The sequence below is a fragment of the Astatotilapia calliptera genome, chromosome 2, assembly GCF_964374335.1.
Source record: "Astatotilapia calliptera chromosome 2, fAstCal68.1, whole genome shotgun sequence".
In the NCBI taxonomy this organism is placed as follows: domain Eukaryota; kingdom Metazoa; phylum Chordata; class Actinopteri; order Cichliformes; family Cichlidae; genus Astatotilapia; species Astatotilapia calliptera.
In genome coordinates, this window is record NC_137423.1 from 28,323,433 (window position 1) to 28,445,328 (window position 121,896).

General features: G+C 40.5%; 3 protein-coding genes and 2 long non-coding RNA genes across 10 annotated transcripts; 2 read left to right on the forward strand and 3 right to left on the reverse strand.

The window, feature by feature from the left end:
- The first annotated feature begins 9,570 nt into the window (after positions 1-9,570).
- Positions 9,571-12,772, forward strand: LOC113019024 (uncharacterized). Of its 2 annotated transcripts, XR_013901841.1 has the most exons (5): positions 9,571-9,644; positions 10,541-10,601; positions 10,713-10,761; positions 12,343-12,498; positions 12,702-12,772. It is a non-coding gene; the product is annotated as an uncharacterized LOC113019024 (long non-coding RNA). The 2 variants fall into 2 exon arrangements; XR_013901840.1 differs by lacking the exon at positions 9,571-9,644 and having other exon boundaries at positions 10,197-10,601.
- Positions 12,773-38,006: 25,234 nt separating this feature from the next.
- LOC145419742 (uncharacterized) lies at positions 38,007-49,077 on the forward strand. Its single transcript, XR_013901085.1, has 3 exons — positions 38,007-38,042; positions 48,654-48,749; positions 48,932-49,077. It is a non-coding gene; the product is annotated as an uncharacterized LOC145419742 (long non-coding RNA).
- A 9,717-nt stretch (positions 49,078-58,794) lies between these two features.
- On the reverse strand, positions 58,795-70,589 carry reep2 (receptor accessory protein 2). The gene is made up of 8 exons (XM_026191612.2): positions 70,322-70,589; positions 68,332-68,404; positions 65,115-65,191; positions 64,732-64,852; positions 64,515-64,628; positions 63,125-63,305; positions 61,737-61,903; positions 58,795-60,718 (listed from the first exon to the last, which is right to left on the reverse strand). Exons 1-8 carry the CDS (start codon positions 70,351-70,353, stop codon positions 60,647-60,649), a joined length of 837 nt encoding a protein of 278 aa, XP_026047397.1. The 5' UTR covers positions 70,354-70,589; the 3' UTR covers positions 58,795-60,646.
- Positions 70,590-71,731: 1,142 nt separating this feature from the next.
- kdm3b (lysine (K)-specific demethylase 3B) lies at positions 71,732-98,706 on the reverse strand. 4 transcript variants are annotated; one of them, XM_026191631.2, is made up of 25 exons: positions 98,176-98,706; positions 88,671-88,829; positions 85,504-85,617; positions 85,086-85,191; positions 84,182-84,306; positions 84,025-84,084; positions 83,208-83,903; positions 81,896-83,093; positions 81,597-81,813; positions 81,269-81,483; positions 81,023-81,175; positions 80,800-80,907; positions 80,561-80,688; positions 80,164-80,461; positions 79,801-80,054; positions 79,168-79,440; positions 78,834-79,005; positions 78,608-78,698; positions 78,278-78,408; positions 78,057-78,176; positions 77,219-77,242; positions 74,636-74,775; positions 74,225-74,401; positions 73,976-74,110; positions 71,732-72,699 (listed from the first exon to the last, which is right to left on the reverse strand). In XM_026191631.2, the coding sequence occupies exons 1-25, from the start codon at positions 98,380-98,382 to the stop codon at positions 72,592-72,594; spliced, it is 5,409 nt and encodes a 1,802-aa protein (XP_026047416.2). In that variant the 5' UTR covers positions 98,383-98,706; the 3' UTR covers positions 71,732-72,591. The 4 variants fall into 4 exon arrangements, with proteins under 4 accessions (XP_026047416.2, XP_026047409.2, XP_026047433.2 ...); XM_026191624.2 differs by having other exon boundaries at positions 80,164-80,464; XM_026191648.2 differs by lacking the exon at positions 98,176-98,706 and adding an exon at positions 95,112-95,141 and having other exon boundaries at positions 80,164-80,464.
- A 953-nt stretch (positions 98,707-99,659) lies between these two features.
- Positions 99,660-113,229, reverse strand: spon2a (spondin 2a, extracellular matrix protein). 2 transcript variants are annotated; one of them, XM_026191961.2, is made up of 6 exons: positions 113,025-113,229; positions 108,255-108,483; positions 106,085-106,305; positions 101,485-101,676; positions 100,979-101,150; positions 99,660-100,608 (listed from the first exon to the last, which is right to left on the reverse strand). In XM_026191961.2, the coding sequence occupies exons 2-6, from the start codon at positions 108,481-108,483 to the stop codon at positions 100,421-100,423; spliced, it is 1,002 nt and encodes a 333-aa protein (XP_026047746.2). In that variant the 5' UTR covers positions 113,025-113,229; the 3' UTR covers positions 99,660-100,420. The 2 variants fall into 2 exon arrangements, with proteins under 2 accessions (XP_026047746.2, XP_026047757.2); XM_026191972.2 differs by having other exon boundaries at positions 113,070-113,210.
- Between the last annotated feature and the right edge of the window lie 8,667 nt (positions 113,230-121,896).

Below are 121,896 nucleotides of genomic sequence, written 5' to 3' on the forward strand. Positions count from 1 at the left end.
CACTCACGACAATGGCTGAGCGTAATTGTGCGGATGTATTTTACCTCCACAAACAGCTGAGACGTGGTTTGCAATAAATGTGGCAAAATAGTGAGGTGTTGTGGCCATACTTGCCAACCTTGAGACCTCAGAATTAGGGAGACATTCAAAGGGGCTGTTTGGGGGGATAAATATATTTTACAGGGTTTATTTATCGGATAAAATACGTTAAATGTCACCGTTATTATTGGCCGGCCTGGAAACAGCGGGGGTGTCCAAATTCAGAGGCTGCTTCCACCTGAGGACCGGCCTTCGCGGTCTAAAGAAAGCCAGGTAGTACGTCACGAGCTCCCTCGGTGGAGTGAAACTCTGCCGTCTGGTCCTTGCTATCTAAAATATAACAGGACACTGACGTAAACTCTTCTGTTTAAACAGTTTTCTGTTTGACGTTTATTCAGCTGTGTGAAAACCCCGGAGGAACCCTCCCGAGGGAATAATAAAGTTTAATTTAATTTAATCTAATCTAATAACTTTAATCTCAGCCAAACCGATTTACTCACGAACAAATAAAACACTGAAAAAGCCAAACAATAACATTTTTAAGTTATCAAAGTGACTTGTACATCATGTTTAACCCGAGTGGTGAAAGACCGCGGGGGTTTGAAGACGATGTGTCGGTCGGCTCAGATATTTGAAGTTTACACAGCTACATTCTCACCTGAAAATATGTTAAAAGTTTTTTTGCGACCCAGAAAGAGAAATAAGAGTAATATTAAAACTAAGTCGCTGCCGTCATTGTTGGAAACTGGAACTGGCTGGGCCGCGCTATGAATTCTGCGATATGGTTTTTCAATTTTGTTGTCCAGGTGGAAAATCTGGAGAAAGGTGGGATTCTCCCGGAAAAATCGGGAGGGTTGGCATGTATGGTTGTGGCAACATCACTAACCTTGTCAAACACCTCAGAGTAAATCATATCACAGAATATGACGAGCGTATGTTGAGGCGAACTGAAGAGGAGGAGAGGGACAGGTGCTGCTAGGGTGAGAGTCTCTCCCCTTGTCATCCCGCGCCCCCCCCCCCCCCCCCCTGCCATAGCTCTGCGCCCCCTAGGCCCCACACTTTGGGAAGGTCTGTATTAAGTAATCCAAAGTATTCAGAATATGTTACTCTCGTCGAGTAACGTAACGGAATACGTTACAGAATACATTTTGGGGCATGTAATCTGTAATGGAATACATTTTAAAAGTAACCTTCCCAACACTGCTCATGACCAATAGGGCTGCCACAAACGATTATTTTGATAGTTGACTATTCACTGATTATTTTTGCGATTAGTCGACTAATCAGATCAAGCATCCATTGGACATAAAAGTACAGCTTTTTGCACCAACATGCATCTGCTCTTATATAACTATCATTAGCTTACAGCTTATATTTTTTAAGGTATGTGCTAACTAAAAATAAAGACAAGATGACAGTATTTGCAGATTGTCTCGGTGGAGTTTAATAAACTCAGCTGTCTGCTCCTTGCTATCTAAAATAAAAAGGACACTGGAGTAAATTCTCGACCATCTCACACTTCTGTTTAATCAGTTTTCTGTTTGACGTTTATTCAGCTGTGTGAAAACTATAACTTTAATCTCAGCGAAACCAATTTACTCAGGAACAAATAAAACACTGAAAAAAGCCAAACAGTAACATTCTGTGGAGATACAGAAATTATTTTATTGCTGCCATATAATCTGCATCATTATAATTGCATTAATAACATTCTTTACAGCATTATTTCATCTAGTAATATTTCTCATAGTATTGATACTGCATTACAGTTGTTTATTGAAGATGTCCATTTGAGGATCCTTCCATTATGTTAACTTTTATCACAAGTACGGTTAGAAGTATTTTATACACATTGCATATCTGTGCTTATTTTGAGTTGATGTTCGGTTCATTAAGGGTCTTAAGCTTCACTGGCGTGACTGTCCAGGTGATACATGCTGAGGGAAACTAGAACATAGAAAGATAACTGCAATGCATGCTTACAGTACATATAATACATATAATCTAGGAATGTGTCAGGCCTAAGGCCTTAAACTCATTTGGTGTCTCACTATATTTTACTCTACTTGGCAACAGATGACCAGAGTCAAGAATTAGCCTCAGAGACTTTGAGGGCTTGAAGTTTATTACCTTATATGGCCGGTGTTATAGAAAAGAGAAGTTCTATGTCTGTTTATAGCTATTAAAATGTACGATTAACTGTGACTAATGTCTGGAACCTATTTTAATCTGTAATTGACGCCATGGGGGGGCGTGTACCCCACTGCTTTATCCACAACATGTATTTTGGTCAGAAGACATATGTTGATGTTTTCTCCGGGCTGTTAATAAACTCAACGTTTGATTGCACTTTTCTGGGGCCTCCATGGTTTGTGACACTGCTCTACATTGATCGATTTCGCGACAATTCTTAGGTTATTTAAGTGATTTATATATCATGTTTAACCTGAGTTGCCAAAGACCACGGGGGGTTTGAAAAGGATCTGCCACCGAAGTTCGCTGTTCTCGCCGAAAATATCTGAAAACTTTATTTTGTGACGCAAAAAGAGTAATAAAAGTAATATTAAAACTAAGTAGCTGTCGCCATTGTTGAAAACTGGAATTGGCTGAGCCGCACTATGAATTCTGGGATAGTTTGGATCACGAAGAATACACCTGACCAATCCTTCAAATCTGGGGAAATAAAGGACGCATTTGTACAAGTCTTCAAGTTTGGAAAACCTTTGTTAACCGCTGTAACATTATCGACCTACAAATGTGGCCCCTGAATTTGGACACTACCCGACAACAGCTACGATACCGGAAACTGCTCCTTCTTCTTCTTCGGCGTTTAACGGCAGCTGGGATCCTTGTAGATGCAGTGCTGCCATCTTCTGTTTCAGTCTGTTACTATATTCTTAAATCCTACTTCTTACTCCTGCGTCTTTCAGGATCTTACAAAGCTTCAAACGTGGCGTTGACTATTAAATTAGTCGATGACGTAATCGTGACTAGTCGACGAATTGTGGCAGCCCTAATGTCCAATCAAGTTTGATCATCAGCAGCTCACTACAGGGATCTGTGCTCTCACACTTATTTATGCTGCACACAAATAAGTGTCAGTATACAGATGACTGTTATTTTTTATATCAGTATAGGTTTTATATTTCTGGATCAAGGCTTCTATTCACAAAACTGCAGAACAACAAGGTTTTAAAACAGCTTTATAAATAAATCATAGTTTTACTTCATTCATGATGCTGTGTGGGTTCTCTATTATTACTTATTAAATCACTCTACATGTTTGTTATGCTGATCTGTTGTCTGTGTTTATTTTGAAAATGCACATGCGGTGATCGAAGACTAGTCTTTGGCAGACCATTTCCACCAAGTCATTTGAACTTCTCCCTGAATACCTTCTGCCTCAAAAATGTTGATGTACCAGCTTCATTCAGGACTCACAGCATTCCTACACTTTTATCTGAGGCTGGACCCATTGTTAGTCAGTGAATACTATGAATGCTTAACCCTGTAATAAGTAAGGATTTCATTTGCACGTCTATGTGTGAGTGATTGACATTTTATTTATTGTCGTTACAGAAACAAAAGCATTTCTGCTGTTCAACCTTGGGCTAGACCTATAGATGCCTGATTAACCCTACAAACACACTACAAACACTGACTTGCCTGTTGTAAGTAACAAAAACTAACTTGTGTTGTGTTATATTGCAAGAGCCTGATACAGATAAACACAAATAAAACATTTTTTTTAAAACAGCTGGTAATGCGAACATTATCAGGTGGTTTCTGTGAAATCCTTTGTGCTGCTCTTTTTTCAGGACTTACAGCATTCCTGCAGTTACAGGGTGAACATTAACTGACAGAAAACTAAAAGGTGGAAGGAAACAATAAATAAAAACAACACTTAAATGTAATTTCCGAAAAAAAATCCATCTTAAACATGATTCTTAAGGTCTCTGTGACTCATGACTACTATTTTAAGAAACATCACTTTTCTCTGGAGTGTTACATACTGCAACTCTAAATAATAATGACAGTAAATTGTTTTGACTTTCAATCAGAAAGTGCAAACATCAACACTTTAGTCTTGTTGTGCAAATCAAGACACTGAAGCACGTTGTATTTGTGACTGTTACCTTTGCAGATTGGTCAGTTAGTAGTACAGAGCAGGGCAACAGGCCACAGGCTTTTTGACAAAAAGTCTGTAAACTCAAAATATTTAATTAAAGATAACTTTGACATCATGTAGTCTATATGAAAGATTACATGGAGACAGAATATGACTCAAATTTTTCCATTACACCTTTCAGCCTTGACAGTCAACATTCCAGCAGTACACGTAATGAAACAGCATCAGCCAATTGGAGAGGCTCACAGAGTATATATGTAGGCGGCAAAGTAAGAAGGATAAGCATGGCATCACAGGTGAATGCAACACCATTTCTTCATGCTTCTCACAATTCATTGTGTTTTATAGACAGAAAAGAAACATGGTTGTGGATTTTAAATGATTTAATATTGTATATTTCTCTAGATTCTAAGATATTTGATCAGTAATAGGCCTGATTGTGGCCTTCCGGTCACCGAGGTGAGTGGTTGCTTCTCTGTTATGTTGCAAAATGTTGCATATCTAAGCAGCAGATCCAGTACCTTTGAGATCACACTGTTGGTTTCTATATATTTTAGGCTTCAGTGCAATTTTTAATAAGTATTAATTAACACATTTACTCCTCCCTCAGTTGTTTATTATTCCTGGAGTCATGAGGGTACTCCTGGGGGCTACTCCTTCATCAGAAAATGAGAGGCATCCTGAACTGCTCATTGTGAGTATTAAAAAACAAGAAAATAAGTGAAATGTGTCAATTTTTGGGACATTTGGTTGCTTATAATAACATTTTTTTTTTTAGTTTCTGGGTTTTGTTTAGTTACAAATTAGATTATTATTTACACATTTTAGAAAATGCGGAGCACTGCAAGGGACATGGGAGAAAAGAAAATTAGGATGAACTTTTGCTCAAAAGTTTTTGCGAGATCTCACAAAACAAACTCGGGATCTTGCAAAAGTTTTGGCCACATTCTTCGGAGGCCGCCAGCTCGAAGCCGACCGGGAGGTCGAGGCACGATGTACCAGGAGGTCGAGGCACGATGTGCCGGGAGAGCGGTGTTCCCCCCGGCTGTAGTAGATCTCAACTTCCCATTAGCTTCGAGATGGTGGGTGTCAGACGTCTCCGAAAACGTAGGAGCACTTTTGCAAATACGTGTTGTCTTGTAAACAGAGCAGATATCTGACGTTTACACAGCTACATTCACACCTTAAAATATCTTAAAAGTTTAGTTTGTGACCCAGAAAGAGTAATATTACAACTAAGTAGCTGCCGCCATTGTTGGAATTCAAGTTTTGCGAGATCTCGCAAAACTTTTGCGAAATCCCGAGTTAGTTTTGCGAGATCTCGCAAAGGTTCATCTTAATTTTTTTTTCTCCCATGTCCCTTGCGGGGCTTTGTAGGAAAATGAAGTTACCACGGCTTGATACTTTATTTCTTATTCCCATTCAGGATAGTCATGAATATCTAGAGCGCACCACAAAACTCATATTAGACACACGAGTTCTTCTTTTCTGTTTCATAGACAGAACAGTGTGGTTGTAGATTTTAACTCTTTTAATATTGTATATTTCTCCAGATACAATCTGGAGCATTCACAATAACTGGACTTTTGTCCAACGATGGCCTTCTGGTAAGTCAATTGAGTGGTTGTTTCTTTGTTATGTTTCAAAATGTTCCATATCTAAGCAGCAGATCCAGTACCTTTGAGATCACACTGTTAGTTTGTATATAATTTAGGCTTCAGTACAATTTTTAATAAGTATTAATTAACACATTTACTCATCCCTCAGTATTTTTTTTATAACGATGCACCCCGGATTGCACCCCTGCATGTGGTACTCCTGGAAATGATGAACTATAGTTTATCATATCCAGAGTACATCAGACACTTAGAAAATCAGAGCTGTCCTGAGCTGCTCACTGTGAGTATTAAAAAACAAGAAAATAAATGAAATGTGTCAATTTTAGGGACGTTTGGTTGTTTTTCTTATAATAACATTCTTTCTTTTTTTTTAGTTTCTGGTTTTTGTTTAGTTACAAATTAGATTATTATTTACACATACTGGAAAATGAAGTTACCACGGCTTGATACTTTATTTCTTATTCCCATTCAGGATAGTCATGAATATCTAGAGCGCACCACAAAACTCATATTAGACACACGAGTTCTTCTTTTCTGTTTCATAGACAGAACAGTGTGGTTGTAGATTTTAACTCTTTTAATATTGTATATTTCTCCAGATACAATCTGGAGCATTCACAATAACTGGACTTTTGTCCAACGATGGCCTTCTGGTAAGTCAATTGAGTGGTTGTTTCTTTGTTATGTTTCAAAATGTTCCATATCTAAGCAGCAGATCCAGTACCTTTGAGATCACACTGTTAGTTTGTATATAATTTAGGCTTCAGTACAATTTTTAATAAGTATTAATTAACACATTTACTCATCCCTCAGGATTTTTTTTATAACGATGCACCCCGGATTGCACCCCTGCATGTGGTACTCCTGGAAATGATGAACTATAGTTTATCATATCCAGAGTACATCAGACACTTAGAAAATCAGAGCTGTCCTGAGCTGCTCACTGTGAGTATTAAAAAACAAGAAAATAAATGAAATGTGTCAATTTTAGGGACGTTTGGTTGTTTTTCTTATAATAACATTCTTTCTTTTTTTTTAGTTTCTGGTTTTTGTTTAGTTACAAATTAGATTATTATTTACACATACTGGAAAATGAAGTTACCACGGCTTGATATTTTATTTCTTATTCCTATTCAGGATAGTCATGAATATCTAGAGCGCACCACAAAACTCATATTAGACAAACGAGTTCTTCTTTTCTGTTTCATAGACAGAACAGTGTGGTTGTAGATTTTAACTCTTTTAATATTGTATATTTCTCCAGATACAATCCAGAGCATTCACAATAACTGGACTTTTGTCCAACGATGGCCTTCTGATAAGTCAATTGAGTGGTTGTTTCTTTGTTATGTTTCAAAATGTTTCATATCTAAGCAGCAGATCCAGTACCTTTGAGATCACACTGTTAGTTTATATATAATTTAGGCTTCAGTACAATTTTAATAAGTATTAATTAACACATTTACTCATCCCTCAGTATTTTCATAACGATGCACCCTGGATTGCACCCCTGCATGTGGTACTCCTGGATATGATGAACTATGTTTCATCAGAGTCTTTTCTGTTTCATAGACAGAACAGTGTGGTTGTAGATTTTAACTCTTTTAATATTGTATATTTCTCCAGATACAATCTGGAGCATTCGCAATAACTGGACTTTTGCCCAACGATGGCCTTCTGGTAAGTCAATTGAGTGGTTGTTTCTTTGTTATGTTTCAAAATGTTCCATATCTAAGCAGCAGATCCAGTACCTTTGAGATCACACTGTTAGTTTGTATATAATTTAGGCTTCAGTACAATTTTTAATAAGTATTAATTAACACATTTACTCATCCCTCAGTATTTTTTTTATAACGATGCACCCCGGATTGCACCCCTGCATGTGGTACTCCTGGATATGATGAACTATGTTTCATCAGAGTCTTTTCTGTTTCATAGACAGAACAGTGTGGTTGTAGATTTTAACTCTTTTAATATTGTATATTTCTCCAGATACAATCTGGAGCATTCGCAATAACTGGACTTTTGCCCAACGATGGCCTTCTGGTAAGTCAATTGAGTGGTTGTTTCTTTGTTATGTTTCAAAATGTTCCATATCTAAGCAGCAGATCCAGTACCTTTGAGATCACACTGTTAGTTTGTATATAATTTAGGCTTCAGTACAATTTTTAATAAGTATTAATTAACACATTTACTCATCCCTCAGTATTTTCATAACGATGCACCCTGGATTGCACCCCTGCATGTGGTACTCCTGGATATGATGAACTATAGTTTATCATATCCAGGAGTAGATCAGACATTCAGAAAATCAGAGGTGTCCTGAGCTTCTCATTGTCATGATCCTGGGCCATGTTGGCCCAGTATTCTTAGTTTGGGTCCTCTCCTGCCTGCCACACAGCCGAATCATGACACTCATGAATATCATGAATATCTAGAGCGCACCACAAAACTCATATTAGACACACGAGTTCTTCTTTTCTGTTTCATAGACAGAACAGTGTGGTTGTACTCTTTTAATATTGTATATTTCTCCAGATAAAATTCAGAGAGTTCGTAATAACTGGACTTTCGTCTAACGATGGCCTTTTGGCAATTCCAGTGAGTGGTTATTTCTTTGTTATGTTTCAAAATGTTCCATATCTAAGCAGCAGATCCAGTACCTTTGAGATCACACTGTTAGTTTATATATAATTTAGGCTTCAGTACAATTTTAATAAAATTGAATCCGGTACTATTAATCCAGTACCTTTAGTTACAAATTATATTATTATTTACACATACTGGAAAATGAAGTTACCACGGCTTGATATTTTATTCCTCATTCTCATTCAGGATATTCAAGAATATCTACAGCGCCTCCTAATTTTTGGTAAGTATTAAGCCCAGAAGAAGTCATCACACGTAGAAATAAAAGAAATGTTTTTAAAGAGATGTTCATTTTTAATCACGAATAATACAAGAGAGAATAAAATTGTTTGCAGCTTACAAATATCATGTACTTTACAGACTTCCTGCCCGAATGAGAAGGGAGATAAACAACTCGGTTATAATATTCCAAAAATAAATATACATTAAAATCTAACTGTGTACTGTTATTCTTCTCATTAACAAAATGTGCTCATGGTGTTCATACTTTTGAAGTCAATTAAGTGTTTTTGAGGTTTACTTCTTCTTGACCGTTTGATATCCCAGCCGGACAAAAAGAGTCAGATGAGGCTGGAGTATTTTTCATCAAAGCTTTATTACCAATGCGCATTGAGAGATCCCACTACACTGGCAATAAATTCCTCACACTATGTCTGACAAGGTAATCAGCAACACAGGGGCACCACAGGGGACTGTCCTCTCCCCCTTCCTCTTCACCCTCTACACCACAGACTTCAGCCACTGCACGGAGACCTGCCATCTTCAGAAGATGGCAGGAAATCTTTCCTGCCTGTGGCCATCTCCCTGTACAACGCATCCACTTAACACACTGGTTACTGCTACAACTACACATGTTTCTTTTCCAGCTATTTATTTATGAGTGACTTATGTATGTACACTCAAAAAAGTCAACTAAGGCAGTTGTTTGATTAAGTCAATAGACATTTGTCTATTTAACATGAACATATTGAGTTTAGGTTTTTAAATCATTATCAGTTGTTGGTTTAACATAAAATAACAAAAAGTTTAATGAACTAGATTTGCATTCTTCAGTTCAATTAAATGTAATTATTTTAAATCAACAACTCTAAAACCGATGCCTAGTGCGCATGCTCAAACTTCCCAGAAGTGAAGAGGCGGGAACGCGGAGAAAGTTATATGTGTTCAGTGAACTGCCATTTCCCTCTGCGGAATCTTCCACAATACAGGTAAGTAATAAATAACTCAAAATATCTTGGTCAAACGAAGTTGTTCTGTCCGTTAATTGTTTAACAATGTTTTTAATTCCAAATGTGTAAGTTGTCATTAGACAGCGGGAGTGGAGCAAATACAGTGAAAATCTGGTATTAGACGGTGCCAATCGGTACCGTCTAATACCTGATTTCTAATCCGCTCTGGGTATATTTATACTATTATTAGCATTTCCACTTCATTGTTTTTCTTCTTTTTTTTTTTTACCCGTTTTTGCAGTTAGTCTTATAGTGTTTTTAGCGGTTATTGATATGTTTAATTCAACATTTAACACGTTTGTAATTCACTTTCAAAGTAAATGAAGTTAGCTAAAGCTAGTATGGTTGTCTCATTGAACTTTTACCTAGCTCTCTTAGCATTCACTTTGGTTTTAAATGACGGTTATTGCAAGACATGGTCTTTGTTCACTTTTTTATTATCATTTGCATTTTTTCTTTCTTTCTTTCTCTCTCCTTTTATTTTAAGCATTCGGCCTCGCGCAGTAATGCAAGTTAAACTAGCATGCGAGTTGCTAAATATTAGCTGTGTCCAAATTCAGGGGCTGCATCCTTCGAATTGACTTGAATACTAGTGCATGGGGAAAAGAGCATAAGCACGAGGTCAAAGGAAAAGGCAATGGCGGATAGTTATGAAAATTGCCTGTCGGACCTTTACCGCAACTACCAGCATCTTTATTGCATAGTGTGAAACACTGCTATTACATTTGGCAACAGATTGGATATTTATCTGTGAATTTTATATTGCAAGAGGTATTTATATGTATTTGTATTTTTTTTATACATTTGCAACAAAGTAAAAAAAAATCCACTGTGGAATTTTTATAAAATAATTTTGTCTGTTTTCTTTACCATAGTAACACCACAAAGAAAGCTGACCCCTTTTTCTGATTGTTTGTGCCTCCTCTTTAATACATGGTAAGCCTTTTACCATCATATATTTTTTATGATAGTTTTATGATTTAATCAAAGTGAAAAAAAGGTGCCAATAAAACCATCCTTAAAACTGCTTTTCTTTTTTTCTTTCAGTGACTTGTATGTGGCAGTGCAAGCGTTGTTCCATCAGGGAGAGTAGTAGGTACAAATTATTGAAACACTGTACAGGGCTCGCAAAATCGCTAGCCCGACGTCCCGGGGCTAGCGATTTTTCCAGTCGGGCTACCAAAATCTATCTCTGCCCTGCCCGTCGGGCTGTCATAGGAAGGAAAATTATGTCAATGCTTTTGCATTCTTTCGGAAATGTAGCTGGGTAATTATGTCATTGGCATCGGTGAGCCACTGTCAATATGTGACATATTGAAATTGCGTTTGAATTCGCGCTTGTTTTTTGCTTTCACTTTGCAATCGCGCGAACTGTGTATAGAGAGTGACAGTACTGATTGGTGAGTGATGATAATTTGCGCACCAATTCCTCTGACATCGTCTTATCAATCGTTAGCTTACTATGTAAACATGACAAGTGAAATCTCCCGCAGCTTAAACATGTGAGAGGTTGATCGCGCAGAGAATCACTGAGCGTTATGTGAGTGGGTGTGTAAAAGCAGCAGGATATATATTTTAGTTCTGCTGAGCCAAATAAGACAGGTCAGGGTGAAGAAGTGACAGCCAAAGAAAAGCTTACCACAAAACGGAAAAGTTATGACAAATCAGACTATAAGGCAAAAAGAAAGTGCAGCTTTATGGTTTCATGAACAAAAGAATTTCTGTGGCTGCAATATGACGAGCTAAATAACCAGGGCTGCACATAAGTGGTCCGCAGGTGCGTATTTGCTGTCAAAATAAAAAACGCGCACAAGATAAGAAGTTGCAACGCGTGTTTGCATACATAAGATTTTCTGGAGGAGGACAGACATTTGTTTAGAACTCTTAAATATGTCGAAGAAGCTCCTTTAAGCAATTACTTTGGTGTTCCTCCACCTCCAAAGAAATGTCAGAAGGAGTCCGAACCACAAAAGAAGCGCGTATTCTCGGAAAAGTGGTTGCAGGAGGTGAGCTGGCTTCAAACAAATGATGAACGCACAGAGATGTGGTGCGGAATGTGCCGTGAAAATCCCACTCTAGCGGACAAAAACAGTGCTTTTTATATGGATGCAAACGCTCGTTGCAACTTCTTATCTGTTGCGCGTCTTTTATTTTGACAGTGAATGCGCACATGCGGACCACTTATGTGCACCCGTGTAAATAACATAATGTTCTGCTGGGTGTGTTGTTGGTTTTCCCTCGATTTCTGAGTCGACCAGCGCCTTTGTTACTGGGACCAGTCATTTGAAGAAAGGCCCCCATTAGAAATGGATTATTGCTCAGTCTGCAATATCTTTCCCAGAACAAACACCAATTGCAAACAATATACTAAAAATAAACCTGAAAAATCTGTTTAGAACAGTGTACTATGTTGCAAAGAGTGAACTACCACTGGTGCAATTTAGCAGTCTTTGCAAACTTCAAAAAGCAAACGGCCTCGATCTTGGTTCCACTTGCCTCTTACTTGTGACTTTAGTGGAAATTTCAAATTCAGGATCTGACACAGACTGATTCATGTCCTACACAGACAGCACTGATGTCTGCATGGTCTTCTAAAAGCAGCTTTAGTCAGCTTAGATGTGAAGTGAGTGAAATATACAGTTGACTTTTTAATCAATGTATTTGTTCTCTATTGCAGATTGACAAGGAGTTTCTGCGAATCACCACAAAGCCTCTGCTATCTACTTTCTTTGCCGAGCTTGACCAATACGCGCCACGCTTAATGGAAATCTTTCTGACCAAAGGAGGGACACATGGAAAGAAAATAAGAGGTCTCATGCTTGCCATCTCCAAGGTTTGTATTAGGATTGAGTAGACTTTGTCATAGGCAGCAAAAATAACTTTTATTTGGAGATGAAGTTGTCAATTTTTTTTCGGCTTAACAAGTGGTAGATGCCAGGTTCTAACCTAAAGAATAATTATGCAAGTTAACTGATTACCCTAGCTTTAAGAAAAACAGAATGGTTTTGGCTCATATTATCTCCTCCTCCTCTCCAGCATGATAACATCCATACCAGACGAGCATGCATCTTGAAGTCTTTGTGCATCCACCTAAACGAAGACTATGACTATGAGTGTAATTTTCTGTTTATTACTTTGACTACTTGGATTTTATGAACAGCATAGAAACAGTTGTTTAAACAATCTCTTAATTTTTACTTTGTTGTCTTATATTTTTTCATGTAGGATACGGACATCGAGGCAAAAAGCTGCATGGAGCAAACTGTGATGGGGGTGTACGTCATCCAGAAGGAGGGTGCTGAACCTGAAGATGACCCAGAGGACGTTGGTGTCCTGATTGAGGGTGTGGAGGCTAACACTGATTGGGTAACATTGCACGAGCATGTGCTCTGTTGTTTGGACTCATATACTGTTTGAACCTGAGCTACCCACCAGAACTTAAATGCACCTTTGAAGTCCTCCAGAAGATACTTTTAAATCTTGATGGACAAAAGCTCTCTTCAAAGGTACAGTTTCTGAAAAACAAGCTTATGGGGTGAGAGCACTTGAAAATGACTGATAGGTCTTGAATGGTTCATTGGTGCAATGGTGATTTCCAATATATAATGTTAATATTTGAGTTGTTTATATTTTTTTCTTTCATTCAAAATTTTTTTTTTTAAAAGTTTTTGGATTCTCTCTGTTGGGCAATTCACCTTTTATACAGCACTGCAGATGATTTTTGTTTGTCCTTATATAGATGGCTCAAAATGGATCAGAAGTACTGACAGAAGTACTATGTTGTGTTTATGTGTCAATGGCCTGTAAAGTTTAAGACCACTGCCACCTGTTAAGTTCACTGTATTATTGTGTCCATTTTGCTTGCTAGCATGTTTTAAAACACAGCAAAACTATATTGCTAGCTGTGGAGGACTGCAACCAAAATTAAAAAAATAAATACAGAAATATAAAAATTGGTCAAACTAATAATTATTTCAATGAGATACACCAAACAAATATAGATTTTCATCACCTATGGATTTTTTTGTTGTTGTATTGCCCCCAAATTATTTCTAATTATTTTATTCTATTTTTCCAAATTCACACAATTCTATTTTGTCACATGTTTTAACTTGCCAAGTGGGAGATGTATTTTTATCTTTTAGTTTAATTTTTTTAAATGCAGTCGATATATTGAGCAAATTTTTCATCTGTTTTTAGTTGTGGAAGCTTTAGTTCCAACATATTACCTATGTAAATAAGTATTCTAACGTTTTACCTTTTGAAGTGGCATAATGCTTGCAGGTGTACAAAAATGGTGAGCTTTTATATTGTCCATTAAATCCAGTTAATAAAGATAATGTTATCATAATCTGATTGTGACTTTTTTTGTAAAGTAGTGGGTTTCTAAATGTGTAACAAATGTAAACAAATCTAATTGAAATAATTTGGTTGAAATGAGTGAAATCATTGCCTTGATTAACAAAGTAGCTGTTGAAACAACAAGATTTAATTCTGTTTTCCTAAACTTTTTAAATTGTGTAGAATGAATTAAAACAAATTTCACTCTTGTTACGAGTTCAAAATTGGGGATGGAGACAAGATGAAAAACCAAAAGAACAACACTGGTCCGGTCGGGTTCAGTCAAACAATGATTTTAATGATCACAGCGTGGGAGATAAACACCGTATGCAGACAGCATCAGATCTCAAAATGGTGGAGCATTGCTCAAACTCTTATAGGCTCTGGTGCCTCCACCTTATCATAAAAGCATAAACATTCACACTCTCTCTCACACATGGCGCCTAAGCTACGACCTTGGCTCCCTGTTTATCTGCTCCTGCTGAGATGGAGCAGGAAGCTCCAGTATGTTCTGTTCTCTTCTAATCAGACAAATAAGACGATGACTCTCTGCGAACAGTATTTCTTATAACTTAGCAGTATAATGCATCATAAAACAACATCATTCATTCACAATAAATCAGCAGTCTAAGGTAATGCAAATCAGTCTAACAAATGCAATAGTTATCAGCTTCTTCTAGTTCAGGAGAATAATGCAAACTAAAACTACATAATAATTCACAATCCTTAATTAGGCATAAAATAATATTATAACCCAACATTAAAATTTAATAATTCCCTCTGTTGAGCTCTGGATTCTCCAGAGCTCACCTACACCCTGCAATCCAGTGTGGCCGGGTCCATTTTGACTCACTCCTCCGGCCCTTTGTCCCTCTGTTGGGCGAACCATATGTGAGATGACCTCTGTGTTCGCGCGGTTCAGATGCAAGAAAAACTATTTTTACAACAGTAGCAGGTACAGATGACACTCCCCAGGTCTCCCACAGCTTTATTTTGGTGCTACCTTATACCCTTCAGACGTACTCAGACTAGAACCTCTGTCCAAGGAGCTTTTGACCTTTATTTTATTGCTGCAGCCACCAGTGTCGTCCAGTTGGGTGGCCCTTTGCTCTTCTTTCTTCAACCTCAGGGGTTAGACAACCCTTCAGTCGTTGCACAGATCAGGGGATTATTCTGCCCCGATTTCAAACAACAATCTGTGTATCCTCCGGTCCGGTGTATCCTCCAGAAAAAGGAACAGGAACGTGTCCCCCTTTTGCCCAAGAGCCTCTCGAACGTCGTTGTTCTGGTGTTCCTGGATTTCCGCCAACCCCTTCATGGTTATCGCTGTGTTTATGGGATCCATCCTTTCAGGTGACTAATCGGAGCCCAAACGCCATGACACTTGGACCCAGTTGGTATCTCGGCCATCACTGTGTCTGTCTCCGCTGCAAAGGATCCTCGTATATCTGTGACCTCGTCTGGTGTCTGCTCCTTTCTCTGTAAGAGACAAAAAACCAAAACACCTCCCTACCTAGCCCTAATAATCTAATGTTGTTATCTATTGACCTTCCAGTGATTCAGAATTGGTGTAGAACACTGAGAATGTCCCAGGGACTTATTCTAATCATATCCTATGTGTGTGTAAGCGTGTTTGCATTTAGCCCTCTGCACTCAAGGCATTTCCTACACTTTATCAATCCGGACCATCACGCCGAACGAAGCTTATGACCTTCAAAAGACCGAGTGCCAACTCATTATAAGCACATTTGCAAGGTGTGTAAGAAAATTATTAGGACCACTCATTTTAACAAAAGGCATCAAAAACAAATTAGCCATTTATAATCCCAACATTTGCCCCCCCCCCTAAAAAAATTCAGTTCATTTCAATGATTCAATGATGAAAAATGATTTATAAAACCTTTAGGGTCACTATTAGCTTAAATTTACCAAACCTAAGTTATTAAAACACAAATGAAGTCATAGAAATGTTCATATAACCCTTGATTAATGTTAATACTCAACTCCCCCCTTTTTTTGACACATTCCCATGTGTCAAACCAACGGAGCTAGGAAATTAAAAGGTTAGTGACCTCATATCTTAGAAACCATGAGACCTCCAGTGCTGTCATCCCATGTTAGGGAATGAAATCAATCTAATTGACATGTTAGATCTGTTTAACTATTGGTTCCACCCAGAGCCTGCGTCCTTAGAATCACCAAGAAACAAAACCTGCATTAATATGAACTTCACTTGAATATGAACTTGTTGACTACTTTTTGACACAGCAAAGGAATACTGTTAAGTTGATCTGTGGGTAATGTTCTAACTCATGTATATAAAAGTAAATGTATGTCGTTTAATTAACTGCCACTACTTAAACCTTAGCAAAGGATATAACTGAAAAAAGATCACAAAGAATGACTGAAAAAATGATATCAGTGTTATGTAAGCGCGTGCGGCCTTCTATGCTCGAAGCCTTTCCCCCCCATGTATCAGTTCAGACATAGCGCTGACTGTGGCTCTTAACCCTTTATTGACTTTGAACACAACTCTATAATGAGCAACAGATTGCAATGTGTGAGATGATCATGGTTACACCGGCAATGAAAGATCACATTATTCCGACACCTGTAAATAGAAGATTAACCTTAGGTTATAACCATCACTGCAACACAAAAGTTAGTACAATGTCGAAAGCTTCAATAAATCATTAATGCAATGCTTGTTATATTATTATTATTATTATTCTGGTGCAATAATAATACTGATGCTGAAATCACAGTAAAACCACCCCTTTTTTTTACCTCTTTTACTTCACATATAACGTACATAAATGTATCTTTTACCAGCCTCTTTTAAATTTTTTATTTCCCCCCATTTTTCCCTCACTGATCACAGCAGGGGAAACTTAGTTTTGATTCAGCCATGAATGCAGCTCACCTGATTCATCACTGAGCTCCACCGTCACTGGCGTCTGAAAGAGTGGCGCTGCATGCTTTTCCTTTAATGTCACTATTTTCAATCTGTTAATTAGAGTGCTTAAACATGAAGTAGACTGCGTCCACAACAAGTCAATACAGCTGTAAATATGGCTAATTATCAATCTATTACCAATCAAAATCAAAATAGCTTTTATTTCATGCATGCTTTTAGTCAACCACTCACCCAGAGGATTTCCAATCCCAGAAGTTTCCTTCTCTTCATTTAATGAGTCTGTCCTCCTTCCATGCCCTGGTAACTGGTCCATCCAGAGCAACATGATCATGAAATATACTTACAACAAGCCAAACCACACCTTGGTCACACCAACCTTTTTCCGCCCTAAAGATGCTCAATGCCATCTTAATCTGGACTGTCAAAGGCAACTTTAACGCTGACTGTTCTGACAATCCATTTCATATCATAATCTGGTCAGATTTGCCAACCTCTGCACCAGAGTTTTAATAGTATTGCAATTTTCATTAGTTTATCTCTTTATTTAGCTTTGACATCAGATGTTCAATTTTATATCCATTTCTAATTAGTTTTTACCAACTATGTGCTAGTTTAGTTTAGTTTTTATTATTTGAAAATCCTCAGTTTCAGTTTAGTTTTAATTGTGTTTGCAATAATTAAGTGTAACAAAATTCCAGTTTCATCATATCAGTCATGCTCCTCCGCTACTTATCTTTAGGTATTGAAATTATTAACTCTTACAGCACCGGGTGTTCGTAATTTTGGTTCAGGTGAATTGATAAACTTTGTGAAGGCAGTTGACTCACACCGTTGTCTAGATGTTCCCGTCCTGTTGCCTCGGGATGCGTCACGCTGCCTTGTCTGAGGTTAGCGTCTGTTTTCTGGGGATGAGGGATGAGTGGTTGAGTGGAGGGGAGTGTACTCCCTTACCTTTTCAAGGTAAGCTAGGTTAGCCTCCTTGTGTGAGCTTTTCAAGTGCACTTTAAGGTTTGTGGGATTTTTTCCCATTTTATAAATATCCCTCATAATTTGTCTCTTTCCACTAAAAGACACTTGCTTTAACCAAAACACAGTCATATTCAAAATAATCCCAAATTGAACTCTGTTGCTCTCTCCCAACTTTTCCTGACATGATTCTGCATGAGGACGACGCAGAAACCAGTGTCGCCAACTCCTCACAGAGGGGAAATCGCTATTGGTTGTGCTAAAAATCGCTAGAAGTCTCCAAAAGTCGCTGAATGACGCCATCGCCTAGTTTTGCATAATTGGTCATGCTAACCTCATTGTAACCCAAATTGTTGGAGAGAGAAATAACATCGTGGAAGAGACATAAAGTGGGTAAAAAACGTCCTAACTGCATTTAGAGTCTATTTAGAACTACAAGTTAAATTTGTTTTGCCATTATTGTTTGTTGTTTTTTGACACAATTCCAACCCTGCTCCTTCACCTGGGCTTGGACCGGCAAAAGTGATCCGAAATAGGCACTCCTGTGGAGTTACTTCGTGTGTGTAGGTTTATAACTAATTTTAAACCTTGTGATCCATAAAACAGCATAAGAGTAAAACGGTAAAACAAGAACTGACTGCGTTATAGCCCCGCTGCTTGTTGAGAGTAAAAGTGATACGCGCTATCACGTCTTTTGTTAAGGGGTCTGGAGACTTACTAAATATAGCGACAAAGTCGCTAAGTTGGCACCACTGGCAGCAGCACAGATGACTCGACTAACGTACCACCACCTGCTGGCATAATGAGACAGCAAGGAAAAATCTGGAAACTAAATTTCATTTTCATTCTTGACTATTGACATCAATGAAAATTAAACACATTTTGCTATACATTCAGTTAGTTGTGTGTATGCTTTAAGCATCCACACCATTAAGATCCTGTTTCTCTTTATTCTTTATTACTTCCACAATTTTGTGCTATTTTCACCGTTTAAATTTTAATCTATTCTGCTATTTTTGCTCTTTCCGGCCATAACTTTTGATATTTTTTCTTTAAAAAATTTAAGCTTTTTCTTCTAATTTGTCCCATTGAAATGAATGGGAAACTTCCGCAATTCTGCCAAACCTTGCTTGTTTTTTTTTTTTTGTTTTTTTGAAACTTTAACTACTACCCCATCCTTTCGGCTAGAGCAACCATTCAAACTTTAAAATGTACATGAATTATTGGGCTATTCATGTATGATTCAGCTTTTTCATATCTTTTACCGTTTTCATCTTATCCCTCTCTACGTTTTGAGTTGCAAAATTGTGATTTTTCACAAAATACATGCGTTGTTATGGTTGCTATGCTCTTGGCTTGAGGGAAATGGGAATGTCATGTTACAGTAGATGTGCTAAATATAGCATTAATTTAAAATTACAATATTCATAGTTCATCACAGCGTCTCTGGTAAATCACAGTATTTTCTGCTATGTTGTACTATTTTTTCTAAATCCTAGTGTTTCTGTAATGTTTAAGTATTTTTGGTTAAATATATTTCTTTTCTGTTGTCTTATACTATTTCCCCTAAATTCTTATACTTTTGAGAAGTTATCATGTTTCTGGTAAGTTACAATATTTCTGCTAAGTTCTGCTATGCTATTGTATTTCTGCCAAGTATTATGTTTCCTCCAAGATATTACAGTTTTACTAAGTTATTAGATTTTCGCAAAGTTCTTTTGCTTCTGCAAAGTTTCTTACAATTTCTGCTACTTTTCAGCTTTTTTCAGCTACTTTTTGCATGCAGCTTCAGCTTTAAAGCATCCACACTGCTTTTTCACAGGAAATGCAAATTTTTCTAGTTTTAGTTAGTTTTCCTTTTTTTTGTTTTTATTTTATTTCCGTTAGCACAAATGTTTTTCCACTTCTAGTTTTTGTTATTTCATTTGTTTTCTTTAATACTAATAACCTTGCTCTGCACACTGGAATAAACATAATCAATATTATCAACATTTTACTGCGTGTTATTTCACCATCTTATCGATTCAAATGCTCCCTTTGCATGTGGTTTGGCACATTACATTTATCTAGAACTCCACTCTGTCTCTAAAGGTTTGAAGACTTTCTCATGTTTGGGGTCAACTTTTGAGAATTTGGAGCAGGAATAAGTGAAAGTTATGGTGTTATCACCCCCTTTTGGGGCTTACCTTTCTCAGTCTTGAGTTCAATTCCTCCCTATTCTTTGCAAGTACCCCCTGTTGGTGGCGAGAAACTGTTGGTGTGGTCAAGTGGGTGCTGTAAAAACAAAAGCTCAGAACAGAACAGTCATCAGTCATGTACTTTATACAAAATTAAGATATATTGAATTTCATATTGATCCTCTGAGTGCAATGGTACATTTTAATTTGAATTTCTCAAAGCTAAGAACAATAGTTTTCTTTATTTGGCTCCTACTCTTATGCAGCACCACCTCATGTCGCATGCCCCTGTCGGCTATGTCTCTACTTTTTCTGAATTATTGACTATTTCAATGAAAGGACCTAAAAGACGGGGCCCAGTCTTTATCATTACCAGGGGCGTCACTAGGTTTTAAGGACAGGGGGGGCTTAGCCCCCAAGAGATGCACACGACATGAACGAACGTAGTGAATGAGCACAAAATTTCACAAACAGAAAACAAAGACTGAGAAATTGTTTTCCTACTTTTTTGGACAGATTAAACATCCTAGGCCACCAATAGATCTATTGTTTTATTTAAGTCTGCTTTATAATACAGTACAACAAAAAAACAGAGGAAATGTGTTTGCCGCATCAATAACAAGAAAAAAACTGAAAATAAAAAAGTACATTTTTCTGGCTGCAATCACCAGTTACTTGGTGGGTGGAAGCATCAAAGAATGACGTCTGTTTTTAAGAGTGGCAAATCGGTCAATCACTCTGTTGTGACTCAGATGCTAAAGCGTGTCTTTTTCAATAGACATGACTGCAAGACTGTGAAGTCTTTTCTGACCCATTGTTTGACGCAGCCAGCAGTGCAGCTGACGCAGTGCACTAAAGGACCGTTCGCACGAGCAGCTGCTGACAGGCACTGTTAGGGCAACTTGGATGGTTGCCTTCAGAGAGGGAAACATGTCTGAATCAAGGAGGTTGTACACAGACAACATATTTTTGGGTGGACATCCAGCCTCTGTTTTCCGGGTAAGAAAGTTTCTGGCCACCAGAACCTCCTCTTTTTTCAGGTCAAGTTCATTCAAGTGTGGTTCACTCAAGAAGTTCTCAGATTTAGGACTGCATGCCTGGACGCCTTTTAGCAGCCCTGCATCTACACTGCAAAATCTTTGATCAAGCTCGCCAACCATCCGATCCACACAAGGGAAAAGTAACTCTCTTTTCAATGTGTCTGAGTTGTTCAATTCAGTGCGTGAACCCACAGTTGCCTCCAGGACAAAATCCTCCATTTTCCTCTGTTTGTGCCTTGTCTTGGCACCTGGTTCAGGGATACTGTGGGTGTTACACAGGGCCTTGGTTTTCTCATACAGCTCTGTAGCAAATGCATCTGAGTGTTTGCCCTTAAGTGTGTCACACACAGCTTGTTTGCAGATAAAAGCTTCTGCCAGGTCTAAAGTCTCTTTCTGCAGGAATTTGTGGAGTCCTTCGGTTACAGACAGAATCGACTGAAACATCAGTAGTGCATAGACTGCTGAGAACTTGTAGAGCTTTGCTCTGAGACCAACAGCTATGGGGGATCCAATTGCAGATAGGCACTCCAAAATGGCAGGCAATGTCTCAAGAACTGCACTGATTGATCGCAACTGACATGCCCAGCGAGTGTTTGAAAGTTGCACAAGCTCAGTTTTTGTCAATCCAAGCTTTGCCTGAGTCTCCATGAACTTATGATGATTGACTAGGGAGGTGCTGAAGAAAGAATACACACACTCCAACAAGCTGAAAAGCTCCACAGCCTCTGGGACAGCCTTGCAAGTATTGCACAAAACCAGGTTGAGTTGATGAGCATAACAATGCACATAGATAGCCTCAGGATGGAGCCTTCTAAAATGTGCTTGTACACCTCCAGTGGAGCCACTCATAACGGCTGCACCATCATATGTTTGTGCTACACACTTAAGCTCTGCAAGACCATAGTTTTGGATCTGCTGCTGAATCTCATTTGCAATGGACTGGGCATCAAATGATTTTATCTCTGCAAGTGCAAGGAAACGCTCCTTCACTGCCCCCTCTGACACGTACCTGACACAAACAGCTAACTGCTCTGCCTTTTTATCCCTTGCCTCATCCACCATGATGGAATAGACTTTAGACTTTGTCATTTCAGATACAATGACACTAGTAACTTCCTGGGCACAACAGTCAATCATGTCATTCTGGGATGATGGTGAGATATACTGTGCATTTGATGGGGGATTATGTTTTTGAAGAAAAGGATCAAACTCCTTCAAAAGCTCCATGCATGCAAGAAAATTCCCTCTGTTTGGGCTGTCTTCACCTTCATCATGGCCACGAAAAGGGAGTCCCTGTCTCCCTAACATAGAGGAGACTGCAACAATTCGTCTGAGATACTCTCTTCTTTCGACTATCTCACTCACATTTGCAGTTGCTATCATCTGTGCAACGTTTCCCTGTTTGCTAGTTCCCTGGTAGCTTTTCCATGTAACAACACTGTCCTTATGTGTTTGTGCCATCTCATGCTTGCCAAAGATGACTAAAGCTTTCTTCCAGTTCTTGCAACCGTTACTGACCAAACTATCATGTTTGATGTTTTTGCCAAACACTCTACATGGGAAGCAGAAAGCTGCATTCTGGTTGACTGAATATTCTAACCAGTTGTGCTTTTCAAACCAGCTGTGGTTAAATGCTCGCTTCTGTGTACCAAACGTATCATGTGGATAGCTCTTCAGCTTCACCTGTCTGGGCCCTGTGTCTTTGTCACCTAAATCAAACCCTGTAGTAGAATGAGTTGCTGCAGCTGCTTCATCATTTTCCCTCTCTTGGCCTGTTTGCTCTCCTCTCTCTGTAATAACTTGATCTTCCTCTGCCTCTCGATCCATTTGCTGCAGCTCCTCTGTCTCTCCTTGCTCTCTCTGACTTGAACTTGCCTGTTGACCTTTTTCTCCCTCAGCCACTCCTTCTGCCTCACCCTTCAAGATACATTAAAACATACTGAATTGTAATGTAAATTGCTAATATCATGACTTCTGCTCCCGCTCCACAGTAATTTGTTGCTCCCAAATATTTTGAAGTTACAAACATTATATTTTGAGCACGCATGTGACTAAAATGGTTGCAATTTAAAGCCCTGAAAAATATTACTAAATTACTTGAATTGAAGTAATATTAAAATAGAACCCTCAAAAATATGTGAGTCAGGCTAATTTGACTTATATATATCTCTCTCTCTTTGCTCTCTCCACTTTCTAACCTTGACTCTCCTAAATAAAAGCTCAAGTTAAACAGGTCTTATATGTTGTACCGTGACTGAAATGTTTCATATTTCATATCCATATTGAGTCCCATAAAATTCTAATCAGACTGTCTGCATCACAAATGACTCCATCCTTTGACTCACCTCTCCAGCAGACGTCTCTCCCCTCTGCCTCTCTGTGCTCCTCTGCCCTGACTCCTACAGGTTAATGGGGATGGAGTGATGATTATTATTATTTCCACTGATGATAACTATACCTGAATGAGCTCAGCTGGATTTTTCAGAGCTAAAACGAGTGACAGAAATTAAAATTATGCTAACAATTTAACTTAGTGCACTAGCCAGGTTTTTATTTACAAAATGGGGAACACCTGGTTCATTATTTACATGGGATTCTCTGCTGTTAGCTGGAGCTAACTAATTGTTACTACCAGCCAGTGATGAAGACTTACTTTCTTGAAAAACTTGCGTATATCCATGATTTCTTGCCGTTTGCCACATGTACGCTAGTGTGTCCGCAGGTGTATACGAGCGGAGTGTAAAGTAGCAGTGAAAACGAGGACTGGATTTTCAGTCATGTGGATGTCCCCTGTGAACAACTGGAACGGATTGGATAACGAAGCACTGACGCTACCTTAACAATGTAAAGCGAAAGGGACCAACCGAGTTATGATCATATTTGTGTGAATAGCGACAGGTTTATATTATTATTTCTTTAAACTCATATTCCTGCATCTTTATATTGAATTTGTCTGCAAGTTCTGTAAAAAAAAATCGAATAAGTTAAAAAAAAAAAAAAAACTAAAAAAAAACCCCACCAAATTATTTAGGGGGGCTTAAGAATATTTTAGGGAGGCTTCAGCACCCCTAAAATAGGCCTAACGACGCCACTGATCATTACATATCTCCATTTTGAGTGTGACAAGTCTATCATTCCCCTGTTATTCTTTTTTTTTTTTTTTTTTTTTTAAAACCTCCATAAAAGTTAATTGACTTTTTACAGTGGCCCGCAATGATTAATAATAAGATGTTCAGTCATGAGTGAAATCAAAGCTTTTCTTCACTTTAGCATTTTAACATTCCCAACAATATAAATGATATAATTAATTAAAACACAGTTATTCAAACACAATTTTTCTAAGGCAAACCTCAGTAACTCCAAATTTAGCAACTAAAGGGTTAAGTCTGCAGTTTATACTCCTGTGAAGTTACAGCCTCCCCCTTCGTCTCTATCATCCTTCTGTTCTTTGCCAAACAAAACAAAGCAAGACAAAACATCCACCCTTCTTTTACAGGCTGGGTGAATTGTTTGTAGACGTTTTTACTAACTCTAAAGTCAGTATCGTTTTTGTCTCAGTCAGTTAAAACTTTTAGTCGTCAGTCCATCACAGTCCAGTCACATGCATACTTTCACACACATTCATACCAGTTGTTGCTGATAATAGAGTCTCACGCGCAACTTATTCAAGACTCCATCACCAGCAAGATGACGTCATCATTTTAAAGGAAAACACTTCCTTGTTTTTGGACTGGATTGACTCGCTGCAATCCTCTTAGGGTCAGAACTTCTCATGTGGTTCAATGTCCCATATAAGTGAATTTCTCCCAAACCCATTATAATCATGGAGAAAACACTTTGCGACTGCTTTCAGAAAGAATATTTTATAGCGCTTTAAAGTTCAATCTCTCAGGCCTGGATTAAAGAGCTGATTTGTTAAATCAGGAGCTCACAAAATACCAAACTATCACCACCGGTGGACCACACCTCTCAGATGTTCTTATTTCAGTGCACTGCAACAACAACAAAAACAAACGTAACCAATAAAATACTCATATAGTAACAAATACTGGGGCTCATTGCAAAACACGTCCAAGCACAAACCATCTTTCTCTCTCTTAGAGAAAGAAAACAATCCAAACCTCACTGATAAAATCAACCTAGTGTCAAGCAAAACCCAAAAATCAACCAAAACTTCACCAGAAAGTTTTTCTCCCTCGCGGGACAATACTGTGTAGGAGCACAGATACCGTAACTCCTTTTTGCACTGACAAAAACATGTCAGACTTACTCGATTCAATAGAGGACACGGGCTACACACAAATGTTTTGCTTTGGTAGAAACTTAAACAACTGAGTTAAATCAACACAACCTTTTCATATTCAGTAAACCTGTGCCTTTTGTGTTCATAACACGATTGAAACAAAGTCATCAGATAGAAACAAATAACCATTTACACTTACCTTCATGTATAATTAAGCCATAAACAGACATCACGCACAGACATTGTTTTCATAACCAAACCGCCTTAGACATTGTCCCCCAAATCTACACAAACGCACTCTGGGTGACATGAAATGCATTTAACCAATAAACAATCAATGGCTTTTTGTTGTTGTAACAGATTCTGTATTTGGATGTTTGTGTGCAGCATTTGTTAGTAAAGCATTCTTCATTGCATCAGCGTGTGTGTATGCATCATTTCTCACTCAATCAATGAGTGCATATGTGTTCATGTGTGTGTTTCTCTTCGTTCTGAGTCAGTGCATGTAGATGTGTGTGTTTGTGTGTGTTTGTGTTCATCACTTTCCTGTTCTGGTGTTCTGGGTAAACCGCGGCCTGAAGCGTGCCCTGGGGTCCTGCCCTCCTCCATCTCCGTCTGTTTGCATCCATTGGTGCTGCTGCTCAAAGTTCTGTCCATACTGGTTCTGGCCCCAATTGAGGAAGTCCTTTTCTCCAGTGTCCTGCATCTTCTCCTTGTTCAGCTCCTCCTTAACTTGACCCTTTTGCTTCCGTAGCTCCTTCAGGGCTGGCTTCATGCTGCTGGCGCTTTTTCCGTCAGGTTTGGCGACCTCCTGCTCCAGCGAGCTCCGGCCTGATTTCAAGTCCTGTGTCTGGGACTCCAAGCCTGACTGATGGGTTCGATTGTCAGCCAGCTCCTCCTGAGCCATGTTCAGTTTCTGCTCTGATGCCTTGAACTCCCACCGAGGGCAGAAACCTCAGCGTCTTTTCCGTACAAGTCAGATTGAAGTCCATTGATGTTGTCCTTGCTTTGCTCCACGGCCTTTTGCGGCTCTGCTGTTCGGCTCTTCTCAGAGGTCAGCTCCTGGCCGAGCCCCGACACCTGTGCCTTCAGCTTATTTTCTTCTGGTGCTTTTGTCCATTCTGAGGTGCCTCCTGACCTCAGTTACTCCTGTCTCTGGCACGCCCTTTTTGCTGCCCGATCATCCGTGTTGGTCCGTCACTGTCCTGCACAGTTTTAATGCAGCGTTGTTAAGGTCAGCATTCCTTTGCTCGGCCTCACTTTTCATCTGGGCTTAATGGGCGTCTCGTCACAGCTCTGTCAGCTGAAGCTGTCTGGAAATCTCCCCCGTGTAGTGAAATGGGCCTTGGATTTAACGCTCTCCGTCTCCGCTGCATGAGATCGTTTTCCTGCAGCACTGTTGACATTTTCAGGTTGTTGTTGTCGGTCCAGCTGCTGTAGCATTTGGTCAGGGTCACATCAAAGATGGTAGAGGAGTGAGCAAAGATGGTGGAGGGGAGAGCAGGAGTCCAGGTCAGCCTCGGCTTTCCGGGCCGACAAAGCAGCCTGTAATCAAGCATAAAGAGAAAAAACAAAACAAAAACAAAACAAAAACAAAACAAAAACAAAACAAAAACGGACGAACGGGTGATGTTGTCATGAAATGTTGTGTTGGCTGTGTTATTCAGAGAGGGGAGGAACAACGGGGCCAGGCCCTGTGTTAGCCTTCTCTCCCCCTTTTTTTGTTTTTTCTCACCATATAATATAATATATATATATATAACATATAATCAACTCATAACCCACCAAGCTGGCAGGACAACACAGGTACATGTTAAAATCCTTAAGATCATGTTTAAAACCCCAAAAATGGAATTTTCTTTCATTCAGCAATCACTTGTATTAATCAATCAGCAGAAAACATGTCACAATTTGACTCTTTTACTCACTAAATTTGTCGTGTCATCACTGGTTGGTCAGACCAGTGTCCTTATTTTTGAAGTTAAGTTGTTGTCCTGCAACCCAGAGAGTTTATTCGTTAGTAGTGGATAACCTTTATCATTTAACAACAGGTGTATGCTAAGTTTCGCTGATTTAACCTTGCTGGAAAATCTTCACGTGTTCATGAATGTAAGCTGTTTCTTCATTGCGTGTGTGTGTTTTTGTTTCACCTTTTGTTGTGATGCTCCGGGCGCTTTCCCAACCTCCACAAGTTTGTTGGCCCCAATTTTATGTGTTAAAAACTTCTCTTAATTTCTCCTCTAATTCTCTCCTAGCTGCTGACTTTTCCACAGCTGCTGATTCTTGCTGAGTGTGGTTTCCATTACTATAATTTTGCTTCAGCCGCTGTGCTTGTGGGGTTGGTCCAGGCCCGTAGCCACCTGTATTAACACACTAAGAGATTTATTTAATATCATTTTCATCACTGTTAAATAGACCAGCAGGCAACACGCCCACCTTTACAGCGCAGACAACATGCCAGCCTCCCAACACACTCCTCTCTCTACTTTAGTTTTAAAACCCAACATATGTCACACCACAAAACTGAAACAAATCACAGCTGTATTTATCACTCACTCACTCTGCTGACTGAAGTGCCGGTCTAAATCATGCACGATTTGTCTCTTCTATATCAAAACCCAGCCAAACATCAAACATTCACCGTAGTCATTCAAAACCTTATTTGTAATATAATCAGCAAAATCAGCATTTTAATTACAGGCATGTATCATTGTTTGCAAATCATAATTATAAAGCTCTATAACACGCCAAACAGGAAGCAAAAGTCGTCTGTGCGCGTCACAGCAGCATGCGCACACACAGTCTAAAAATAGGTCGCAGTGCTGCAGCTGCACGTCACACACAGCCTCAAAGCCAGCTCACCCAAAGCTCTATTATTTTATATTACAAAGACGTCTTCTATATTTACAAACACTGACAGGCCTGACAGCTTTAGCGCCTAACCAATTTCGACAAATTTACCATAACGGGTCCAACCGAAGAAAGTTAACTTTTTTGCAGCCACTTACCCAGTATCTGTTTCCACAGTCTCTGGCCTAATTTCTAAAGTCCCTAACTCAATTTAACTGTGTCCAAAAAAGCGCGAACTAACCCTGTTCGCCGACAGGTCAAGGCCGCGCGTCCACGGCCAGGAGGGAGCGTAACCTCCGGGCTATGCGCTTCTTAGCAGTTTCCGACTGCTGTCCTATAATAATTTATAACAATTTGAAACAACAGTCAACACCCCAAAACAAGAGTCTGACTAAGGCAAGTGCAACCTAGAGGTCAATGGAGCAGTTTCCCTCACTTATAATCACACAGGTCCACACTTATAACCAATTTGGACTTTAACCAACAACATGACCAATTCCCTACCAAACTACTTGAGCCTCTAACTCAACTTCTTAGCAGCCTGTTCCTGCATTCATTTCATTCATTTCTTAACTGGCTCTCAGTACTGTAATTCACTCAGCAGTCCAACTGCTTTAACTCATGAGAGTTTTTCATCAAAATCAAAACAGACATCCACCAGCAACTTCAGTGAGTAGACTTTAATTTTGTGATGTCCAATTTGGCACACTTCGGAAATAGATTCAACAGGTAGTGCCTTACCTTTGTATAAGCCGGCTTGTGCCCACTCGCGTCAGACCACTGGCTTGTGCCTGTCCGTTCGACAACCTCGGACCGTCCAAACCTTCCACCCCAATACCACAAGACGAGCCCCCAAGATGTTACGGATTCAAATATTGGGGATGGAGACAAGAGGAAAAACCACAATAACAACACTGGTCCGGCCGGGATGATTTTAATGATCACACGCGTGGGAGATGGACACCGTACGCAGACAGCATCAGATCTCAAAATGGTGGAGCATTGCTCAAACTCTTATAGTCTCTAGTAGCCCCCACCTAATCATAAAAGCCTAAACATTCACATTCTCTCTAAGCTACGACCTTGGCTCCCTGTTTATCTGCTCCTGCTGAGATGGAGCAGGAAACTCCAGTTCTGTTCTCTTCTTAATCAGACAAATAAGACGATGACTTTCTGCGAACAGTATTTCTTATAACTTAGCAGTATAATGCATCATAAAACAACATCATTCATTCACAATAAATCAGCAGTCTAATGTAATGCAAATCAGTTTAACAAATGCAATAGTTATCAGCTTCTTCTAATTCAGGAGAATAATGCAAACTAAAACTACATAATAATTCACAATCTTTAATTAGGGGTATAACATGGCATAAAATAATATTATAATCCAACAACCATTATTTGATGTCAGTTGAAACGTTGAACGTTGATGTGGCCAGCAGGTGCACACACCACACATGTAGAAATATCAGTCATGCTGACAGGTCCAGATTTGATTTACCAACACGGCATTTCTTATTTCTGTAATACAAAAAGACTGAGACATAATGCTTCAGATGAACACAGTATCACTGGTCTGGCCCAAACAAGCATTGATGTAAACATTTTGTTGCAAGATCACAAGCTTCTGCTAATACAATTAAATCAGTGTCACCTGTACAGAGAGACTGTGGCCACTTTTGGGCAATAATTGTATCTGGATGGATGGATGGATGGATGGATGGATGGATGGATGGATATATTTATTTATTTTGTGGACCTCCTTAATCCCACCAGATGAGGGTGTTGACTCATTTATCTTCGGGGGTGAGGTCATTGAGGCAGTTGAACAACTCCTTGGTGGCAGGAGCCCTGGTGTGGACGAGGCTCGCCCTGGGTTCCTGAATGCTCTGGATGTTTTAGGGCTGTCCTTGTTGACACACCTATACAATGTTGCGTGGAGATCAGGGGCGGTATCTCTGTACCGCTCGATATAGATGGATAAATATGGTATTGCATTCATTGTTTAAGGATATAATTTTTTATTTCAATGTGCGTGACTCTTCTGATCCTCCTTGTCATTAACTTCGGGAGTGACTGAATTTCTGTACGTAAGGACTGTACTTTAGCCTGCCACACCTAGCAACTGTTAGAACATTGTTTTACTCTGTAGTTATATCCTGTTATGACTCGCGGTTGACTCATGGTCTTTACATGCATTCACTCTTTAGGTTCAAAAGTCTAAGCGATCAGATTTTAATTTTTTTTATTGTCACCTACCAGAAAAAGAATGACTTAGAACCCCGCAGGTATTTGATTTCTAGCTTTAACTTCATCGGGCACTCCTTGTGGAACACAGATGGTATCCATGTACACTCGTCCAGACTCTTGGAAAGACAACTCCCATTTTATTCTTTCCTTGCCCCGCTCCTCTATCGCTTGGGTCAACTGCTTAAAGTCTGGTAGGGTGAACAACTTAAAAGCCATGATTAGAGAAGCTAGCACACAGGTTCCTTTCTATTCAGAGGGGAATCTAGCATTCATCTTATGTTCCCTGCAAAGCCACCACACATCAGCCCAGCGGTATGGTTAACAAACCAATCCTATGGTACGGGGAATTGTCTCATGTCACCGTCTTAAGTCATGCAGATTCTGATATTGCTCATTCTCATAAAAGTAGGAGTAATTTTCATGATACGTTTTAGCATTTGGAGAAGGTTGTGGTTTTACAGCTGGGTACAAATAATGTAGAGCTTTATAGGTCTCACTCAGGGGCAGTGAAGTGCTTCTAAACAACTGCAGTGCACATGCTAAGCTAGCTGGACCATTATTTGATGTCAGTTGAAACGTTTATGTGGCCAGCATTGACCTAGCAGGTGCACACACCACACACCTAGAAATATCATCTTGGGAAACATCCAAAAACACACAATCTAACAATTTATTTTGGTCAGTGTAACTCAGACCTTCCCAAAGTGTGGGACCCGCCCCCTAGCAATGGGCCAGACACCCCATAGTCCCACAACACCTCCTACAGGACACCCCGAGGGACACGGTCGAATGCCTTCTCCAAGTCCACAAAACACATGTAGACTGGTTGGGCAAACTCCCATGCACCCTCAAGTATCCTTGAGAGGATAAAGAGCTGGTCCAGTGTTCCACGACCAGGACGAAAACCGCATTGTTCCTCCTGTATCTGAGGTTCGACTAGCGGACGAACTCTCCTTTCCAGCACCCTGGCATAGACTTTCCCAGGGAGGCTGAGGAGTGTGATCCCCTGTAGTTGGAACACACCCTCCGGTCTCCCTTCTTAAAGATGGGGACCACCACCCCGGTCTGCCAGTCCAGGGATACTGCCCCTGATCTCCACACAACATTGTAGAGGTGTGTCAACCAGGACAGCCCTACAATGTCCAGAGCCTTCAGGAACTCGGGGCGGACCTCATCAACACCAGGGGCTCTGCCACCAAGGAGTTGTTTAACTGCCTCAGTGACCTCCCCCCCGGAAATTGGCGGGTCATTCCCCTCATCCCCAGACTCTGCTTCCTCCTCGGAAGACGTGTCAGTGGGATTAAGGAGGTCCTCGAAGTATTCCTTTCACCGCCTGACAATTTTCTCAGTCGACGTCAGCAGCGCTCCGCCAGCACTATACACAGTGCAGGTAGAGCACTGCTTTCCCCTCCTGAGACGCCTGACGGTTCGCCAGAATCTCTTCGAGGCAGTCCGAAAGTCTTTTTCCATGGCCTCTCCGAACTCCTCCCACACCCGAGTTTTTGCTTCAGCCACTGCCCGAGCCACATTCCGCTTGGCCTGTCGATACCTGTCGGCTGCCTCCGGAGTCCCACAGGCTAACCAAGCCCGATAGGACTCCTTCTTCAGCCTGGTGGCTCCCTTCACCTCTGGTGTCCACCATTTGGTTCGGGGATTACCACCACGGCAACCACCTTGCGGCCGCAGCTCAATGCAGCAGCTTCGGCAATGGAGACGCTGAACATGGTCCATTCGGACTCAATGTCCCCAGTCTCCCTCAGAATGCTGTTGAAGCTCTGCCGGAGGTGTGCGTTGAAGATCTCGCGGACTGGGGCCTCTGCTAGACGTTCCCAGCACACCCTCACTACACGTACAGGTGCACCGGGTCTGTCCAGAACCCCCCCCCCCCCCCCCCCCCCCCCCCAGTGACTCTAAGAAGGCTGGGTACTCTGAACTGCCACTCGGCGCATATGTACAGATAACAGTCAGGACCCGTTCCCCGACCCTAAGGCGCAGGGAACAAACCCTCTCATCCACCGGGAAAAACCCCAACGTATGCAGCAAGCCGAGGGGATATTAGAATACCCCACCTCTCACCAGGGGCAACTCCAGACTGAGACAGAGTCCAGCCCCTCTGGAAAATGCAATAATTACAGGTGACAGGGGATTTCTTTAAATCACCCTGTAGTACTTCAGCTAAGACACCTGATTTAGAAAACACAAACACTGCAGTTGTCTTTACACGCGTGGGCAGTCATGAACGCACACTCTGCGACCTGCGTCTCATCACTGTCTGCGTTCTTTATTTATACTTTTCTGTGTGTCTGTGTGTGTGTGTGTGTGTGTACAAAAATAACAACGTCACTCAGAGCAACGGGTTTTTCCCTTTTCTACATCTGCATGTTCTCAGAAAGAGCTGAGGTTTCTCTTCTCTACATCTAACTGTTCTCAGAAAAACAGGAAGTGGTTACTAGCTGAATAAGTTCATCACAAAAGTTATTAGGTGAAAAGTCACGTAGACATGTAGATTGCTTAGTGATCAATAAAAAGTACATTTCATGGAGCTGATCACATTATATAAAAACAATTTTCCTTTGACAACAGGTAATTTGGGCAATTAAAAAAAAGTTGTAGCCAAAACATGGCTTCGATGTTCAGATTATTTGGTAATCTAGTACAAAGTAATATTTAACTACTTTTTTTTTTTACAGTATGTAGTGCTAAATCCAACAACAGTTGTTTCTAGTTACTTTATACTGTACGGTAAAGACCCTACATTAATGGAGAGAATGACCAAGCACTTGGCGACAGCGGGAAGGAAAAACTCCCTTTTAACACGAAGAAACCTCCAGCCGAACCAAGCTCAGAGAGGAACAGCAATCTTCTGCGACTGTGGCTGAGGGGAGGAAGACAGAACAAAAGAGACACTGTGGAAGGGAGCCAGAGATTAATAATAACTAATGATTAAATGCAGAGTGGTGTTTGGACACGTAGTGAGTGAAAAAGGAGAGTAACCTCTGTGTTTTGTTCAGCATTAACATTGAGCTATGATTGTGTTCTTTGTTTGTTTTTTTTCTTGGATTTTAATCAGTGTTTTTCCTTGACTCTTGACCTTTATTCCCATAACTCTTAGAACAGAATTTACAATTTCAAAGGCAACTTTGACTTTGTATGCAAGATATATAAGCTAGAAAATATCTGCTCACATTTTGGAAAATCAACATAAAAGACAGGGTGCTTTGAATAAGCACTTGCCCCTTCCTGACTTGTTAGTGTTTTTTCATCTCACTATTGTGTTTCAGATCATCAAACTAATTTTAATATTAAACATGGATACAAAATGAAAAGAAAAAGCTATTCAAACCAGCCGGGCCCTTTGTGAAAAAGTAATTGCCCCTTAAAACTGTGTCTGTGATTATCAGGATATACTTTAACAGACACAAAAAATAATGGAAACAACATTTTATCTCGTTTCAGATCTTATTTGACACACTGTGATAAAAACGTGCTGAACATTGTTATACTCTGTAGTTATGTCCTCTCCTCCTTCTGCTCATGACAATGAGCATTCAGTGACTCATGGTTGACTCGCAGGTCTTCCCTGCAGTTCTTTCTGCTGCTCTTCATTCACGACTCACAGCATTCCTGTCTACAAATATGTTACAAAGATTTGCTTTGCATGTATCCTGTGTACATGTGCATGCGGGACTGTCAAGGGTACATTAAGAGAAACAAAAACTAAAAAGTAGGCAGCAAAAAATAACAAATAACAAACAAATATATAGTAGTTATAGAGTAGATATTCAAGTCTTGGTTATTTGATGATCTATTACTAGGTAATAATTCTGTAATTTTCTTACAATCCAAATTACAGAATTGTAAAGCTTGACTTTACAGAGATCACAGTTTACAAATACCTGCTATTATGTCTGGTTTTGAGATGGTGGTACTGACAAAAAGACAATATACAGAGTTGAAGCTGCTAAGATTTTCATCTGCAGTGATCAAAATGGACACGATTAGAAATGGGTATGAGCTCAAGTTGAGCAGCTTGAAGACAAAGTTAAAGAGGAAGGTCTGAGATAGGTTTGGAAGTGTGGGATAGTGGATATTATGGACAAAGGCTATTTAATATCGAACTGCCAAGCAGGAGGCACTGTTTACACACTGATTCTATAATTTTGTAGTTCTGAGTCTTTTCAAAATCTATATTTGGTTCTATAAGCCATCCTGTTTTTTTATTTTGAACATTGTCCATATCATATGTGTACTCTTGTCTCAGAGGCTTTAACTGATGAACACATGGAAAGAATCCTAACGATTTCATATTTCAAGTTCTTTTGTTGCTCTTCTCACGCCTCACAAACTGGTTTATTCAGGACAAACAGCATTGCCGGGATTTAGCCTTTGATGTCTGACCTATTGTTAAAAACCTCACTGAATACTTAAGATATTTATAACCGCGTGAGGCAAAACACCATTAGGTCAGATAAGGTCATTACCAATGGCAGCTACATCTTTATGCTTCATCATAATCAAATAAGCTTTTTGTGATTAAAATTGCAGATTTTATTAAATTGTTATTTGAACCAAAAAAGAAATTGAATCTAATTTTTTTTCTCTGTAGTCATGTTTAGTACTTTTCTATATACTTACATAGAATGACTGCTTGATGCCTACAATTCAGTGACATTATCAGGTGATCACTGGGATCACTGGTGATCACCTGCCAGGCTCCTCTTCAACTTCTTGTTTTTTGGGCTTGTACCCTTATCTTATAGGTAAGTGTGTAAGTAACATATCTCTAAGTAGGTACAACTGACTAAAAAAAAGCAAAAAGCATTTTGCTCAATGTGCAGGAAATGCAGAGAAGTCATCAGAGAATTAAGGCATTTTGTTAGATTGATAATTTTTTATTACTTGATTTTTGCTACAGTTTTAACTTTATGGATGCATGTGGAGATTCATTTGTAGCAAAAAAGAGATTTTTTGGCATAAGCTCAGACTCACAGGGTTTTGTTGTCAGACTTCTGTTTGAATTATGGAACCCTATGATGCCAGTTAAAACTGGAACTTTCCATATAAAACTATCTGAGCTGGTTAACAAATGTAATGAACACAAGCACAAATAAAAGGTGTCCTCAGCAACACAGAGGGCATCACACACCAGGACAAGAAGCATTTTGCAGTGACAATTACTATTTCAAGAAACATTACCTTTCTGTGCAGTGTTAATTACTTAATTATCACTTTAAATACTTCATATCAAAATGGACAAACATCAATAAGAAACTGGTCCTTGCCAGGTTGTCACAACCCTTTAGTCTTGACAAACAGGATTCCAGCAGCATACGTAATGAAACAGCAGCAGTAAAAGATTCTCCAAAATGATTGGCCAAGGGAAGGGACGATAGAGTATATAAAGCCTGGGCTGAGTGACACCCAACATATTTAAATGCAATATACATATATATATATATTAGGGGTGCAACGATACACAAAATTCACGGTTCGGTTCGGTTCGATACTTTGGTGTCACGGTTCGATATTTTTTCGATACAAAAACAATGTTCACGCCTTTTTAATTTGTAATTTATTAAAATTATAAATATATATTTTAACTCAAAAGTACAGTTTTTAAATTTAACCCTAACCCTTGTGCGTGTTTTTTATTTTGACAGCGAATGCGCACCTGCGGACCACTTATGTGCAGCCCTGGTAATATAGCTCATCATATTGCAGCCACAGAAATTATTTTGTCCATGAAACCATAAAGCTGCACTTTCTTTTTGCCTTATAGTCTGATTTGTCATAACTTTTCCGTTTTGTGGTAAGCTTTTCTTTGGCTCTCACTTCTTCACCCTGACCTGTCTTATTTGGCTCAGCAGAACTGAAATATATATCCTGCTGCTTTTACACACGCACTCACATAATGCTCAGCGATTCTCTGCGCGATCAACCTCTCACATGTTTAAGCTTGCTGCAGGAGATTTCACTTGTCATGTTTGCATAGTAAGCTAACGATTAATAAGACGATGTCAGAGGAATTGGTGCACAAATTATCATCACTCACAGATCAGTGCTGTCGCTCTCTATACACAGTTCGCGCAATTGCAAAGTGAAAGCAAAAAACAAGCGCAAATTCAAACGCGATTTCAATATGTCACATATTGACAGTGGCTCACCGACGCCAATGACATAATTACCCAGCTACATTTCCGAAAGAATGCAAAAGCACTGACATATTTTTCCTTCCTACAATAGCCCGACGGGCAGGGCAGAGATAGATTTTGGTAGCCCGACTGGCTAGCGATTTTGCGAGCCCTGTATCTGATTGAGGAATCACTCATCTTTGGAAAAGAGAGTTTATTACAGAGAAATGTCTCTTTCCAAAATAAAAGCTATACTATACGCTTCTTCTGGGCTATATTCTCAGCAGTATATTAAACATATCAGGTCCCCATAAGGAGAATCATGTGCTAACGGCTGTCTAAATGACTCGGCTAAAGTTAGTAGCATGCTTGTTGTTTTTGTCTACTTCCACTTGTCTTTGCACTAGGATGATGTCGGCGTAAATGTGCAGTCATATTCGTTGTGTTCCCACTAGTGCTTTCAGGTTAATCTCGTTGAAATAACATTAACGCCACAACACGGCAAATCTCCGTTAACCCCTGATCGCCCTGTGCATGGGGCTGGACGGCCAACACGTTTACAAACTAACTGCGCTAACACACTAGCTCCCACCCATATAATTGAGCATTGCGTGGCACATCCAACATACTGTTTTACTTTAGTCCATGACGCGCTTACCTTCAGGGTCATACGTCACATGAAAACCAAAATAATTCCAAACGCCAGATCTGAATGAGGGTGGGGGAGGTTCAATTTGCCATGTTGCAAGGAGAGCTTAACTTCTGTCTCGCTAGCTTGCCCTGCGCTCTTCCTTCTGACGATGCTGTGCTCAGTGGATCTGCGCTCGACAGTGCAGCCTAGGCGGAGTAGTCGAACGCAGATTCACTGAGCGCTCAACACAGACAGCATCGTCAGAAGGAAAGTTGATAAAATAAATTACAAATGTTGTATTGTTCGATACATATGCGTACCGAACCGAAAGCACTGTATCGAACGGTTCAATATCGATACGAATATCGTTGCACCCCTAATATATATATATATATATCTTATATTTTGTTTATATTAAAAAGATATAGTAGAGGTTCTTCACAACGACAACGTGTGGGGGAGGGATCAACAAAATTTTAAATTTTAAAATGAGCAAAAAATACAAGCTCACTTCAGAAAGTAAACCTTCTATCCAAGGAGCTGGTGGTAGAATACCTTTGGTAAGTGCAGCAATAAATCTTTTTGCTTTTCGAAATTCATGTTTTTCTACGTAATGTTGTCAGATATTATTTATTATTTTGACCCATGTAAATGTACATCTCTGGTGTCGTCTCTCCTTGATATGTAATTGCTGACTCAGCCAAATTTTGCAAATCTTCTTGGTTAACAATAATTGTGCGATCAAAACGGCAGATTACACAGAACAATTTGTTATATATCAACCTTTTTTTCCACAAAGGAGGATCTTCATTAACATGATCAACAAAGGTAAGCCTATGAAACAAAGTGTTATAGTCAAAACAGCTCGTGAACTTGGAAAAGTACAAGTAATAAGATTGTGGGGTAACTGTGGGATAAATGTCTTTGAATTTATCAGTGTTTATTATTCATGTTGTTTTATCTTGATTATTTAACAGTAATACTTTAACTCGTACTTTAACTCAAATTGAATTCTGTGTTCCAACTTGCTCTGAATTCAAGTTGTTTTAACCTCCTAAGACTCGAACTCTTTCACGACATGCATTTTTAATTGTGTGGATGCTTTAAGCATCCACACTATTGAGTTCCTGTTTCTCTTTATTCTTTATTGTGTGGATGCTTTAAGCATCCACACTATTGAGTTCCTGTTTCTCTTTATTCTTTATTATTGTGTGGATGCTTTAAGCATCCACACTATTGAGTTCCTGTTTCTCTTTATTCTTTATACTTTATTATTGTGTGGATGCTTTAAGCATCCACACTATTGAGTTCCTGTTTCTCTTTATTCTTTATTATTGTGTGGATGCCTTAATAGGCATCCACACTATTGAGTTCCTGTTTCTCTTTATTCTTTATTATTCCGGGTGTTTCCGTACACTTTTCGCCGTGGATCTACTTCCACAATTTTTGTGCTATTTTCACCGTTCAAACTCTAAACTGTTCTGCTCTTTCTGCTTATGCCGGCTATGACTTTTGGTGTTTATTACTATTATACTTTTTAAAATATTACACTTTTTTCCTTTAATTTGTCCCATTGAAATGAATGGGAAACTTCCACAATTCTGCTAAAACTTTCTTGTCTTTGAAACTTAACTACTGCCTCATACTTTCACCTAGAAACTCCATTCAAACTTTAAAACGTTCTCAAATGATTGGGCTATTCCTGTATGATTCAGCTTTTTCAGATCTTCTACTGTTTTCATCTTATCTCTCTTTAAGTCTTCAGTTGCAAAATTGTGATTTTTCAGAAAATACATGCGTTGCTATGGTTGCTATGCAATTAACTCAGAGGGGACAGTGAATCTGTTTGAATTTTTCTCTTCATGTCCAAACAACTTCTTGCTACTCGCTCAATTTCCACTCAAGCCCCACAGATTATACACCAAAACGTAGGTATTTTTGCTGGCTTTCAGAAAATGTCCCTATCATTGTTGTGGGACTCATAGTTATTTTGCAAATCTCCTCAGAGTAACACAAAGTCAGAAAACTCTCCATATAAACTCAATGGAGAGTTTGTTCAAAATCACCGCTGGATTTCTCTAATGAGAGGCATTTTCAAATTGTCATATCTCCTTAACAAAGCGAAGTTAAGACATGAGGCTTGTCCCGGTATATCTTCAGACACTCCTGATGCTCACAATTCAAGAATTATTTTCTCACCTATTACCGTTCTGAGATGAGTTAGACTTGTTTGAGGGTAGGAAATTTGTCCCTCGCTCAGATTTCATCAGATTTCAAATTCTGGAAATGAGTCACTTTTTTCTCTCATCATATCTTTTTGATGGATTTCCACAGAGCCCTGAAAATTTCCATGACTGTTCACCAAAGCCTGCTGTTTCTTACGGTGAAAGAATGATTTTGATGCTCCATATAGATTTAGAGTTACCAAAGGTTGTTTGAGAGCAAGTCAAGGCAGTTTTTGCTTCGCCTCTACTCAGTTACAGTGTATTACAAGTCATATATCTTTAATAATTTATATTTTATCTCTGAATTATGAAGACCTGAAGATTCCCCCATCTCTTCTGAACAAAACAATGTCTGAATGACCGTTCTAGCCTCTATGGTTAGGAAATTATGGCCATTTGTTCGAGGGGAATCCTGAATGTCAGAAATACACTGAAGAAAACTCACACCTCTCTCTGTGTCTGCGTGTGTAAGGGCTGACTACAGCAGGTGCAGCTAATTTAACTGACCTACATATACCAAGCCCAGACTCTCAACAGCTCCTGTTCCCTTTACTGTCTGTGTATGTGTGTCTGTGTATCAATATTTCTCCTATGTTTAGGTATTACTCCTCAATCATAGTATTTCTGCTAAAGCAAAGTACTTCTACTACATCTTAGTACTTCTGCTAAATCATAGTATTTTTTGAAAAATCATAGTATATTTGCCAAATCATGGTATTTGTGCAAAATCATGGTTTTGGGGCCAAATCATAATATTTCTGTTATGTTATAGTATATGTGCTGAATATATTATATGTGCCAAATCACAGTATTTATACCAAATTATAGTATTTATGCCAAATTACAGTATTTCTGCTAAAAAGCAGAAATAGTCCTTTTTAGCAGGAATTTCTGCCAAAAGATAGTATTTATGTTAAAACATAGTATTTCTGCTAAATCAGAGTATTCCTGCCAAATCATAGTATTTGTACTGAAACATAGTACTTCTGCCCAATCACATTATTTGTACTAAATGATAGTACTTGTGCCAAATCATAGTATTTGTGCCAAAGCATCGTATTTGTATGGAGTCATAGTATTTCTTCTAAATCATAGTATTTCAATCAAATCTCAGTAGTTGTTGTTAAAACGCAGTATTATTGCAAAATCATAGTATTTGTACCCATTCATAGTATTTCTGCTAAATCATAGCATTTGTGCCAAATCATGGTATTTGTGCAAAAACATAGTATGTCTGCAAAACCATAGTATATCCCTTATGTTATAGTATTACTACTAAGGCATAGTATTTCTGCCAAATCATAGTATTTGTACTAAATCATAGTACTTGTGCCAAATCATAGTATTTGTTGCACATCATAGTATTGGAACCAAAACATAGTATTTGTCCCAAGTAATAGTATTTCTTCAAAATCATAGTATTTCAATCAAATCTCAGTAGTTGTGTTAAAATGCAGTATTATTGCCAAATCATAGTATTTGTACCCAATCATAGTATTTTTGCCATGTCATAGTATTTGTGCCAAATCGTAGTATTTATACCAAATCACAGTATTTGTGCTAAAACATAGTATTTCTGCCATATTGTGGCATTTGTGCAAGAACATTGAACTGTTATGTTATAGTATTACTACTAAGTCATAGTATTTCTGCGTTGTTATAGTATTTGTACTAAAACGTAGTATCTCTGCCAAGTCATAGAATTACTGCAATTTCATAGTTTTTTTTAGGAAATCTGTTATGTTATAGTATTACTACTAAGTCATAGTATTTCTGCCAAATCATAGTATTTCTGCCAAAGCATCGTATTTGTATGGAGTCATAGTATTTCAATCAAATCTCAGTAGTTGTTGTTAAAACGCAGTATTATTGCCAAATCATAGTATTTGTACCCAATCTTAGTATTTCTGCTAAATCATAGCATTTGTTCCAAATCATGGTATTTGTGCAGAAAACTTGGTTTGTCTGCAAAACCATAGTATATCTCTTATGTTATAGTATTACTACTAAGGCATAGTATTTCTGCCAAATCATAGTATTTGTACTAAATCATAGTACTTGTGCCAAATCATAGTATTTGTTGCACATCATAGTATTGGAACCCAAACATAGTATTTGTCCCAAAGCATCGTATTTGTATGGAGTAATAGTATTTCTTCAAAATCATAGTATTTCAATCAAATCTCAGTAGTTGTGTTAAAATGCAGTATTATTGCCAAATCATAGTATTTGTACCCAATCATAGTATTTTTGCCAAATTGTGGTATTTGTGCCCAATTAATAATTCTGTTATGTTATAGTATTACTACTAAGTCGTAGAATATCTGTTATGTTATAGTGTATCTGCGGAATATAGTATGTGTGCCAAATCGTAGTATTTATACCAAATCACAGTATTTATGCTAAAACATAGTATTTCTGCCATATTGTGGTATTTGTGCAAGAACATTGAACTGTTATGTTATAGTATTACTACTAAGTCATAGTATTTCTGCCAAATCATAGTATTTGTGTGAATTTGTATACTGTAATATCACTGTAGTATGTAGTGGCTAAGTAGGGGGTGTTTACAGTGTAAATAGGTCATCTCTTGTGTTGGAGTGCCCTCTTGTGGCGCCTTTTGGGTAGTGCCTTAGTAAACGTGAACCCTGTAAGAAGTGGTATCAGACTGATTTGTAGTGGAGGAATTTGTTGCCAGTGTTCTTAATCATAGAAACCACACCATATCACCTCTCCACATCCTCCTACTGTATGCCATGCCTCCCTGTACCATCCATCTGACCGCCAATAAACTCCACCTGTGGTAATCTAATCCCTGGATGTCAGCCTCTCCTTCTGACCGAGGATAGTTACTATTGCAGCACCACCCAGCATTAAACTGACGTACACCATTCTGTACAATAGTATTTGTGCTAAAAAGTAGTATTTCTGCCAAATCATAGTATTACTGCTATTTCATACTATTTAAGCGAAATTACAGTGTTTCTGCAAAAACATGTTTGAGGGGTGGAAATCTGTCCTCCTCTCATTTTTCAAACTCTGAAAATTAAGCCATTTCTTCTCTCGTCATGTCTCCGCGACGGAGATACAAAGAGCTATGTAAATCGTAGTCAAAGTACACCAAAGTCCGCTGATTCACCCAGTGCAAGAATTATGCTTCTATCCCACCTAGTTTTTGAGTACAAATTTATACACTATCAATTCATATTGATAATTTATTACAATTCTGCAAAGTTTTATGATTTTAGCAGCTTTTCTAATATGGACCTCACATTCTTGTTAACAGTCTATGGCAGAAATACATACAAGTACACAGCCTGATGAAGCAGACAGAAGCAGTACCTCTGATTGGTTCAGCATTTTCACCTCTTATCAGCACAAATCTCAGCCTCTTCTGCTGTTTTCATTAGAATTGTAAGCTTTTCCACCTTTTTTCAGTTACGTGAGAACCAGTTTGGCTCAATGAGTAGCTGAAAAATGTCAGCCTCTTCTGCTGTTTTAGCAGGATTTCAGAGTTCAGCTTTTTCACTTGTTTTAAGCACAAATTTCAGTTTCTTTACCTCATTTCACAACAAAGTTCTTCCTCTTCACCTCTTTTCTGCTAATTTGAGCTTCTGCTCCACAGTGCACATTGTCCCTCTCATCATATCTTTGCTTGTGACCAGAACTCATTTGGCTCAGAGGGTAGGGCATCTGCCGTGAGACCCGGTGGCAGAGGTTTGAATCCTACCTGTGACAGTTGCTACACATGTTCCCTGCTTGCATGCGCTCTGCTTTCTTGTGTGTCACTGCTCTCCAGTGTGTCATTACACATACAGCCATCTTCAGCAAGTACTTCTGCTTCTACACCTCTTTTCAGCTCATCTTTTTGCTTCTTTGCCTCTTTTCAGCAGAAATTCTTCTGATTCACCTCTTTTCTGCCAAATGTTTAGCTTTTTCACCTCTTATCAGCACAATTCTAAGCAGCTTCTGCTAATTTCACCACAATTGTCACTCTCTCCACCTCTTCTTTGTGTGAATGAGTTTGGTGCAGTGAGGTGAATTGCCGCCTTTAGACCAGAAGGGCCAGGTTCGAATCCTGCTCAGGGCAATGTTGTTTTTTTGTTACTTTTTCAGCTTTTTTCAGCAGACATCTTCAGCGTTAAGGCATCCACACAGCATTTTCGCAGGAAATGCAAATTTTTCTAGTTCTAGTTGCTTCCGTACACTTTTTGGCACTTAACTACTTCCACAATTTTCAGCCGATTTTCACCGTTCAAATTTTAAACTATTCTGCTATTTCTGCTAATGTGCGCTATGACTTTTGGTATTTTTTGCTATTATACTTTTTAAAATATTAAGCTTTTTTCCTTTAATTTGTCCCATTGAAATGAATGGGAAACTTCTGCAATTCTGCTAAAATTTGCTTGTTTTTGAAACTTAACTACTTCCTCATATTTTCACCTAGAACAACCATTCAAATTTTAAAATGTTCACAAATTATTGGGCTATTCAGGTATGATTCAGCTTTTTCAAATCTTCTACTGTTTTACTTTTATGCCTCTTAAAGTTTTGAGTTGCAAAATTGTGATTTTTCACAAAATACATGCGTTGTTATGGTTGCTATGCTCTTGGCTTCCAGTGTGTCACTGAAGGTTTTGCAGTCTTCTCTTCATGTCCGAACAACTGTTTGCTACTTGCTCAATTTTCACTCAACTTCCACAAATTATACATCAAAACGTAGGTATTTTTGCTGGCTTTCAGGAAATGTCACTATCATTGTTGTGGGATTTATAGAATTTTCGCAAATCTCCTCAGACCAACACAATGTCAGAAAACTCTCCATATAAAGTGAATGGAGAGCTTGTTCAAAATCACCGCTGGATTTCTGTAATGAGAGGCATATTCGAATCGTCATATCTCCTTAACAAAGCAAAGTTAAGACATGAGGCTTGTCCCCGAATATCTTCAGACACCCCTGACGCTCACAATTCAAGAATTTCTTTCTCACCTATTACCGTTCTGAAATGAGTTGGACTTGTTTGAGGGTAGGAAATTCGTCCTTCGCTCAGATTTCTTCAGATTTCAAACTGTGGAAATGAACCACTTTTTTCTCTCGTCATAACTTTTTGTTGGATTTCCACAGAGACCTGAAAATTTCCATGATTGTTCACCAAAGCCTGCTGTCTCTTACGGTGAAAGAATGATATCGATACTCCAAATAGATTTCAAGTCACAAAGCGTTGTTTGAGAGCAAGTCAAGGCAGTTTTTGCTTCGCTCTACTCAGTTATGGTGCATTAGAAGTCAAATATCTTTAATAATTCATATTTTAATGATAAATTGTAAACACTGGAAGATTCCCCCATCTCTTCTGAACAAAACGGTGTAAGAATGACCGCTCTAGCCCCTACGGTTTGGAAATTATGGTCATTTGTTTGAGGGGAGTCCTCACTATGAGAAATAGGCTGCAATAATCCTGTGCCTCTCTGTGCTGCGTGTGTAAATAGATGCACATGTTTTGGCGGGAAAAAGTACACAGGCTCTCTGATTGGTGGATTCAAATTCAGCAGCTCCCAGGCTGACCTAGAAACTTACTTCTCTCTCCCTGTGCATTTTTTTGCTGATTTTTTCATTTAACAAGTATATTTGAGGGACCCTCAGCATGTTCAGCATTTTTTCAGCTGTCCATTTTGCTTTTCCAATTTTTCTGTTTAACTTATTACTATTGTGCTAAATCATACTATTTCTGCTATTTTATAAGATTTGTGCCAAATATAGTATTTCTGCTAAATTACAGTATTTCTTCTTTTTATACTATTTGTGCTAAAACATAGTATTTCTACTAAATGTAGTATTTATGCTTAATCATCCTATTTCTGCTTTTTATGGGATTTGTGCCTAATATAGTATTTCTGCTTTTTATAGGATTTTTGTTCAAACAGTGTTTCTACTAAATGTAGTGTTTATGCTTAATCATCCTATTTCTGCTTTTTATAGGATTTGTGCTTAATATAGTATTTCTGCTAAATTATAGTATTTCTGCTTTTTATAGTATTTGTGCTAAAACATAGTATTTCTACTAAATGTAGTATTTATGCTTAATCATAGTATTTCTATATATTTCTGCCAGGTCCCCAGGCAGCCAATCCTCTGTTAGGACTTAGACATTCAAATTTTCAAATCAGGGCCTGCACGGTTTCCCAGCCAATCATATATGTGTCCTGAGGCATTCAAATTTGCATATTGGGGCCTTCATGGCTTCTAAGTCAGCCAATCATATCTGAGGGCTGAGGAATTCAAATCCACAAATCAGGGCCTGCACGGCTTCCCAGCCAGCCAATCATATATGTGGCCTCAGGCATTCAAATTTGCATATTGGGGAATTCGTGGCTTCTAAGTCAACAAGTCATCCATGTCGTATATCTCTAAAAATTCACATTTTAATGATAAATTGTAAACACTGGAAGATTCCCCCATCTCTTCTGAACAAAACGGTGTAAGAATGACCGTTCTAGCCCCTACGGTTAGGAAATTATGGTCATTTGTTTGTGGGGAGTCCTCACTATGAGAAATAGGCTGCAATAATCCTGTGCCTCTCTGTGCTGCCTGTGTAAACAGAAGCACCTGTTTTGGCGGGAAAAAGTACACAGGCTCTCTGATTGGTGGATTCAAATTCAGCAGCTCCCAGGCTGACCTAGAAACTTACTTCTCTCTCCCTGTGCATTTTTTTGCTGATTTTTTCATTTAACAAGTATATTTGAGGGACCCTCAGCATGTTCAGCATTTTTTCAGCTGTCCATTTTGCTTTTCCAATTTTTCTGTTTAACTTATTACTATTGTGCTAAATCATACTATTTCTGCTATTTTATAAGATTTGTGCCAAATATAGTATTTCTGCTAAATTACAGTATTTCTGCTTTTTATACTATTTGTGCTAAAACATAGTATTTCTACTAAATGCAGTATTTATGCTTAATCATACTATTTCTGCTTTTTATGGGATTTGTGCCTAATATAGTATTTCTGCTTTTTATAGGATTTTTGCTCAAACATAGTATTTCTACTAAATGTAGTGTTTATGCTTAATCATCCTATTTCTGCTTTTTATAGGATTTGTGCTTAATATAGTATTTCTGCTAAATTATAGTATTTCTGCTTTTTATAGTATTTGTGCTAAAACATAGTATTTCTACTAAATGTAGTATTTATGCTTAATCATAGTATTTCTATATATTTCTGCCAGGTCCCCAGGCAGCCAATCCTCTGTGAGGACTGAGACATTAGAATTTTCAAATCAGGGCCTGCACGGCTTCCCAGCCAATCATATATGTGTCCTGAGGCATTCAAATTTGCATATTGGGGCCTTCATGGCTTCTAAGCCAGCCAATCATATCAGGGCTGAGGAATTCAAATCCACAAATCAGGGCCTGCACGGCTTCCCAGCCAGCCAATCATATATGTGGCCTCAGCCATTCAAATTTGCATATTGGGGAATTCGTGGCTTCTAAGTCAATAAGTCATCCATGTCATATATCTCTAAAAATTCATATGTTAATGATAAATTGTAAACACTGGAAGATTCCCCCATCTCTTCTGAACAAAACGGTGTAAGAATGACCGCTCTAGCCCCTACGGTTAGGAAATTATGGTCATTTGTTTGAGGGGAGTTGTCACTATGAGAAATAGACTGCAATAATCCTGTGCCTCTCTGTGCTGCGTGTGTAAAAAGATGCACCTTTTTTGGCGGGAAAACGTAAACAGCCACTCGGATTGGTGGATTTAAATTCGGCAGCTCTCTCCCTCTTTGTCTGTCTGTGTGTGTTTGTGTGTGCGTGTGTGTGTGTTTGTGTGTGTGTGTGACAGAGAGAGAGAGAGAGAGAGAGAGAGAGAAAGCCTTTTAATGGGATGATCTCATTGTAAGATTCAAATTCAATATATTTAGACTGTTTGACTGAATTGGATCTTGTGTGTGTGTCTCTCTGTGCATGTGTGTTTCCTCATGTGTGCATATTTGTAATTGTGTGGCTGTCATAAAATTTTTTTGCAGATTTTTGTCATTTAACTAGTATATTTGAGGGAACCTCAGCATGTTCAGCATTTTTTCAGCTGTCCATTTTGCTTTTCCAATTTTTCTGTTTAACTTATTACTATTGTGCTAAATCATACTATTTCTGCTATTTTATAAGATTTGTGCTTAATATACTATTTCTGCTTTTATAGGATTTGTGCTTAATATAGTATTTCTGCTTTTTATAAGATTTGTTCTTAATATAGTATTTCTGCTAAATGTAGTATTTATGCTTAATCATACTATTTCTGCTTTTCATAGGATTTGTGCTTAATATAGTATTTCTGCTAAATGTAGTATTTCTGATTAATTATAGTTTTTCTACTAAATCATAGTACAGTATTTCTGCTTTTTATGGGATTTGTGCTTAATATAGTATTTCTGCCAAATTATAATATTTGTGCTAAAACATAGTCTTAATTTAAAATTACAATATTCATAGTTCATCACAGTGTCTCTGGTAAATCACAATATTTCTGCTCTGTTGTACTATTTTTCTAAATCATAGTGTTTCTGTAATGTTTAAGTATTTTTGGCTAAATATATTCTTTCTGTTATCTTATACTATTTCTCCTAAATTCTTGTATTTTTGAGAAGTTATCATGTTTCTGGTAAGTTACAATATTTCTGCTAAATTCTGCTATGCTATTGTATTTCTGCCAAGTATTATGTTTCCTCTAAGATATTGCAGTTCTGCTAAGTTATTCCATTTTAGCAAACTTCTTTTGCTTCTGCAAAGTTTTTACAATTTCTGCAACTTTTCAGCTTTTTCAGCTACTTTTTGCATACAGCTTCAGCTTTAAGCATCCACACTGCATTTTCGCAGGAAATGCAAATTTTTCTAGTTTCTCTTTGATATTTGGTCACACTGGGACCTGATAAATGTAAAAACAAAGAATTACCAGATTTTTTTTTTTAACCTTAAGAAAAATGAGAGCCACATATGAGGATATTCGTTTAAAATTTTGATAGAACAGTGGCAGTATAACGTCCTCGTAAGTGGATATCAGGCCCTTGTAGAACAAAATTGAGTATTTTAGTCTAAATAACCCAAAATGTGATGTCCACATATGTGGACGCCAGGTCCTAGGAGGTTAAACACATTGCAAAATACAACAATTAAATTAAATACCTAATGGTTGTATTTTACATGTTATTCAATTCAGTTTGGTAAAATCTGGGACCCCAATAAATAACAAAGATCCCTCCCCCAACCCTGGCTCGAGTTCTTGTTTATCTGTTGGTGATGGCGTAACTATTCAGTAAGTATTCAAATCTGTGTACGTTTTAAATGATTTATCGAATAAAAAGAAACAGACTAATGGTACTTTAGCAGTTTGCAGCTACATGTTTTTTTGTGTTATGGGCAGCCAAACAGTTATAGGTTTACATAATTTTTCACCATTTTCTTTCATGATTAATTTAAACATTTTTTATTATTCAGGAACGAAGGCCAGCAGCAGGAGGAGCCTGGAAGTCCGGAGAATAATATGGAATTATATGAAATAATCAAACATGTTATGCAAAATAAGTATCCTAATTTTTTAAATGAAATAAATGTGAATAATTATAATGAAATAAAAGAGAAAATCGACAGTTTCATAGAAGAAATATCTAATTTAATAAATCCTGACAAATTAAAATATTCCGACAAATCAAACATCTTTAAACGCGTGATGGATGACTGGAAAAAATTACAGGAAGCAGAAAACCCCATTTGTACGTTTTTGTGTCGATGTTTAAAAAGGATTCCCAAATTAAAGACATCTATAATAATAATGCTAGTACGGAACTTGATTTGGCCTCAAGGAGCAATAAATAGTAAAATTCCAATTTGTCTTGATAAATTTAGGAACCCATTATTTAACCACTATTTAAACACTGGAGAAAAAAATGAAATAAACCAGTATGGATTTTATTTGATCTTGATGAAAGATGGTACCCCAATTATTTCTAAAAAAATTCCCCAAGATTCAAAAAACAAAACCCATACTGAAGAATTTATAATTGATATATTGGTTGAATTAGTATCAAAAAATGGAAACAAGGTAAAAAAATTTTTTATATATTCATATAATAGCCCGTGTTTAAAAAGGACTGACAAAAAAAACCCTTGTATGTTTCAGCTTTTGCGCAAAGCTTGTAAATGGTACGAGAAGTATCAAATCTTCACTGATGTGGCATTCACACATTCCTATGGCATATGTGGTCCAAACTATTTTAATTATCTTACATTTGACGAAATCTCATCTCCCAACAGTGGTTTTAATTCTTATATTGAAAAATGTAAAAACAGTAAAAGTGAATTGGAAAATCAAAACTTATCAAAACTTATCAAAAGGAAGCTCCTCAAGGCATTGGATAAAGAGAAAATTGATATAAAGACACTTAAAAATGATGATATTCAAACCGCATGCAATTTTTTAAAGGAGGCAGAAAGTTCATTTGATCTGCTTAAAAAGTTCTTGGTCAGTGGACAGGAAACTCATCACGTTTCCTTCAAATCGCCACCAAAAGTACAGGCAGAAATCTATAAAATACTGAAGGAGAACAACACTTTTATGGGATCAATGAAAAAGTGCATTAGAGAAGATTTAAATAATGCAATCTCTTTTGTTTTTAGAAAGAAATTGGAGTCAATTCTAGGAAGCAGAGGCTTCTTCCGCCTTCACCACATTCCTCACAGTTTTCTCTGTTAATTGAATAACCAATACAACAAATGCATTTACAGAATACTCACTGCTATTTGGATGTATTTGGAGGAATAATTAGCATGTTATGTAATTTCACAGCTATCCAGTTGTTTTACTGTCATCCTTCTAGCTCCTTGTATTCAGTCCCTCTTTGCTTTATTAAAACTTTCCTGTAAAACAACCACTTTTTGGCATCTTATGTTGTTTTCTTTTGAGCTTTGGATTGAGGGCACCATAAGATAAAGACTGTTGGACACTGTAAGAATACAATTTAGTACTGATATTTGTTTCTTCTTCAAAGTGTTCATCATCTGTCTGTTTACAGAATCAAAACAGTGACAAAGATCAAAGTCATGGTTAGAATTCAAACCCAAACCCACCAATTAACTAAACTAAGAGAGAGGGTGAGCTTCCACAGTGAGCTACCAGAGATTGCAGTCTTCGATGTATAAATAAAAGCAAATAAATAAAATACAAATTTTAAAAAGTTGTTAAAAAACAGTTTAAACAGTTTGTTGTCAAAGTTTCAGCCAAAACATTATCCTCCTAGGACCAGGGGTCCGTTCTTCGTACCTCGCTTACTACATCCAAGATCAAATGACACATCCAAGACCAAATCATCGCGCTAACTCTGAGCTCACTATCCCGGTTCCCCGAACACACCTGTTGTTGACGATTAGTACAGCTGGATGAAGTAATGTGAGATCACTGGGTGGCCCAACAGGGGTTACGCATCGATAGTAGAAACATTGATCGGCAACCCTTTGATTGGTCGGCGAAAATGTCGAAGGAGCGCGCTCGGTATTTTTCGGCAGCAGAGCAAGAACTCTTGATTGAGGGATTCCAGGAGTTTCAGAGTTTAATCAGAACGCAAGGGAACACTGCAAAGGCTGCAAAAGCAAGGAGAGAGGGCTGGCAGAAAGTTGCTGACAAATTAAACTCGTAAGTAATTTAATAATAACAATAATAATGGAGTGGATTTATATAGCGCTTTTCAAGGCACCCAAAGCGCATGACAATGCCACTATTCAGTCACTCTCACATTCACACACTGGTGGAGGCAGCTACGGTTGTAGCCACAGCTGCCCTGGGGCAGACTGACAGAAGCCAGGCTGCCATATTGCGCCATCGGCCCCTCTGGCCAACACCAGTAGGCGGTAGGGTAGATTTATCATATCACACTATATTATCCAATATTATATTACATTATATTATATCCCCTTTCACATTAGAGCCACGACAGGACCCACTAGAACATGGGAACAAGTAAAAGTGAAATATAAGAATATTCTACAGAATGGTAATATTTATCACTTATATTGCTTTTCGTCTCTTGGAAAGAGACCCTGGAATACTCTGTTTGTTTGTTCATAACTGTTTCATCTTGTTCTCTCTATAAACTTCACAAGATGCTCGGTTGAACTTTCCCTCCTCCGAGGTAAACTTTTATTAAACTCTTAATAAACAGTCATGAGTCTCCGGTTCTCACCTTCCGGTGTTACACTCTCAAGACCCCGGGTGGAACACACAGGTAAATGCAATTCCCATTGCTACATCCCTTTTCTTTTACAAAGACAATGAACTATTCATAAGTTGAGAACTCAATTTGCAACTGGAACAAAACTTAGACATGACATTTCTTTGTTAGACACAATTTTCTTCAAAAATAAAAATTCTTTCTTCCACTTACTTTTTTAGCGTTCTTTCTATTTTCCTTTAGTATTACTTTTATTCATTTTTTCTGTTTTGTTTCTCATTTCCTTATTTTTATTTTTTTTCCTTCCAAACAAGTAAACAGATCACAAAGCCATAACTCAAAATATTATCACAGATGTTCTGCTCTGTTCTCTAACCAGTAAACAAATCACAACATATAACTCAAATGTCGTCACAGATTTTTTTTTTTCTTTTGTCTTTCCTCTGACAAGTAAACAAATTACAGCGTATAACTCACAGATTACCCCTTAATTGCATACATAGTCCTTCAAATATCCAGGTTGTTGTACCCGTCCTGACCTGGTAGTGCTGTTTTGTGTGTTCTCTTTGCTCTTTGTCGGCACAGTAATGTTCTGCCCCTCAGGCTGGAGATGTGCTGACATGTCTTTTTTGACCTCCGTAGCTCGCCTCAGATGGCGACGATTCCTTCTGAGGACTCTGCCGTTGTCCAACTCCACATCATAGGATCTGTTTCCCAGAGTGTTACACACTCTAGCCTTGGTCCATAAGTTGTGTGGTTCAAAAGGTTGGACTCGCACCAAGTCCCCTGGGTTTAATGTGTCCATGTCCTTCGCTGTCTTGTTGTAGTACTTTGTTTGTCTCTCTCTGTTTTTCATCAGTGCTAACTTGTTGTCAGTCACTGTGGGTTGCAACAATCTGTCTCCTATTGGGAGAAGTGTCCTCGTCCTCCTGCTTAACAGTCTCTGTGCAGGGCTGGTAGTTAAACCTTGTGTTGGGGTGTTTCTGTGGTCCAATAAGGCCAAATATGGATCCTGTCCAGCCAATTTCGCCTTTTTCATGAGTCGTTTGGCAGTTTTAACGGCAGACTCAGCTTTGCCGTTGCTCTGCGGATAGCCAGGTGATGAGGTATGGTGTCGAAATTCCCATTTCCGGCTGAAGTTGGCAAACTCTGTTGAGCTGTACTGGGGCCCGTTGTCAGAAAAAACAATATTTGGGATTCCCTGACGTGCGAAATGAGCCTTTAGTTTCCTAATCACAGTACTCGACTTGGTATCAGGTAGATAATCTATCTCCCAAAAGTTGGAGTAATAATCAACAGTTATTAGGTAGTCCCTACCCTCAAAGTTGAATAAATCTGTCCCCACTTTGGTCCATGGTCTAGTGGTCGGCTCGAGTGGTTTTAGTGTCTCTTTCTGTTGTTTTGCATCCACAGACCGACATATGTCACATGTAGCGATGTACTTTTTGATGTGGTCGTTCATACCGTGCCAGTAGACGCAGTCTCTAGCTCTCCTGAGGCACCCTTCTGTGCCGATGTGTGTTGAGTGAATTCGCTGGGTTATATCTGCCTGCAGTGCTTCTGGAATCACCACTCTCTCTCCCTTGAAGACCAATCCATCCTGTGTGCTCAGTTCATCCTGCAAAGATTGGAACTGGGTTATTTCAACAGGTACATCTTTCTTACAGGCCGGCCACCCCTTTTGTATTGCTTTTATCAGCGTTTGTAGTGTGTGGTCGGTTCTCGTCCCTGCCCGTATTCTGTCCATGCTTTCTGTTGAAACAGGTACATAGTCCACCATGTTGACACATTCTGTCTCCAACTCTGTCTGGCTTTTGATGCTATCCTGCAGGTAGGCCCTACTCAGCGTATCAGCAAGTAGCATGTCCCGGCCTGGAACATATGTTATGGTTATATCATATTTTTGCAGCCTTAATAGCATCCTTTGCAGTCTCTTAGGTGCATGTAACAGTGGTCTGATTGCACTCTCACAAGACGACCATATGTATATTGGTGGAATTTCTCCATCCCAAACACAATAGCTAAGCATTCCTTTTCAATTTGTGCATAACCTCGTTCAGTGAGCGTCAATGCACGACTTGCAAATGCCACTGGTTTTCCATGTTGAGTCAGAGCTGCTCCCAGTCCTGTCTCGCTGGCATCACACTGCAGCGTCAGCTCTTCTTCAGGGCTGTAATATTTCAAAACTGGGACTTGTGTTAGTTTTTCTTTCAGTCTTTTAAATGCATCTTCCTGCACGTCTGTCCACTCCCATAGGCTATCTCTGTGCGTCAGTTGTCTGAGAGGCTCACAGTCGTCTGACAGATGCTTGTAAAACTTTGATAAATAGTTGACCATTCCAACTAGTCTCTGCACCCCTTTTATGTCAGTTGGTGCTGGCATCTCTGTGATGGCCCGTATCTTCTCTGGGTCAGCGCTCAGCCCCTCTGCTGTGAGTAGATGTCCGATGTATGGTACTTCCTGTCTTCTAAGCTTGAGTTTTTCCACATTTAATTTGATGTTTCTCTCTCTGCAGCGTTCCAGGAAAAGTCTCAGGTTTCTGTCATGATCCATTTCTGCCAACTCAGTCGTCTCTCCTTTTCCAGTGATCAGGATGTCATCAGCAATGATGTATGTGCCTGGCAGGTTCTCTAACGCTTGCATCAGTTTGCGCTGAAAGACCTCTGGCGCTGGGCTGATCCCCATCGGCATTCTCAGCCAACGAAAGCGACCAAATGGTGTTGCGAATGTCGTGAGATGGCTTGACTCTTCTGTAAGCTTCACATGCCAAAAGCCATGTTTCACATCACAAACTGTGAAAACTTTCGCTTTTGACACATCTGGCAATATGTCATCTATTGTCGGTAACGGGAAGTGACTACGCTTCAAAGCTTTGTTAAGCGGTCTTGGGTCAATACATATCCTGGGTTTGCCATTTGGCTTCTGCACTGTCACCATCCCACTGATCCAATCAGTACTACCTTCCACTGGTGCTATTATTTGTCTGTCTGCAAGGCTCATCAGTTCCTCTTTCAGTGGTTTCATCATCGACACTGGGACTCTGCGTTTTGGCAGTTTGACGGGCTGCACTGTTGTGTCGATTTCCAGCTCATATTCACCTTGCAAACATCCATCTCCTGTAAATACATCCTGAAACTCAGTCTTTATCTCGTCCAACAACCATGCGTTTTTCTCTGATGGAGCTGTTGTCACTGAGCTGTTCAAAGCACAGATGTTATCATAATTAACTTGTATTAGCTTCATCGCTTCACTAGCTGTTCTCCCAAGTAGAGGTGTTTTACAATCCTCCTCTACCACTTGGAACTCGACTCTGTACTTTTTGTTGTTTCTTGGGTTTGTCAGCTTGACCTTACACTTTCCTAATGGACACAGCTTTGACTTATTGTACATCACAAGAACCTTGTCTGTGTGCTCCATTTTGATGTTCGGGTTCAACAAGTTGATGGGAATAACGTTGCAGGTTGCACCACAGTCAACTTGAAACTTGACCAGGCTGTTGCCAATCATCATGCCTGCAAACAGCTGTTCTCGTTTTTTCATGTCTGATTCTTTGATCTGGTTCACTTCTACTGCAGTCTGTGTCATAGCTGTGACAGTCATTATGTCCTCACAGGAATCCGAGTCCTGCTCCGTCACTGTGTGGATCTTTTTTCCATTTTCACTCTGTCTGCTTTTACTCCTGCATGCTATAGCAAAATGATTTTCTTTGCCACATTTTTTGCATTTTTTTCCATATGCTGGGCATTTTGATTTGAGTCTTTCATGTGCTCTTCCACAAAATCTGCATGGTATCTCTTTATCCAGTCTTTTTCTCTCTTTTTGTTTTACTGCATGCAGTTCCTCTATAGCCTGTCCCGCTATTGTTTTGTTGTATTCTCTTGAAATCTCCATTGCTCTACAAATATCTAGACATCTGTCTAATGTGAGGTTCTCTTCTCTGAGCAACCTTTCCCTCCAACCGGAGCTGTTCGTGCCACAGACGATCCTGTCTCTGATCAGTGAGTCTTTTAATTGTCCAAAGTTGCAGGTGCTCGCCAGCATTCTCAGGTCCGTAACATATTTATCAATATTTTCTCCAGGAGCCTGATTGCGTGCAAAAAATCTGTATCTCTCGACAGTCTCATTAACTTTGGGATTACAGTGTTCATCGATTTTTCTCATCAGCTCACTTACTGTTACTCTTGCCTCAGCTCCGATCAGCGTTCCACAGAGCTCCCTGCCCCGTTCCCCGATCAGATAGTAAAACAGCTTCACTCTCGCCTTTTCCTCAGCATCCGGCAGAGCTAGTTCCGTGTAGAGTGTAAACTCTTCTTTCCATGTTTTCCACGCTTTAGACAGGTTCACTGAATCCATACTCCACTGTGCGGGTGGCTTCAATCCATCCATCGTAGACGCCGCTGCGCTCTTCTCGTCAGCGTCTCACTTGCTGTCCTGAGCCGTTAGCACCTCCGAGGCTAACTAGCCTAGCTGGACACGTCGATACCGTCCGCTCAATCTGTTGTCTTCAAAGCGCGGTGTGGATCACTCTAGACCCCGCTGCCACCATGTTTCATCTTGTTCTCTCTATAAACTTCACAAGATGCTCGGTTGAACTTTCCCTCCTCCGAGGTAAACTTTTATTAAACTCTTAATAAACAGTCATGAGTCTCCGGTTCTCACCTTCCGGTGTTACACTCTCAAGACCCCGGGTGGAACACACAGGTAAATGCAATTCCCATTGCTACAATAACAGCAACCAAGAAAAGGGCAGAGCAAAAAAAGACAGGTGGTGGTCCTGCACCCCCTCGTCAACAAGTTGGTTAAGTGAATAATACCCTCACGGGAATATCGATATCTCTCAATGAGCACACTGTTGCGCTGAGCTAAAGGATCCTGTCTATCCCGCAATATACGCTGAATTCTGAAAACTCTCCTTATCAATCTTGCACCTTCCGCAATGGGTTGCTCGCGTAAACGGACAGGACATGGCTGCGACAGGCTTCCCAAATCCACCTTCGCTTTTATAGCCGTGGTCTCCCATCTTGATTACACGAAGTAATTTGCAATTACTACTCTGAAATATGAATTACATCTGTAATAATCACATACATGTAATAGAATGTTAATAGTACATTTCCCTTTTTTAGGAAATGACCTGTATGTATCTGTGTGAAATCAATGAAAGGATCAAGTGCTGCATTATCTTTAGTTACATTGATGTTATTTATTTCTGGTGAAACAGTGGTGGAATATCGCTGTTGCTTTCGTATAAATGACGCGGACATACCTGCGTGGCCGCGATCTAATCCTGTTTACATAAAGTAAACCTGCTCCCAAGCAGGTTTACGCTTACGGCTCTGTTGCTATGACAGCAAGTCCCGGATGAGCTTCGGGGAACCGAACGATCCAGGATCACGCGAAATCTTCAACAATCAAATCCAGCTAACTTACTTAGCGAGGTACGAAGAACGGACCCCTGGCGTCCACATATATGGACATCACATTTTGGGTTGTCTAGACCAAAATACTAAATTCTGCTCTACAAGTGCCTGATATCTACTTACAAGAACATTATACTGCCACTGTCCTATGGAAATTGAAAACAAATGTCCTCATATGTGGATCTCATTTTTCTCAGAAACAAAAGTCAGGTTTGAAAAAGAAAAAAAATAAAATAAAATTAGGCAATTCTTTGTTTTTTTACGTTCATCAGGTCCCAATCAGCCCAAATAGCAAATAGACATTAAAAATCAGTGTTGGGAAGGTTACTTTTAAAATGTATTCCATTACAGAATACATGCCCCAAAATGTATTCTGTAACATATTCCGTTTCATTACTCAATGACAGTAACGTATTCTGAATACTTTGGATTACTTAATATATTGTGGCGAGTTCAGACAAGGAGGAGACGGAGGTGTCGTTTGGTCTTGCTTCCCGTGAGCTAGCCAGGGAGCACAGCCGTTTATTACATTTGCAGAAGAACACACTGCCGCTAGCTAACTGCTCAGCGCGGCAACCACAACACACATAGGGCGCCCTCTGACCCCGGAAGGACACACCGTCACAGCGAGAGGGCGTCACCCGTCACCATGGTAACATACACAAAACATAACTGTACAAACAGAACCCCGAACAGCCCTGACCCGCTACAATATTATCATGCTTTTTACAACAACGTGAATGTACTATTGCTGTGTGATTTATTACTATTACTGAAGGTCCGCGACTCCGAACTGTAGTAAAGGGACCTCTGACTAATACGGCGGGGTCCCTGTCGGCTGGTAGCCGAAAAATAGCTCTACTTTGTTGTGTGGGTCAACTTTTCTTGCGAGAGACAGAGAGAGGCGTTGAAAGACTGCTCCAACGGAACTTATTGTTTTCGGAGGAAAACACGAACACAGCGTACAGTCGAGTCTTAATAGCGTACTTACAACTGGGCTCATCAGGCTCTCTTCTTGGCTGCAGTGGTTATTATTATATTTACATGCTTCCAGCTCCCGTTTTTGCTCGATGACTGCTCGTACCTTTCCACTCCCCTTTTTCTCCCTCCTCGCGCTCACAGACACATAACGTGTATGGCAGTCCATTCTCCCTGCAACACGGACTACACTGCCCATGAGGCTACATTCTTTAGAGCTATGCTTGTAGCATTCTGCCTGTTAGCTTAGCACAACAACAACAACAACGAAAAGGCGCTCTCTCACCCAGGAAACACACAGTCGCAGAGAGAGAGAGAGAGCGTCGCCCTGTAACCATGGCAACCGTAACGCTGCCGCCTGGAACAAAAGAACGTATCTGTCAAACAAAACCCAAACAGTCCTGACCCGCGACAATATGAAACAGGAAAGTACCCCAGTGTAATCCATTTATTTCAACAAAGTAACTGTATTCTGAATACCACCTTTTTAAACGGTAATAGTAACGGAATACAGTTACTCATATTTTGTATTTTAAATACGTAACGGCGGTACATGTATTCCGTTACTCCCCAACACTGTTAAAAATGCATGCCATGGAAAAGTTCGGGTTTTAGGAAGTTAAAATTAGTGTCTTTCTTCAGTGAGGTGTGAGAGGCCACCAATAGAAACAACTGAGCTAATGCCACATAGTGCTGTGTATACCATTATCATTTAGCTGGACAATCCACAGAAACACAAAAATTTAATGTTCTTTATTAGTATTTTATTGACCATTACATGACCTTGTTAGGTACCACTGTGCCGGCACATGAAATTATCCTCTTTGATGTGAAGCTTTGAGAACTGGCACAAAGAAGATACAAATGAACGTCCCTGTATACAATACTGATTTTAAACTCAAAATAATCAGCAATAAATATCTCAAAATGACACAAGATAAAAATGAAGAACGTTCTCTTCATAACACAAAATGTCTTTTCAGTATGTGATGTTTTTTTATTCAGTGTAAACATTAAATTAAGGAGAAGAGAGAAAAAAAAAAAGTCTTGTTTCCAACTTTTGGCCCTAAAATGCCAAAGATAAAATGTAAATTTACAAGCTGATTCCCTACACTGAGATGGAGTTAAATGTCTCAAGGAGAAAAGTAAACATGTTAATTTAAAATTCAATAATCACTTCTACTACCAGAAGTCTTTACTGAAGTCTGAGGTTCCTCTGGTCTCAGTCAGAACGTGTGATTTGTCAAGACTAAGAATGAAAAATACACAGAAATGATTAAAAACTGATTTAAGCCCAAAGAATGAATAAGGCAAGCAAGCTCATACTGTATATACAGTCAAGGTTACTATTTACATGTTGGTGTTTACATGTGGTTCAGCAACTTCAGCTAACAGTGGAGGTGGGCTTTGGCTCCCCCTACTGGTTCAAGAGTCACACTGCTGACAGTAGTAATGAGCACTGACCTCCTCTCATGTACTCAGTATACCTAATGCAGTGGCTGACAACCAGAAGTCCAGTAACTTTAGAAACACCCACAGCCTGCTCTCACTCTCCCTCCATATCTGAGACTAAAATAATCACTCGCAGTAGTTTTATTTGTGTCACTATTCACATATTTCTGTAGTCCATCCAAGCTTCCAGTGTGCAGAAATGCTAATAATCAGGTCAAGTGTCACCACACAGCTGGATAGGAGTAAAAGAAAACGCAGAGGTGCTGAGTCACTGTGTAATGTTGAAAGGAAATGATATACAAACATCACTTCTGTAGTGAAAGTGGATAAGTTAGCTCAAAAACACCAGCATGAAAGTCATCACTCATTGGCAGCATTGCCTTCACAGATCCAGCTGAGCACAGCTGATCATATTAATTACTAACATCACAGATCATAGTTACATATGACCTCAGAGTAGCGTCCAGACCGAGGATCACAAAACCAGCACTAAACAAATAATTCATCATCAGCACTGTGTGTGACGTGAAAGAGTGAGACCTGAACGTGGCAGAGCCAGACTCACTCAGAGGAAACAGGCTGAGGACAAGCTAACAATGAAACTTTGGACGCAAAAAAGAAAAAAGAATTAGTTCAACATTAAACAAAGACAGGATACACTGCTGTAAAAGAGTGAAGACAGGCTGGTCCTGAGTGACAGGTGTGCTGAGCTTAACAGCAGTAAGGATGGACACACTCATCCACTCATTAATTAATGTAGGCCTCAAAGGAGATTTTGCCTTTTTCTCCTTAGTTTAAAATGATGGCAAAATACCGAGAGCCCAGAGTTCCAGTTTTCAGTGCTTCAAAAGACAAACTTTGGACGATTTCTATCACACGGTCAGGTCAAGATTAGCTGAAGACTGTGGCCTGTGTGAAATCAAAAAGGAAAAAAGTCTCAGTTAAATCTCAGCTAAATTCTCCTTAAAGAGAACGAGACATAAACAAGGGCCTGTAACTTTAACAGAACTGTATTTGAAATGTATGTATGTATGTATGTAAAGTGTATATGTGCACTTGTGTGGACACCAAACAGGAGGAAGGGACTGCAGGCTGTGGGTGGAGCGAGTGGAGGCCAGTGCATGTGTGGGCTGCAGGACTCATGGTGGCGTCTCTGCGTTATTAGTTGTCGTCTTCTTCTTCACAGGCTTCTTCACTGTCTTGGTTTGAGTCTGGCCGCAGAAGAAGAAAATAAAGAGAGATTATTAGAGCTGATCAATCAAAGACTGGTAAAATGAGTGGTTTCACTAACAAGAGTACAAGTATTAGTTGCATTGTAACTGCTGCTCAAAGCATGTTTAATCTGTGTAAACAGTGAAAACAAAGTCTCCATAAAGAGCAGCGTGTGATTTCTGAGTGAACTGTTGATGCTGCAAAACACCACAGAAACATCTGATGTATATACAGTTGGTGCAGGTAATATCACTTGCCTGTGTAATTACAGGTATGATTATATGAACTCACAGGCCACTTAATTGCTTGTGAACGCATACATGTAATCTGTGGGTCAGAACTAAATGTAGGTCAAGAGGTAATGTGTGCAACACTAAATCATTTATCATCGTTTTACTGGAAATGAACTGTGTTAGTAACGAAATACATATATTACTATTACCAAATTAAAGTAGGTTAATTGTTGAGGAAGAAAAAAATACTAGGAAATACTGACAATGCTACACTTATTGGTCAGATTATTAGGTACACCTTGCTAGTACAGGGCTGGGGCCTCGTCTGCCTTCAGAATTCTTCAAGGCACAGATTCAACAAGGTGCTGTAAGATTTCTGTCCACACCCATTATCCCACATCCCAAAGATGCTCTATAGGACTGAGATCGGGTGACTGTAGAGCCCCTGGATATTTTCTCTTTTTCAGACCAGTCTCTGTAAACCTTAGAGATGAATGTGTGGGAAAACCTCAGCAGTTTCCGAAATACTCTGACCAACCCATCTGGCACCAAAAAACAAACAAATCACTTTCAAAGTCACTTAAACAACATTTTCCCTCATTCTGATGCTCAGTTTGAACTTCAGCAGGTCATCTTGACCATGTCTACATGGCTAAATGCAGTTGCTGGGTAATGAGCATTTGAAGGTGTACTTAAAGTGGCTAGTGACTGTTGTAATATACAATTTAAGAAAATTGCCCTGTGATTGACAAATCTACAAAGCGTGTATGCGTGTATGCCCTACCTCTGTCTTAGCAGCAGCAGGCTTCTTGGTTGCCTTGACACTGGTACTGCGTTTGTGCCCTTTATCTCCCACATCCTCATCAGAGTGTTCGGTCCTTGTGTCTGACAGGTCAGAGCTGTGTTGGGACGATGTGTCATCAATAAGGGACGCGGCTGCCACAGAGCGAGCTGCAGGACAGGACAGAGATTGATGGACAGTCAGTGAGAGAAGCTGAGTGTTCAGAGTGACATCACCACATGATCTGAGAGACACCAAACATCACACCTCTGCATTTTACTGCTGCCACAGAACTGCTTAATTTACAGATTTATTTGGTGTAGCCTTGAACCAGTGCATCATCACAGACAGAGCCTTTGACGCCACCTAGTGGAGACTTCCATTTATCTATTTTTTTAATAACATACAGCCACCAGTTTTAAAATAAAGAGAAAAAAAAAGGAGTCACTTCCATCTTTTTATGTGTTTGTTTTTTTGTTTTCATTTACCCATTTTCCAGAGACTCAAATTAGCTTGTGAAATCATTTTTATCCTTTGCTTTTGGGAGACATAAAATCAGAAGAACTGGTCCATTAGATTACAAAGTTTTCTTTGCAAATGTTAAATTAGGAAGGAAACTAAACTGTTTGTGTGACATCTAGAATAGAAAAAGTGTTTTATTAAATAAAATTAGAAAAATCCCAAACAGCAACTTTAGGAGCTGCAAAGCTACAACTCGTTACTTTAGTGATGATCTGCAGATCATTTAGAATAAAAAAAGAAAAGAAAAGTATTCCAAAATAAATAATTTTGAACTTGCTAGTTCATAAAAGTTAGGGTCTGCTCATTTACTAACGCCACTGCAGATTTCATTTGAACTCTGACTTCAGTGTTTTGTTTCAGCTGTTTTCAGTCTGGTTTTAGAAGTCATGTGTAAATGAACAAAAAGAAAAAAAAAAATGCATTGTACATATTAAAATGCACCACTCGGCCCCGTGACTTCATTGTTTCAGTGTCTCTCTGTATTCAGCTCACAGCTTGTACCCACACAGTTAGCCAGCCGGCAGTGCAGCGAGACACAAAGAGACCTCCTTCCAAGCCTCCCCTCCCACTGGGATCACATGTTTTCACCCTGGCTCGATCCTCTTTGCACTGCCTCCCTCAGCCACCCTTCTTTCCCCACCCTTTCTTCCCACCCTGCAGTGCTTTAAATCACATGACTCCACTTGGCCGAAGTAGTCCCAGTCCTGCTCTGAAGTTAAATAAAGGAAGTCTTCGTCGTCACGCTCTGGGTCAGTCAGCAAGCTGCAAACACAGCTTGAGTGTATTCATGCACTTGTGTACGACTCCGTGTTTCTCTACGTGAAGCTGCTGCTGATGTCGTGTGGGAGATGCGTGTTGTGCGGCCTTACTCTGCCGTGCAGCGGTGCTCTTGGCCCGGGGCAGGGTGCTCGCGCCCGAGCTCATCTCATCCATGGGGCCCCGTCTCATGCGGGCATCGGGAGTGTGCAGAGCCAGCTCGTCGTCAGCGTTGATGAGAGTGAGGTCCTGCATGCTGAAACTCCGCAGCTTGTCTGACAACACGCCCTGCCCCTGGGCGTCACAGCAGGAACAAAAACAGGCATATTAGATATGCAAAACCACCATTACTTAGAGCTCAGAAGAAAACAGTTTTCAAAAGTTCATTTTTTAAAAATCTGCCAATGATTATGTGGTGAAGCTGATTAATATTTGGAAGACCCCACTTTGGATTCTGGGAATTTTGGCTACAATTATTTAACTTACTAAACAGAATAATCAACAGGGTAATCAATATGAAAATAAATTCCAAGTGGAGCTCTAATAAAAAAAGCAGCTGCACGGACAATATTTGCCTTTACAAACAAATGTGTGTGAATACTTGAGGACATTGATAAATGCGATCTGTGATCCTGTGTTTGGGACAAATGACAAATGTTAGAGAGTGCATGTTTAACTAATATGGAATTTTGTATTAAGGAACAAACAACAAGCTTTACTATAAATACAGAACAAGTGTCTGCAGCAGCTATAAGCCTTTAGTACAGAATGATTTAGTAGCGCCAACTTCCTGTTTCGCAGCTTACGAGAACAACTGTTCGGTATCTAATAGCACGCTTCACTATTACAGTTGCAGAGCTAATCTGACGAAAGTCAGAAAAAGTTATTTAGTCCAGTCACCTGGTCACATAAAATGCACATCCACCATGAAAGGTCATCCTAGTTATTTATTGGTTGAAAACCAACAAAAAAGCCTTAAACCTTAGAAACTGTGATTCTTACAAATGTGTTGTGTATAGTCAACAAATAAAAAGATTTCAAATATCATGTCAAACTCTGACCTCTCCTTCAAGATCTATACATTGATCTGAAGGTCAAAGTGCTAATAATGATATGTAGAGCTATTTAAAACTCTTATCTGAAAGCATACACATCTGGGGATGTAGAGATTATATATATAGACCTGTCACTTTATTATGTACATTACAGTAAGAGGTCCCATTAAAGTAAATACTGCCCACAGAGTGAGCTGGCTTGGTGGACGTTTGTTAATGTTCTTCCGTGAATAGAACAAAAAACTCATTTAGAAAATAAATTCGGAGCCCACTTAATTATGAGACTAATTGTTAGAGGAAGCTCAACTACTGACAGTCATCTCAGTCCTCTTTTCTAGCTGTACAAGTGAGTTAATAACAACATTATTTACCATTTGGCCGAAGTTCGTATTTCACATGCAAACAGAAAAGCAGAGGCATCTATGTGGGTACATTTAAACACAGTCACCTTGGTGGCTGCAGTGACGGCAGCGTTAGCAGCCAGGTTGAGACCCCGTTTTCCAAACTTCATCATGGTCTCATAACTTCTGTCTTTGGCCTGTGCGATGTACTCATCTATCTCCTGCAGCACAAAGGACAGTACACAGGGAGGAGTTAGAGACGACACTGTCATATCATTTCAGTGTGGACTTCACATCAGATTTTGATGGGCTTTTTCTTTTTACCTTCTCTTTATTTGACAGGGTGGGGTGGACAAACTTGCGGTAGAGGACACTGGAGCCCTTGGTGTACGGAGACAGCAGCCAGATCACAAACGCAATCTTTAGCTCAAAGTAAAATGGAAACCTGGATAATTAAACACAGAGTTAATCAATCGGCAGAGACGTAAAGGAAACAACACACTGAGCAAAAGGTATGCATGAGTGGTGTATAGATTAGGATGCTAAAGTAGGAAAAAAACAAAAAAGATCCTTCAAGAGATTATTGTATTAAAAATCAGCAGCAGAACATTAAAGCATCTATTGATTTTTTTTAATTTTACAAGTGGTTCATTTATTATAAGCGCGTGAAGAAAGAGGGTTACAATCACAAGCAGCTCCCGACTCACCATGATAGGAGCAGGTCTGTGACTGTTTCTGCTGTGCTGAACAATGCAAACACTATCCAGTACATCATCCACTTCACCTGGACACACACACACACACGCGGAGGGAGAGAACATGATTAAAAATAGTACACGAAAACCCACAGCATCCAGTTCGCATGTGCTGAGACACGTGGCACTAAACAGAGGTTACGCACACAGACATCCCTACACAGAAATCGGACACATGCTTCAGTCCATTCGCATCACATCACTATGCATGGGCACATCTGAGACAAAGAGAGATGCGAGTCATCTTCTAAACTGGTCATTTACAGGCAAATTAACTTCGTTGCTAATATCAGATAAATCATCAGTTATCAAATACACTGATACATTCAACATAAGAACAGCTCTGAGTGGTAATGGTGCATTTAAAGACATTAACAAGCCACGGGGACGCAGCCGCGAGAATGCACCAAACGGTGGATCATTTGGCTCGTTAGAAATGAGCCAAACAAGAGAAGAACGGGGATGAGAGCAGCTCTAAAAATGGCGTCTCCCTTCTCTCCCCCTCTCACACTTCCCCGCCCCATATTCGCTCCTTCTGTGGCCGTCTGCCTGAGCAGCGACTGAGAGGGTGGGTTGCCATAGTAACCAGCCAGGAGGAGACTGTTCTCCAGTGCAAATCTAGGCTGAGGGCCAGAGTGCTGCCATCTCCCCAGCTCTCTCTCATGCAGTGATGAAGTAATCAGGAAGAGCCCCAATCAGCTGTGTTTAAAAATATCCACAGTGATCAAAAACCCAGGCACTTTCCGAACGATGAAACATTATCGTATTAAAGGGTTGGCCGGTTTCATACAATCTTCATCCTTTGGATTTTAGTCCAAACATCCAATAGACTGACTGAGCCCTTTACAGGGAACCTTTATTTCACTTTAAACCAAAGCAAATCATTCATGTGGAATCTCATCATATATGTTTCTTTTAAAAAAGTCAGTTAAACTTCAGGGATATCAATCTGTCCATTTAGGAAGCTTAAACCATTGTGAGTCAGGTGCAGGTGCTTTCAACGGGCCCACAGGAGAGGCAACAACAAGACCACCTGGATACAGACAACAGTCTAGCATCCTCTCCTGACTGATCAGTGTCCAGCTTTGCTTTTTGCTACACTCATTGTAACCAATTATAGCATGAAAAGGTACATTCATGTTCAAAGCTCCTCCAGGAGGGCACATCATGTTTATGAGTTAAACTTGTGCCCCTGAATTATTTTTGAGCAATGCAATACAGTCTGTTATTCAGTGCTGGATCCAGCACAGACATCCGTTTAAAAATATGACAATTTTCACAGGTCTGAATCATTTGCAATTGTGAAATAAATAAATAAATAAATAAATAAATAATGAATAATGTTTAACTATTAAAACAAAATACATTCTGGGGTCTAAAATGATAAAGAAAAAATGAAAAAAAATTTTGTTGAATGTTTGAGGATTTGAAATTTTGAGTCATTTTGAAAAGTAAAAACAGTTTCATGCTCCAGTGTTTCTTCCTGGTTTATTGTTGTAATCTTAGTCTCCCCACCGCCCCCGCCCCCACTTCATTCTGAATGTTTTCAGGGCTTTCTGCATTTCATTCTCTGTCTCGACTGAGTTCCCCTGCGCCTTATTTCCCCTCTTCCTAGTGTGAATTTAGGACAAATTCCAACAACCCCAATAACACCTCTACTCACACACACCGCTCACTCCTCTTGTGTTTGCATGGAGAGTCCACTATGTCGAGTGCTGTGAAAGTGTAAAGCTCTCCAGCACTAACTCTGCACTGGCGCAGATTTTCCAACCACACTCTGAAGCTGCAGCACCTGTTTTGTTTTGATTTGTATTTTCCAGCAAGTGATGAACACGATCATAATGCATCCATCTGATAGGGGTGTGAAACTGCCGAAGATTGTGTTCCTGTTTCCATCGGAGAGACGTGAGGTCAGAGCAAAGCTTGCTAATGTATTTCTATCCAACCCTTGAAGAGACCCTTCAGCATCCATGAGAGAGACTGCTTGGAGATTTGAGTATTTTCCTAATCCGGATTTCCTCTCTGCATCTTTGTTAGGCTGTGATCTAGTCTTCCTCTTGTTTCTCCAGTTAACTCCTGTGCATTTGCACCCCCCCTTTCTTTTCTGTCACTGTTGCCCTAGCTCATAGATTACAAAAGATAAGATTTGTAGATGTAGATCAAACCGACACGGAAACATGTTTGTGGGACGGTTTTGCCTCCACTGCATCAACTTTACCCAAGTGCACTCTGTGCTTAACATGCTAAACCCTTCAGTTGGTGCCCTTTTTTTAGAAAGACTCCTACAGCACCTGAATAAATCACCCAACCACATCTCTTTGCAAGAACTACGACTAGACCAAAAAGAAGACTGAAGAGTGTCGACTGTCACGGACTTTCATCCACAGTCACCAGATCTCAACTTGAAAGCACTTGAAAAATGAGGAAGCCAAACATTGCAGATAGCCAAAGAGGCTCTTTGGGACATCATCTAATCATCCTAACACGAATTATAGGATTTGCTTTAACCTTTACAGACAACCTTTTATTGTCTTTAACAACCAGCTACTTGTCTAGTGCTCAGTCCAATTCATCCCGATAGGCTCTCACAATACAGTGCACAACATGACCCTGCAATTATCAGGAGCTGCATGTAAATTCATATAATGTTAGCAAGGGTAGCGTTAAAATACCCTGAACTAAGTCCCACATTTTAAGGTCCTGTCACAATAAATGCTTCAGGTTTATAAATCAGAACTTCATAAAGATCTACGCAGAACGGAAAAAGAATCAGGAAGAATCCAAAGTGCAGGATTTGTTCCGTCTTTTAGTGTTTTTATGGTGCATAAACGCCCTTCTTTTATGAAGGCTGGTGTGTCCTAGTTAAACTGCAATCCCATGCCTCTAGCCTTGTCTGGAACACCCCGATCACAAGCATGATTCCTATTTTTGTTAGTCTTCAAATGATAACGGCCAAAGAAACGGAACGGGCATTGCAGAAAACATGACAACAGAAATTAATAAGCTTGCTCTGATGAAACAGAGCATTTCTCTGCCTCATGTTGATTCTCAACACATTAGAGGAGAAATAGCTGGCAGGCGCTCAGGGCAAAACACCCTAAAGGTCAAACAGAGCAGACAGAGCTCAAAAATGGTTTGCTGAAGTTTAGTAACCAGGGGTTATACTCACATATTCCTTCACATTCTTCGTTTTGACGGCCTTATACGAGGAGTATGCCGGGTAGAGCGTCCCAAAGGCAAGGCTGCAAAAAAAGCAGACAAGACTGGGTCAGAGGAAGGGGCTTCAGCTAGAGAACATGGCCTCTGGGTGTTGACTCTGACACCTCACAAACGCACTCCCACACAGCAGCCACATCTGCTCTGAGCTTCTATGAAACACAAAAGGACGACATGTACTTGAGCAGAGCGAGTGTCTATGTGGTTTTAATCCGCATGGTGATGCCACGAAAGAAGTGCTGGGCAGTGACTTGTCAAAACAAAGTGGCCTGATAATGAGTAGAAACAATGTAATGGAGTCAGGAAGACTGCAGTGAGCTAAAATGGAAAAAACACAGTTTCCACCAGGGGTGGGTCACCATGTGTTAGAACACGTGCACACTGGGACATTGTGCAAACACAGCCTTGTTTTTGATGTGCATTTGATCGCATCCTCTGCCACTGTGCTGATATGTGCTGATTTGACAGGATACTGAACGCTGAGTGAGGCGACAGCAGGGAGAGCTCAGATCAGAAGGGCCATGCAAGTTTGCCTACAGTGCAAACCAATAGCTGGATTTAAACCCTTAATGTAAATAAAGGTTGAATGCCAATTACATAGGTAGCCTAGCATTATTTTTTCCCCCCCTTCCTTAAGTAGGTCTTCTGTCCCAGTGTTCGACTACGCTGCTCAGTGATGTGTGCTGCTCCGTACAGTGAGCCGACATGACTCGTAGCAGGCCTCCAAGCCAGCGGGCTCCCAGAGCAGACGCCCTGTGCCTCTTTGTGTCCTCATTGAAAGCCCACTACTGACCTTACGGTCACTCTGTCCTCTTGTTCAGTCTAGGAAATATTTTAGTGTGCACTTCTTTAGGTTAGACTAATAAACTAGCTGTAAAAACAGGAGAAAAGAAACAGGCTGACCACCCTTTAAAAACTGGGCCAGATGCACATTTAAAGCACAAAGACAAGAAATGACTAATCTTGTGTGCTGGATAATCAGCGGGCATTATGATGCATATTCAAGTCACATTGTTTGCCTTCAGTAGACACATGACTACCTGAGGTGTAGTGAAGTGGAAGATGCAGGCAGCTGGAAGCCAATAACAGTAACAGTTTGCTTATGTAATCAAGGAAAAGCAGAACATTTATAGGGATGAAGCATCATTTCTACACCTGGGCCTTCCAAAGGCATCATGATGTTCGACTTTAAGGTTAGCAGTTGATGAGCACACAGTATCTGGACATTTCACTAGAGATGGGACAGCACCGGTGCAGCACTGTGAAGTGTCTGCATAATGGATCAAGATAACGACAGCTGGCTTTAGTTGAGTCATCCACACAGTGTGGATGTGGCGTGTTCAGGTGGAGGCCTAGAAGTGATCTGCTGATACCGCTTGTCCGTCTTATTAAGCCCCACTGCTAGTGGCATATGAATGGATGGACACACATCCCTGGCTGGGCTGTTGGGCTTCTTTAGCCTTGCACCACATTTTACCAACTCGTGTTGGTACGGCGCCTAGTTACATTCACAGAGGGCTATTTAAAAGTAAAAAGCAGTGGCTGGCAGCTCGGAGTCTGTTTACTTGTGTGCAGCGAGGCTGGCATGTTAAACAGGCTGCACTTTCCCTGCCAACACATTATCTGTCAGGTGGTTACAGTTACTGACTAGCCAGCCCGCGTTAGCTACGAGCGGCTAGCAAGCGCTGGATGCAGATTGTGCTGCATCATTGTGCTGATTAAAGAAACGGCTGTGGTTATTGAACACAGGAGCTTTAAACGCCCCTGTCTGAATGCCAGGATATCTAATGTATTTATTTTTCCCCTACACGTGAAGTGTATGTATAAAAAGGACAAGAAACGGACAGCCTAGCTAGTCGGCGTTCAGCATCACACAGCTGATGAAAGGAGCCGTTATGGTGTTTAAGAATAAAAAAAACAGATTCAACCCTGCCCATACTCACACAACTATCCTCGAGATAATCCAGGATACCATCTTGCTGGACCGCCAGCCTTCGAGGCTTTCCCCCCAGCTTCTAGGAAATCTAGTCGGCTAGTAAGCGGGCTAGGTGGCCCCCATTCCCCTCCAGGACGAGCTGTGATGAGAGCCAGAAGGCTGCTGTGCCGTCAGGTAGGCTAACAGCAGCTGGAGATGTGCTCTGCAGTGTGTAGCTCTAGACTGCTCTGCTCTCTATCACCACCAACACCACCGCTGATGAACACGACTGGCTCTTAAAGGGCCAGACTCACTCTGATAAATCTGTAGTTTTAGCTTCAAAATGTGGCCCATGGTGCTCCTCCTAGTTAACCAACAGTGGCGCACAATACAACCTTAGTCATCTACATTAGGTTATTAAACTACTAAAGAACTGATTTCATCCTTTTCTTTCATAATTTTGCTGTGCAATCACAGTCTGCTCACTGACAAGGACCAAAGCCGAGCACAGTCATACCAGGTTTATCCTAGTGAAAACCCACACAGTGCTGGTCTCCTTTTTATGATCATTATTTTTTATGTCCATGAGACCGATCTGTGGATAAATGATTTAGGCTCATAAGAGAGGGATTCAACATTTCTCTTAAAGATGTAAACACACTAAACACAGTCCCACAAGATACTGAGTTTAAACATTTGATAACAGTTACTCAGTTAAGCAGAAAACTGAGTGGTTAACTTATCAAAAAGTAAGTAGCCTGTAGAGTACCACTGATTACTTTATATTTTGTCTCTAAGGAACCAGACTTCCCGTGGGTCTTTCAAGGTTTTTCTTTTGAAAGTGGCTGCTTCTTTAGCGATTTTCAATCCAGTCCTTGTACCCGACCATTGTCAGAGGAATGTTTGTGTTGTTTTCAATTAAGCCACTTAAAACTAACATATGAAAAAATTTACAAGGGATCTACCAATGTTGCATCTTTCAAGTCAAACAAGGACTGGTTTGGGACTGCACTTCAGCCAATGCAAACATACTGCCAATGCAGTAAAGACATACAATAGAACTATCAGTCATGGATTGGCCTCCCCAAAGCCCTAAACCTCAACATTATTGAAGCAGTGTGGGATCATCATGACAGAGAACGAAACAAAAGGCATCTCTGAATGTTGTTTAAGAAGCCTGGAGAAGTATTCCTGAAGAATACTTAGTATCACTGCACCCAATTTACATTTTCCCAGCAAATTATAAAGAAATGGGTGACTCAAGACTTTTGCAGAGCACAACATAACTGCGAACTGCATCTCTGTTTTGGGATGTTTGACCAAACAGGCAATCAGATACCAGCAAACTTGTATTTTAATACCATCTACATCTTAGCGGTGCATGGGTAGAGGCTTTATGGGTTAAAAAAAAAAAAAAAAAAAAAGATCAGAGAAGCAGCAGTTTTTGTAAATTTTATTGTGAAAAATCAAACAGACTGCTAGATCAATATATATATTGATACAATGTTAATGGCCAGTAGTTCTGTTCAGCTGCAATTGTGATTCTTGAACCATGTTGGAAGTCTGCAGTTCATTCAGCCCACATGACAAAGACAAGTGAAAAAAAACTGCCCTCCTTTGAAGCCCCACCCAACCAATTATTACCTTGTGGTGTATAAAAAAAAAAAAAAAAAAAAAAGACTTCTTACTCTAAAAGTGAAATAAGAAAACTAAAAATACAAAACTTTGGTCTGCTTCCCTTGACTGGCTGTTTTCACAAATTCATTTCAGCCACAGAGGGCAGAAACAATCAGCTGTTTAAAAATTTAAACAGAAAAAAAAAAATCTACAAAAAACAGGTTAACCTCGCTCCTATTGAAGAAAGATAATATCAATGTCATCAAAATAGGAAAGTTAGCCCAGTACTCACATTTTTGTCAGTTGCTTATATTGTAGCTGAACCTCTGCTTCAAAGGCACGTCAGCTTTTACCTCCCTTACTCTCACGTCTTACATGTACAATGAAAACAGAACAAACACACTGACCTTAAATACAGAGTTAACCAAAATCAGGGAAAAAAAAAAAAAAAGGAAAACAACTAGACAAGTTTGAGCGTACTGTGTAACAGCGATAAAGGACTTCCTTCATCGAAGCGCTGATTCATCCCTCCCCATCTAATCAAATGTACAGTCTTCCCACACTCAAACCTTCACTGCCCTCAAAACAACCTACACTATCTCTGTACTCTGCGCTGTGCAGCTGGTACTTGTTTATGTAGGTATGAAATGTATGCGCTGTGTGCATGTAGTGGAGTGGTCTTCAGAGGCCAGCGGTTTGAGGAGACGAGTAAGGGCGCGTTAGTTTGGATTCGTGGGCCTTCAGCGTCCCAATGGCGTCCTTCACTGCGTGATAGATGATGTTCTTCACCTGAGGGTAAAAAAAATACAACAAAACAGTGGTGAGACAACACCAGACACAAAACACCTCACACCGATAAGAAATGATAACTTTTCAATGCTGCTGTGAGAAAAAAAAAAGTTTTTATTATCTTACTTTGAACAGTATCATCGTGCTTTTCCTTTTATTTAACAAAAACATAGCATTGTTATATGTAAACACACGCTGTGCTGTGTTTGACTATAAAACAGAGACAGAACAATCAGCTTTTCCCAGTGAGAACTCTATAAACATGCTGCTGCGTTATAGTGAAGAATGGCCTCTAATATAAACATCCACCTTTGTAACAGTGTATACACTCACTGATCACTTTGTTACACCTGTTCAGCTGCTGGTTTATGCAAATATCCAATCAGCCAATTACATGGCAGTAATTCAGTGGAGCTACGTGTGTAGACATGGTCAAACTGAGTATCTGAATGGGCAAGAAAGGTGATTTAGGTGACTTTAAACATTTATCTGCTGGGATTTTCCCACACAACAATCTCCTGAGCTTACAGGGAACGGGTCTGAAAAAGTCAGAATTTCAAAGAGCATGAAAACATGGATCCATCCAACTTTAAGCCACTCAGTACTAGGTGAGCAACACTGAAACAATCTCACAAAGCACTAATCATCTCAAACAGGTTTTTCAAACATGACCAAGAGTTCACTGCACTCAAACAACCTCCACAGTTAACAGATCCCAATCCAATAGAGCACCTGATGTGGTAGAACAGAAGATTCCCATCATGGATGTAGAAACTGTGTGATGCTGTCATGTCAATGTGAATGAAAATCTGAGGAATGTTTCCAGCACCTTGTTGAATCTATGCCATGAAAAATTAAAACTAATCTAAAGACAACCCCATTACCAGCCAGGTGTAACTAATGAAGTGTCTGCTGAGTGTGTATATATATATACACAAGGGTTAACAAAACAGACACAAGAGTGTATGGAAGGTGAACAATATAAATTGTGCCTGTTTCTTTAAACCCTTCAATTTTTAACACTTTATAATGCTTCTCAGGCTTCAGCCCCAGTTTATAGATGACATACTGGTAACCAATCTTAATTTTATAGTTTTTAAATAACTGTCAGCAACTAATAAACTCTTTGTTCCAATAAAAAGATCATAAAACTGTGAACACAGAGTTAAGTAAACTATAGCCTACAGCTTCAAGCGACACAAGCAAACATCGTCCTCTAGTATAAACCATCCAAATAAGACATAAAACTACACACTGAGAGGAAAAACACACCCACCTGGAGTTTATCTTCATGGTTTGTGTGAGTAGTGGACAGGTGTCTGAACTCCTGGGTCAGCCTGAAACAGTGCCTCACATGCTCGGGAGACACAAAGTCCTCCGCCACCTTGATACAGCTGTACAGGTTGTGCACCTGAGTGTGCAGAAAGGACAAATGTGTTCATGAGAAAAATCACAAAAAACAGGCAGGTCTGTTGAATCACAGGGTATGTGTACAGCTCCACTTTTCATATAAAAACAGTCTGACCTGGTGGGGAGCTCCAGCAGGGATAAATACAGCATCTCCTAAGAACTGTACAATGGCCCAACCCTGGACGCCATATTCTTCGTAGAGCCTGCGGCGGAGCACCTGGTCCAGGTACCAGCTCTGGTCATGAATCGGGTCGTGATCTGGCGGGTTCTCTTGACCTTGTTCTTCTCCCACCTGTGAAAGGTCAGGACAAGCCATTGCTTAGAAAGAATGAGCTTTTAAGTAAAGTTCCCCGGCTGGCTAATTTTTGTTTGTGAACTTTAATCATCTTCTGCAGAAATCAAGCTATCGTTCTACCCCAATTTTATTTATCCAATGACAATCCTGTCCTCACAGTTTATGGTTACAAAATGTTACGGCTACAGCTAGCGACAAGCCAGCCTGAAACAGATCTGCCGGCTTGCTGACCTTGCGAAGCAGCTCCCTGATTTTCTCTGCGTCCTTGGCAGCATAGATGTGCCAGAGAGCTCCAGGCTTCTCCTTTCCCTCGTGCACCCTCCTCTTCGTCATTTCATCCACATCGCCTTCCTCAATGGTGGTCAAGACCTCTGGAGACCAAACATAAACAAACAACAGTTGTAATCAGCACTGTCTCTATAACAGCTGTAAGAGAAGTTAGTTTATTTGACTTTTAGTGGCCTTTTTAAATTAGCTTTTGCACTGTGATTGTTAAATTTTTCCACAGCACTTTAAACACTACCGTGTTTTACTCTATTCCATTTCCATGAATGACTAAGCTAAGTGCTGGGACAGTGATTGGAAGTGCTAAATCTACATATTTTTTCTTTAAATAGAACAATTTCATTCATATACATCCATCACAGACTTTTTCTTGGCAGAAACGGTGCAGGGATGTAGTTCTCAACTGGTGACAAATGACCTAAGAGGACATCAATGCTGTAAGAGTTTTATTCTGAAGTGCACTAAAAGCTCAGAATCTGCATCTTCCATGACACAAGCATGCCAAGCAGCAGGCCTGTGTGCTCATGGGTTTTCAATGAACTGTAACCACCGTATTTCCTCAAATACTGACCATGACTTTTATGTACCTCAACTGCTGAAGCAGGTCTGTATCAAGAGGCAGGTTTACTTTCTAATGTCTTGTTTGTTTTTTTAAAAAGATATTTTTGGTCTTGTCTCAGTAGGAATACTTTTTAAAGTTAGTGCATTATTGTACTTCAAATTAAAAGCCCTTTAGTGTTGCAGTGCACAAAAACACTTTGATTCTAAAGGCATACAATAATACAAGAGAACCCAGACAGGCTAATTTCTTCATGCTGATCACGTCCCCCAGGCATTATTGGAGGCGCTCCTTTTAGCTGAATAAAGGTTTTCACTTGAGAAAATACGGTAATTAATATAAATGCGGCTTAAGCATTCATATTATTGAGATCCAAATCTTTATTATTATTATTATATTTAATAAACTATGTTTCTAATGCATGAAAGCCTTGTACATTTCCTAACTACTAACTACTTTTTTTGGAAATATGTCGCTACTGAAAATGTAGATCCTATGGTCAGACCAGCTGAGAACTACTGGGGCACAGGACAGGACAAGCTGCAGACTACACAATCACATTTATGACACATAAACATTCACAGCCTACTGCTGACTTACACAGCAGCTAAAACTACTGCCTTAATAAGAGTCCACTGGACTCTCGCCATAATACTGACAGACCTTTGATTCATTAACACAAATCGAAACAAACGCGTGTAATAAAATCCGTCACGTCAGTGGACTTTCATCTTTCCCTCACCAAAAACCTGGCTGTGGTCAAAGTTTCTCATTGAAATCTAAACGTGTTTGCATTCAGCTGTAATAAACGTGCCCGTGTACGACTGCAGTTTTTTTCTCTAGTCCATCATAAATAACTTCTTTACAGCTATAAGTTCAGCTCCTAGGCTACAACAGTCCTTTTATGTTTATGTTGTTGGGGTCTTTATGTATAAAAGGAAGGATACTAAGGATTTGTCTTAAACCGACTTACTAATAATGATGTGCTCATTAGAGTAATATTCTTTGGACTGTAATCACAGTGCAATAAAATAAATCCTAATAAAGGTTTTAGGTGGTTTAATGCTTCAAAATGAAAAGAAACATCCGGCTGATTCTTCCTAAACTTTTCCACTGAACATTGAAAAAGCTGGGAAACTAAAGCACAATAACCCATCCAGTTTTATCCTGCACAGAGTGGCTTTCCTGACTGCACCCTTTCCACTTCCTGGTGGTGACCCAGGAAGTGGAAAGGGTGAAAAATATATACAACTTAAAAAGAAAGTAGTAATTTCAGCATAATTAACTTTTGAAAGATAAATCACCAGCTGGATGTGGAGGTTCTATTCCTAATGTTCTTTTTTGCTAACTTTGCTCAATAAAGCATAACAAATCTCTTCCCTCTACTACTCACTTATGTCTTTGTATAAGTTTAAAACCTCATTAACTAATTAAGAATATTAGATAAGCACACTACAGGAAAATGTAGTTTCCTACATTTCCTACTTATCCCTAATTGCGTGTGTGCAGGAGCATGAGAGTCACTCAGATGAGTGAAAAGAAGCCTGCAGAGGGGAACAGGTAATGCCAAATCTAGATGCCCTTCATTCAAACTTTTCTCCCACAGGGTAAGGACCAGAGCACAGTGCACCCAAAACTACCAAATCTCCAACCAAATGTGTCACATTTATCTAACCCAACACTGAAAATACACAGAAGGAAAATAAAACAAAAAAACACGGATCTCCAGAGAGCAGCAATGCAGAAAATTTAAATGCCATATGTGGTTACTTAGTTTAATAAAGCGTGTATTTACACAGAAATCTGGAAAAAAGCGTACAAAAATGCAGCAGCAGAAACTAGCAGACGGTTCCCAGTGCTCTGGCCCCTACTGCACAGATAACAGAAGGATGGAGTGGAGGAGTGAAGAAGGGGAGTTAGTCAAGAAGAAGGGCATGCTACTCAATTTATACAACTGAAAGTCTACAGACCTTTGCGTCCAGAGATTTCTGCCTCTGTGAATGAGAAATTTTGCCACAATGTAAATGAGCAAGACCCACTGAAGGGTCTTATCAGAGTCCAAGCCAAGACAACTAAAACAGTGTAGCTATAATGTTTAGGATGAGGTTGTGGAAAAACTGGGTTGTTCAAGAGCGATAAAGTGAGGAATGAGTGATGAAGTGTTTCAAGAAGAAAGTTCGTTAACTTGTACTCCACTTAATGCTTCACAGGATAATATGGCTTTAGTGTGCAAGGTGTGTAATATTGTTACAGAAATACTCTCACATTACAAAAATTTGTGTTTTTGGAAGTCAGGATGGATTTCAAAAACATTCATATATTACAGTAACACATTTTTACTATCAGGAACAGATATACGTGTAAATCTCACTGTCACAAGCCTGGAAAATAAAACAAAACCCTGACATTCAAAGCTTATTCCCACTTATTATTATAGCTGATTAAGTTTCTTTTTGCTTATATGGTTTTGCACGTTTACTTTTAAGCCATAAATCTGACAGAGACTCCAGATATCTGACCTGTAGTGTTAAATCTGGATGTTCGGGGTTATTTACATGATGGAGTCATACCAGCTAATGTACACTGTCCCTTCTTAAATCAAATGAGCAGCAGAGGCAACAGCGTCGGAGCACCAATGTGACTCTCTTCCATTTACGGAGAGACCGCAGAGGTAAAATTTTTAGCTCCTATTTGGTTCATTTTATTGGAAATCGGTTAAATTAAACAATCCTGATATTCAATGAGTTTGTTGAAGACAGAAAGCAAGACCGTAAAAAAAGGAGACAAAGTGTGTTTAAGTCTACCAACCTTCCTCCTGGTTGTTTTCTCCGTGAGGGATGCCAACATAGACCATGACGTTGACCGCATCAGACACATCCAGGTGGAGGTTAGTGGTTCCCACCTTCCGGTCTTCAGTCGATATTAAGCCTGCAGGTTAAAATAGAGGGAAACAAGTGATGCGAGATGAATAAATTATATCGCACATAAGGAGAGAAAGACAAAATAATTCCATCAGATGTTGTTCTTACCATAAGCGTTGTACATCTTCGGTCCAAGGTCAGGACGCACAAAAAAGTTAGGGAGGCGCGAAGCGAGATTTAGACGACCGTCTCTTTTTGTGTACTCGGGCAAAGGGAGGTTGTCCATTAAATCGTCAAACCTGGGAAAGGTACAAGAGACATTCCCATCAATAACAGACCTTACATAAATACAAACAGGCAGAATTTACAGCTGCAAAGCATGAAAATACAAAGAAGAGATCAAATCAGTTAGCTCCTCTATGTCCTCTATGTGTATGAGCGAACAACCGCAGAACATCACTGAGACGCTTTCTCTGTAAATGTTTTTGTGTTCCTCACCGTGTGGGCATCATGTCCCTGAAGTCTTCACCTGGAGGCCAGTCCTTTAATTTTAACACCATGGGCAGGCCATCGGCATCTTGCAGTCGCTCTGCATTCATAAAAAACACATTTAGTGACATCTGTCCAGCATCAGAGAAAAACATGGTAGATACAATAATTGGTGATCTCATGGATCCAAGTAACAAATAAAATAATTGAGGAAAAAGAGAGTTTGGATACTCACTGGAAATAACCTCAAAGCCATCCCAGAACTCTCGCACCTTTACATCAGAGATAATAGCACAATTTCTACAATTGACCAGGTCTACGTCCTGGTCTCCAAACTCCTCGCTGAAAGCATCAGGCCGCCACAACTCAGTCTTCAGACGTTTATGTATCCCTGACACCAACACAGGCTGGCCACAAAGCAGAGGTAATCAGACAGTAATGGGTGAGTTACATCAATCAATGCAATAAAATTTCAACCCATAGCTCAGTAACATCCATCTCCGCATAATTTTAACACAAAAATCAAAGAATTGGATGAAAGATGAAGTTATGCTAATCATAATTCCTACCTGTCCCTGCTTCCAGCACTCTCTGAAGATCTTCCAGTTGTTGCTGTTGCTGGGATCCTGTAGGCAAAGGAGTCGGCCATCACAGAGCCAGGAGTGTGAGGTATGTGGCTCCAAAACGCTAAGGCCCATTACGCCGTCTTTGCGAGACCCTAGCGCTCCGAGTTCTCCGCCTTCAGAGGCCCCGGTGCGACGGCCCTCGGCCTTCTTGGTCTCCACAACTGAGGCGATGATGTGATCCAGGAAGTTTGGAAGGCTGCTCTTCAGCTTGTCACTCTGTCAGGTCACATAAAGATTTTGGGTTACCCAACAATGTAGTTTTATTCGTAGCTAGCCGATACTATTGTTGAAGGAGTACAGTCTCAGTAGTTTATACACTAAAACTTACAAAGAATCAGTAGATGGTGGTAATTTTTTAATGATTTACTCCACAACTTGTGCACTTCAGAAATCTGTTGCTTGAAATACAACAAATTGTATTCCTGTTTTCAGCATCTAAATTTCCATATTTAAATGGACTTGAAGTATAATTTCAAGTTCAGAAACTTAGCTGAAGTTTTTGTGTTGATACATGCGTTTGAAAAAAATTGATCAATACTGTATCATCATATGGAAAAATGAAAACATTTTACTTACGCCTGCTGAGGTAAAAACAGAGGGGAATGGTACCCCACTCTCTCCAGGGCCTTGGGGCAGTTTTCCTGGTCCGGAGTTGAGCAGGTCCCGGAGACTGGATCCCTCAGGTTTAGACTGGGCCATGCTGGAGCCCAGTAAAAGGCTGTTAAATAGCTTAGGGCTAGAAGCAGAAGGCTTTGAAAGAGCACTGAGGGAGTCCAGGCCGAAGGGAGGTCGACTGTCTCGACTCATTATGGAGCGAAGCGAACCGGATTCTGGAGAAAGATGGGAGGAAGGAACGATGTTATTCAGATCAGTTGATGTAATCTTTTTCATGCACTAAGATTTTACACACTCAACACTTGTAACCCACTTCTTACTTACCCTTTGTGTCATCCTTGGCTTTCTGTGTGGCCAAGTCTGCCAGCCAGTGCAGAGCAGAGCTGTTGCCTTCTCCTGATGAGCGCGACTCCTTGACAGAGGACTGTGTGAGGTTACAGGGGGAGGACGTACCACTGGTGGAGGTACTGGTACTGCCCACACTTTCTCCACCCCCACTGTCTGACGATACTGGTGTCTGTGTGGTTTCTGTTTTGATTGCTGATGTTTCTCCCTCTGATTTTGGAGTGATGCCAGTACCAGAGGTTGCACCTGCGAGGACACCCCCACTGCCCGGTGTGGACTGCTGAGACACACATAACAAGATAGCAGAGTCGTCAGTTTAGGAGCTTTCAAAGTGTAGACATGAGAAAAGAAAGCTCGTAAAGTTGTAAAACTGTACCTGTGAAATCCCATTTGGGGCAGTAGGGCGCACTAGAGGCTTAGTGTGTCGATTGGCACAGGGACAGTTGGCTTTAATACCCCACTTGCCTCTTGCTGAGTGCACCATGTCTCCTATATTGTAAAGAGCTGGAAGAGAAGGACAGTACGATCATCACACCTTTTACTGTAGCAATATTTGATCACAGGTAACATTTAATGTTCCTGTGATGAGGCAGTTGATCATAATGTACATGTTACCTGTTCCAGGTATAATTTGTGTAGGCATGAGGTTTTGTGGCTCGTGAGGTTGGCCTTTGGCACACTTCAACCAAGAGAAAACTTCATCCTCCGGAGTTTCGTCTACATCTGAAGGACAGAATAAAGTCAACCATGTATTTCCAACACAATAAGCTAAATAAGGAATAAAATAAGACACACTAAACAGCCCTAAAGTTACTCTAATATCACTGCAGTGACTCACCCTCCCTTGGCCTGTTCCTGCGAAGCCGGTAGCAGTCCAGACACACTCCAAACCCACATTTACGACAGACCCAGTGGATGTTGAACAGGGTGGTCTCACACACATCGCACATTTCTCTGACGCCTCGCACGGCACGTTTCCAGGCCACTTTCTCTGCAGGACAATCAAAAAATAAGCGGATTAGACTCGTGGCAAACAAAACTCTAATGCGAAAACATGAGCTTGGAGAGATGTCTTTATACTTACGGTGAGGCTCCACCATCATCATGGCCTCCTTCTCAGACATCACCAACTGACAAAACTGATCTCCCACATTGGCCAGGATGTACTTGGATGTGTCGAGGTCGAGGCCCTCATGGACAGCGGGCACAGGTAGCCACAGTCCCATGGCCATAGAATCACTCTGCTGGGGACTTAAGAAACCTTCCACACGCAGCACACCTTTACGAGTGAAAGCCAGCCTAGTCACGAGCAAAAAGAGTAAAACATTAAGGTCAAAACACACATTTTTTTTTCAAAATAAAGAAATACATAAATAAAATTATAAAGAAAGACAAAGCTGCGTGATCCATACCTTCTGAAGTGGAAAAAACGACAGGCTACATTCGGATCATCATCGTCGTCGCTCTCTTCGCCCGTATTCCGATATTTCCGATAACGCTCCAGGCGGCATTCGCGGCACTTGTGCAAGTGAGGGGCCACATTGATGCAGGAGCCATCTTGAAGAAAGGACTCACCAGACTGCTTTAGACGACGCACCTTGCTCTGATCTTTAAGTACAGACTGACCCACTGGAAAAGAGAGTTTAGTGTTACCTCTCTTGGTAAGCTTGTTTATCACCATTTTAAAAAGTGAGAAGTGGACAAGTCTTACCTTTGAAAGGCTTGTTACGTGGACGGCTCTTAGCGGCCCCCTGGACCTTATTTTTCTGCATGATGGCTCCATCCTTGGCAGAAACAGATGGTCCTCCTGGGATTTGACCTTTCTCCAGGCCCTCTTCATTATCACTCAGATCTGAGAGGTCACTGTTGCTGCTGGACTCGGAGTCATGTTTAGATGACTGGCCTCTGTCTTCCAAGCTAAACTTCTGAGACTGGCTCTGGTCGAAGGGCACGGGCACCTCCTCCATTCCGCCAGGGCCAGCGTTTCCAAACATCGGGCAGTCTGAGGTGGATGATGAAATCTCGCTAACATCTTGCACCTCCTTTGTCTCAGTCCCTTCACTTTGTAACGTCTGAGATGAGGCTGGTGCCGGAGAGGGGGAAGTGCTGGTTGAAGCAGCTGCTGACGATGCTGGGAAAGGAGAAGACAGAATCCCCTTAGGTGGCTCTGCCATAGTGAACAGGTTCGGCTTGCTGTCCAGCGCAGGACCCATGGACTGTGGCTCGGACCCAGTTAGGCCAACGAAAGCTGTGAGGGAGGATTTTTCCCCGTATGCCAAAAATGGATTAGCAGACTCCTTGGAGTTCTGTAGAAAAAGGTTCTGGTGACTCTCTGCAGAATTAAAACCAGACTGCAGCCCTAAGCCAACTACTGAACTTCCATTATTACTGTTCTTTTTAGAAGCACTTTGGGCTCCAGAGGACACTGCTGGACCACCCACATTTAAGCCAGAGCTCCGTCCTCCTGGAGAGCCCCCCATGCCCTGAAAGGGTGAAGATGATTTGTTGAACACACCATTTCCTGTTTGCTGGACCTCAGGCACTTTAGGCTGCTCAGGCTTTTTCAGCCCTTCAGTGGGGGCTGCTGGCTTGAAAAGGCTTGGAGGCTCTTTACTCAGGCTCTCAGACACTGCAGTAAAGTAATTGGTGTCCTTGGATTGGGTCTGATCAGCAGTTAGATTTAGGCTGGTGACAGACTTCTGCGACATGCACTGGAAAAACAGGTTCTGGTCTGGCTTAGGCTGAGCCTCAGTCTTTGCTCCACCAAAACTGAAGCCAAAAGGCTTGGGAGCATCCTGAGAGGCTGTGGTAGTGGTAGGAGCTCCGTTGGTCTGCGAGGTAACATCTCCAAATACAGGAGCAGTAGGTCCAGCTTGGGACAAACGAAAGCCTGATGCCGTTTTAGATCCCTGAGGAACAGAAACACAACACGGTTAAGTCAAATAATAGAGATAACAGATTGCAAAGAGCAATTTGTTGGAAATGTACAGTATTAATGGTACTTGTTACATCATTGGTTTTACCTCCGTCTGGCTTCCCCAGTTAGAAGTTTTAGAGCTAAAACCCACAGAAGCTGAAAGCGAAACACTGGGAATGCTGTCTTGTGACCAAGAAATGGTGACAGGTCCTGGGGAAACAAGAGCAGCTGTTTTGGAATAAGCTGCCTGGTTGCCCTCCTCTCGTTCGAGCTGGGGGGATGAGGAGGCCTTGGGGGCTGGTGCTCCAGGAACCAAGACTGGCATCTGGCCTAGTGAGGGAAAAGACGCAGTGGAAAAGGGGGAAGGGGCTGGTTTGAGGGGAGGAGGAGTGGGTGTAATGGTGGTGGTCGAGTCTGCTGCTCCCTGCGTGGCGACTGCGCGACCGTTTTCTTTGATGTGGCCGGGATAGCGAGGAGAACTAGCGTTTGACTGGTCCATCTGGAGCGAGGAATTAATTGTTGGGGGCGAACCTCGGCCCTGAGGAAAGGTTCCATCTGAAGAGCTTCCATTTTTGGTTGTGCTGCTGACTCTTTCACCAGAGTCTCCAGCCCAAATCCCCATCGCGTCCACTGCAGTTTTGCTGGTGTCGCCGCAGTTTTGTGCGTCCGCTCCGGTATCTGCTGCTCCTTTAAACCGTTTCAAGTTCAAGTCATCCTCACCTTCTGAGGCAGTCCTGCGTCTGCGTCCGCTGTCTCCTTTCATTGTTTCGCTGTCCTTCCTTCGCCGCCCATTCTTGCCAAGCTAAAGGCAGAAAATATCCAGAAATAATTAAAAATCTAAATCTCAAATGACTTATTAACTAAACATACAGCACACAGCATGAGGAGAGTTTGATGGATATCGACTACTGAAACAACCCTACCTCCTCCTCTGTCAGCATGACGTGTATCACACGAGGATCAACCATCTGATTTTCTTCTCCCTGCAGCGCAAAAAAAAGAAAAAAAAGTGTAGTCATTAAGTAACATTTATTTACACCATGAACAGTAGAATTTATTTAGGCAAAACATAAACATTACCTTATCCAAGGTAATCTCCATAATGTGAGAGATAGGGTCGTGCTGTGAGACCAGTCCAGTGGCCCAGCACTCTTCAAACTCCGGCTGGTACACACGAACTTTGCGTCCTTGAATGGTGTATGAACCTGAGGACAGGTACAATGGGAAAACAGGACTCGAGAGAATTAAATCTACATCCCTCACATGTCATTTAAATCTGCCAGACAGATATGTTGCTTTTAAATAAAACACAGATGGTTTTTATTCTGAACTCAAATTCCTTCATTTCTCTAACAATACGGGTGACAGTGTCCAACCTGAGGGCCAGATCGGCTCTGTGAAAGAGACCAGCCCAATAGAGGACTTTGTAAAATGTGAAAAATACAGAGGAGGGCGGCATAATATTTAGGTCTTCCACTATAATTTGCACTAAACAAATTGCAGCAAAGGTATCGCTTCATAGGAATAGTTGTCTGCACTGTTATAGCCCATTTCCACTAGTACCTACTGAGGTCAGATGGGCTTGACTCAACTTTAAGGATTTTCCAGTAGGTGGTGGTACCTGGTACTTTTTTAGTACCTACTCAGCCGAGGTTCAAACTGATCTGAGGTCATCTGAAAACAGACTGCATGCCACCGATTAGCTAGTCAGTGGGAAGCTAATTAACCCAAGCAGCTGTGTGCCAATGTGCTTGTCTGAGTTGCTGTTGTGTAAATCACTAAACTACAAAGCCACCCAAACGCCACGTTTAAGAACATCAAATAAATCATAACCAGAAATTAATAGGCTTAACTTAAGTAAGTGCCACTGATTAGGACTCCTTTCAATTTTAATTATGTGACAAACACCCTTAATTGTTTTGGTATGTACCACGTCCCAGATGTGAAATCGAGATAAAGGAAACTGGTGAAGGTTGAAACTTACCCTTCCTGAATATCTCCTGCAGTTCAAAGTCAGTACGCCAGCTGGAGATGGCAGCCTGCAGAGATGGCTGCTCCAACAGCAGAGGGTGTCTAACATCTTTATCAACCTGCAAAAGGACAGAAACCAAACTGATCTGAAGCAGCGCTCGCAGTAGAGCTGAAATGTAGAACAAAACATGTATGCAGCTTCACCCTAGATTATTAAGTAAGAAGCACTTAATGAAAACAGAAAATAATTCAATTGTTTTACATTTAAACATGTCAGTGACATTAACATGTATCCTGAGTGATAAATAGTCAATCTGTTTAATGATTGCATGAAATAGAAAACACCAGACGCTAAATCACAAAATGTTGTTGGTACTGTTTGATATACAAGTTCACAAACTTCTTTAACAAACGCTAGAATTTTTGTATACCTCAAACCTTTGGACAGTTTTGTTGTCGGGCAGGAACTCAAAATTCTTGTTTCCAAAGTACTCTACAGGAACCAAGGATCCTAAACCAACTCTGTCCACCAGAGAGCGGAAAGTCTGTGGAAAAGGCGAGAGCATGTAATGAGATAAATACAGGGCGAGAACTTACATTAGGTTTATTCAGTTCAACAACCAAAAGGAGTAACAAAAGTATGCATTTATGCATTTTTTTTGTATGTTATACAATTTTGTAGATCAGTCTAATAGTCCACCACCAGTTACTTGCCACTATATTTGGTATAATCAGCACCTCTGTGCATTTAGGTGTGCAGACATGGTTAATACAACCTCCTTAAGTTCAAACTGAGCATCAGAATGGAGGAAAAATGGTCATTCAACTGACTGAATAAGGCATGGTTATTGGTTGTTGGTGTCAGACAGGCTGGACTGGGTATTTCAGACAGTGCTGATCTACTGGGATTTACCCACAGGACCATCTCTAGCACTTACGGAGAACGGTCTGAAAAAGAAAGTTGCCAGTGAGCAGTAGTTCTTTGGGTAAAAACGCCATGCTGTTGTAGACTGCTTGATAGAACGGCAACAGTAACTTGAACACCCACTTGATGAACCAAGATATGCAGAAGAGCATCTATGAATGCAGAACACATTGAACCTTGACGCAGATGGGCAACATCAGAAGGCCCTTGGGTCTTATTTCTGTCAGCTAAGAACAGGAAACAGAGTCTACGATTGACATAGGCTCACCAAAGGATTGGAAATATGTTGCCTGGTCTGATGAGTCTCAATTTCTGCTGGAAAATCAATCGGCAGGGTCAGAACTTGGCATAAACAGCATGAAGACATTGATCATTCCTGCCTTGCAGGCTATTGGGTTGGGTTTAATGGTGTGGGGATATTTTCTAGGCATACTCTAATCATCTTATAGTAACAGAGTATCGTTTAAATGCCACAGCCTGCCTGAGTACTGTTGCTGACCAGCTCCTTTTATGCCCACGGTGTGACCATCTTCTGATGGCTGCTTCAAGCAGGATAACACACCATGTCAAAAAATCTCAAGTCACGTCTAACTGGTTTCCTGAACATGACAATGAGTTCACTGTATTGAAATGGCCTCGACAGACACCAAATCTCAATCCGATAGAGCACCTTTGGGATGTGGTGAAACAGGAGATTTACATCACGGATGCATTAGATGTATGCATTAGTTCTGCAGCTATCAATTATTTTAGTTATCGAGTGTTCGATCAATTATCTGATTAACTGAATATTACTTTGTCATATTAATGAGCAACGATAAATATTCAAAAGAGAGGAAACTGATCTTTCAAACTGCACTACTAATTGCAATTTCTAAAATGGAAACCAATGTTTTAATAGTTTAACTGAATACAACGTCTGCCAAAACAATTCAAACCTCTCATTGTATTTAAATATCATATTAAAATCATATTTTAAAGAAAAATATTTCTTAAATCCAAAGTAACAGTAATTTAAAAAAAGAAAAAAAGGTATATACACGACCTAAGCTGAGGCACAGAATAAAACAGCCTTTACTCTTTCTTTCAATGTGTTCTTCCATTAATAGGAGGCAAAAAGAGTTCTGACTGTACTGCATCACCTGGACGTAGTAGATCTGGTGGGTGTTCAGGCGTATGTGTTTTCTGTGTGTGTGCTCGTGTGTCTGTAAATGATGACTGCAATGAAGAAAAGCAAGCATGTCCACATTTTTAAAACTGAAACTGGGCTTTTAAATGCAATATTTTCTACTGCAGAAAACAGACGTTCTAACGGTGTAGATGTAATAATTAATGGTAATAGTTGATGTCACTAATTCAGTGTCCATGTCAGCAGCCTAGAGTTTTACAGGCCCATGTATATTTTTACTGGCCTGCAGTAAAAACATTTTAAATATTTTAAATCACAAATGTGGGTGACACATTTGTGATTTACAGGGTGACAAGTGAGCGCTACCAAGTTGTTGGATTAACCCAAAGCATTGAACCAAAAAAATGCATCAACCATTTTTTAAGATTATTGAAGAATGATTTAATGCAGCTCTAATGTGTAACCAACACATCTGTAGCAACTACCAATAGGAACCAGAATATTTCAGGAATGACACCATTACTTTGTTGAATCTATGCCATGAAATATTAGGGACAGTTCTGGAGGCACTGGAGAAGGTGTAACTAATGAAGTGGCGAGTAAGTAAAGTAAACTGGCCAATTCAAAACCAAAACGTCTATGAAAGGGTAAAACAGACTGCACATTGACCTGGCCTCGGTTGACTTCTGTTTACTATCTGGAAGATAAGTAACATAAGCAGTTAATGATGTGCTGACTTTCCTGTCTGCCCTCAAGGTGATCATTAAGCCAGTTGTATACGTATGTACTAAGAGTCCATGCGTGAACACATGCAAGCATTTTGCTTGTTTTTTTGTTTTTTTTAAATGTGCATGTAGACAATGTTTTGCAATTGCACTCAAACCGTGCAGATCATTTTTTGTTAATTCTTTGTCATACATTACATCAACATTTTGGGACCAGAGTCATTTTCATATAAATAAGAAAACAGCACTCTCACACTGATTACACAAAGAAATATAGAAACAAATAATACAATTATAACATGCTTTATGCATTTACATTAAACATGGATGCTTTGATCTTATGCAAGTAAAACATCAAGCACTGAATCAAACTCCATAGTAATTGACTCATTTTATTGTTGAAATTAAGCTATCATTGCCAATATCCAGCTGCAAGTGTTAGCTGTTCAAAACACGTACGAGGTGATGGTAACCTTCAGATTGGACATTATTATACTTATATGCAAATGTGCACTGCAGAGCGTACAACAATGACTAAAATAACTCCAAGTGTGGATGTGGAAGGTGAGCAACATGTAAATGGCGCTTTAATTTTTCTTTGTCTCCTCTCAATGAGTCGGGAGACACCAGTGTGGGATCAGGTGCACACTTTATTTTCAAATGAATTTCAATGACCAAAAGAGTTATCCAACTTCCATTCACTTTACATTCCAAACATAAATCTGATCTAAGTACAGCTCACTCTACTCCTCATTCACAGTTGGAGCCCAGACTATTTGGGTGGTTAATGGTTTTGCTTGTTTCCAGCTGAGCACTCACCAGAGCAGGCCAGGCTGGTGCCGAGGCTCCGCTTGTGTCGGTAACGTCGCTACGACGGGCCCAAACAATGGAGTCTTCTACCAGCACAGCTTTCACCCCCTCGTCATACACCTGCACCCAAGAACAGCGCTGCGAAGCATTCTCAAACTCCACAAATACCTGCAAAATCAACCAGAACATACACACAAGGACTGTGAAGTGATGAAGCAAGTGAAATTACCGCAGACTCTAACACTTTCAGGAAATCGCAAGTCTAAACAAACAAAGCAAATCTGATTCCTTAAAAAGGTATTAAAATATCAAATTTGATACAAAGTTAATTAATATATTACCATCACAGGATGTTAAACTGTATTTTGGTTTTGTGAATTAAGTGAACTGCATGCTCCAACAGGTTTATATAACCTATATGTATAATATGTGTAAAATATGTAAAATCCACATTTAATTGAACTTAAACTTCAAGGAGGCTGAGTACTGCTAGAGGAAAACTTGAGATATCTTTTGTTGTGTTTTCAGGTTAGCCCTCAAAACCCCGGGCTGCTGTTTGGATTCTCTAAGTGAAAAAACATCTGCAGATTTACTCAGTAACTGCTCCTTTATGCATCATCTGTGGAAAAGTCCCCTTAACCATGCTGCCCAGCCCAGTGAGAAATCTGAAAAAAGATGTGTGATTTGGAGAGTAAATAACAGCCATACAAGTATGAGTCAGTCAACACTCGCTATAGAAGTGAAGAACACCAAATGGTAAGTCCACTTTAGTTCTTGCAGTTCTGGGTACTACTCTACTATGAATGTGCCCTGCTTGAAAAATAGCACTGGCTGTGGATACCAAGAACAAGATTAATAAAACTGTCATATCTGTCCAAATGGTATTAATTTCATTTGTCTTTTTCCCCAGTAACCATAACTGTATTTGCTAGTTCTGAAAAACAAAAACAGAACCAGACACGGGATATTACCATCACAATCAGCCTTAATAGTAGTCATTATGGCTGCCACGATTAGTCGACTAGTCAGGATTACGTCAACTATCAAAATTGTCAACGACTAATTTAATAGTCGACGTGTCGTTTGAAGCTTTTTAAGATCCCAAAAGACGCAGAAATAAGTAGTAGGATTTAAGAGTGTAATAACGAACTGAAATAGAAGATGGCAGCACTGCACGTACAAGGATTCCAGCTGCCGTTAAACCCCGAAGAAGAAGAAGCAGTGTCTGGTATCGTGGCTGTGTTCAAATTCAGGAACCGCAAACTCCTGAGCCTGCATTTGTAGGCCAATTACGTTACAGCAACACGACGAAGGCTGTTCAAATTCGAAGACTCCTCCAAATCCGCCCTTCATTTCCCCAGATTTGAAGGATGGGTCGGATGTATCTTTCGTGGCCCAACCTATCCCAGAATTCATAGCGCGGCCCTGCTCAGTTTTCTACAATGGCGGCAGCTACTTAGTTTTAATATTTCTGTTATTATTCTTTCTGGGTCAAAAAGTAAACTTTTAACATATTTTCAGGCGAGAATGTAGCTGTGCAAACTTCAAATATCTGCTCGGTTTATCAAGACATCACATATTTTCAAAAGCACTCTGACGTTTTTGGAGATGTCTGTTACCCACCAGCTCGATAGCTAGCCGGGGTTCAAGGCTCACTAGAGACGGTGAGACGCCCAGCAAATAGTTTTCGAACCCACCTCCGTCTTTCGCTACTCAGGTTAAACATGATATATAAGTCACTTAGATAACTTAAAATGTTATTGTTTGGCTTTTTTTAGTGTTTTATTTGTTCCTGAGTAAATCGGTTAGGCTGAGATTAAAGTTATAGTTTTTACACAGCTGAATAAAGTTCAAGCAGACAGCTGATTATCAGAAGTGTCAGATGCTCGAGAATATACTCCGGTGTCCTGTTATATTTAAGATAGCAATGAGCAGATGGCTGAGTTCATTAAACTCCACCGAAACAATATATTTAAATAAAATTTAATAAACTATCATCTTGTCTTCATTTTTAGTTAGCACATATCTTAAACACTTTAAGCTGTAAGCTAAGGATAGTTATATAAGAGCAGATATTCTGGTGCAATAAGCTGTACGTTTTACGTCCAACTGATGCATGATCTGATTAGTCGACTAATCGCAAAAATAATCGGTGACTAGTCGACTATCAAAATAATAGTTTGTGGCAGCCCTAGTAGTCATACTATTTTTCTTTGGAGAAAAAGAATTGTAGATGCTCACAAAACACGAGCTGGATATACAAAGTTATTAAAGCTGCTCCAAGAGTCAAGAACTGGAGTGAGAAGTGTCATCAAGAAATTCAAAGATTGCCACACAGTACAGAACAAGGACAACCTGGTGAAACATTATGCACACTGGAAGCGTGACCTTTGGCCACATGAGATGAAACTAGAGCTTTTTGATCACAGACACTCAGCTTATGTTTGGAGAAAGAACATCAAGCTCCCAGTGAAACATGGTGGTGGGAGTATTATGCTGAGATGACGCTTCAGTGCTTCTGGAACTAGGAATCTCGTCCCACAGAATAGTGAAGAAAGAAGGATACGTAAAGATTTTGAATGAAAACCTTTTTTACAAATGTAAAAAGAACATTTTCATAGAGACATGATTATTCCGTCATCTGTTACTTTATGCAAATATGCACAATGGTTGATCGTTGCCAAAGTTCACATTCAAATGATCGGCTACACAAAGTGACAAAGTAAACATAAGAACACCCGAGCTCCCACTTCTCACAAAGGACTACAGCTGTTTAATGGAGATTCCAGTCTTCCAGACTCCCACCGTCTCTTCTTCTAGTCACATTTGTTTACACTTGAGGTGGGAATATTACATCATGTTATTGATTAACACTATCTATGAAACTGATCGGCAACGACTTAGTTTTAATAGGAAAGGTTTCCCCTAACCTTTTAAGCAGTGCATTTGCATAATGACTGAAACTAGCACCAGTGATAAACAGTGGGCTGTGAGGTCAGTTTCTTGATCATTAATTTGCAAGAGAGAATGAAAGAGCCCGAATGGCAGCACCAGGTACTTGTAAGCTGCCCCCTCGAATACAAACCTCAAAAACTGCCTGTTGTTCATTTGTATAGCATCATGAAAATAAGCATCTGTTAGACTGATGTGACAGATTGATGTGACATCGGCACCTGATGTTTTAACACACCCAAACTGGGAGTTACAACCTGAGACATTTTGTGTGCAGGGGCTTTGTGCTTGGGAGACGGTGCTGGGAAAGTACAACGCCTTCAAGGACTGATGCTAGGACTGCGCCTCTTATTGTATCTTTGCCACTGGAGCCCCTCTCCGCTCAATCCCACACCTAGAACTACTAAGGCTTTTTCATCCTTGCCGTTGGGTCCCACCGGGAGCTTGAATGTGGACCTTTGCTCCAAGCCGACTGGCGTGGAACTCGAGCTGGAGGCTGCGCTCTCACTGAAGGTTCACCCACAGCAGCAGTGGATGCTGCTCTTGCCCGGCGGCAGAGGAGCAGTAGGACTGTGAGATCTAGTTAGTTTGGGCTTGGTATGACGTCTGGCGATGATGTCACGCAGTGCCTCTGTTTGCTTCTTCCACAGATCAAAGCCTTAATGGCTTTGATTGATTGCCCAAATAACTCGGCAGCAAATACTCAGCCCTGTCATCATGCACATATCATCACAAGTCAAGACGTAAACAGAGGTTTCCTCTTCTAATATACGCGGAGGGAAATCCCGTACTTTATGTGTTGTACCGAGTGAATCAGCTGAAAGGGAACTATAATTTTATAGGTGAAATGTAGCCGTACTTATTTGGATGCCTGGACATATACTCTGAAGGCAGCAAACTTGCAGAGACAATACCAAGCAAACTGCTTAACCTCCAGGTAGTGATGGTTTGCCACTGTGCAAGACAATTCATTCTCAAACAACAAGGAAAAACGTTCCAAAACCTTGGTACATCCCACGCAAAAGGCAACAGATTTGCTAACTTTGTCCATGTGGCATCAAGCTTTACAGTACCGTATTTCCCGGACTACAGAGCGCACCTGAATATTAGCCGCACAAGCTAAAAGCAGGGGAAAATCCTGTTTTGTACATACATTAGCCGCACCTGACTAAAAGCCGCAGGTGTTTCAATGTTGACTTATCATATGTAAGAGAATATGCACAAATCGAATTGTCAGGAAAGAGATGGCTGTTTGGAGACACACCACTTTTATTAATATTTTGAAAAACAAGTTATGGGTACATATTTGCATAACCTTTTAGGGTATGTGTACAAGTAGTGGTAATTACAAGTACAAAACATGTACTGTGCTTCATAAATGAGTAACAAATGTAGTACATAACAATAACCTACAGCACACCAGAAAAATAGATTCAGACTACCTTTTAGGCTCAGGTGCAGTGACACGGCTTTAACAAGAAGAAAAGTCAGTCATTCACCACCATCTTTCTCTTCTTCCTGCGCACTAAAACCACCAAAGTCCTCTCCTCCAGTGTCGGAAACGAACAGGCTCAGGGTGGCTTCATCATCCACTCTCAGCTCCTTTCTTTCGTTGTCACTTTCAAAACCAAAGAAATCCTCATTGTCAGTGTCAGAGTCGAACACCTTCTGAAGAGCCTCCTCTCCATCAGGCAGCAGTCCAGCCCTTCGAAATCCGTTGGTGATCGTGGATGTTTTCACACTTTCCCACGCTGTCAGAATCCAGTGGTGGAGTTGGGCATAACTTGCTTTTTGCAAGTTTATCGCCGCTCATCATCCACGCCTCCAGCTGAACGCGTAGTGCTACTTTGAAGTTTGTTTTTCGCGCTACTTCGTACGGCACTACGTTGCCTGGCGGATGGACATGTGACTAACATACCACTCTTGAACTCCGATCCTTCCGCCAGGCAACGTAGTGCCGTACAACAGCGGAACAAACAAAACAAATCCGCTCATGGACAATCCATAGAAAAGCCGCACCTGACTAAAAGCCGCAGGGTTCAAAGCTTGTGCAAAAAGTAGCGGCTTATAGCCCGACAATTACGGTAATTGTTCAGATTTTAAGGTTTTGCTGCACTCGTCTCATGCATCTGCAGCCTTCCAAATACAGTACTCTATGAAATCCACAGATCTCGGTGTCAAAAGCTTTCACTGGTCCAAATAAATCACAGGTAATAACCGCTTGTCTGCAGCACATATGGAGAGCATTTGTGCCAAGTAAGTGATCCATGATTTCCATGGTTCTTCAGTTTTACTTTTCCAAAGGTAACAAGGAATAAAAATCACCAACATGTCAAGGATTAATGACTTTAAAAAAATTAAAATTTAAATCAACCAAAACCAGTCTCTTCTCAACTTCATCAGATATCTTCACAATCTGGTGTTTCTCTGTATAGACAGGTGCATATGCATTAATGACTAAATACCTATACTCCACCTCCATAGTGTTAGACTGCAACTCCAAACTACTGTGGCCCTGGAGCTTGTAGTGCATCCACCACAGCTGAAGGTCTAGCATCACCACCTGCCGTCCAAGACAGTGATGTTGGAGTACATGTGACAAAAGAAGCATCCTCTCTGGAGAATTATCTGAATGATAGAGGGCCCCTGCAACAGCAACCTGGAAAGCGATCCGGTGCGTAGGGAAAACAGAAGACAGGACAGCCAGGACTAGCAGGTTCGCAGCCACTGGAGTTTCATGGTAACTGCGAGGAGTCTGTCCACTTGTAAACTGACTGCAAAGAGACTCAGTCTCTCAGACAGACTTTGAAAAACTGCCAGATACAACAAAAAGGCCATCTGTTTCCATTTATACAATAAGCGCCATATGTTAAAATCATGAACTGCCAAAGGTCTAAAATGCAGGAATGCAGAAACTTTACTAAAATTAGTTTATTGCTTGATTTTAGTCACTTTTGTCACTATTCTGACAATCTGTTTTTGTCACAACACCAGCTGCAACAACGTGGTTAGTACTGTTTTAGCTTTTTAAGTCTGCACATATAAGTACCATGCTCCTAGGGGATCTAATGTCATTTAATGAAGAAGGAACAACCACAAAGTGAGCTTTGAGTACCCTACCAAATGCCGCTTGGTGCAAAACCTTCTTAATCTAAATTTGGTGTTGCTTTTTATGAATCCAGAGCATACGTTCTTCTTTCTTTGTTGTTAGGATCTGGTCCTGACAGCCTGCACTGACATCTATGAGATAAGATAATCAGAAAGCACGTGTGATAAAACATATCAGACGGTTAAAGATGATAAGAAGCAAAAATTCATAAATTTCTGTATGGCATCTACGACTATCAGTCATCTTAGTGGCTGGATCATTATTGTAATTTCATTTGCCTGCCTATTTAATAAATCTTGTGTACCTTCAAGTCCAGATCAAGCTGGGACGACAGGAAGAGTACCTATGATCAACAAAGAGAAGCCATACTAAGGTTTCTGCAGGTTCACCTGGGGAAGGATCATTAACGATTGCCTCCGGCTGTCTTTGTCTCCACGTTACCAGGGTGCCTGGTCCAGTCTGTCATCAGCAGCACACACTAAAGGTGTTGGATGGCTCTTGGCCTAACCCCCTGTCTGCAACTGAGGAAGGCTTGACTCTCTGTTACTTTACTAGTGACTTCCTTGCAGGTTTTCCAGCTGTGTGGTGCAACTAGGGCCTCTCGTCAGCTGTCTACGCCCAGAGAACACCTGCAGTGGAGGCAATGGTTTTTGAGTTGTTAGTTGAAATATGACCCCAACTAGCCCATATGACCCTATATTGAAGTCACTGGACCCTTACCTGTATTCGCAAATGGGCTCAATCGGACTTAGCTCAGACCTTGTAAAAGGAAGAGAACGTTTATGTCCGATCACACTTCTGATTGAACATGTTCTCATATCCATATCTTGTGGGAAATATGTAGAAAGGTTCAGGGCTACAGGGCATATATGGTCTAGTGTGGATCTAACTGATAAAATGTGTCCCTTCACAGCACGTTTTAATTTATTTATTTGGGTTTCAGTTCAAATTAGGGCTGCCACAAACGATTATTTTGATAGTCGACTAGTCACCGATTATTTTTGCGATTAGTCGACTAATCAGATCATCATCCATTGGACGTACAGCATACAGCTTATTGCACCAGCAGCATCTGGTCTTATATAACTATCATTAGCTTACAGCTTGAAGTGTTTGTGCTAACTAAAAATAAAGACAAGATGGTAGTTTATTAATTTTTAATGAAATTTGCAGATTGTTTCGGTGAAGTTTAATAAACTCCTTGCTTTCTAAAATATAACAGGACACCGGAGTATATTCTCCAGCGTCTCACACTTCTGATAATCAGTTGTCTGCTTGACAGTTTTAGCTGTGCAAAAACTATAACTTTAATCTCAGCCAAACCGATTTACTCAGGAACAAATAAAATACTAAAGAAAGCCAAACTAACATTTTTAAGTTATCTAAGTGACTTATATATATGTTTAACCTGACTAGCGAAAGACGGCGGTGGGTTTGAAAACGATTTGCCGGGAGTCCGGTGTTCTCACGGCTCTAGTTAGCCTTGCCCCCGCGTAGCTAACGAGCTAGTGGGTAACAGACGTCTCCGAAAACGTCGGAGCGCGAAAATATGTGGTGTCTTGATAAACTGAGCAGATATTTGAGGTTTACACAGCTACATTCTCGCCTGAAAATATGTTAAACGTTTATTTTGTGACCCAGAAAGAATAATAAGAGTAAAGTTAAAACTAACTAGCTGCCGCCATTGTCGACAACTGCGCTGGGCTGCGCTATGAATTCTGGGACACAGCTTCTTCTTCTTCGGGGTTTAACGGCAGCTGGCATCCTTGTACATGCAGTGCTGCCATCTTCTGTTTCAGTCCGTTATTACACTCTTAAATCCTACTACTCATTCCTGCGTCCTTTGTGATCTTACAAAGCTTCAAACGATGCGTCGACTATTAAATCAGTCGTCGACGATTTTAATAGTCGACATAATCGTGACTAGTCGACTAATCGTGGCAGCCCTAGTTCAAATACACTCAAAGTTTAGATAAATTCAATGTTTAAAAGACACTGTGCTCTTTGGAAAGTTAACTTAATATTGACCAAAAATCATTGTAGTGGGATTTTTTTCAGATCATGGATGAGCGCTGCCCTACAAAGAAGAAAAAACATTACAACTACCAATCTATCCTCCATCTTCTTCACTAGACCCCTGACTCACACCTGCCAGCTACACGTCTTTAAAAAGGTTAGCACATAAACAAGCTTTTCACGTTTTTGGACTGATCAGTTAGCCCACCTATTTTTTCAAAGCTCAGATTTCCTGACATGTCCTTACATGTTCACTGGATGGTGGGGCTCTGAGAAGTAAACACCGGTGGCATAAACCCTCCAAGCTGGACAGACCCCTGACACATACAGCAAGGTTTAAAAGCATAAAAGGGTGTGCAGTACCACATGTCCAAGTCCTTTTGTTTTGTTTATCACTGATGGAGCAGGTTATCAGATTAGGAGACGAACATGGATAGAAGATGTTTTTCATTATGTTTTTATAATTATGCATCGACATGCACGATAAGGGCAGAGCACAGGAACAAGTTCTCACACAAGAAGTAAATTCCTCAGTTTAAGATTTATTTCCCAAGAAAAAAAACAACAATACACAATTAGGAAATGCACACCTGAGGTCAATAAGTAGTATTGCTACTCTTTAGATAAAAGCAAACAAAAAAAGAGGACTAAGGGCTACATTTTTTGTTGTAGCTTGCTTTTTCTAATAAACAAAAAGATAAAACATCGGAAGCGATTACATTTTTTTTCTTAAAACTACATTTTTACTTTACTTGATAAACATCTATTAATGTCAATTCAAATGCATGCTACTGTAATAACCCGCATTTGGACTACAAAGTGCAGCTGTCATGTAGGTCAACCACCGCCACCCAGTTTTCAAAAACTCTCCCAATTTTTGGGCTCGGCAACACTACACTTTCATTCATTCAAATTACCACCCCGAGCAACAGTGTGAATACTTAATAATCTGGACGCAGAGTACGCTCGCAGGGATTCCTGGTTCGCCCCTTTATGAACTTGTAAGGCCTTTAACTAGACATGCCTCAGCCAACTGTGGAAGCTCATCAACCTTTACGGTTACTCTGTGACTGCCGGCGATTTGTTTCAGTGAAATGAACCCTTAGTTAGCTCTAACGTATCGATGCTTTCGAAATTCGTGCTAAATAGTTAACGAATAACACTGGAGCTGGGTGTCAGAGAGCTGAAAAGCGAACAAAGCAAAGGCCAAAAAAAATCCCCGGCCTCGAGTTTAGCTGCGCCCCAGTGGCTGCGACTTGGAGCTAACCAGTATGTCCAAAAGCTAACATAAAATACTAGCAAATGTAGCATCGGTGCTAGGTAAAAATGTGTTCGCTAATGTAGAGCACATAATAAACAGCTGGTACGCTGTGCATGTATGTTAACTGTTGTGTATTTAGCTATGCAGGACGGCATCAGCTGAATGTAAACACTGACCGTTAGCCCCGCTGCAGTGGTTGTTGTTGTCGCCTCCCCGACGCTAACCTCCGGGGCGGCCAGGCCGATGACACTCACTGCCCGCACAGTTCCCCGAAGCCAGTCCCGGGCCCAGGCAGCCTGCTCCGACTCGGATCCATTCGCGGACCTGCCGTCGTCGAGGAGCAAAAGCAAACGCTTCCCTATCAATTCAAGAGAGTCCTCCATGGTTTGCTCACAGGCTAGCTGCCTCTAGTAAGCCACCATAAACAGTGTTAACTTCTCCGCTTGGGATGGGAACTCAAGAAAGCTAAGGTTAGGGTACGATCGGAAAACAGCTTTAAGCTCGATGCCCAATACGGCTCGATTCGACGATTGCGCTGCACCCCGGGGACACGCGGCTGAGGACCGGGTCACGCCAGGAATTCACCCAGTCGAAACGTTTTTGTCCTCGGTGTTAACGCGACTATCCAGCTCTGTCCGCCATTTAGCCCTGCAACAATCAAACGCACTCCTCGTATTCAGGCAGCACTGCGGAGACACGGAGAAAGTGTGCGCAAACGGCGACCTCTAGCGACAGGACCGCAGAGCACCTCAACGATAGCTGCTTTATTTTTCAGGATTTTCCGCAGTGTTAACCAGAGATAGCTGGACCAGCCCAACTACACTGCAAATGGTTAAAATACTTTTATCAAAACGATTATTTACATTATTTGTATTTAATTTGATTCAACAACCTATTGATTTATTTTACATGGATATTCGCTTGTTACAAAGATCACAAAAAATAACATATATACATTTGTTGTTAAAATTTAAGTCTTCAATTGTACAAAAATACTGCCAGTAAACAGGAAAATAAGCTTGGAGTAAGCGCACAACGTGTCATCTAATGAATACATGTATTTCTGTGATTGAAATTATTTTTTCATGAGGATCACTGTGGTTATTGTTGTTGATTGTGACCACTAGGAGGTGCTACATCGCCACAAAGCCATCATTAAAGGGCAATGACGAGACTTCCAAGTGAGGCTTTAAAACAGTTTAAAAGAAATTTAATAAATGTGCCTTTCTATCTATAAACAAATATAACTGTGAGCTATATTTTTGGGATATTTATGGCTGTGTATCTTTGCAGCAATCTTCTTCTTTTGGCTGCTTCCTTTAGGGGTCACCACAGGAGACCATCTCACCCTGTCCCCCAGCATCCTTCTCTATTACACTGGTGTAAAAGAGAAGTTACTCCTTCACTGCATCCATATGAACATAATTTTGTATCATATATCCCACCTCTGCATGTGTCCAAACGATCTCACCTTTGCCTCTCTTTGTCTCCAAACTGCTCAATTTGTGCTGTCCCTAATGTCCCCCAATGAAAATCTGACGATATTCAGATAAATGCCTGGTCCTGACCCCATGCATTTAGTAAACATTTATTAAAATATATAATTTTCACACATAAACACCATACAGCTGGAAAACCACACTGAAGAACAACACAGAAATTAATTTGAAAAACACACCTCCATGTTTATTCATGAGTTATACAAGATACGATACATTAGAGTATGTACAAAAGTCTCAACAATGAAATATCAAAAGAGAAAATAATACAAATATTTTAATCTTTCTTCCAATAAAAACCTGCATCGTGTCTTATTGCAAGCCAGCTTCTTCAGACTGGCATTACGCTTCAAGTCAGCCACTGGGTGTCTCTTATGAAAGGTCATATTTATAAAATGTGGTGTGAGGTTATTTTGAAATCCGGCAAGCATGTATAGGTTATCTAAGAGAAGTAATGCCAGCATGCCTGTAGAGGTATGCAGTATGTGCAAGGACATTTGTGAGCACTCTGTGCCAGTGTGCAGCTATCGACATACAGTTTGAATGCATACGTTGCTGACAATGAACAAACCATAATCAGTTTTTCTCTTCTGCATCTACAACAGTTCCAAAAACCAAAAATATCACTTTGCACTCAAAACATTTAAACCGCTGTCTCAAGCTTTAATACCCGTTCAGCATGCAGTTACAATCAGACTCATAAACTTCAGTTCCAGAGGAGCGTTCGCCCTAAATCTGACGGCCTTCGCTGTTATCGCGCCACATCTTAAACTTACAAAACTTAGCTGTAACAAAGACAATTGAACCCCTCGCTTCATAAACGCGCCGATCAAGATGCAGAAACCTTTTAAAGTCCGGCAGTAATGACACAAAATCCCAGTGTGTTGCATACCGGCAGCATGCGTGCTCATGCACTCTGCAGCTACTGGAGTTGCATGCAGCTGTGCGGTACACATTCAGCCTGTTCCTCCAGCTCAGGGCAGGGGGTTCCAGCGTTGGCTGGTCGTAAGAGGATGTAACGTGTGCGGTGGCGGACGCCGCCCCTGGAGCAGGGACCCAGACACAAACCCCAAGACGACCAGAGCGACACTTCACAGTCCAATGGCGTTGCTGAGAAAGAGATGAGGAAAATATAAGAGACAGCCAAAAAGGTGTAGAAGTACTGCGATTTACCAAAGACGCAACTATGCTGTGAGTTTCCTGTAGCATTTAAAGGGACTGAGTGCATTCCCATTTTATACTATGATTTAACCAACCAAATACTCATTAAATCACATTTCTATTTATTCAGTAGAGACATAGACTGCTAACCTACTTAAATCATCATTAGATGTGACTAAATGAACCATAATGTGACTTCAATGCAATGAAAAACACAATAAAACCACATTATGTGTCTCTTTGATTACCTGTGCTCTCCTATCCAATCATTCGCATCGATATTTGGCCTTTCAGCATTAAATGTGTCCAGTGGTCATACCTGAGAAGCGGCGGGGACTGATAGAGTTGGGCAGAATGTGGTTGGACATCGCGGTTTGATGGTCACGTGATCTGCTCTGTCGCGTGATCCTTATGCTGGCAATCGGTGGAAGATCCTTCAAGCGTGGATAGTAGAAGGAGTTGGCCGGGTGGTTTGGAAACTGAGAGGTGATCTGGAGAAGTCAACAAAGAGCGGTGAGGCATATCTCATCAGGAGAGCCAGCAGATTCTCAAGACAACTTTGAATGGACAATAGCCCACTTTCAGACACATGCTGGGAAAAGATAGATGGTCCGTTACGCAAGAGAGCCTTCTTAACTGAAAAAACAACTTCATGTCAGACGTGAGGCCTGCCAAGCAATAACTTAAGTGAAGGAATGATATCCCTTAAGCATCCTGCAAAGTTCTAAAAATAAAAATAAGACTATACAAAAATGTACCTAGAACGTAGAGAAGTGTCAGGTTATGAGCACATGATGTACTAGTCCACACTGGAAGCATTCCTACCTTTGTGATGTTTTCTGGAGGGCTGGTGGGGAAGTTAGGAGAGGAGAAAGTGAATCCACTGTCTGTGCCGGCATCATAAGGGTGGAGGTCAACCGTCACTTCCTGTTTCCACTGGTTGCCCTCACAAAGATTTAGGCTGTCCACACCAACAAACCAGTCAGGGCTGGGGATCACCTTCACCATCAGGGACAGCTGTTGATACAAGAGACACTGTTAAGTGAATATTTAAGCTTATAGGCCAGAACTAGTCTTAATCGGTCAAGTCATCGGTTCATAAGCAGATTTAAACTGAGTGGCAAAGCTATAAAGTGCTTTAATGTTGACAGCATGGATGTCTTTGTGTCGGTGTCAGGGTGGAAAAGCTAACTTACAGGGCCCTGTGGGAAAAAATAAATGCCACCTAAACCTAAAAAGTGGCAGTAAGAACTGCAATCAAGCATTTGTAATAATTGGCAATAGGTCTTTCAGATTACTGGGGCTCACCATCTTTGCAGAATTGTTTTAATACAACCCTAGTAAGTGGTCTGCTTATGGTCATCCCAAAGCATCTCCATCAGATTTAACTCCAGACTTTGATTAGGCCACTCCAAAACCTTTCTGTTCATTTTTCAGTCATTCAGAGGTCAGTTTGGATAGCATTTTTCACTTCGTTCATAAACAAAATCATTGTACTTGGGTTTGACTAATGAAATGTGCATGATGATCTAAAACATGTAAGTGCAACAAATATGCAAAAAAAAAGAAAAAAGAAAGAAATCAGGAAGGGGCCAGATACGTTTGAATGAATTGTTCATTATTTTGATTTATTTTCACCCTGCAAAGCATCAGCAGCATTTTGTGTTCAGTCACTATTCTCAGATGTCAGACTATGACGGTGAGCATTTTCCTTTTAACATCAGCGATGATGAAAATGCAGTCACATTAATCATTAATTAGTAGTCTAACTCACTATAGCACAAATGTTACACTCAATCCTCTGTTATTATTTCTGTGGTTACAATCAAAAGTCTAACTGTGGAATTTTGGATGAGAAAAGGCTGACCGAAGGCTGTTTGGGGAAGAAAAGACAAACAATCCATAAAAAACAATAAATCTGATCCCATCAGCACAGCAATATTTTGTTATAATGCTTCTTGTCTTTTAGTATAGTCTAAACCGTAATTATGTGGACAGCCAAGCTCTTTTTGTTCATCAGGCTCTGTGCTTTAGAGCATCCACTTTGTTCTAAAGTAATGCTAAAAACATCCCAGCTTTAATATGTAATAGACGTGATATACTTATATTTCCAAATTACAGGGCCCAGATTTTCGGGGGTTCAACAGCAGTTGGACATTTGGCTACCAAGTGTGTTAAACATTAGAATATGTACTAAAGAGTTTAGACTGACAAAAAGTGCTTGTCAATATAAGTAAACAACGTGGTCTTCCAGAGGGATCAGAGATAGTTGGCTTGACAGATCAACAGACAGGCATGCACGCAGTAACACTCTCAGAAATAAGCTTACAGTATAAGCCCATTTTTGTCCTGATAGGTATTATCTACACGAAGTTATCGCCTAAGCAACATTACTGGACCTTAAGGCAGCTTTTCAGGGGCCAAAGAGAGTACATATTTTCACTTTTAGGGTTTGTGAGGCAGATTATGTTCAGTTTCTTTAGTATCCAAGTCCTTTAATGTAATCAATTAGATTATGTTCACCTGTGACTCTGCTTCAATCTTCCGTCTGTGTATTTATAGTGCTGCCTTCCCTCTACTGTCAATGTCACTGTTAACTTTACACAATACAAGTTGCTGTTCTCTGGTTTTTAGTGTCTTCTAGCCCCAGGGAGTTTTTACTATTCATTGACTTTGTTTCTCTTTTGTGGTTTGCCTCACAAACATCATCAGCTTAACAAAGGGCTTGCCTTTTGCTCCTGCCCCCCCGTGTCTGCATGTTGGGTCCTTCTTCACCACACACTAACACCTAAACTTGTAAAACCTAAACTTGGGCTCTCTGTGTTAAAGTGGATACATGTGACTGTCCAAATGCTCACTGCGTGAACTATATTACAGGAATCATTCTGCAGAACTATAAATGCATTAAGAATGACATCACGCTCAAAAACACAGCTGATCTCAGGATTTATAGCTCTAAAACTTATAAATGCATGTGAGCTCATGAGCTCACTCAGTTTCCTGTACAGGTTTAGATTGTGTGTTCTCTGTGATGGATGTTTCCTGAGTGCCAGTGACCTCATACAGGAAGTGGCCTGGAGGTCAGCACACACCGAGTTCACAGATGACCAGAAAAAAGCACATCTGAAAACGCCTTCTCACTCAAGGGCCGATATTTGAGGACCTTGGCTAAGCTGCTCAGTCTCAGGGAGGGATTGCTGGGCTTGGCTGGCTTTTGATGGATAGGAAAGGGTGGCCTGGAGGATGGGGGGGAAAGAGCTGGAACAGAAATCAAACTAGTCAAAAGAGACTCAGACAGGAGAGTAGCTAGAGTCAGAATGACACATGAGGTCTGTTTCTTGGCTGTAATTCATGCCAGAGAACAGAAAAAAACAAATCAGAGGTCGCACTCTTGCTTTTATGAATCTACTCATTCACTCTTTCCTTTCTTCCTCCCTTTATTCTGCAAACACCGCTCCTTCATCGTCCTCTTTTTTCAGCCTCCTCTGAAACAGCGGCTTTTCCAAGAAATCATTCCGCTATATCCATCGGGCCACTCAGCAAGGATGTCTTCTCAGGGGTATTCCTCGTCAGCAGCTTGATCAGTCCGCGGATGTTTTGCAACGCACGGGCCAGGAAGTGTCTCCAACGCATAGACGGTTTCAAATCTCCCATGACCCCTCTCACTTTTTTCCCCAACCCATCAAAACAAACAGCATAGTCATCCCTGAAAGCATGCGACTCTGTCACCTGAATTCTTGCTCTCAAAAAGCCCTGAATTTCCCAACGGGGCTTATTCGTTGTAATCTGTCTGTTTTAAATTACACACCAAGAGCAGAAGAGTCATGAGCAGTGGAGATGGAAATCATATGTGTTTGGGATTTTTTTGCTTTTTAGGTCACTGAGCATGAATGTTTTGGTTGTTTGGAAGAGAAAGGATGGTATTTATAAATGAGCGTGCGGGAGAAACAGACAGAGAAGCACAATAGCAGACTGAGCAGACGACAGCTTCACATCATTCACGTGTGCTCAGCACAAAACCGCCGATGTCACGCTTTCCTTTGCTGTTCTGCCCACAGGTCTAAAAACAGACCATTTGAAAGCAGCCACAGGCATCATATACCTAGATGACAAGCTGCTAAGCTGCTGTCCATGACTCGTACTTACCAACGATGCCCTCCGACCAGGTTGTTTATGATTTTTTTAAGGTCCTCGGGTTCAAGCAGTGCGACAGGCAATAAACAAATGTAGGTCACCAGACTTTCAGGCAGACACACACCTATTCCTACAAGCTCCAGTAAAATGTCCACCCTCTCCTCTATACACCTTTTTCCTTCTTGTTCATCAGCTGCGTATGCCTGACTCATAAAGGGGTTATTTTATTTCGAGTTGTAACTTTTCCACATGGCCATGCCTCAAATCCTTTGCCTTTGTTTAAGGCCCGGCTCCTAAATTTAACCTGAGCCTCAACAAAGAGTCCAACCGTGACTTTTGCTCCCGCACTCGGTCACCATTCAAGATACGCAGCGCTATCCAGCAATGAGTAAAGCCACAACCTTAAATATGGCTCATGTGGGACCACAGCGGTTATCCTCCACAGCTGGTTCTTTAGTGCAACAGTTTCACATTGTGTTTCCTTAGAAAAGGATTTTCCCTGCTAAGCTGCAGTACAGGAAATCTGACACAGAAGAAAAGAAAAGTTTGCAAAAAAAAAATCTTGGTAAACATTTACTTAATTTGGTTCACTCGGGTAGCTGAAGTCACATGAAGATGTTCTGATCACCTGGGATCACTTTAAGGTTGAGCACACGGGTAAAATGATCAAAGCAACCATTAAATGTTGGTGTAGAAGAGGCATGGGAGCATATGTTATTATTCTTGTCTGCTTCCAAAATATGGAGCCAGTTGAAGGCTTAAAGCAGGTAAACTGTTAGCAAAAGTTATCTACAAAAGCAGCTGACATTTTCTTGTCTTTATTGGACCATGGGCGAAGTGTAAAAACAGTGTGCTGCTCTTTATATAGTGGGTGTCATCTAGTTGTTATATATTTAATTTCATCATCACATGAAGACAGATTCCAGATTCCACTCGCTATATCGTAACGTTTGCTGTACCAATTTATCAAACTTCTTATCTAACGCTAAGAAAACAGGCAAATGTGTTTCCAGAAACAGCTCCCTGTGCTGCGCGTCATCATGGGTCCGCAGCAGACAGAGCACAGACCTTGCAGGATGGATGTGGGCGTTTGTGGCTCCAGAGCTGAAGCACTTCAGCTAAACATAGGCTGATTGGATAGTGGAAAGAAGTGGTGAAGTGTTTAATCAGAGCAGATGAACGTGGATGTTATGGGGAGGCTGGTCACCAGATGACAGAATAGGTTTAGCCCAGCAGATGGTTTGTGTGACTTACTGCGTCTGAGTATTTATGAAGGTAAATTTGTGCCTACCAGTGAACTCCGGGGATGAATAAGCATCTCTGTGGAGCTGTGCCCGATGCCGTTGGGGATGCCAGCCGTTCGGTACATGGCGCCGACCACGCGTTTCTTCCTGGCCTCCTTGGCTGTCTTCATCAGCTCCACCGTCACTCCGAGTTCAGCGAAGCTCTGAACCCCTGCGCTGGCTGGAGCGCCCTCCTCCCATAGCCGAAAATGACGATTATGGCTGACCGCTAAAGAGAGAAAAGAAATTGAAGAAAGAGGAGATGACAGGAGTAAGATGCTTATTCACTGGAATGCATATCAATGTCAGCGAAGCACCACAGAGCCTCAGCCAGACGATGAGATCATTTCCACCAGTGGAGCCTGCATGTATTTCTATGGCTCTCTCCTCCTTCCTGCACTTAAGCATTTAATTCTAAAGGAATTGCCCACATGCATGTCTTTGGCAATATTGCAAGGTTACAGTTACGTCTTTTCTCCATCTATCACTGAAGAAACCACAACACTGCTGCCAGGAGGTAGGTCAGGAACTCGGATTGGCAGCCAGATGGTGGATAAAATAATAAATTCATAACTTTTACTCTTGCTTTTTCTGATACGTCGGGTCCGTGAGCATTTGCCTCACATTCCTATGTTTTGTTGTGGCTATCTATGAAATCGCTTTGAATGGAGACACTGATTTAGGCTGAACTGTTTGTACCACAGCTTCTGGAGCTACGTTGTTGAATCCCACAGAGCTACTGGCCTGGGCCGGTGGTTTTAAGGGCAAAGTAAGGTTAGCCAGAAACACGTTGACAAATGCTCTGATGGTTCTGCCTTACCTCACTTTTCAGACCCGTGTACAGACGCACGCACGCCAACGCATTTAAGTTAAAACGCCGAACCACACACACACATGATCTGCCCAGCACACTTCACACACTATCTTGTTTCTTTCCAAACTGCGATTACTTCATGCTTAATTACATTACCATCCTAACAAACTTCCCACAAGCATCATTGAAACTTGATAACCCATCACGTTTGAGCCCTATCAAGACATTAAATCCCATTTCCCTCTAATTCTCTTGAGTATTTGTTTTTGGCTATGACAAACTCCATTCCTCCTTTATTCTGTTGGCCGTCAGACCTTCTTCAGGTTGTTTTTTTGTGCGGTGACAGATTTCATCCCCAGTTTTCTTTGTGTCCCCCTGCTGCAGACTCTGAGGCTACTGAAGTCTTTGTTTTTCTTTTCTTGTGACAAAGTCCAATCCCCGGTGCCCAGCACCCTAGAACATTAAAAGCCATTATGGGTGTGTCAGAATCTCTGATGCCTCTGTCTATATGGAGTAAGTAGGACATCATCCTCTGGCAAAGCAGTCAAGCACCAATGGGAGACCTAGAAACCAGACAAAGCTGCAGCCACCACACAGCAGTCCAAGACGCCGCACACACAGATGTGCAGACATCTGCCATCCATCCATCCACAATGTTTGTTTTTTGCTTTTTTTAAAAGAGGGAGAATATAAGGTTGTATCTGGTTCTGCTTCTCCTCCGCCTGGCTCCGAGGTGAGTGGTCTGACCCCACCACACCCCAACTATCATCACCCACCTTCAGCAGCCCCAAACTCACCACTCCAGTCTTTACCGCCAACACTGTGGTAAACCAGCGGAAATGTGGGAAGGAGAGTAGGACTGACTCGAAGAAATAGAGAAATATTAAAGATACAGCTGAAGAGAAGTTAGAGAAACAAAGAGAAACGCTACCATCTGGGAGCGTTTAGGTTGTTTTTCTTGTTGCTCTCAACTTTTTGCTGTTTTGCTCATTAACATCTCTAACCTCTTTTTGTATGCAGTTGTGCATGAAGCTCCTTGATGAGGAACAAAAAATAAATAAACTGCCCTTGGGTGAAGCAGAAGTTGCTTCAGTGTGACTGCTCGTCCAAAATGTCCTTAAGTCTCACTGTGAATGTGATTTGTGCATTTTGATTGGCTCACCTGTTACACAAAAGCTTTACATCGGTAAACTCTTAACTGCTGAAAATAAATGAAAAAAAAATACTGTGACTCTTTGCTGCTGTTGCGAATCTGAAGTAATAGTGCACATGCAATGGATTATCAGGTGTCACAGTAAAAATTTCCATTTAACATGGATGATTTTCCAGTAACCTGTGTTTCCACCCCCATGGGTCTTTCTCACCTATGAGTTTGGACCACTGTGCAGGGGGTCGGAACAGTGGATACTGCTTTGGGAAAGCCTGAGGGCTCCAGTGACCAGTAAAGACCAGGATGTAGGAAGCAGGACTCTTGGCTGTGCATTCTGTCCCAATGAGCGGTCGCAAAGGCCCAGCAAATGTGAAGCCAAGCTTCACAAGTACGAAAAGGAGCTGCTGCAGCCAGCCACAGGTCAGGTGCTCTGATGACATCATCTGCAAGAAATGGAGAAATGAAAAACAAAAAAACAAAAAAACATTAAAGTCTTTCTCCTTGCTCTGTGCACAATCATTGTAAAAAGAAATAAATAAATCACTGTGGCAAATGGCATGAACAAAAAGCTGCTGAACAAGTCTACCATAAACTCTGTGACATATAATCTTTGTACGTGGGCAAGTAAATGAAAAGATCGCAAGACGAACATTTAGGAAACCAAACCCAGACAATCCCGGAAAATCAGTATGAGTGGGGAAATTCCATATCCCAGCCCTGATATCAAAACACAGCCTTTTTATCAAAGACCAAAGCCCGATGAACTCCCTGACCCTTAGGCTTCCTATTAAAGAAACTCTCCCATTTCTTTGGTCGGGCCAAGAGACTTCTGACAAAAAGCCAATTTCTGGCTACAGGGAAAACATCACGTTGTAATGTCTGCTGTAGACGCCGCCTTTAAATAAAACAACATCTCTGAGGATGGATACAAATTTCTGTCTGCTCTACTGATCTCACCGACTGACCATCCACTGACCACCAGCTGCTGACTCAGACTCACACTCTATTAAGAGGCAGAGGGGCGACGGGGGCATGACAATTGCTCAAAATGCATTTCAGCTCCATAGGTCACAGTCTAGAAACCCCCATTTGTTTTGAACTCTTTGTGATTTTTACATTCATGAGAACAATATTATTGGGAAATCCACAGAAATTCTGGTGAAAATGCTTTTAGTTGAATTTATTTTTAAATTTGTGGTGTTTTGTTTTTCTGTTTTTTTAATGAGTCTACCGTTGTGGAGAGATAATCTGTTATCTCTAACAAAGTAGCCAACAAAGTAGTCACTACATCCGTCCTCTCAATTTTCTGTTTTATAGCAACAATAACATTATTCACTTTGTTGGAGTGTTGGCCTGGTATTTACTGTCATTGGACGAGCAGAAGAAAATGGATGGCTGTGAATTATAAACTCTCTCCACCACAACTACTTCTATGTTGCATACTGAGGGTAAACAAGTAGTGTTGTTTTTACTTTGTTTTTTAAGATTATTACAAAAAATCTCAGCTCAACTTGCAACTTTGCAATCAAACCAACTATAAAAACCAGATAAACTGCTGGGACAGCTGTTCATTAGCAGAAGTACAGAATCGGCCAATCACAGGGCAAGAATTCTGTGCATTTCTGTGCAGACATAAAATAGAAAGGCAAAATTAAAATTGACTTTAATAACTACTTGTTACAACCAAGGTATGCAGAAGAGCAACTCTGAACCTTGAAGCTGAAAGGCTACAGCAGCAGAAAACCAAATTGGGTGCCGATTTTGTCAACTAAGAACAGGAAGTCAAGGATAAAATTCATAGAGCTCACCAATACTGAACAACAGCAAACTGGAAAAATGTCCCAATTTCTGCTGCAGCTTTCAAAAGGTAGAGTCAGAATCTGGTGTAAATAACATGAAAGCATGGAACCATCCTGCTCTGTATCAACAGTTTGGGCTCCTTCATACCAACTGAGCATTGCTGTTGATCATGTCCATCTGGATGCTTCCAGCCATGTCACAAAGCTCAAATCATCTCCAGATGGTTTCTTGAACATGACAATGAGTTCACTGTATTCAAATGGCCTCCACAGTCACCAGTTCTCAATTCAATAGAGAAACTGTGGGATGTGGTGCAACAGGAGATGTACAGCCAACAAATCTGCAGCAACTCTGTGATGCTGTTGTGTCAACATGGATCAAAATCTCTGAGGAACGTTACCAGCACCTTGTTGTATTTGTGCCATGAAGAATTAAGGTACTTCTGGGGGCAAAACAGAGTCCAACCAGGTACTAGCAAGTAATAAAGTAGCCAGTACACAAAAAGGAAAGACACACAGGGGCAGTGCATTAAAAACTTGAGCAATTGCAAAGGTGGGAAACACACAAGGGCAGGAAGCGGAGGATTAGGAAGCGGATTCTCACAGTGAAGAGGACAGCATTTGTGTTTGCTGCCAGCTTTCAAGGGTAGCTGTAATGACAGAACTTTGAGCAACTGGCATAGCCTTACTGTTGAACTCTTAATGGCAAAGAAAGAGTCCCACTGTCAGAAGAGTTAAAGAAGACGAGCAAGAAGAGCGGCAGAAAATCAGTAGTTGGATTCAGAAGGAAATTCACAGCCTCGGGACCCAAGAGGATTCAAAAGCAATTATTAGCTAGCATTATTTCTCCTAAATGAAAGAACAACCCTGCAGTGCTGTGTGTCATAGTGTGCACGTACCAATTTACATCTAAATTTGTTCCAGATCTGGCTTTTTGATTCCACTTTCAAAATGTGATCTTACAATTATTCCCAAATACCGTCCTAATCCAAACTGGCACCTAGATTAGATGGGCCCAAAGTCATCGACATGCTTCGCTGAGTCGAGCATTTCAAGGGAAAATACACAAAATGACATCACCTCACTTATTGTGTTTTATTTGCAGATCCTTTAGCTCCGTCTCCAGTCTGTAACTTCGAGGCAGATCTTTTTTTCCGTTTGTGTGATACAGAAAGGGAGAGTGGCATTTGTGTGAGTTACTACAGTATAACTAAAACTCCAAGCAGCTGCAGAATGCAGACAGTTAAATTTGGGCAAGTCAAAAACACACACATGTGTATGTAACACCCCCCCCCACACACACACACACACAACACTCATGTCCACATTGTCAGTGAAGTCTATTTTCAGGGGTCAGATAGTATTACTCCTCCAATATAGCTGCAAAACTCCAACTCTGACACTTTTCTGACCGCGTCCTCGCAGCGTGTTTTATCCATTCCCCGTCTCCATTAAATGTCTCCACTGCACTGTTTAACTGCCAGCTGTAAAAAAAATACCCCACATATGGTGACACACAGAGGTCCCAATCGATCGTGCAGCTCAGTCATCAGATCACCTCACTGACTGCTGCAGCTTGGCTGGAGTCAGATGAAGCTTCAGGATGAGAAGTATGGGTCTCCTTCCAGAGAGTAACTTCAGCTTCTTATCTTATCTTTGTGACTGAAGCTTGTGTGTGGAAATTCATGACCTGGACCCTGCAGGCTTTAACGTCACCATGTGAACTTGGTAACTGTGACTGTCCTGTCTGCTCTCTCCACTATGTTTATTAGCGAAAAGGAGGTCAACGCTGTGACAGGGTGATGCAAACACTTACTTAAACACTCTGGACATATATGATCTTTTATTCTGAAATTATTTGTTTCTGATCAACTCTGACCTGCTCTACAGTGAGACTGGTTTATTTGACCCTCTTACGCTCCTTTTGAATTCATCCCATTGACCCCGTAACACACTAAAGAGACATTTCTTGAATTCCCACATGGACACGGTGAGCTTTATCGGTCAGCACGCAGACACACTACCAGCTGATGCGTGCTGCTGCAACACACGCAGAGATAATAGCTTCTTTTTTTAAAAAATACACATAAAAGACACAAAAACTGTCAAACACGCAGTTACATGCACGCACACAATTTAGATGTGCACTCACCAGTCGGCACAGACAGACAAACACAGCGGTGTTTCTGTCAGGCACGAGACACAATAAAACAAGGGGATGTGGCGCAGAGCCAAACTTAAGCGGCTGCCGCCCTCCGGGCACATTTACTGTGCAATTAAAGTGGCTTCAAGCAGAGATAATACACACATTCACCTCAGCTCATACACAAAGGCATTCGGTTATGAACACAAAAGCACAGATTTGTTCACGCAGCCAGAGGTACGTTTGTTTTTAACAAGAAAATGGAAAGGGGATAATTTGCTTTTGTGGCCAAGATTTTTCATGAAAATCTTTTACGGGGCAACGGCCGGTTTAGGAGTTTGTGTCGAGAAGGGAGACACATCAGTCTGTCTTAAATTAGCCTACTTCTGTGCAACCATTTCATTCATTCGTGCATACAAAGAGAAAACGCAGTGAGATGTGCATCACATCGACGGCAGGTCTGAAACTTTAACTGCTTCTCGTGTAGCTGGAAGGGAAATTATGATACCTGGTACAAAAGAAAAGTGAGGAGGCACTGCCTGAGTTTGGCTTTCCTGACGATATGGATTTATAATATGAAAAAAGAAGAACTAAAAATCAGCTGTGAAACAGAAAAATCTAGTCGAATCATTCCTGCAAGGGAAGAGTTCAGTGATGGGAAATTGATTCATCTCTTTATTTACTTGAATATTTCAATCACTGCCACTTAACACAAATCTGCTACATTTCAGAGAGAATAGTGTAATTATTAGATACTTTACTAGCTAGTAGCAAGATCACAAATTAGTTTTGTGTACAACCAACCTTCAGTCTGGGCTTTTTAAATGCATGCAGTATAACATAACGCTGAATTTGCAGAATTAGATACTTTCAATTGAAATTTGATGTGTCATATGATTATATTACATTATATTTCAGAGGCAATACTGACAAGGTTAAAATTATACATTTACTTAAGCAAGATTTTCCATTAAAGTGGGTATTTGGGTTAAACTCACCCAGGCTTTCTGTGCAGTGAATGAATGAAGTGTGTGTTCCCTACCTGTGCTGGATTATCAGTGACAGAGAGAAGCTGCAGCAGACTCACAGAGAGGGTACAGCTCCACTTGCTCCCTATTGTAACCGGTTTTCTGGTGCAGCCTTATCAACCTTTATCCCTCGGTTGCCCGTCTTTATCTCTTTCCAAATTTCTCTCCTCCTCCCTTCTCCGTATCTCCTCATGTTACCCTTTCTCTCTTCCTTTCTCCTGCTTTCTCCTCCCCCTCCTCGTTTTTTTTCCCTTTTCCTCCCCCTACTTCTCCTTGTATGGAAAGGCAGTTAACAGCCTCACTCCTCTCCCCTCTTTTCTCCCTCTTAGCCTCTCTCTCTATTCTTTCAGTGGCTGTGTAAATTCAACAGGCACATTGCTGACAAGGTAATCAACACCACCTTGGCCTCTCTCTCTCTCGTCATACCCCGTTCAGCTCTATGTATTATCTTGCCCCCGTTTTTCAGCTCAAGCTGTCAGACTTGAGAGGTGTAGAGTTGCTGAATAATGGCAGAAAATTAGAAAGAGAAAGAAGCGGGGCTTCATGCACAGACATGCAACCTGGATAACAGATGAGCTCAGTCTGGACAGAAACATGGGCTTTTATTTCTGCAGTGAATGCACTGATTGGACACCGCAGATAACCAAAGAGTTTAAAGTGGTTCCTGTCTACTTTTTTTCCCACCCCTTTCAAATAGTTCTCCTGTCCTGTGGCCTATCCATCTGTGATCTCAGTTGAGGAACCCCATTTCCTCAGGTCAGAGTGTCTAAGTATGTGTGTGTATATGAGAGAGTGAAAGAGACGTGTGGCCACCAGGTCCCACAGCTGGTAGACACATGGACGACCAGGGAGGTTTCTGTTGCCGGCCGCCACAAACTTATCAACGTGTCAGAGGCTGAAACTAAATAAGACGGTTTGTACGCGGTGCAACAAAGCAGCCTGCGTGTCATCAAAACACACACCCTGCTTGGGCTCAGTGTGGACCGAGCCTTGCCACTCTCAAGACATGTGCTATCAGCTTGACCTGGCAAACATCAGCCAGAGCAAGAAGAAAACAGGCAGCCACGTCACTATATAGCCCTAAACCTTCCTGGAATAAGAAGGGATGAAGAGGCGAGGGCAGAGGAAGAGTGGGGTTAGATGTGGATCGGGTAACAATTTGGACTTTGTGTCCTGCAGTTATAAACAATCACGCAAACACCATCAAACACATCTGTTTCCACTACTACTTCCTCACCAGCTCTATCTATCTATCTATCTATCTATCTATCTATCTATCTATCTATCTATCTATCTATCTATCTATCTATCTATCTATCTATCTATCTATCTATCTATCTATCTATCTATCTATCTATCTATCTATCTATCTATCTATCTATCTATCTATCTATCTGTTCATGCTGATGCTGTTGAAAGTAGGTTACGGGAAATAAGCATGACTCCCTTGCTGCTGCCTGCTGATTAATGACAGTGAGCTTAGCATCCAGACTGACTTACCGCGTTAATGTGAAATGTCAGTGACACTCTATCAGCTGCACAGGTGTGCATACGTGCATGCAATCAAACCCACAAAACGACCTCAGTTTTGACCCCACATTGGGAGGTATGCCGGTGGACACTGACACACGTGTGCCTGCAAACCTATGTGGGAATTGATGAATGCTTACATTACCATAACACATGCAGAGCTCACGGTTAAGCTGCGCTCTCCAGCGCACACACACACTCAAAAAGTCTCGCTTTAGGACACCGGATACAGCAGCGGATTTGCCTGACTGACGCAAATCGGCAAGATAGCTGGAGGTTTTCTTCCTGTCGATCACGTGCTCACGTCAGTGCTACACGAGCCAAGCGAGTAGGGCAATGAAAGGAAAACCGTGAGCTAATCACAGAGCGTTGTGCGTGGGACATACTAGATCCACTATGTCAGCCTCACTGCCATGAACAGTCTGCACCCCTATAACAGGAAAGAACAGCAGGGAGAACAGATGGATTACACCGATACACGGTGCATGAGACCAAAACCAACAATGTGTTCATCCATCTCTCAACTCCTCAGCACATCTTTACCCTCCCTCTGCCACGCAGCTTAAACTCATTTATCCCTGCAAGAGATAAATATTTAAAAACAAGTCACAAATATATACTCATTCCCTAAAACACATGGGTGTGGAGATGTTACCGATCAAAGAGGAGTTGGCACGACAGAACAGAACATTTTGGTATAGGTTTCGATGTTTTGCAAAATGAAAATAAAAACAGAATCCAATAATTTTTAAATCATCTAAAATACTGTAAATAATTGAAATGTGAAAACTGAGAAATTTGTTTATTTCTTTGACCCAAAAAACACTATTTGAAGAGGATGTGACAGGGTCATGTTTACCCCTGTGTTACATCAGCTCATCTTTTAACAACAGTCTATAAGAGTTCGTGAACCGAGCAGAGCGACTGCACTAGCTTTGCAAGAAATGTATTTCCCAGTCTTGCTTGACAGAAGATGTTAGGTTCTCAACAGGGGGATTCAGGGCCTTTGTTAAAATGTATTACTCATTTATAAAGACACATACAGCTCATTTCATCTGTCCCCAAACAGACCCTGATTCGCTGCAATGGTAAGAAAGACCAGTGAAAATTTGTGATCAAACACCACCTCAGATTTCAAAGTGTGAATACATTCTCAGAAAGTGGGTCGACATCTTTAAAAATTACACATATTTTGAAAAGTACTCCAAAGAACCAAAATTTTCACAACAGCCATTATGTACGTCCAACCTTTGGACCTCGATTTTTTAATACAAATCGTAGATCTGCATGATTTGTGCTGATTTGAGATGGAGTGACCCATAATTACCTCAGAGTACCGTAAATGATGAACTGAAGCAGAGCATCTTGTTTTTTTACGTCTTGTCTTTGAATTTGTAAATCGTTATTTGTGCTTTTGAAACCCATTTTACTATACTTGCCATTATTTTCAGTATATTTTTTTTATTTACATAGATATATCACATGTGTAGCATTCATTAAATTGTTTAGTAAGTTTATTTAATTGTTTAGTAATAAGAACAAGATCCCGGATAGAAGCGGGTGAAATGGACTTCCTCCGAAGGTTGGCTGGCCTCTCCCTTACAGATAGGGTGAGAAGTTCGGCCATCCGGGAGGGGCTCAGAGTAGAGCCGCTGCTCTGGCGCCTCCTGGGTGAGGTGTTCCCGGCACGTCCCATCAGGAGGAGGCCCTGGTGCAGAACCAGGACATGCTGAAGACATTTCTTTTTCTCATTTAGAATTTAATACAGCTGTATTTTCTAAATTCTGTATGCTTCACATTGTTTTGTTGTTTTTACTTACGTTTTGCACATTATCTCAAATATTTAAGTTATGTTATCTGTGATAAAGTCCCCTGTATTACCAAAGTGATGTTTTTTTTTAACAAAGTTGAAGTCGAAGATAAATTAACTATCTCAGAGTATCAGAGTACCGGATTCATTCATTTTAAATTGAAAGCAAAACTGGTATCTTACTGATTCGGTTACTAGAAAAGAATGAAATTACTCCAAAGATGCCAAACAGCTTTGAAGATAGGATCCCTCCACATGAGGGGACATCAATCTGCCAGACTAATTTATCATAAGGGCAAGCACGCAACCAATATGAGACACATGTGGGTCCGTCAAACCGCTCCCCTGTATAACCAGAAAGACTCCAAACAGTTTTATTTCTTAACGTTTTCAACTCTGTATCTAAGACCTCTGTGTTGTTTTCTTTTCCACTCAAACCTGCAGACGACTCGTTTTAAAGAGTAGTTAAATGAAATTACTGACCTTGCAGAAGCAGGGCAGGAACCAGTTCTCACATTTTACTGGCCTGACCTGAAGGACTCCCTCCTCCTCTGAACTAAACAAACAAATAAAAAAAAATGTGTTGGCACAGCATGGGAACTGACAGATGTCGCAATGGTGTGTTTGAAGTGTGTGTGAATCAGGTCTGGTAAATAATACCGTTGGCACCCTGGGCCTGCTTCATCTGCACACATGGTTACATAACACAGTATATGCTTGTCACTCTCTTAAACAAAAACAGTAAGTAGGGCTGATACTACCTCTGATGACTGATAATAATTTTGTAGTTTGTATGAACTGCAATTAAATTTGGTTAATTTTATTTGAACCATAATTTAACCAAGAAATTTTAGAAAATAGACTAAAATCTCTTTTTCTTTATACATCTATCTTCCAAACACAACAACATTCAGGTATAGCTGCTAGCATATACCTCAATACCATTATTGAGCTAAAGTGGTACATATGGTTACTATTAAACCTTGAAAACTAACCTTTTAAGAAAAAAAAGCCAAGACCCAACCTAGCTATACAGTAAAACAATTCTAAAAAGCACATAAACAGCTGAAATTGAGTCACTTTTGATTATTGAGGCAAGATGCTCAGAGCTACATTAGCCGCTACTAGCATAGTAGCTGCTTTGTTGGTAGTGTGGGTGCCAGGAAAATGCATGCAGTTATTAAAATATGTGTAAACTTACATGGAAATACATCAGTATGTAAGACAAACACAGAGTTTGTGCAGTTTGAACACTCAAAGTCAGTATTTGGTGACTTAATTCTTCAATACAGTCTGAAATTTTTTAGGCTGCTTCGAAGCTCTCCAGCTCCTCTCTTTTTTGGATATTGACTGCCTTTTGCTCTGTTTTCTGTCGAGATGAACCCATAGTGCTCAATAATGTTGAGACCCGGGCTCTGGGGAGGCCAGTCCATGACTGACGGTGTTTCACTGTTTTTCCATCTAAGTATGTTTTAATTGCATCGGCAGAGTATCTGTGATCATTGCTAAAAAATGAAGCTGTTAACAGTCTGATGCTTGCCAGATGGCATTGCATAGTGGATCAAATATGACCGTAATTTTATGTGTTTATTTTAACGTTCTCCAATGCTATTGGCTGAAATGCAGCTCTAAACCTCTGTGCCTCCACCACGTTTTCAAGATGGCTGTTGACACTCACTGGTGCACCTCTTTTTTGGCATCCTCTGACAGTGAACCAAGAATTTTAAATCTGGATTCATTACTCCACAAGACCTGTTGGCACTGATTTTTAGTGCAGTTCTTGTGTAATTCGGCACAGCTCCGCCTTTTCTCCCTGCTTATTTTCCTTCTGTGAACAGTAGATGGATCAGCTGAAGGGCCAAATGAATCTTTCATGTCATATGTCAGATCTATATTGCAATTTTTCCTATTTCTTATGGACAAGACTTCTAGGTAGTGTTAATCTGCTGTAGTTTTACCTGCATTTTTTGTCCTCTACTTGTCCAGTTTCCTCAAATTTGTTCAGGGCATACTGCACACCATGGGAAGAGCTACTAGCTCTTTAGGAACCACCTTGTTGGTGCAAAAAAAATACTACCTTATTCCTGTCAAACTGTTATCGTTTGAACTGTTCACACATTCAGCTGAAAAAAATGGGAACAAATGATGTGGTTTTGTGACAGGCTGGTAGTTACAGTCTCTATCCTAGTTTTAAATCCAATTTAAAACTGGTTCTTTTTTTGAGTCGTTATATGTAGGCAACTCTGCTTCATCCCTTGAATTAGATGCCATTCTTTTACATGAATAAGTGTTTCACAAGTCAGCATTACGTGGCTTAACAAAAAGATATATTCATCTAAAACAGCCAGGTACAAGCACTGGGCTGAGATGAGTGAAACAAAATATCCAGAGAAAGACTTTGAAAGACCTTTAGAAAGCCTGGAGAACTAGTGCTCAAGACCATTTAAAAAAAAAATAAAAAAATAAAAAAGATACAAGGTCTGGCTCCTTTGAAATCAAATGCAGAGAAATGAGGGGTGGCTCTAGACTTGTGCACAGTACAGTAAAATGAAAACAGGGTCAAGAGCGATCTCTGCTCCATTTTAAAAGTTCCTGGTTGTGTGCATGTGGAAGCAATTTTGGAGCCAATAATCCCTCCACCCTCCTGAGCCCCCCTTCCTTGTATTCCCCACCTACTTTGCCCACTTGTAAACCTGTGGTCATGCTGGCAGTGCCTAAGCTACAGTTGGCGTATAAAAGAGCAGCTTAAGCCTGCTAGTAAACAATTTTGTTTATGGCAGACGTTCTGTAAACACAGCTCCATGTTCTCAACATGCTGACTGTCAACATATCACAGCTGGCAATTAACTGTCACCATCTAACTAACCACTAATAATGAAGCACAGACCCCCTTTTTTCCCCCCGAAGAAATTACCAAAGGCAGTGTTAAAGGTTCAGTACACAGCAGGACGCCTGGTACCAGCTTACAAACGCAAAGAAAGAAGTGAGAGAAATTTCATTTTTTAAGATTTTATTAAAATACGGTGTGGAGTTTACCATTGGAAGTTACCATCACAAACATGATTGTTTCTAATAAAAAAGTAAACAAAACAAAAAAATAAAGCTTAAGAGTCTAGTTACAGGAGAATTTTTTTTAATTTGTTTTGTTTTGTTTTTGCAGTCTGGTGAAAGAAAAAACAAAAAAACAAAACAAAAATCAATTCACAATGAGAGTGTGTGGAAAAAAAAAAAAATGTTCACATGTTGTAAAAATACATTTCCCAATTTTAACATTACACACAGTCACTTCCAAGCATTCATTCATTCATTCCTTGTTAGATGGTTAGATGTCAGTGCTAAAAGAAAGCAAAAATGAAAGAGTAAAGGAAAAAGTTCAGACCTGTGCACAAACGGATCGAAGGGGAGAGCGGTTTCCAAAAACAAGAAAGAAAAAAAAAATGCAGGAGGCTGTTCTACATTGTCAGGGCGGAAAACTTGGGATGAGGGACAAGAGACAGAGGGCGACTGCTGGAGGATATGTGTGCATTTTGAACCCTGAGAGAGAAAAAGTGACCAGCTCTCACCATAATTTTCTCCTTTTGCTTTTTGCCAACAGACCACACCAGAGTCCGCTTTGTCCTCCCCCTACCAGTCACCCCTGTGGCTCCGGCTCGGAGACTTTTAAGAGCAGCAGAGCGGTGATGGTAACGGTGGCGGGGCAGTCTCACACCCAAGAGTGAAATATCAGCTATGAGCATACTCACACTGTGCTTATCTGTTAGCCAACACACATATACTCTCTGCCCGGCTGATTTGAACTATTAAACCAGGGAGTAATGAAAAAGACATTTAAAATAACGCTGTACAGCACAGGATTGATGTGCTGCAGAATGAGCTAAAAGAGTTCACACAAGGCTAAATGTGGTTCGTCACTGATAAAGAAACAAGGTGCGGTAGATTTAGGCCTGCTGGGGTGTGAGGAGCTTTTTGCGGAGAGGCCTTGAATGTGGCCCAATCTTCTTTTTTCCTTTTGGCTGGGTGTGTGTCTCCTGACTTCACCTGCTGTGGTCAACTGTATTAAGGCAGTGAGTGGTTCCATGGCAAATTTCACTAACAGCTACTATTATGGGGAGAGTAAGTAAGGCCCACAGGATATCAGTTGGAGAGAAAAGGTGGTGGGATCAGACAAATTTCTTTTAAGAAGAAAAAAAAAATAAAAATTGGGGCTGCGGGGGAAAGAGGGAACTCTTGATCTCTGAAATGTTTCAGTACAACATGTAGAACACAGACAGCATATCCATTAAAATAAAACAGATCGGTTTTCATAACAGTGCACTGATGAACTGAAAAAAATATATATATATAATCATCATCATCATCATCAACAACAGCAAAAAAAAAAAATTTTAAGATTACTATTATGCTCATAATCCAAACTATGGGGGTTATTTATTAAAAATATATACTCATCACATGACAGAGGAGCCTAACATCTCAGGACAGACGCGCTCCACGTCTGTCATAGACTCTGAGGGGGGAAACTGTACATCACTGGAAACTGACCACGACAAACATGGCAACTCGGGTTGGAAACACTCGGTGGGGTCTGGTAGGAGGGAGTGGGGGGGGGGGGGGGGCGGGGGGGGCGCAATAGTATTTCCCCTTAAAAATGACCTCACATGCACTATAGATAGAGCAGCTTGACGAAGGGGGATTAAATGAATAACAAAACAGCACCTACTACTACTGTTCTAGTAAAAGAAAACTAGCAGATCACAACGATCGCCTTTTGTTTTGTTTTTTTCCTCCTTTTTTTCCTCTCATTTTTCCATCAGCCAGTAAGATTGGGACTGAAACACATCGACTACAGTCTGAATCTGTGCCGAATTCTTACACTATGAGGAAATAAAAAGGTAAAGGCAAACAGATACGCATTGGATTTAATGCCTGAGTATTCATTGATCTTATCGAACCTACAAAGATATTGTCAAATTATTTTATGGGGCTTTTTTTTGTTTTTAAATTGTATCATTACTGCTACCATTTTACAACCCTTCTAGTAAAGAATAGTAAAGATGCATCTAGAAAATCTGTACAAAAAAATAAAAGGGTATGCACGGTACATTCAATATCTGTTACTGAGGTACTAGAAGTGGTGTTCCCATGACACCAGGGCAACAGCGTTTAAGAGTTACTCCTAGGGGCTATTCCTTTGGAACGACAACAGCTTGTTATAAGGGTGAGGGAACATACAAACACACACTCGCACGCAAACCCACACTATCACGCGCACACACACACGCATGCCACGGTCATTAATGAGCCAGCATGCAAGAACACCGTCCCATTTGCTCCTACGGAGAATCTAATCTCTATCGTCCCCTCGCACTTTGAAGGAATTGATGGATTCATGAGCAGATGTATAGGGTTGGAGCATCACAGTGGGAGAATAGTGGAGGGTGGGTGACAGAGTGGGTGTGTTGGTGGTTGTGGCGCGAGCTTAACAATAAGGCGGTAATCTATCCCTGGTCACCCCTCCTGTGGTTTGAACGTCGGCAGTGTGTCAT

Coding starts and splice junctions, on each gene's coding strand:
- spon2a (XM_026191961.2), bottom strand. CDS start 108,483: ATGATGTCATCAGAGCACCTGACCTGTGGCTGGCTGCAGCAGCTCCTT. Junction 101,677..106,084: donor TTCATCCCCGGAGTTCACTG/GTAGGCACAAAT, acceptor TTGTATCAACAG/CTGTCCCTGATGGTGAAGGT. Junction 101,151..101,484: donor CTCCAGAAAACATCACAAAG/GTAGGAATGCTT, acceptor TGACTTCTCCAG/ATCACCTCTCAGTTTCCAAA.
- reep2 (XM_026191612.2), bottom strand. CDS start 70,353: ATGGTATCCTGGATTATCTCGAGGATAGTTGT. Junction 68,405..70,321: donor ATTATCTCGAGGATAGTTGT/GTGAGTATGGGC, acceptor CTTTTTTTGCAG/CCTTGCCTTTGGGACGCTCT. Junction 65,192..68,331: donor CGAAGAATGTGAAGGAATAT/GTGAGTATAACC, acceptor GTGTGTGTCCAG/GTGAAGTGGATGATGTACTG.
- kdm3b (XM_026191624.2), bottom strand. CDS start 98,382: ATGGAGGACTCTCTTGAATTGATAGGGAAGCGTTTGCTTTTGCTCCTC. Junction 84,307..85,085: donor GCAGGAGATATTCAGGAAGG/GTAAGTTTCAAC, acceptor ACCTGTCCTCAG/GTTCATACACCATTCAAGGA. Junction 78,177..78,277: donor GAAGATGTACAACGCTTATG/GTAAGAACAACA, acceptor TTTAACCTGCAG/GCTTAATATCGACTGAAGAC.